General features: G+C 37.3%; 1 protein-coding gene and 1 long non-coding RNA gene across 3 annotated transcripts; both read right to left on the bottom strand.

The window, feature by feature from the left end:
* Positions 1–13,208: 13,208 nt before the first annotated feature.
* On the bottom strand, positions 13,209–16,294 carry LOC132124072 (uncharacterized). The gene is made up of 3 exons (XR_009426713.1): positions 15,983–16,294; positions 13,421–13,472; positions 13,209–13,333 (listed from the first exon to the last, which is right to left on the bottom strand). It is a non-coding gene; the product is annotated as an uncharacterized LOC132124072 (long non-coding RNA).
* Positions 16,295–51,897: 35,603 nt separating this feature from the next.
* On the bottom strand, positions 51,898–137,267 carry LOC132124229 (docking protein 6-like). 2 transcript variants are annotated; one of them, XM_059535150.1, is made up of 8 exons: positions 137,056–137,267; positions 92,302–92,409; positions 88,493–88,607; positions 77,553–77,672; positions 74,112–74,301; positions 73,702–73,840; positions 69,698–69,806; positions 51,898–52,705 (listed from the first exon to the last, which is right to left on the bottom strand). In XM_059535150.1, the coding sequence occupies exons 1-8, from the start codon at positions 137,119–137,121 to the stop codon at positions 52,557–52,559; spliced, it is 996 nt and encodes a 331-aa protein (XP_059391133.1). In that variant the 5' UTR covers positions 137,122–137,267; the 3' UTR covers positions 51,898–52,556. The 2 variants fall into 2 exon arrangements, with proteins under 2 accessions (XP_059391133.1, XP_059391134.1); XM_059535151.1 differs by lacking the exon at positions 51,898–52,705 and adding an exon at positions 54,350–55,164.
* Between the last annotated feature and the right edge of the window lie 6,912 nt (positions 137,268–144,179).

The following is a 144,179-nucleotide window of genomic DNA, read 5'->3' as shown; positions in this document are numbered from 1 at the left end:
AGTTTGTGTTAGGTAGACATGCACAGTGCATGTCGATTTTAAAGGCAAGTGCAACAAACATACACAACAATATTGCTGCTCAAGAGTTTGCTAACGCTTCTTCAGCAAAGTGTGGATTTACTTCACCAATATTACAACCAACAGCGGAGATGCATACACAACATCGTCACTTCCTTACAGGCACAGTTTACTAAAACTACTGTTTCTGCGGATATGTGTAAATGCGAATGGTTTTGAAAATGTTGTCTTGTATATGTCAACACTTTTTAACCATGACTACATGATTGCCATGTAAACGTAGCCTAATCCTTTTTGGAGAAAAAAGTTGATTTGTATGAAAAACATATCTCAGGAAATCAAAGTATCTAAGGTTTTTCCAGCCTTACAATCACAGTATCTAGCTAAAATATTGGGCAGCCCTAAATTAAATTTAATCGAGAAAATAGTTTAGCAGCTTGAATAATGGTTTATCTAGCTCTTGCCCTCATGTCATTCCAAAGCCTGTATTTTGTTATTTTCTGTTTAACTATTCCTTTAATTAAGAATTTTAAATTCAAGTGAAATGTTTCTTCACAGGGCAATAAGAATTGGCATGAGCTTTTGGAGCTCACTGACCAAGGAATAGATGCTTTTCAATACCATCAGCACCTACTGATGATGAAGGAATGTGCCCAGATTTGCTCCTACCTGTAAGTTACTCACAATTATGGAAACTGTAAAACCTCCACTGACATCTGCTGATATGTCTGGCACTGTGGAAGAGGTGTCATTGTGTAAAAATCTGTAAAAAGATTCTCTTCGTAGGTGGAAATTTGCACAAGCAAGCCCGCTCCTGCAGTTGGAGAGTCAGAAGATATTTCTGAAAATGTTTGTCTCATCCGATGTCCCCAGTGAAGGCATAAACCTACACCTGCTCTCGGAGCATTTTGAACTTTCAGTAGATAAGTGACAGGAAAGACAGGAAAAAGTTCAGCTAGTTTTGGAATTGAAAATTGCAGCTTAACCAGCTACATGGGTTATCGTTGGTCATTAACTGATTTAACTTGGTTGTAAGTGGATGAACCAGTAGTCCAGTGTTTCCTGTACTGTAGTTCAGTGGCGAACCTCAAACAATATATTCACAAACAAATGACTCATGAATTATTATTACAAACTAAAAATTAAGTATGTTTTGTTTAAGATTTATGATATTGAATTGCAGCTAAAGTTTTATATAATATATCATCAAGGATGAATTAAATATACTAAAAAGAGATGGCAAATATATTTATAGTTTTTGTATAGTTTTTCTTTTTATAGTTTTAATTTGATTTCCTCTAAAAGATTTCAAATAAATGCTGTTCTTTCTATTTGTCTGAAGACGGAAGGCTGCTGAAAATACAATTGTCACAGTGTCTGGGTTGTGTTCCCTGGGTTTCCACTAGGTGTCCTCCTTTCTCACGGTGTCTGTCTCCTTATCACTTCCTGTTCCCTTATTTGGTCACCTTCCTCCTTGTTTAGTTAATTGATTGTTCCCCACCTGTCTCCTGTTTCCCCATTATCCTTTTGTGTATTTATACCTGGTCTGTCTGAGTCTGTGTTACGGAGTCCTTGTTTAATGTTGATTGTTATTCATGTCCATCGCTTCTTGCCTTGCCTTGCCTTGCCTTGTCTTGTCTTTGTGTCTTGTTTATGTTGGATTTGGATATTCTGGTTTTGACCCTGCCTGGACTGTTTACCCCTTTGGATTACCCTTGAAATAAATGACTTATCTGCAATTGGTTCCCTCTCCTGTGTTTTCTGTAACACCGATCGTGACACAATTTTGCCTACACAAGAATTAAATACATTTTAAAATATATTAAAATAGAGAACTGTTATTTTAAAATGTGATAATATTTCACAATGTTACTGTTTTTACAAATAAATGCAGCTTTGATAATGTGACTATCGTGCACCAGAGAGACACAGGGAGATAGAGAGATCCAGGACATCACGTGACGCCCATCAGGGCGGAGCAGAAGACCACCACATCCGTGCGGCCAAATCAGACACCCCCCAGGGCGGAGCAGAAGACCACCACATCCGTGCGGCCGAACCAGACGCCCCCCAGGGCAGAGCAGAAGACCACCACATCCGTGCGGCCGAAACAGACGCCCCCCCAGGGCGGAGCAGAAGATCACCACATCCGTACGGCCAAACCAGACGCCCCCCAGGGTGGAGCAGAAGACCACCACATCCAAGGGTCCGAACCAGACGCCCCCCAGGGTGGAGCAGAAGACCACCACATCCGTGCGGCGAACCAGACGCACCCCAGGGCGGAGCAGAGGACTACCACATCCGTGCGGCCGAACCAGACGCCCCCCAGGGCGGAGCAGAAGACCACCACATCCATGTGGTCGAATGAACAGGAGGACAAGTCTGATTGGGCAAGTCTGAAACAAAGAACATGAACAAGTTAAGGGTAGCCTCCGTGGCCACAACAGGATCAGTCAGGTGCTCAGAGAGTTCGACTGAGACGTGACCAGGCTCTGGAAGTTCTGTAGAGGCGAGGAGAGACTCTGGTAGATCAGCAGATACGTGGAGAGGCTCTGGTAGTTCAGCAGAAATGTGGAACAGCTCTGGTAGTTCAGCAGAGATGTGGAGAGGCTCCGATAGTTCAACAGAGAAATGACGAGACTCTGATACTCCCATGGTGTTTCTACTGGATTCCAGAAGATCACTGCTGACTTGACTCTGATCATGAAGATTATTGGTGACTTGCCTTTGTTCATGAAGATCAATGGTGAATTGCCTTTGTTCATGAAGATCAATGGTGACTTGCCTTTGTTCATGAAGATCCCCAGTGACTGGACTTGGTCCTTGAAGATCACCGGTGATTTGACTCTGTCCTTAAAGATCACCGGTGACTTGACTCTGTCCTTAAAGATCACCGGTGACTTGACTCTGTCCTTGAAGATCACCGGTGACTTGACTCTGTCCTTGAAGATCACCGGTGACTTGACTCCGGAAGGTCAACGGTGACTATCCTGGATTTTCACAATGGTGAGACGGCAGCTCCCATCCGTTTCTCCCGAACCCAGGGACGACGGGGGGCCATAGTGGAGAGTGATGCCGGACCTCCTCTCGACCACTCACTCCTGAGCGACCTCCCCTGGTCCCACGGAACACGACCAGGCGAGTACCCTCGAAACCATTCCTCCTCCGCTCGGTGACTGGGGAGGAAATATGAACAGACATACCGCTGGATCTTTTGGATGGAGTCCTTCTGTGACGACCGTGCACCAGAGAGACACAGGGAGATAGAGAGATCCAATTGCAGATGTCTTTAATGAGGGATAATCCAAATCGTAGTCAACAAGCCAAGGTCAAAACCAAACAATCAGTCCAAAACAAAACAAACAAAGGAAAGGGACAGGAAAGGGAACTCGGAAAACGAGAGGACTTGGAGGACGAGCAGACCAGGAAGAATCTCAAGGGACGAGAATGCTGGATACACGAAGGGTAAGGACTCCATACAAACAACAGGAAAAGACTGGTATTTATAGGGAGGCTAATGACAATAAAGTGACTGCACCTGGTGCAATTAACAGGAGTGCAATTACTGTGATGACAGGACAAGACTAGAGGAATTCTAGTGCCTACGGTGAAGTGCCTAAGGGGAAGTGAGCCCACTAGTGGACACCCAGGGAAACAGAGACTAGACAGCGTGACAGATAACCAAAAAGACTTCTTTCAAAAACATAAGGAAATGTACCAACCACAAACTTTCGAACAGTAGTTTATATATTAACAATGTTACAAATATGTTTGCTATATGTTAGCTATGTTCCAAAGCACTTTTTGGACTAGTTGGCAAGCTTGACCACCCAATGACCTGGTATTTCCAGCTAGGAATAGATATGTAATATTTTGGTCAAGAGCTCTTCCATCTGCAGGGGGTAGAATGCTGTTACCCTTTATAATGGTTGAGTGTACTATACACTGAATTGCTTTTACATTTCCTTGCAATTCTATTATACTGTACATAGGCTGTTAGTGACCCCTGAACTCTGTAGACGGTAATATCCCACCCTCACTTCCTGCTCTCACCCCTACAGGAGTGTTTGGGAGTTCAGAATGTGGCCAAACCTGCCTCATCCATCTGCAGCAGAGTGCATTTCTTGCTTCATTCCCATGTCCTGTATGAGATCAGTATGTTTGGCCTTCAAGCAAGCAAGAGAGGTGAATTAGTCATCTTCCTGTTTCCAGCGTGATCCCAAGTAATGCACAAAGAAGAAATATATTGATATACCAATACACAGCTGGCTAATAAATAATGTATCCTTGCTCCACTTTCAATGGGTTACTGAGGTCATGCTAAGTAATGATTGGCATTGGAAATTCCCTTGTCTCACTGCTGTAGGTGGCATTTTGGTGGATTTGGATGAGGTAGCTTGTTGTAAGTGCAATATCATAGCCCTATCAAACAACTTTATGTCTGATCCAAAGGTGAGCACTGCTGCCAAGGATATTCTACTCTATCTGCCGAAGGGACGATTGATGATGACAGCTGCAAGTTGGAGCAGATTTAATTAGGCACTTTACCCGGTCATTCCCATATTACAGGTGCAAACACTCTTTCCTTTCTCCACATCTCTCGTCACACGCACACACAAATGCACAGACGCAATATAACCGTCAAACTAGGCTTAAAAAAATAATTTCCAATGTAATATTAACGTGTTTGCAAGACGCCTAAGGCAGAATGGTAATTTCCATGTTATGCCGCATTCTAGTTTAAACAAGGTTATTTTGTACTTTTCAAAAACCGAAGCTGTGTTTCATTTTTGAAACGACTTCCACTGCGGGGTGGGGTTGAAATCGAATATTCATAAATCTTTTCAAGGTCATCACATTTGATTCATTTTTAGCTGAAGCCTCTGAGTAATCAGTTTGTGCTGTCAATAAAGCAGTGGTGGTGAAATGGCATTGTGTGTTGTTTATTGTTTTTCCAAAATGGATTTAGGTTTGAGTCTGTTGTCCATCATGGCCGAGTTAAACCTTGGTATGTTTTTGTATTTTAGAGATATGCAGGCATTGAGGACGCCCTGAGAAACTGTATCCTGCGGATAAGTGAAGCATCTGCTGAAAAGAGAGCTGCTAGATTATGGGCGGCTCTCCAATTTCTGTTCACCAAGCAATCATGCATGAGTTTAACATGCATGTCAGTTTGAATATCTAATAATTTCTTTCACTTTCTTAAGGCAGTAATTACCAGTAGATGAAAATTATGTTATTTGCTCACCCATATCATTTTCTTCTGTGAAACCCAACAGTATATGGTTTGTTTAATATTGACGCTACTATTTTCCAATGCAAATGAATAGGAACTTGAATGCTAATGTCCTCAAATGAATATGCAACATAAAAGCAGTCCCAGATAGATATATTCCAAATCTTCTGAAACCGTACATACAGTAGCTTTCCCATATGAAAAACAAGTGCTAGACATTGTACTGAATGTTCACTTGTAGTTTACTTCAAACCTTAAAAGGATATATTTTTAAAAACTGTACTGGTAGATAATATAATATTAATAATGAAATACTTAAAGGGTTAGTTCACCCAAGAATGAAAATCCATCCATCTTCTACTCACCTTCGAAGCATCCTAGGTGTATGTGACTTTCTTCTTTCAGAACAATCCAACCGAAGTTTTATAAAAAATTGTCCTTGCTCTTCCTTTTTTTTTGTCAACAGTTCAGAAGATGTGAAATAAAGTGCGCGTATCTGTAATAAAAATCTTCCTCCTGCACATCTTCCGGTTCCCTACAGTTTCAGCACGGTCTTAAAAAGTCTTACATTTAGTTGTATCAAATTTAAGGCCTTAAATAGTCTTAAATTGTATAAGAAAGTCTTAATTATTATTTCAGGAGGTCTTAAATTTGGAGACAGAAGACCAGAATTGAGATGAAAAAGGTTATGATTTTATTAAACAAACAGGAGTGCTGCACTGCGATGCCAGGGAAAGTTATTTGTTTACCATTCTGAAAGCTCCTCCTGCTGGCAGAGAATGAATGTGCATTTTCAATAAGCCTGTTTTATTCAGGACCACATTTCTAGGACCCTATAGGCTTTTTTTATTTATTATTATTATTTTTATTTATTTTTTTGTATGTATATTTTAGCAGCTCATAATGTTCTATAGCACTTGATTTTCAATTCTGTATATTATTATTTTTAAGGAATTATGTAGTTATTTAACTGTATACATGTAATTATTGTCCTAACCAACTCCTGACCCTAAACATACAAGTTGATAACCCTCTTGAAATAGTAAACCTAATTTATGTCAATATATTCTCTCTATATATAGAGAAGCTCTCTCTCTCTCTCTCTCTCTCTCTCTCTCTATATATATATATATATATATATATAGGATCTATATACAGTTTTTAGCTTTTAAATTCTGTTTTCTTTGAAAGAAACACTTGTGGCTTTGCGATACATGTTCATTTGACGCAGCGCAGCACTTCACGTCTGATGTCTGACCCACTTAAGTGCAGTAAACGTAAACAACTAGTGTGTTTATTTGTATATTAATAAATGTAAAACAATTTGAATAGAAATACTAGTTTACAACACCCAGAAGCACAGTGAACTGTTTTGCACACCGAAATAGGAAAAATGGAGATTGCTGACATCGACTAACACACATAAGTCCGTGCCAGCTCTTACATCAAAAATAAGTTTCCATGGATCTCGTATTTGCATCTGTTTGTTTGATGTTTGAATCGGGTGTCCTCTGTTGGAATAGAATTGGCTAGATGGTGCTGTCACAAAAAAAAGTAAGGTTCTGGTAGAAATATGGTCCTAGAAATGTTGTCCTGAAAGTGCAGCCTCCGGTAGTGCAGGAACAAATTAATGGGATTGTTTTTGTTCAGACCAATGTGAAAATCACACCATGTTTTTACAGTGCAAACACACAGAGCTGTAAATGTGAACTGGTAGATCTGATCGATAAGAAGAATAATCATGCATTTTACAGTTTAAAATATTACTATAGAAATTGCCCTACCCCGTTCATATGATATTAATTTTATTTAAAAACTTTAAAAAATAAGTTCTTAACAAGTCTTAAATTTGAGCTTAAAAAAACCTTAAGAAACCCTGTGTCAAATGAAACATTTTCAATCATTAAAATATATTTTATTAATATTGTGTCATGCTCTAGAGAAGTATCCTTGTTTTGATGTGTTAACTAACGAAAGCACATAAAGTACTTGATTATAATTTTAATCGTGTTGTTCAGTATTACATTAATATAAAGTAAATATAAATAATTAATATAAATATGAATATAAAAATATTTTTTAAATGTGCTAAAACTTCATTACAAATGTTCAATGCTTCAATACCATAAATGTTTGTCAGTGCATTCCACTGCATACTTTTACAATATTTTAAAGACAATAGAAGTAACTATGAAATTACATGTAAAAATGTACTGCTTAAATGGGTCAAAGAAGCTCTCTAAAGTTCAGTTAATTGTAATTAATATTAATCTAATCTATAATTTATTCTCACTTAATTACAGTTAGCATGCAATTAAGTGTCCGAAAACATTAAATCAATATGCTTAATTGTGAACTAAATGTAAAATTTGTTAAAGTTACATTTTACTTACTTTTAACAGGCTGAAAAGTAAGTGGCTATTCACAGAAACTATTGCTAGTTATGATCAGCATCCAAAAATAATTTAAATAAGTTTTACCACAAATCTATAATGGTATATCCATAATGCTAAAATAACAAAACCATCCATATGAACATAAGTCTGGGAAGATACCACATTTAATTTTGTTACAAATGAAACTGAGGAATAATGCTTTCCTGTTGTTGTTTTTTGTCTTTTGATTTATTTTTAATTAATTTTATTGAATGAAGCATTCTAGCCTAATTTGTGGACTGTTGTCATATGCATCAAATTAACAATGTTGTCCTTCCTCACTGAGCTCCATTTCTCTCAAAACACTTCACAAACCAATTTGAAGTGTTTTGAAGCAAGTGCTTGATCTCTGAAGCATAAATTGACAAAGCAGGTAACATATTTCAACATGATCTAGAAACAGACAGTCTTGATTTATATTTCATTATGTTCTTTATAGATTCATCAATGCATGCTGTGCTGAAGGCCTTGGGTTTATCAGACAAGCTCATATCTTTCATCACACAGTGTGTCAACAACAATGTGTTGGTAAACCTCACACTCTCTTTTGTTTCATGAGCGTTTTATCATGAATGAATTTAGGAAACTGGGGCCTGGGCATGATGCTTGAGTTAATGGTGTCAGTCAAGAGTGAGTCAGTATGAGTTCACATCTATTGCATGAACTGTACATCCCTAGGCTGAAAGCTGCCAGCTTTGTTGAGTATTCAGGCCTACAAATCTAGCTAATTAGTGAGAATTATGCACCGAAATGTCTGGTAATTATGCCATGAGCAGTATCTGAGACATCACCTTTATTTGCCATGCCTAGTTAGTGCTGTTACAGTCAATTATGACTTTGCTCTGGCTGTTTGTTTTGACTACTTGCCCTGTTTTTGAGGCTATCTAACTTTTTGTGGTTATAGTCTTACAGTGAATGTTATGACTGTAAACACTTCTAAACTCAATCATGATGACTTATGACTTTTTATAACACCTTTCTAATGATTCCTTTCACCGTTCTTCTGATGATTATGAAAACTTCTTTAATTATCTCACTTTATTCAGTACTTCCAAGAAGCTAAGACATTTTAGCTCATGTCTTGTGTCTTACCTCTGGGATCTATTGACACTAGAAAGTTTTGCATTCAGGTTTTTTATTCATTATGTAGAGCATGAATTATTTGTTGGAGCCTTGCACATGCATGCTGAGGAAGCTGGTCTTTGCAGAGCCCTCCCTGCATCACAGTCTGGCTCAGCAAACGTCTCTTCTTATCATGCTGCTCAGAGGTATGGCCCGCAAAACATCCCTCCGACCTTAATTCATCCAGATTACCGTAGATAGTTCATTTGTCCCAAGCACCAGTTTCATAGGCACCTTTTATAGCTGTTAGTTTTCTTATTATTTTTCATTCTCTTGGAGTTTATGTCAGCTACTTTGGCACAAGGAATTGGGAGGGGTCTCAGTGTTCGTAGTGCCAATTTTGGGGTCATTCTCAATTCTTCTAGTGCCACCAACAGTTCAACTTCAAGACCATCCACTACCATTTAAATGATTTGTTCGATTTAAAAATGTCTTATGCTCACCAAAACTGCATTTGTTTGATTGAAAAAGTAATATTTTAATTTCATTGCACAACAAAACAAATAATAAATATGAGTATTTGGATATTTGAATTTCATAACCATTTCAAGTCTTGCAAACAACTTTTTTCAGGCAATTTTTTACACCATGTCCTTAGGGTTTGTGCAAAGTTTGAAGTCAGCACCAATATACAAGCAATTACATATCTTCTAGCCTTTCAAACAAACAAACAAACAAAACTGATTACATGTCATGACAGCACAGATCTATGCATTTACTTGGTAACACAAGGTCCGCTGTTGTGTTTGGCCACTCAATTGCTGCTTGTAATTGCATCTTTGTTTATTTCTACATTTACTGCTAAAAATGCAGAGCTATTGACACCCTCCTTCCAGTTCTCTAGAACATTGCATAAATGGCAAATGTTATTTTAATGCATGCCCCATGTCCAGACATTTATAAGCATTTCCAAGTGTAGAGCTCCCAGATATGCTGTTTGTGAATGTTTGTGATCGCCTAGAGTATGGTGATGTAAAATTTGTTTTTTTCTGACTCAACCCCATTTTTTTTGTTCCACAAAAACATCTATAATTTATCAGTTGTGTTGCTTTCCCTGTTATAGTTTTGTTTTCATGTTTTATTTCTCCTTGCTCTCAGGATGTGGCCCTTTAAATCTACTTGCTACTATGCCACAATTAAGCATTTTGTATGTGTATACAGTATATTATGTACATGCTTTGTAAATTTTTACTTTGACACTTTTGCATGTTTTAATGATTGTTCTCCTTGTATTTTGATTTATTTAAGATTCTCTGTTGATAAAGGAGAAGCAGGGGGATGTGAGCGAGGCTGCCGCATTGATGTGCCTTCTTTTGTTTGATGAAATAGCAAGAATAGATGTTTGGTATGTTTTCTTTGTTGTATGATCTCGCACTCCATTGTTCGATATGTAAAATATAAATAAACTGCTGCCGGCTGCATTCAACCCCTGTCAATTAATAAAACCCTAATCTGATGACACTTATAATTATGAATGCGTGTTTTGATTAACTTAAAAGAATAGTTTACCCAAAATTGAAAACTTGCTGTAAATGTACTCAGGCCTTCCAAGATAGCATTACATCACTTGCACAACAATGGATCCTCTGCAGTGAATGGGTGCCATCAGAATGAGATTTCAAACAGCTAATAAAAACATCACAATAATCCACAAGTAATCCACACCACTCCAATCCATCAGTTAACATCTAATGAAGTGAAAAGCAGTGTGTTTGTAAGAAACAAATCCATCATTAAGGTTTTTTAACTTTGAACTATCGCTTCTTTTGTCCATAATCCAAATCCAACCTATTAGTTTAGTACTGTTTTAGATTATTTTCTTTTGTAAACATTGCTTGATCTGTGCATATTTCTCTCCTGATTCAGACGAGAGGACTTTTTTTTTACTAGAGAAAGCAATATTACAGATAGCTGATTCGTATGTTAGCTGGAAGCAATGGTTTGAATTAAAAAAAATATTCTAATGATGTATTTGTTTTTTACAAACAAGCAGCCTTTTAATTCACAAGACGTTGTGATTTTTATGGGTTTTTTTTCTGTTTGGACTCTCATTCTGACGGCAGCCATTCACTGCAGGTGAGCAAGTGATGTAATGCTAAATTTCTCCAAATGTGTTCCGATGAAGAAACAAACTCATCAACATCTTAATGGCCTGAGGGTGAGTAAATGTAAGGAGATTTTCATTTCTGGGTGAACTGTTCCCTTAAATGGATGGTTCACCTAAAAATTAAAGTCAGTGATGTATGGACTCCAGTGGCTTTCATTGTATAGACAAAAATGTGTTAAAAACTATATTACTTTGGCACATGTTAGATTTCAACATCTTTGTTCCCTGATCAGTACTGATAAAGCTGGCTCAGACACAGGCCTGTCTTCCTTCTCACTGCCTGCTGCCATTATACGGAGGTAAATCACATCTATTACGACATTCTAGCTTTGCATTAAAAGAAACGGCCGTTTAATTTCTCCATAACCTTCCTTTCAGAGGTGTCATGGGTGAATTAAATGGTAATTAAACTATTATTTGACAGATTAATTGTATATAAAATGTGTTAGCTCATAATTTCTCACAGGTATAATCTACCGTTTCAAGATTCTTCACACCATGCAGTGAGTCCCTACTGTTCAGTTCTCCCTCCATACTCAGACCTGATGAGTCTGAAACCTGTCTGGGAAGCACTGCAGATCACCTGGAACACAGCATGGCATTCTGGGATTGATGGACTGCTAGAGCATCTGAGGGGTTTTAGTAGTGATGTATCCGAGTAAGTTGCATTCGGGTTTTCAAGGATTTAAAAAATTTAATTTAATTTGTAACACTTTACAATAAAGTTACATTTGTTCACATTAGTTAAATGCACGAACTAAGAATGAACAATACTTCTACAGTATATTAAATATGTAAGCGTCAACTACAACATTTACTGATACATATTTAAAATCAAAAGTTGCATTTGTTAACATTAATTATTGTGCTCTAACATTAACAAAGATTAATAAATCCTTTAAAATATATATTTCTCATTGTTATCTCATTATATTTCTAAGCAGTAAAATTGTATTGAGCACTAGAAGTTTTGGGTAGTACATCAGAGTTAAGATAGAATGCTTTAATTGGTGAACTGTTCAGAAAACTTTTGCAGCATTCAATTTATGGTGTACGACAAAAGTCATTTTAATACGCAGCAGCTGTTGTTTTGTTAACAAGATAATTGCTGGAAGTAAACCTGTCTGGCCTCCTTAAAAGAATAAATGAAGAAATCAAAATTCTGTTGTCATTTATTGTTGTTGCAAAGCTGTTTGCCTTTATTTATCTTTGGAAAGCCTTTTTTTTTTTTTTACTTTATGTAACACTTACAATAAATCAACAGTTCATAGTTACCGCCTGTGTAAAAAAATAAACAGAACAAGGCACCATAAAAAGTCTCATATGATCAAATTTATTTACAGTATATTCATTTATAATCATAACCAAAGGTCATAACTAATACATGTTTGCATCCAGAATTTTAAAACGTTTGCTTACGACATATGTGCGAGAACCATTGCCGTTTTGGCCATGTTTGAACTCTGGATCTGAACGTGAGTTTGAGCTCTGAATGGCTTAAAGGCGTCATATGATGCGATTGAAAAAAATGTCTTTCTTTTTGGAGTGTTACAAGCTCTTGTTGCATAAAGAAGATCTGTGAAGTTGCAAAGACCAATGTCTCAGATACAAAGAGATATTCTTTATAAAAGTTAAGACTTGTCCACACCCTCCTAAAACGGCTCGTTCAACTAAAAAAAATTACTCTTTAAACTTACACAATTTAATTATGGACAGTGGTTCCACACAACCAAACTGTGTTTTGATAACATTAATGGATTTTTTTTAATCTATGCAAACTCCTTGTGTTGTGACAACAAAACTGAATGAGGTAGAATCTATGTGAAATAGTAATGTCCAACCAAATCAATTTATTCACTTAAATTGATTTTGCTTTATTTGCTTTAACTTAAACCGGTTAAGTTAACTGAACATGTTTTGGTTTATTACAATCTAGCCAAATTTGTTTCACTCTATCAACATGAGGTTTGTTTCAAATTACTCATTTATATTATGAACAGTGGTTCCACACAATTAGTTCTAGTTACTTTAACTAAATATTTTCTATTTCTATTAGCATTTTTTGTGTGATTTGTCTTGTAATGAGTCAAGATGTCACAAATGATCAGTGTAATTGTTAAACAAGCAATAATTAATTACACACAGTTAAATACAGTTGAAACCACATTACAAAATAGCAGAAATATCAAACTACTCATTTTCTAATTGGCATTCAAGGGTAACCAATCAAACCTTATTCCAGGAACAGGAACTGGCTCCAGAAATAACTTGGGAACTATTCCAAATGTGCTAGGTCCTGAAGAACTTTATCCTTTAAAACTCCAACTTCTGCTGGACTGTCTTCAATGATGCACCTTCAAATAGATTCCCACGAGTCTTCTGGATCACCTCCTGACTGCTGGCAACGTCTGTATCCTAGAAGTATTTAAAAGGATGGAGAACTCAAATTCTTGTGTATTAACTTTAACAAATCATTTATTAACCTTGAAAAAAAAAACTCACCATATACTCCATACTGCTAGGGTCTTCATTTGGATACTTCAATTTCATTAGTCTGAAGATGAAAACAACAATTTTGCCTTTGTTTTTTTTTGTTTTCAAGAATTACATGGGAAAAAAAGTCAGTCATTCATCTCCTTATGGGAAATACAGGCAAGCTGTCAAGGGGATTCTAACTAACATTACAGTGGAAAATGGTACACACATCTGGGCCCTGTACGGTAAGCAACAGAACTGGAATGTTCCCAGCCCCAGAAACATAGTAAGGACATCAGTAAAACAGTCCACGTGACATCAGTGGTTCAACCATAATTTTACAAAGCTACAAGAATACTTTTTTGTGCAAACAAAACCAAAACAGCGACTTTATTCAACAATTCTTCTCCAAATCGCATCTTCCACCATTATCAACAGCACGTAAATAATTAATGTGCGTGGTGCTGCTGACCTAGAACACGCATGCACTGAGCCTTGATTACACGCAGAGGAAAGCAATGTTCATGCCTCTTGTTACTCTCCATAATGGCGGCATATATGATTTGGAGAAGAATTGTTGAATAAAGTCTCTATTTTTGTTTTCTTTGCACAAAAACGTATTCTTGTAGCTTTGTAAAAATGTGGTTGAAGCATTGATGTCACATGAACTGTTTTACTGATGTCCTTATGACTCTGGGAACATTTCAGTTGCATTGCAGCCTTTATGGAGGTTCAGAAATCTCTCGCATTTTCATAAAAATATTAGGGATGCAACGGTTGACCGGCCATAAATCGGAACCGGATGGTTTTTGCTTAAAATACGCGACTGGTAATCGGCCGGTTTTGGTCTTTTTTTCGGCAGATTTTTCCGGAAGTGCGCCCGCGTGCACAGACTACATTGTAATCATTCGCTATCATGTCATTTGTGTGGAAGTTATTTCGAAATCTGTGCACAGCACACGGGCAGCCGTTCAGCACTGGAAGTGCAGAGCTACATTTCTGAGGCACAGATAACAGGCAGTGTTGCCAGATTGGATGGACGATTTCCAGCCCAAAAGCTCACAAAAACCCGCCCACTCCAACAAAAAAACGCCCAAAACTTTAACTAACAAAATAATGTGATACAAAATGTCAGTCAAAGGCGTTAAGAGCCATTTTTACTCCTTAAAACTAAATAATAAATAATAACGTTAGATAAATTTCCCATGGATCAAATGGTGACAAATACATTAAAGACAATTATGCAAGCAGTCACCGTCAAAACATTTGATTGATTTACAATTGATTTACCGATACCCTCGAAAAAACACATGCATCATTTTCAATGTCAACAGTCAGAATTTAAATGCATAAGTGTCCAATATAAGTGATAGGAAAAAGCAACGTAATTAGGTATTTCACACTTGTTTATGCACACATATAACAGTCAAAACTGTGTTGTCATTCATTTATAAATGATGTATGAAAATTAACAACAACAACAACAATAATAATCGCCATCCGAATCCATGAGTTTATCACTGGTGGTATGTAAATTTATTTTCACAGCGGTCCACATGAGAAACAATACCGTTACTTTTGTGAAGTTCATATTGTAGAACATTACATTTGCACAGTCAAAACTAAGAAGATATACCAATCTGTATTGTTTAAAAGATAAAAGACAAGATCGTTTAGATAGTCTTGGTGTCATCTTTCCCTCAACAGGTGTAATTCACGTTTTGAGTGTTAAAACACTCTCCCACTCTTTAACATATATTTAGGCATTATGATCACTCATACAGTTAATACATTTAAAATTAGATCCGTTATTGCTCATGAATCATCACGTGTGTCTGTAGATCACTAGTGATTGGCTAAAAGTACGGCCGCGATGTCCACATCAGTATCAGCACCTCTGCACTGCAGTTTATAACAACGTGATGACTGTTCGGATGCAGTATATGCACACGTGAGCTTGTTTTTTAGCCAATTAGCCTATACAATTTATATTTTAGAAAACCGCCAAACTGACCCCAAACCAGCCCAAATTTTGTCCACCCGCCCAAGACAATTTTTACCCGCACAATCAAATTCAAGGAAGCCGCCCAATCTGGCAACACTGATAACAGGAAGTGCAAAAGAACAAAATAAGAGCCCCTTTCCTCCACTCACTGAAGCTGCGCGAGCATACTGTACCTGCACACGTGTACACAGTGAAGGGATGTTCAGATCAACTTCTCGCATGTTGGATGAGAAACGAAACAAACTAAACTGCGACAAAACTAAAATACTTTTTTTTTGTGTAAAGGATAACTTGCAAACACATTTGAAAAGCAAGAAGTAAACCTCAGTTCTGCATTAGGATGATTATTTTTATTTTACCTTAAAATTACATCGACTTCATTTGATGTAAGAATCACCTGCTGTAGCACACTGAAAAAAAGTGTTTCATTCATCCAATTAAAAAGAAATTGGGTAATGATGAATTTTGTATTTATTGTATTAATAAACCTAATCTTATTATATCTGTCTTTTTTGTCAATTTCCAGTGGCCAGTGAGAGAATAATGTTTTAATACAAGGTTGTGTTGAGTGCAGTTGTTCTTACCTGTGTAGTGGGCACCAAGAGGGTTTCAGTATTTGTCCAAGGACTCTTCTTCAGTATGCAAACATCTTCATAAGTTTTGTAGAGCGGAGCCAGTTTGGCAAAGATTGTTGATTCTAATGGGCCTATGGTAATTCTGTATGTCTCAAATTCTGCACAAATCTGTAAACACATGAAGTGCAATGTGTTACAAAAAAAAAAAAAAAAAAGTTTAACCGCAAAAACCAATTCAATTATCAAAATATTAAATGATTTATTTGTGTGAGTGATGAATAGTGTCATGTTTCCCATTCCAAAAGGGTAAACCTTTTACATATCTGGAGCATTTGTATAATGTGAACAGCTCAGAGTAGTGTCCGGTTTAAAGTCATTGTACGACCACACCGCCATGTTCATAAACAAAACTTTAAATTTTTCACTGTACTGAGCGAGGGGTCTCCAAACTCGGTCACATTTCATTTTGATTATTTAGCTTTTGCAATTAGTTAAAATATACATATTCTAACAAATAAAGGTAATTACTTCCGCTTTTGAAAGTCATTATGTATTACTAGTATTAGGGCAGCTCCGATCACGATCGGCCGATAGTTAATGCGCATCTCGTCAGTAAAGCCGGTTCTCTAATCAGCGGTAAATTCCCTTAGGTGTGTGATTTCACATAGAGCAGCTGTTACTACACAGAGCCGTTGTTAACAGAGAAGATGCACAAATAAACACTGAAAATGAACGTGGATTTGCACAGCTTCTCAGTTAACAATGGCTCTGTGTAGTAACAGCTGCTCTATGTGAAATCTACCGAAATCTGCACTGAAATCTACCGCCCAGAACCGCAAGAATATCCTGCAAACCCTAAGCTGGCACAATTCTGTAGAGAGGTAAACTTTCTATGTATGATCTCTTGATTTATTTTCCCTATACCTCCAGATGTGTGATCACCCGGCATGACAGCATGTCACAGCCCTATACAATGAATGAGCTGACACTTTCAGACACGAAGCCAAACAATGTTTTATCTTTGGCAAAATAGAGCTTAGAAATTACACTGGTACTACAAGAAACTAAATACAGCACAAGTCAAACATTTAAAGTCATATATTTTTAGTTTTTTTTTTTTTTTTTTTTTGAAAGAAATTAATAATTTTGTTCAGCAAAGGTGCATTAAATTGATCAAAAGAGACAGTAATGACATTTATAATGATACAAAAATCCTACTGGTCAGCTACCGCCCCCCTCAAGCTGGGCAGCCCCCAGCCAATAAGGTGCTGACCCGCCACAGTCTGCCTGCTTCATTGGGTGCTTGGAGCTAAGGGAACAGACCGACAAGCAGACTGAAAACCTCGCACCAGGCAAAGAAATAAAAAAGCATAAACCACCAATCTTGCGACTAACAAGCTGGAATGTCAGGACTATGTGCCCTGGCTTTTCCATAGACCTTGATCAGGTTGATGACTTCAGAAAAACAGCAATCATCAATCGTGAGCTCTTGAGGCTGGACATTGACATCGCTGCACTACAGGAGACCAGACTCCCCTCAAATGGCAGCATCAGGGAACAGGAGTATACTTTTTTCTGGCAGGGAAAGGAACCAGACGAACCAAGACTGCATGGTGTTGGGTTTGCAGTCAGAAACTCTCTGCTATCGTCAGTCGAACCGCCAGCAAAAGGTACAGCCCGTATCCTCTCCCTTCGCCTCTCAACCTCCACAGGCCTAGTGAACATCCTGAGCGTCTATGCTCCTACACTCAGCTCCCCAGCCGAGGCCAAGGAAGAATTCTACGAGGAACTTGTGACCATCATTAAAGGAATTTCCCCCAACGAACAACTGTACGTGCTTGGGGACTTCAACGCCCGGGTGGGAAATGACTGTGACTCCTGGCCTCGCAGTATTGGTCATTTCGGCATTGGCAGAGTGAATGAAAACGGACAGAGACTGCTTGAGCTATGCTCCTACCACGATCTCTGCATAACTAACACATTCTTCTCCACCAAGCCCAACCATAGAGTATCCTGGCGACACCCAAGATCCCATCACTGGCATCAGCTGGACCTCATTATCACCAGAAGAGACTCACTGAACTGTGTTCTCATTACACGCTGCTATCACAGCGCTGATTGTGACACCGATCATTCACTGGTTTGCAGCAAGGTGCACCTTCAACCGAAGCGGATCCACCGATCAAAGCAGAAAGGACGCCCACGCATCAATACAGCAAGGACGGCAATCCCTGTTCTATGTGAGCGATTCGCTGACTCCATCACAGAGGCCCTGCAAAAAAGCGCAGAAGAAAGATGGAATCATATCCGCGACGCTATCTTAAATTCTGCCATGGACACCTTCGGTAAGAAAGAGAGGCAGAACTGGTTTGAAGCAGGAATCCTGGAACTTGAGCCAGTCATCACAGCTAAGAGAGCAGCTCTGATTAGCCACAAAAGGAAGCCATCAGAGAGGACGCTCACAGCTCTCAGGAAAGCCAGAAATGATGCCAAAAGGATTGCTCGACGCTGTGCCAACAACTACTGGTTGAATCTTTGTCAGTGCATCCAACTCTCAGCTGACTGTGGTAACATCCGCTCCATGTATGATGGCATGAAGAAGGCTTTCGGCCCAAGCGTTACCAAGGTCACACCCCTAAAGTCCTCCTCGGGAGACATTATAACAGATCGGGGTAAACAAATGGAGAGATGGGTGGAACATTACCAGGAACTCTATGCAAGAGAAAACATCATCACTACCTCAGCAGTCGAGAACACCAACCCCCTGCCCGTCATGGATGAATTAGATGCTCCCCCTTCTATGGAAGAACTTGGTAAGGCCATCGATTCTCTAGCCTGCAACAAAGCACCAGGCAGTGATGGTATTCCTCCAGAGGTCATTAAGGCTGGGAAGAAGACCATTCTTCTTCACCATTTGCATGAGCTCTTGTTGCAGTGCTGGGAAGAAGGAACAGTGCCCCAGGACATGCGTGACGCCACCATCATCACTCTCTATAAAAACAAAGGAGACCGTAGCGACTGTAACAACTACCGTGGAATATCACTTCTCAGTATAGTTGGGAAAGCCTTTGCCCGGGTAGTACTAGTCAGGTTACAGGCACTAGCAGAGCGCTCATATCCTGAAGCTCAGTGTGGATTCAGAGCAGGGAGGTCAACAGTTGACATGATCTTCTCACTGAGGCAGCTACAAGAGAAATGTCGCGAGCAGAGGCGACCATTGTTCATCGCCTTTATCGACTTGACTAAGGCGTTCATCTGGTCAGCCGTAAAGGCCTCTTCACTCTACTGCAAAGGATAGGATGCCCCCAGAAGCTTTTGAGGATTATCATCTCTTTTCATGATGATATGCAAGGAATTGTTCAGTACGATGGCTCTTCCTCAGACCCATTCCCTATCAGAGGTGGAGTGAAGCAGGGCTGCGTACTCGCTCCAGCGCTCTTCGGCATCTTCTTTTCCTTGCTGCTGATCCATGCCTTTAGTAAATCAGAAGAAGGCATATACCTCCACACTCGAACCGATGGAAACCTGTTCAACACAGCACGCCTCAGAGCAAAACCAACGGGGTGAAAGGTTTTGATACGGGAGATGCTTTACGCAGATGACGCTGCCTTGACTGCACACTCCGTAGAAGCTCTACAACAACTTATCAACCGTTTTGCGGACTCTTGCAGAAATTTTGGCCTCACCATCAGTCTCAAAAAGACCAACATAATGGGCCAAGATGTTAGCAGCATCCCGAATATCTCCATTGGTGACTACACCCTCGAAGTGGTAGATAACTTTACCTACCTTGGCTCTACCATCTCCAGCAACCTCTCCCTGGATGCCAAGCTAAATACTCAGATTGGTAAGGCAACAGCAGCTATGGCCCGCTTAGCAAAGAGATCTTGGGATAATTCCATGCTGACAACCCACACCAAGATGAGGGTGTATCAAGCTTGTGTGCTCAGTACTCTATTATACGGTAGTGAAGCATGGACCCTGTATTCCCGGCAAGAACGCAGGCTCAACTCATTCCACCTGCGATGCCTCAGGAAAATCCTGGGCATCACTTGGCAAGACCGTGTCCCAAACAAGGACATTCTGGCCAGGGTGGGAATACCAAGCATGTTTGCATTACTCTCTCAGCTGGCGCTGGCTAGGCCATGTCAGTCGCATGCAGGATGGTCGTATACCCAAAGATCTACTCTACAGCGAGCTTGCTACAGGCTCCAGACCAGCAGGAAGGCCTGTTCTTCGCTACAAAGACATTTGTAAACGAGACTTGAAGGCAGGCAACATCAATCCAGCAGTCTGGGAAGCAGCAGCTGCAGATCGCTGCAGATTGGAGGCAGGTTGTCGAAGCAGGCATCAAAGTGTTGGAGAAGAAAAAAGAGGAAGAGTGGGAAGAGCGGAGAAAGCGCAGACAGAGGGTTGTATCCGCAGATATAGCACCGATAGATCCAGACCCAGGCACATATTACACCTGCAGCAACTGCAATAGAGCCTGCCGCTCCCAAATTGGACTCTACAGTCACAGCAGGTGCTGCATACTAACCAAAGAGACTCTTTGACGCATATTCCATTGTCTCCAGAGACAGACGGATGCCAACAACATACACACATATATCTGTATATATCTTTATATATATATATATATATATATATATATATATATATATATATATATATATATAATCTCAAGGAGCTACCCCTTTAATAAATTCAGATTCAGATCGAATAAAAATTATTTTAAATTGTAATCATTTTTCACAATATTATTATTTTTCAGCATTTTTGAAAAATAAAAATAAATGCAGCCTTGGAGAGCATACTTATATATATATATATATATATATATATATATATATATATATATAATGGTAGTATAAATAAAATTATAAAATAATGCAGTGCAATAAATTTAGCATGTGCTTAACAAGAGAATGCACAGTTTAAAGTGAAATAAGTATTTTGTAACATTTTACACCTTTGTAAAAATAAATATTTTTATCTTTTGTACATTGATAAATATAAAAAGATACATATTGTAACAATATTTCACAGTATTACAGTATTGATGTATTTTTATTCAGAAAAATACAACCTTTGAAAGTGACTTCTTTCAAAAACATTAAACAACTCCAAAAATCTGAATGATATAGTAAGCACTTTTTATTATTCTGACAGATTTCTGATGGTATGTCTCTTGGTGGACATTGTTTCATTCCTCAACACCTTCAAGCAGAACCAGTCTGAACTGGACCAACGGGACATGAAATGGCTCTTAGAATTACTCCTAAACCAGGTATGCCTGAATACAGCACAGTTATGGATTAGTGCCTGCATGCATTTCCATGTGATTACTTTGGAGACCTAATAAAACAATAAAGAGACTTATGGAACATTGGTAATTAAATTAGTTTGCCCTCCTGCCTTAGATGAACACAGTGTGGTGCATTTATTAAGAAGAGATTAAATAAATCACACTGCAGAGCAATACAAATACATTAATATCGTATTAAATCTTTTAACGGAGAGCTGTTCATCAGCTGTCATTGTTTTTGTTTTTCACACTGGGGATGAATGGTTTTATTTCCTAAAAGTCTCTTCCAGCCTTACCTCGTCTTAATGTGCATGTAAACAAACCTGCCTTGACGCCCGACAGAGAACGCTGGGTTTGATGAAACGCCTGGTGCGGAAGGTGGTTAAATGCAGAGAGCATCCACAGTCGCTGGAGTGTTTCTCAAACATCTGTGCTGTCTAAATGAAACTCAGGCACTACGGGGGGTTTTTTGGGAGTGGGGGGGGGGGGGGGGGGTGGTGCCTGTTAAACCAAGCACATGCTTATTATTTAGCACAAAATTTTGTCATTATGCATTATTAGATCTTTGGACAATGATTGCTCAAATTGTGCCAATTAATGAGGAGAACTATTACTATTACTCTTTGAAAAAAAAAAATCCCATAGACTTACATTGTGAAAGGGCCACACAAATATCTAGCATAATATCAAAGTGAATTGAAGGTGGGCTAAAAAGTAAACACCTATTTTAGCAACCACTCAAAAACCACAGAGAACACTCAAGTAACTGTCTGATAATACCTAGAAACAGCCTAGAAAATGACTATCAATTCACAAGAACCTTCCAGGACCATAGAAATGTAAAGATGCCCCATTTGTTTCTAGGGTGTTCAGTTCTACTGCATGCTCAAAACACCCTAGAAACTACTTTGCTTCCACACAAACTAAAAAAACAATAGGCAACTGTCTAACAGCCACACAGAGTGACCACTAAGACCACACTAGTGACCAACCAGAACCCCCTAGCAACCACCTAACAATAATCTTGCACCTGCCTAACAACCATTCAAAACACATTAGCAATACCCAAATTCCCTCTGCAGTCATTTGATATAATATTGAATGTACATTAGTTATGATGATATTGTTTTATTACATTGTGTATTTTAACTGTTTTGTTCTGTAAAACCATATGATTACTTGCTTTTGATATTTTATTTGAAACAATTATGATTTACTCGATTAATTGTCAGAATAATCAACCAATTACACGATTACCAAAATAATAGTTTGTGTCAGCCATTATTTAAATAATACCAAATAACACTGGCCTAAAAAAACAAACAAAAAAAACATACTGTTGTTTTAGCAACCAGCCACACCATCATTGCTGTGCCGTAGCAGTCATTTAAAAAGGCATAGCAATCACCTAGTAGCCATCCTAGCAATTAGAACATCCTAACAACTGCCTATCAGACTTGACAGTGGATTTTCCATGGGGAATCTCCACACACTTTATATGTAAAATATATGCATTATGATTCCTAGTGATGCTGAATGAGGAATCTGTCATAAAGCTGCATTTCCTGTGGCGGATGAAGTTGAGGTTATCAAATTGTGTTTAGCTGAATCTGGAGGTATCTGTCTTGCTGTAATTGATGGATCACATTGTTAAGTAACTGTGTGTTCGTGTGTGTAGGAGTCGCACACCCTGCTGAACTTGCTGAGTGGTGAAGCTCAGACCCACACACAGATCCAAGCTTCAAGCCCACATCAGTCACAGGCTACAGAGAGAACTGACTGGCTTCGAATGACACACACTTCTGACGGTAAGACACACACACACACACACACACACACACAGAGAACAGTGGGTGACACAAATGCAAGATAATGACTCACGAACTCGGGCACATTGAATAAGTCACTCTCACACTCAAAATGACTCACTTGACTCATTTAGCAACAGACTCACACTTACTGACTCACTCATATTCTTTAACACATGCAGTGAACCATCGTACAGCTCTATCTATAGCACAGACCCACATGCGCTGTGGCACCTGAGTTCTGTTGTAAGACTATAAAAAAATATTTTTCACCATTCTAACTATTAGGCAAATAATACACTACAATTCAAAAGTTTGTGTTTGGTAAGATTTTTTTTTATGTTTTTAATAGAAATCTCTTAAACTCAATACAGTAAAAAGAGTAATATTGTGAAATATTATTATTATTATTATTATTATTATTTTAATATATAGTTTAAAATGTAATTCACTCCTGTGATGCAAAGCAACATTTTCTACAACGATTTCTCCAGTCTTCAGTGTCACATGATCCTTCAGTAATGATTCTATTACAGATTTGGTGCTCAAATATATATCTTCTTATTTTTTCAATGCTGACAACAGTTGTGCTGCTTAATATAGGCAAGGCAAGGCAAGTTTATTTATATAGCACATTTCGTACACAATGGAAATTCAAAGTGCTTTACATAAAAGAAAGTAAAAATAATCATGAAGAAAAATAATAACAAAAATAAAACAAGCAATTTAAAACTTTTAAAATGATTAAAACATTTAAAAACAGTTAGAAAATGATTTTACATAAAATAATACAATAAAAAAATAAAAGAGTGAAAATATAGTTGTATTTCAGTGTTTTTGATTATTGATCCTGCTGACCCCAAACTCAAAAGGTATTTACCAGAATATTTCTGTTATTGTAGCTAAATCAAGGGTCTATATATATATATATATATATTTTTTTTTTTTTACTTTGTAGCACATTTGTAGCTCCCAAATTAGGAGAACCAGCAATAATGTAGGTCGGCAGGTCAGTGTGCCCTAAACACGTGCGCTAACCCCTGCTTCAAGGCCCCAAGAAGCTTCTAAATTTTATTTCATTTTATTTTTTTGAGTAAAAGCATGATATCACTCTTTGATCTGGGTCTTTTGTCTGTCAGGATGATTGGTTTGGAGACCACTGTGCATTTTAATTAAATCTTCAAATGTATTCAGGAGCTGTAGCTTCTATTGAGCTTAGCATGCACCTGTGGTTAGTGAGGGTGTGAAAACACTGTCACATCTGTTTGCACCGCAAAACACACTCACTGAAGCCATTTAGACCGACAAGGCAGATTTGTTATTCCAAAAACACTCCTCCTTTTCTCTCTCCTGTACATGGATAAAATGTTTTACTACCCTCATTAGGAGTCTTCTCCTTCTACCTGCCATCTGGGGGGAAATAGAAATCTAATGACGCTTTTGATTTCATTTTGTTATTTATGGAGTAACTCTTCTGAAAACTCCTTAAGGATCCATAAATTGGAAACTCCCACTGTTATTTGTTGACGTATCAAGGCCCTGTCATGCAAATCTGATCTTCTAAGACATTTCCCTGCATGCATTTGCAGTTTATGAGCAGCAATCTAACAGGTATATAATTTGTTTGGGGGGCTGGTTACAGTGCTTCTATGTTATAATTGTCTCTAATCCTTCATAATACAAGAAAAGTATTGACCCCATACTTTGGAAGGGTAATGCATATAGTGCTTCATAAGGATGTGTGAGGTTCTGTCTGGACCATTTGCCTCTGAATTGTCTCTTCGCCTGCTACAGTGCCTGCGCTTGTCCAACACTCCATGCTTCTACGGTCTGGCCTCTCTAGAGCACATGCTCAGGACCATGGCCCATGTGTCCTCCCTCGCTGGAGCACACACACACCCAGCATGGAGCCAAACACACTCAAGTACCTCAGTGGCCTCTTGGAAATATGCATATACACATAAGCTCAAGAGCCTCGGTTACACATTAGAATGTATTTTGCACAGATTACATACACTTCCTGTTGCTCTCATTCAGACAGAACACGTTAAACTCACAGTCAACTTCCTAAATGAAGTTCTGGCAAAAATCTGATTAAAAATAACATTCAGACATGGTCTTAAATGGATCACAAGAGCACAATCTAAAATAACTGAAATTGTTTTAGATTTTCAAGGCTCTAATAAATACTGATTTACCATGTTTTTCATATTAGCATTCACTGTATATTGCCACTGAATGCAGTCATAGACAATGTAAAAATTTATTAATCGTACGTGTCCATAATTTTGATGAAAACCTTATTTAGCAATTTGTGAGCCTTGGCCTTCTATTCTGGATAGTTTTCCCAAGTACCCATGCGTGTCCAGGCCTCCCTTAGCTCAGCAGATGCTGAGCACTGAAAATAATGGGCATGACAAACACAAATTTGTGCAAGTGCTACACGCCAAAGAGCCCATGGCAGTTAGCACTGCCAAGCACATGTGCTTGGTCTGAACACGAGTGTGTGTGTGTGTGTGTGTGTGTGAGTGTGTGTTTATTTGTCCGCTGTGCCAGCCTGGCTGTGGGCGCGGCTCTGAGTTCGCTGGAGAGAGGGTGTGTGGCGTTGGTACTCTGTGGGCCATGGTACTCAACATCCTGCTGGAGAGACAGGAGTGCAGTATGGTGCGCCGAGAGGTGAGTCCATCCAGCTTCAGCTTCAAAACAACAAAAAACTGAGTTTTTACCCAGACTGCTTCAGAATGAGAGTCTAGAACTGCCCTCCATGGACCAGCGGATGCATGCTGGACTCAAAAAATGGAAAGTGCTGGTTGAAAACTGGTAGTTTCAAACTGACAGGCTTATTTTTCTTTATGGTATAATCTATTGAAAATACATTTTGGTCCAAAAATAGCAAAAACGGCGACTTTTGTTCAGCATTGTCTTCTCTTCCGTGTCTGTTGTGTGAGAGAGTTCAAAACAAAGCAGTCTGGATATCCGGTTCGCGAACGAATCATTCAGTTCACCAAATTGAACTGAATCATTTTAAACGGTTCGCATCTCTAATACGCATTAATCCACAAATGACTTAAGCTGTTAACTTTTTTAATGTGGCTGACACTCCCTCTGAGTTCAAACAAACCAATATCCCGGAGTATTGCATGCACTCAAACAGTACACTGACTGAACTGCTGTGAAAAGAGAGCTGAAGATGAACACCGAGCAGAGCCAGATAACGAACAAAAGACTGACTCGTTCACGAGTCAAGAACCTGGATGTTACATGTGACACTGAAGGCTGGAGTAATGATGCTGAAAATTCAGCTTTGCATCACAGGAATACATTTTTTTTTAAGCCTATTCAAATAGAAAACTATTATTTTAAGTTGTGATAATATTTCACAATATTACTGTTTTTTCTGTATTTTTGAAATCAAATAAATGCAGGCTTGATGAGCAGAAGAAACTTCTTTCAAAAACATTAAAAATAGCAATGTTTCCAAACTTTTGGTCTGTACTATATATATATCCTTCTAAGTCTCACTAATAGGTTAGTTCACCCAGATAGCAAAATTATGTAATTAATAACTTACCCTCATGTTGTTTCAAACCCGTAAGACCTCTGTTTATCTTTGGAACACAGTTTAAGATATTTTAGATTTAGTCCGAGAGCTCTCAGTCCCTCCATTGAAGCTGTGTGTACGGTATACTGTCCATGTCCAGAAAGGTAAGAAAAACATCATCAAAGTAATCCATATATATATATGAAACATTAAAAACACATCTTAATTATTCCAATATTTTAACCAGTAGTGTATAATAAAATAAAAAAGTGCTTAGTCGATTTACAAATGAGTCTGAAGGGCACTTCCTTTCTAAGTGGGCAGTTCTGGATTAGAATAAGCTACAGTTATGATTAGATTTCATTTTGCAAGTCAAAAGTCTGTAAATCATATTAGTTTAGATCTGTGATCTATTTCTGAAGTTTTCATTATTAGTATAGGGTTAGTACAAAGACATATTCAGACACAGGAAGAGAAAAAGTGCAATTCCACTGAGAATTCAACCAGCATGCATTTCCATTCATTTACAAGAAGATGGCAGTGTTGCTGACTTTTATGTTCTTCTTCCTAGGCAGCGTTTATTTTGCAAAACCTCCTTTTGATGCCAAGGCCAAAGAGTGTGCCTGGCAGGTATGTTTACATGAGAATAAACTCTCAGAATTGAATATCAATAACACAGCTGGTCTTAAAAGCTCTGTAGACATAACACATCTGTCTATGGTGATTTCTGGTTTTCTGGTTTCCTCAGTATTATATTTCCTGTATTTTTTTTCTTTTTTTTTTGTCTTTCTTTTTTATCGTTTCCCCCCTTCTTTTCTTCCATTTCTTGTGTCCCCCAGAGCCCCTTGGTGCATGATGAGGATTCAGGCCTGTGTCTGGTCGTGCTTCCTGCCCTGCAGGCTCTGTTATACCACTGCCAGTTTTTTGAGAGCGTGGGCCAGATGGTGAAGAGCTGTTATACGGGCAGACATGCCTTCACCCTCAGCCCTCTCCACTGCCAGCCAGTGTCACCCAGTGTACTGCGTCCACAAGACCAGAGCACTGCCAGCTATTAGTAGATGTCTGACTCAGTGACATCCATATGCTTACACACATTATTAATACTGTGCTGTACTAGAGATCATCGCCGGTGTTCTGCATATTTTAGATGACGGTGTTTACATTTATCATTCGCTTGTTATAACAGAATTTAAAGTATTAGTAAGCTGTTAGAGGCAATTATTCCAGTGCATATAATTTGGTAGTACATTTGACTCTTTTATTTGTAGCTCTGTGCGTTTCTTTCTGTAAAGACTGATCTGAACGATTCTCCGAAGCACTGGAGAGAGATGCTTGCTCCTCTTAACCAAACTTAGGGCACAGGATCCATGTCCACCTCCAGGACTCTGGTCAGTAGAAATTTATGATCGACCAAGGTATTTATTTTTTATTTTTTGGTAGCAGGGTTTCTGCAGGTCTTAAAAAGTTAAATTTAGGCCTTAAAATACGTAAATCAATACAGAAAGACTAAAATTCATAAGTCATAACTTTAAATGTTGCATTCACTACAAATTAATGTTTTTTTTTCTTTTTTGTCTTCCTCAGTATTTTTGTCTTGTTTTCTAATGCAAATGTCTAAAATCTAAATCAAAATGCATTTATTTGAGATGCAGAACAAAGATATGAAGTCTGTCAGTGGGATATGAAAACTTCTTTCACTATCATTCACTATCATTATATTATATTTTATTATATTATAACTAACAATAACTGTTCACTAGACAACATTTCTGCAGGTTTTATGAAGGTAAATGTAACTTTTTAAGACCAAGTAAATCAAATGTAAGGAATAAATTAAAGGGACTGCAATACATCAATATCCTCTCTAAGTGGATATGTCTAGAGAGAACACAATTAGCTTACTTCAAAATCAATCACCATTCCTTTTAAATTCCTTCTAAAAACAGTAGCTGAAAGTGAACAGTGAGCACTCATTCATATACTCTGCATATTGATAGCGGCTCCCTGATCCACAGAGCGGGTGGAACTGGACGCAAACATTTTGGGAGCAGAACACACACATTGCAGGAGCAGGCGTTAATGGTCAGAAATTCAGTGGGAGCGGGATTAAGAAAACAGTCCCCTCACAGGGCTCTAATTCAAAAACGCGAACAATGATTGGCGACAGTGGAAAGCAAAAGCCGAATCACGAACATTTTGGACGATTTAGAAATTGAGTTAAAAATGTTGAGCACATTTTTTTTTATTTAAAAAAGAATCTGTCTGTGGTTTACTGGACAACCTGCTGGCTGTGCTTCCTGAGTTTAGTCTATCTGCCTTCAAACAGAACCAAATACTTCAGGACATGGCCAGGTTAGAGAGACGTGTGAAGACAAACAGATGCTTTGCAGAGTTTTGGCATTATTTAGATATTTTTAAAGCATCATCCTGACATGTCATTAGTAAAATTAGTGAATATTTATTAAGCTTTTCTTAGCTGTTAAACACGGACAAGCATTATGCATGTGGATGTATATGACATGCTGCAAACCTGTGCAAGCCTCTCACCTCATTTTCACCCAAAGTCGCAAATATAAATATATTGGTTTACCTGACACTTTAACACAACCACATCCTGTCTGCCATCTGCCAACTTTTTTTTTTTTCTTCAAAATAGCAAACTGTGGTTTTCTGTCTCTGCTGGTTAACAGCAAAAAACCAAGTAAAATGTCAAAAATGTTTATGTTTGTTATTTATTTATTCATCTGTTTACATTGCAAAAAAACATGTGAGCTCACCTACATGACTTCGTGTTGGTTTTATGCTGTCCGTTTCAGTGCGGTGGCCATATCTCAATTTTTCAATGAGTTAAGGACACCTCTTCTGCCAGCTGTTATTGAAGATGCCAGGAACCAGGTGCATCATGGGAGTTCAGCTATAAGTTTCCACATCCACTTAAACATCAGTCTGTCAAAAGCGAATGGTTGCCTACAGAACACCATAGAAAGCCCTGTAGATTTCCACAAACACCCATCATTCACAAACTTCTATACATTTTCAATCACTTGCATGTTTGTTTATTAAACCTTTTTGACAGCTTAATAATAATTCTAGTTAAGAGTCTAGATTTTTTTTTTGAACTGTTAGATTTAAAGAACCTGTCTCAAGATGCAGTGATCTCTTTCATTCATTAAAAGTAAATGCGTCTTTTGTATGTGTATTTTCCATGTGCGTTCAATACTGCCTAAGATTGTCTTATTCATAGGCTACAATTAAAAACGAGCTCCCTATACGACTTGTTTTTGTAGATTTGTTATTTAATTTTGCATTCAGCAAAAAGTCACACAATCATGACCAATCATTTTTTACATTGACAGTCACTGGTGTGTCTCTTCGGAAAAGTTGTGCACATCCCTATTAAATTGTCCTACTATTTATTATATGTAGCTAGTGTTGTTGGGGTGTGTAATAATTTGAAATAACCCAATAAATTGAATTCATTAAATATTTTTTTTACCTTTTGGGATTTACTTTAAGAAATTATTTACAAAATACAAAATATTATAAACTTTTTTTCTTAAGTTAGAAATTAAGAAGAAACTGCAGTTGAGAAGAAATTTCTTCTTAAGATTGTTTCGTGAATCCAGCCCCAGGTTACCAAGTCAGTCAAAAAGCCATCGTAAAATGAATCAAGTGGATTAATCCAAGTTAACAGATTAAAATTAGGCTTTTGTTCACATATAAACACACATAAACAGAGCAAATCCCAGATAGTGAGCGCTGCAGCTTGTGCGTGTGTCACACACAACAAAACCTTGTTAAACCTTGTTCAAATTCTAACTCATCACACAAGCACTTTCGAGCTTCCATGTTTACCATATTTGATGTGCTCTCTGCATGTTTGTGGATCATTGTTTAGATGTAAATAAAAGCCTGAATTAAATGTGTTCATCATATAATCATTAATCATATCTTGAGTCATGTGAATTCATTTTACAGTGCCTTTATGACCTTGTTGGATCTTCTGTGTTTTAGTTACATGGACTTTCAATGGAGGTACAGAAACATCTCAAGTTTCATTACAAATATCTCAATTTGTGTTTCGAATTTTCGAAAGTCTTATGAGTTAGGAATAACATGTGGGTGAGTAAATTACAGAATTTGCATTTTTAAGTGAACTAACTTTCATTTATGTATACACACTCATTCTTGAAAAATACAGTTCTGGTGAAAGTAGAATATAAAGGCGTGATGGTTTCTGGTTCCATTCTACTCTCACTTAAACTGCTCCAATTAGTCTCCTATTTGTTGTCATTTATGGTTTTGAAACCAAAGTGCTGTATGTGTGGTTTTTGATAGGAAACTCGGCACTCACTCTATCTCCCCCTCATCCTCCCGTTTCTCCCTCAGGTGCTGAGTAGCATGTATTATGTGCAAAGTTTGTGTAAGCTCCTGCAGTCAGCAGCAAAACACGGTGAGGATGTGCCATTCCACCGAGAGATATGAAATCTCCTGCTGAACAACCTCATTTCCATCCTCACGCTGTCTGTTGCTGACTTGGGTAACATGAAACATCTTCAGCAAATCAACAACACCCCCACCCCCCTGCCCACACAATCTTCCAAACAAGATCTTCAAATGAAAGAAAAGTGATTTGAAAGTGTTTATTTTTATTTTTTTAAGATGAGTGTTTGCTTGCTTTGGTCCTCAGATGTGGAGGCCCAGGGTGCAGTGCTCAACACCTAGGCGGTTGTGTTGATGCTCCTGGCTACTTTGCTGAACAGGAACCAAGCTGCGGTCGGCCCATCTGTCGGTGTGGCACTGGGGAAACTCTGGCAGCACTTTTCAGGTGACACATACACACACACACACACACACACACACACACACACACACACACACACACACATATATCCAAACCAAAGGGTGGAGACAGGCAAATGGAAAGGGAAGGCAGAAAGAAACAGAAGAGTACAAAGAGAAAATGGTGGCAAATATGATGAAAGCGCAAAGGGATGGAGGGGAAAGAAAGATAGAGGAGTCTAGATGGAAGAGGATGTGAAAGATAGATGTTGAGAAGGAATGAGACAGCTGAGGAGATGGAGAATGAGACAGATGCAGTGGGAGGCCAGCTCATTATGCCTGTATGTGTGGATGGGTGTCCCTGCTGCATATGACAGACTGGGACAAAGACAGAAAAACAATCAGCCTGCTTTAGATCTGATGGATGTGATAGAAAATCCTGAAACAGGTGGGTGGGCAGTAGACTCAATGATTTGCCTGCAGGTATCCAGGCTTTGGAAGCTGTTTTTAAAAGCCTGCGAGTCTGAGACTTTTCCCGTCAGATGTTCCCTTGTGGTGAAGATTGTTTGTTGTGAAGTTTTGCATCTTTTGCATCTCCTCGTCTCAAAATTGGAGTTTTAGAAAAGCTGTGAAAAGTAAATATTAGCATTCTTTATGTTTAATCTTTGCTCTCTCTCTCGCGTGACAGACACTCCGATTCTGTTTGGACCAATCGAGTGTCGAGTCTTCTCTCTACACATCAACCCTGCACTTTCTGTGTGTGCTGATCACAGAGGAGGCTAAGAGGAGATCAGAAGGCCACACGGAGGATCAGGACAGCAAGGCCTCGCTAACTGCAGTCCTTTCTTCTGAGCCTAGAGAGGTCATGTGTGAACTATTATTAGAGGTAACAGATTCAGTTTCGTAGATGCATATCACACTGCATCTCAAAATGTTATTCTCAGCTCTAATTGGTTGGCCACTTCGCATATCTCTCAATTGGCTACTTCTTTCTATAAATGGGTCAGCGACAAAAATAATGTCTAAAAGTCTGATCAAAAAATCTGGTTTTTTGTTTTGGGGGGGGGGGTCATTTCCATTTCAATTATGTTGCAGCCTTATGCTAAAATTATGCTTATTTCTTCACATCAGTCTACACTCCATACCTCACACTGACAAAGCAAAACCCAGATTTATGGTAACTTTGTATATTAAAAAATGAAAGAAATCAAATTACAAACATTGTTTTTGTTGTTGTTGTTGTTGTTGTTTTTCTTGAGTTTATCCTGTTGGAAAATCGTAACTAATTTGAGTGTGACGTGAGGACATCTCAACATCATTTTATTTACTGTTTTATGGATTTGTTGTTGCATAATGACAAAAATGGCTTCCTACATACTGGTTAAACCATACTTCTTTGATCTGATTAATTTATTAGTAGTATTTAAAAAATAACTGCCAATTATGGAAATTAAACACTACTGGTTTTCATGTCACAGCTATGAGCACATTTCCATATGATCATCTACTTCACATAAATGCATTTTGAATATTCAGCATCATATAGATACAGTAGCACAAATATCCTGTTTCTGTCCTGAGAGTGAACAAAATATCTTGTATAAACAAACTACTTTTTGAAGCAAAAACTTGACCAACATTTAAGTAAACTTCAAGAAAAATCCTAGAAGTATAGAATATGTCCCTGTTAAAAGGTATGAGTTAAAAATGTATTATTCCCTCAACTAGGAGAAAATCTCACAGAAAGATTTATTTTCCCAGATGATGTTTTATTGTGTCTAATGCCTGATGCCACTGTCTGATGGATGAGTACATAGACAGATACATGTCTCTTCTCCCTCTTCAGCTGTGGTGATTGACAGATGTGAAGAACGCATGAAGCACATTTACGCAGTGCTTCACCCATGAGTCTGTGAAAATGGGCAAGAGCTCTCACAGGAGGAATGTAACGGTGAGTTCCAACAATATGATAGACAGCTTCAACATCAGAAACACTGAAAACCTGTTGAGAGGGAGAAGGGAGGTATTTCCAGGTGAAGGGAGAAAGACAGTGCTGTGTCATTTAAAGACACAGATGTGACAATAAATGACAAAACTCTACAATGCTCTGGTTCAGTTGATTTAACCAGGTCATTTGCTTATGTTCGTACAGTTTTATGATAACTTTAATTAATAATACAACAATCATTATTACTTATATAATGCAGATTATTAGTGAAATTCGTAAATACATGTTTCCATGACATTTATAGCAATAATAGTTAAGTATGTACAAGATATATACAGTATATTGTGTAGATATAAGTGTATATTAAGGGTGTAATGGTATACATATTCGTAGTTAAAAATTTCAGTTCGGGTCTTTTGGTTCGTACACATGTGTAGGCCTACCGAACAATGGAAACTTCCAGTTCCCTTTCAGTCGGTCACTCTCGATACCACGTCAAGCGATCTTGGATCTGCGAGTTTTGAATCAGGCCCTTCATCGGCTACAGTTCAAGATGTTGATGCAGAAACACATTTTTGGGTGCATCCATCCCCAAGATTGGTTTGCAGCGATCAACCTGAAGGACGCGTACTTGCATGTATCCATCCTTCCGCGCCACAGACCTTTTCAGCGGTTTGCGTTCGAAGGACGGGCATATCAGTACAAGGTCCTGCCCTTCGGGCTGTCCCTGTCTCCCTGTGTCATCACGAAAGTCATGGAGGCGGCTCTTGTTCCCCTCAGAGAGCAGGGTGTTCGCATTCTCAACCATCTAGACGATTGGCTGATACTAGCACAATCTCAGGATCAGTTGTGCGAGCACAGGGATTTGGTGCTTCGGAACCTGAGCCTTTTGGGCCTTCAGGTCAACTGGGAAAAGAGCAAACTCTCACTGACGCATAGGATCTCTTTTCTCGGTATGGAGGATTCAGTCGAAAAGACAGCATGCCTCACAGATGAATGTGTGTGGTCTGTGCTTGCCTGCTTGAATACATTCAAGGGCAGGACAGCGGTCCCACTGAAACTTTCTCAGAGGCTCCTGGGGCATATGGCGGCTGCGGGTGCACTTACAATGCTCTGCCTGTTACATATGAGACCGGCACTGGCTTCATGTATGGAGTCCCGAGGTCGGCATGGAAGTGCGGCACTCACCGTGCCCAAGTTACACTGGCCTGTCACCAAACCCTCACCCTGTGGTCAGTTCTTGCATTTCTCCGGGCAGGGGTGCCCCTAGAGCAGATCTCCAGGCATGCTGTGGTTTACACGGATGCCTCCACCACCGGCTGGGGGCCATGTACAATGGACATGCAGTCTCAGGGGTCTGGACAGGCCCACAGCTGCAGTGGCACATCAATTGCCTAGAGTTATTAGCAGTGCACCTTGCCTTGAACCGTCTCAAATGTCACTTACGAAGCAAGCATGTGCTGGTCCGAACGGACAACAAAGTGACCATTGTGTACATCAACCGACAAGGTGGTCTGCACTCCCGTCGCAAGTAGCAACTCACCCGCCACATCCTCCATTGGATTCGGAAGGTTCTGAGGTCACATCATGCCTTTCTCTAGCAATGCTCGTGGGAGAATGGCGACTCCATCCCCTGACGGTCCAGCTGATTTGGAGATTGGTTCGGAGCTGCTCAGGTAGACCTGTTTGCTTCTCCAGAGACCTCTCACTGCCATTTGTTCTCCTCCCTGACCAAGGGAACTCTTGGCATGGACGCACTGGCACACAGCTGGCCACAGGGCCTACGCAAATATGCATTTCCCCCAGTGAGCCTTCTCGCACAGACACTGTGCAAAGTCCAGGAGGATGAGGAGCAAGTCTTGCTAGTGGCGCCGTATTGACCTACTCCGGCCTGGTCCCCTGAGCTAGTGCTCCTCGTGACAGCCCCTCCTTGGCCAATCACTCCGAGGAAGGATCTACTGACCATTTGGCACCTGCTTCCAGACCTTTGGAAACTCCATGTCTGGTCCCTGGACGGGACGCGTAGGTTCTAGGTGACCTACCCAGGAGGTAGTGGACACCTTCACTTCGGCAAGAGCACTGTCTACGAGACATGCTTACGCCTTGAAGTGGAACCTGTTCGTCCAGTGGTGTTCTTCTCACTGAGAGGACCCCTGTAGATGCCCGATTGCAGTCGTGCTTTCCTTTCTACAGCAAGGGCTGGAGCAAAGGCTGGTTGCCGCTATTGCTGTGTATCATGCCCCCGTGAATGGGAAGTCTTTAGGTAAGCATGACCTCATCATCAGGTTCCTTAGAGGGGCCAGGAGGTTAAATCCTTCCTGCCCCCCCTCTATACCCTCTTGGGACCCATTTGAGCCTTTGCATTCATTTGAGCTAAAGTTTCTTTAATTGAAAAATCTACTCCTGCTTGCACTTGCTCCTGCATGCTTTCTCGGTTGACGATTTGTGCCTAGAGTTTGGGCTGGCTATCTCCCAGGTAATCCTGAGGCCCCATCCTGGCTACTTGCCCAAGGTTCCCACTACATCCTTCAAAGACCAAGTGGTGAACCTGCAAGCGCTGCCCCTGGAGGAGGCAGACCCAGCCCAGCCCTGGCTTTGCTTTGTCCTTTTTGAGCATTGAGATGCTACATCGACCAGACACAAAGCTTCAGGATCTCAGACCAGCTCTTTGTCTGTTGTGGAGGCCGGCAGAAGGGGAATGCCGTATCTAAGCAAAAGATGTCCCACTGGATTGTGGATGCCATAACCCTGGCTTATCAGGCACAGGGTATACCCTGCCCATTCAGGTTGCGAGCTCACTCAACTAGAAGTGTTGCATCCTCCTGGGCGCTGGCTCGTGGCGCCTCGCTGACAGATATTTGTAGAGCTGTTCGCTAGGTTCTATAGCCTTTGTGTAGAGCCGGTATCCTCCTGTGTTCTCACCTCAAACGGGTAGTGGCACTGAGTGGCACTTAGAGGCCCCGGTTAGTGTCAGCTTGCTTAAACTGCTCCAGAGTGTCCGTACTGTAGACCCTGTTGAGATCCTCCATCACCCTAGGCAGCTGGATGTGGTGAAACATCCGGCGTTTTGGTAGGGATCCCATTCTCATCGGTCACCGACGTGGCATCGAGAGTGACCGACTGAAAGGAAACGTCTCGGTTACGTATGGTAACCCTCGTTCCCTTAAGGAGGGAACGGAGACGCCGCGTCTCACAGCCCCTGGACCCGCCCCACTCGTCAAAATGATGCTGTGACATACTCTAAAAACAACATGGGTCATTTGGGTTAAAAACGTATAAATACTCAGTATATATATCTATATATCTATACATATCTATATACTTTTAAAAACGTAATTATAATCAGAAGATTTTTATTATTATTTTATTTAATTTTTTTATTATATTTTTTATGTAAATAAATACCATCATACACTTTTAACTTTATTTATTTTTGAAAATATGTTAATTAATCACAGTGGTTGAAGAATCCTGGATCAAAGTCCTTCATTAGCCCTGAAGTTAACTAATTACTGTATGCGGTCTGAATTTAGGGGTAGGCCTATGAAGGTACAATATTTCTAGGAATGACAAAGGATGATGATCCAGGAACATTACCTAAATCATGTATAAGTTAAGTAAATAATTTAGTAAATCATGTATTTGTTAGGCAACATGTAATTTTTGTTAAGATCTATTAAACTTATTATGAAGTGTTGCAGTTATAATTAATACAAACAGGGAAATGTAGCACAAATTCATGCATATATAAATAAGACATTATCAAAATTATGACTATCAGCATGATATCTTGTTCTGTCTGTCTTTGTTCAATGTCATCAGATGGAGAACAGCATGAGAGAACTTAAGATGACTCTAGAGATACTGCGAAATTGTCTGTATCAACATAATGAATGCAAAGTACGTCATTTCAAATAATCTTCCCTGTGCTGATTATTTGAGTAGTAACATTCATTGTACAGTATCCGCAAACACTCTCACAGGGGGTCTTGTGGGTGAAAACCCCTGTGGGTTTGAAATCTTGTTTGCGTCATGAAGATTTTCTTGTAAGAACTGAGCTGCAGTCTTTACAAGAAAATCTACATGACACCCAGCAAGATGGTGTGCATATAATAAGTCATGTGATCATTTCTGTGAAGTATAAATCAACAGGAGTTAATCAACCAGAGATTGCTGAATGTATATTTGACCAATTAAACAGCCTTTTAATTAATGTTCAAAAAGGCATTATTATTTTTCAACTTTAGGTATTGAAGAAATTGTTCTCTAAAGAATTAACTTTTTTGTACATACTATCTTGTTTTGCACAGAAGGATATTGACTACATATTGTATTGATTGACACAACAAGGGAAAAAGAAACAAAAACAAGAAAAAAATATATATATATCTCGGTCCTTGTCAATGACAAAAACAATATGTATTTATTTAGCTTTTTGTATAGCCCTTTTTAAAGTTTGTTAGGTATGCTGATAAGCTGATTAATATTTTCATGTTATGGCCAATAATGCAATTCTATAGTTGTAAAAGCTAGAAGTGTATTATATATATTCATAAATTTTTCCAAACCATTGAAAACCAGAGTACATATCCTTATCTAATTTTTCAAACCGTTTTAAATTTGTAAACGTTTTTTTTTTTTTTTTGTAATTTCTATTTAAGAAAGTTATATTTTTTATAATGATTTTGTATTTATTTTTATTTTTTTACATGCAAGAAAACATAAAAAAATATCTAATCTATATTCAGTTTGTTTATTTATTTATGGGACATTGCACATCAATTTACATCAGATTTAGCCATACAGGCAGACTGCAGTCCCTGATGAATTATCATATTGAGCTAGTATAAAATATGAACATTATATTCAGATGTTGGCATAGTTAATCTAAATGTAAAAACATGAAAATTAGTACAAACATTGAAATATCCAGTATTGACTGATATTGCCAAATTTTGTCTCAACAATCTGTGGCTACAGAGCTGCATCTGGCAGCGGTGCTGATGGCTCTGTGGGCCTGGTTCCTGCTCGACGATCTCAGCACGACAGCAGCCCTGGAACTTCTCTGTGTCTACACGGCTGACTGCACAGTGGGTCAGTCTTCTGAGAGGTGGAGGAACAAGAGTGAGAAAGGGGAATTACAAAGGAAAAGAGGATTACAAAGCAAAAGACAGGGTGCTAAGATAATAAATGAGCTTTGTGCTCACTGTAACCCTCTCATGAGTCATGTGGCAGTACAGTAAGTGCCACTGTGTGCTAAATGCAAGGCTGACATGAGCCCGACAGCCACAGAAGGGATTGTGTCATAGTCAAAGCCTACTCAAAGAATAATGGAAATCAGGATGGAGCATTTGTGAAGGGGAGGTACTTCAGGTGTAAATGATTACTTTGACTGGATTGAGCAATTTTGACTTTATGTATTTAGCAGCTACCATATATATACAGTATACAGTATATTGATCAGTCACAACTTTAAAACCACCTGCCTATTGTCATGTAGGTTCCTCTTGCACTGATTGAAATAAATTTGTAAACAAGAAAAAATATAAGGCTGGATTTGATTAGGCTGGATCATAGGCTTGATCATTTTCATCAAAATGAAACACTGGGCCTGAAGGCCGAATACCAAACACGGTTTTTCAAATTTTCCCCCCATGTAGGACTATTTAGCCTTTTTATTTTTTCTCTCTCTATTGCATTGATTAAACTGCCAAAATGTGCTTTTTACTGTTTTGCCATGCTTTTCAAATAAAAAATCATTTACAAAACAACAATTTAAAAATATTTACTTAATACTGAACTTTTTTTTTTTTTACATTCTAGCAGACATTAGTTGATGCTAACCCTGAAACAACATACAGAACTACCAAATTTTGCTACAACTGTGATTGCATCATATAATAATTGCTGTTAATAGTGTTCATCATCTGGTTGGCTACGTCTTGTATAAATTCATTATTAACTATATTACAGATCCCAATTTGAACACTATGTGTGAATGTTATAATAAATGTATAAATAGAGCTGTTGTAGGGTAATTATTATTAGCATTATTCTTGTCTTTTTTTATTTTTATTTTACTGAACGACCTTAAAATTACAATACTATCATTTATGAATGTCGATGGAGTTGTTGCTTTTTCTCGGCTTTTATTTTTGCAGAAACCCACAGGAAGATCTCAGTGCTTCTTTTTGTAGACAAAATAATGCATATTTATAAATGATTCTCATTACAAATTTGGGAAGATGTTTGTCGCAAGTATCACATTGTCACATTGCCTTTAAAAAAAATTCACAAAAATGTTACTGAGTAACAAGAGTAATAAGTTCAGCACAGATTTTTCTTGCACTTTGGAGTTAGAACCCTGGTGCCATGAGCTCGTACAGCGCTGTCAGAATACATGCGCTGTGCTTTAGAAAATATAGCATTCTGCAGTTATTTTCAGCCAAATATTCAGTGCATCCCTAGTTGTCACTCCTGAAACAAGCAGTGTGTACATGGCCATTGTCTTTTTTTAATTATGTGAATTCCAAAATTGCTGGAGGGGAGGAATTATTGTCCTACCTTTGAGCCAGTGCACACGAATAAAAAAATAAAATAAAATACTGTACATGGATAAATAATTTATAGTAAACAGCAATATTTATGAAAAATGGCAATGTTGATTTCATGGTGACTGGTGATGTTGAAAGTTCATGGTGTGTGTGTGTGTGTGTGTGTGTGTGTGTGTGTGTGTGTGTGTGTGTGTGTGTGTGTGAAACTGATAGAAATTATCAGATCATTTTTAATTCTGTTTTAAAACCGAAAACCTCCCTTTTCTATAAATAAAAAGCACAAAAAAACAGAACAAATAAATCTGATTGTTATCTTTAACTGCTTTGTCTCTGTGTGTGTGTGTGTGTGTGTGTGTGTGTGTGTGTGTGTGTGTGTGTGAGAGAGAGAGAGAGAGAGAGAGAGAGAGAGAGAGTGCAAGACAGTTACACATGAAAGCTTTTTTGCGTGTGTTTCTGTGTGTGTGAGAGATAGACTGACAGTTGTAGATGAAAATGTCTGTTCGTGAGTGTGTTTACTTGAATGTGGTGTTTGCTTTGTGTCACATATCTGAGCTCGTGGAAAGCTGTGCTTTGAGACAGGATGTGGCTTCACACCTGTGTGAAGAACCAGCAGTGCTTGGGCGTCTGTAGATATACATCTGTATGTGTGTGGGGGAGCAATACATGTTTTTGTGTCTGTTAATGTGTTTTTGTTTTGGGCTGACAATATGGCTGGAGAACCACCACACGTGTGGATAGCATGCTGTCGTGTGGTGTTTCTCCAGGTCTGTGTTAACAACAGGTGATGTTGAAAGTTCATGAGGCCGGTTCTTCAATTATGGAATCAGCCCTCCAGCACATTTTCCTCAACAACGTATTCTGTCCTCTGTTACTTTTATTCTATAATTCATTAACCTACACACAACCCTCATTCTTCCATCTGGCCGATTAATATTGGATTTCTTTGGCAAGAGAAACCCCACTGAGGTCTCTCAGTAATATAGAATCATGGTAAATGATTCACCTGCAGTCTTGCTGTTCTTCAATATATGTCTGTCCTTATGACACAACTAAATGCAGCATTGTTAGACCAGGAGGAAATGGGTGTGTGTGTGTGTTTTTTTTAATAGTTAAAAGAGTGGAACGATTCTGCTTCCACAGAGTTTCCATGCTCATTGTTACACAACTGTGCAGTGATATTTTGAGACAAGGTGCATAGATTACCAAAAAGGAAAAGACTTGTGGTTTCATATCGCTGGCAGTTTTTCTTGTATCACTACTTTGCTGCACCACAGGGGAAAAGATGATGCTAACCATTCAGAGGATAGAAATCAGATTTTTTGTTTTTTGAAAGAAGTCTTGTATGTTCACCAAGGCTGCATATATATAATATACATATATATACATATATTTTCAAATGTAATTTATTCCTGTCATAGAAAGTTGGTGTCACATGATCCTTCAGAAATAATTTTAGTATGCTGAGTTGCTGCTTGAGAAACATTTGTTTATTATCAGTTTTCAGGTGTGCTGATTAATATTTTGGTGGCAACTGTGATAATTCTTTCTCCGGATTCTTTCATGAATTGATTTATCTAAAGAACAGCATTTATTTGTTAATTTATTTCTTAAATTGTTTAAACTTTGATACATTCTTTCTCAATAGAGGTATTAAAGGTATTAATTTCATAATTTATCATAAAAATGGCTGTCCCCTTTTGGACAGTGATATGTATACATATTCTGTGTATGTGTGTGTGTATATATATATTTGGTTTGGTTTAGATGACACCGATTAGTTTTGTTTACGAAATATTATCTTTCTGAGATAGTTGCTTAGTTTCTTCTAATTCTTTGCTTCCGTTTTAGGTTTTATTTCCATAATCAAGTTCTCTTTCACTCAGTCTCTGTCTTTTGTTTTTTGTTCTCTTCCAGCATGCAGTGCTTTATATAGCAGCAGCAGCAGCAGTGGTAGCTCAGGCTCAGTTCAGGATGTTCTTCCTAAGACTGCGGTCACAAATTCACTGATGCATGGGGTGATGAAACTGGCCTCCCAGGTTGCCCGTGACAACAGCAGCATCCGCAGTCTGGCTTTCTCACTTCTGGCCAAACTGGCCATCTCAAGGGACTGCAAAGGGGTACTGCTGAAGGTAACTCACTAGCTGATGTTTAAAGCAAATGATAATTCAAGGGAGGAAGAGGAGGAATTTTTTGGGCTGGGTCTGTGATGTAGACTCTATTTTGATAATATCGATTCGACACTAAAAACTCTACACACATGCAAGTCTTGCTACACACAAACACTGAAATCCGGATGTCATAACAGCCGCAATGAAGTGATAATGCTTTTACACATCAAACCAACATTTCCACTCAATTCCTTTTTGTACAAAGTAAAGGAAATAAGAGGTTTGTCTTACCTGATGTGGATCTGCACATGAAACCGCAAACACTACCAATAAACATCATTTGTATTACTTATTAATGATTTTATATATAAAATTATACATAATGAAAATGAAGAGATGTGTGTGTATATATATATATATATATATATATATATATATATATATATACAATGTATGTATGTTTACGTGTGTTTTACAAAGTATTACATATAAATACATAAACATGTTTTAAATAAATATTAAATGTTATATAAATATTCTATATTTCAGATAAAGCTGTTGAGCCGTTTGTCTCTTGTTTGGGCAGTGGCTCACCAGAAATACGTACCATAGGATCTTCTGAGCTTTGTGCTCTGTTGCACAACAATCAGAAGGTAATGTCATTTATTCAATGGCATCTTGTTTTTGCAAAGTTAATGAAATATAAAATAGTACTAGATTCAAGAAATAGTTCTTTGGCAGCGACATAAGACGCTATTCACGATCATTTTTAGAAACACAAATTACCTGCGAGTCTGTCATCTCTCACGTGTGATCCATCTCACCCTTTATCTTCCCATTCTGCATATCTCCTCTTACAAAGGCGAAGGCCACTTTGAAGTGTCCATCCATCAGACCGAAAGTTGAAGAGGCATACATGTCTGCCAGGAAAGGTGGGAATATATTCAGTTTGATCAATGTAGAGCCTCTCATTTTTACTCTCTGATGGTACTACAGCAGTAGATGCATTAGGAATGGATCTTTCCTGAGAATTCGAGGTAATTGTCTGTTTGTTTGTTCATATAGATGAAGAGCAGACAAGTGACAAACCCCGAACGTCTATCTTCTGAAGTGCCCGAGAAATCTCACATTTTCAGCTCCTAAGTGCCTCTCTGATGATGGCCATCATGAAAGTCACCTACTAATGTGAATGTTTATTTATGTTTTGGTATAATACGGAATATTTGGTTCTGGGTTTTTGTGTATTTTTGTTTTGTAGCAAACCAATAAATGAACTGGTTTTACAGTAGACTTCTCTCCATTCTCCAACTGCCAAAAAAATGATCGCATGCACTGTAAAACACTGTATTTTGGGGTGTACTATCACTTTATGGATGAACTACTGTAAATAAGGTCATGATTTTTCCTTCACTATGTATGTGTTATTTTATCATAGGGGAATTCAGAGTTTGGTTTTAAATCTGCTCTTTCAGATTCAGGTGAAAAAATAACAATATGTGTGGGCTAGAATTCAGCCCTTTCTAGTTAGGTGAACTTAACACCTCCTCTCTAATAGTGTTTCTCTGCTGGTTGAGGATGTGCCTGAAGAGTCTTGCAGCTGAACACTGAAAGTGCTGTGGTCGCCTCGGTCCTCGTCAATGCTGTATTCATTTAGTCTCAGAGAAGCAAGATGGAGGCAGTACAAAAGGATTACTGGTACTTCTTGGTACTCATGATGCAGCTCTGTTTTCTGAAAGGTAATGTTTGTAGCAAAGGTAGAAACTTTTGCTTATAAAAACATTTGAACTATAGCACATTGTTCTTTATTGGTATTTTATGTATATATCAAAGGATGTAAGCATGAATGGCTGTTCTCTCGCATGATAAACGGTGTTCCTGTTCACAAATCAACTGAATTGACTTTCAGTGCTGATAGTATTAATATATAAATGTTTATGATGTCTATAGATGTTTAAAATAGATAAAGTAATAATAACTTAAAAAGATTTGTTATAATCTTTTAGGAAAGGAGATTATGTGGTTACATTGAAAGTAACTGGGTTGTACTTGTGGCTGTTGGTTGCATCATTTTTGTTAGTTTAGTTCTAAGGGTACAAAATACAGTTTACTAACCATTAATGTTTAGCTTTATGAGGCTCTTCTGCTGCAATTTCACTAAACAAGGTGCTTGGTGATGGAAGCCACACCAGCAAATGTATTTTGTAGTACTGGGTTTTGACACAAATTTCACAGTTCGATTCAATATCGATTATTTTGGATATATATCTGGTATAGGGCATGACAAATTTTCTCAACGAAAAAAAAAAAACTCAACTAAGACTGAAATTTGCTGATTTATATATAAAAAAAAAAAAATATATATATATATATAGAGAGAGAGAGAGTTTTTGTAACATTAAATTAACTTTAAATTACATAATTATATTTCTACTCCAATTATTTTTTTTTAACACAATAAAAATAAATACATCCTGGAAACAGAATATGTAGCCTATGTATTGTATTTATAAGTATTTCTATTTAATCTATTATAGCTTTCAATGTTCAACAAAGAATCCAAAAAAAGCATAATAGTTTCCACGCACAAAAAAGAAAATATTAGGCAATACCACAGACTAATAAGAAATGTTTCTTGAACAGTTTGAAATCAGCATATCTGAATGATTTTAGGATCATGTGGGAGTGATGATTCAGATTTGCTATAACAGGTATATATTATATTATATGTTAAAATAGGACTTTTTTAATTGTAATATTTCACAATATTACTGTTTAACTGTACTTTTGTTCAAATAAATGCAGCTTTGGTGAGAATAAGAGACTTGTTTCAAAAACATAAAAAAATTAAATCTTACAGACCCCAAACTTTTGAACGTTTATATATATATATATATATGTTTTTTTGTTGTTGTTAGTTAAAACTATTACCTTTTAAAATCCAGTAACTGCAAATGCCCAGAGGAAAAAAAAAAAAAAAGTATTGGTCAGAATGTGTGTGTGTGAGCCCTGATGTTCTCTGCCAGTATCTGATGACTTGAAATGATGTACCTTTAGATGATTTTGTATACTTTTGGTCCATTTTTATCTCCGTCTGATTTCCCGCACTTTCATAATGTCTTCTAGGCTCTGTTCAGATGAAAGCCCCGGAATCAAAAGTCATACTGAAGGATGGAATGATATTGGACTGCCTGTGTCCGTGGACTGGCCAGCTCATTATGGTCTCTTGGACTAAAAAGTCTCTTTCAAAACCTGTAGCCATTTATCATCCTCAGTATGGTACCAACTTTGAGTCATCATATGAAGGCAGAGTGGAGTTTCTGAAAACCACCGAGATGGACGGCAGCATTTCCATAATGAACGTCACTGAGGGTGACATCGGCCAGTATCACTGCTCTCTGCAGACTTATCCTCAGGGTTCATGGACCAAAGACACATTTGTCGAAAGAGAAGGTGAATGAAGAAATTATTTATATTTTGCGATGTTACAGACATGGTAATCTAACAGGTTTAACCCTACAGTGAGAATAGCCACTACTAGGTTAACAATCTCCTTACTTTTCTTTCTTTTTTCTAGCAATCACCGCCACCTTCTCTATTCAACCAGACACTAAGTTGGTGGTCACAGAGAATGATAACCTGACCATTAGATGTGACCATGTCCATAACGGTGAGGTTTACCATGTAAGCATTGAGAAACTGGATGCCGAGGTGGGCAGTAGTAATATTATAGCAACGTGTCAGATGCTAGAAGATGACGTGGAGCTGAGCGAGTTCAACAGTAGAGGACGACTGAACTGCAGTGATGCTATGGAGGTCAGTCTACACCTCACCAACATCATCAAAGAAGATGGAGGACTCTACCGCTGCAACTTCAGCACAGACGCCGGTGTCCAGTCCACCACAATCCTGCTGACCACTCTACCTGCTCCAGGTAGGACAAGGCCTGAACTATCTGTTTATTTAAAACAGAGATAACCAAACAGTTTTCTACAAAGGACCAAAAATCAATTGTGGGGTGAAACTTACTGTAGGTTAAAATTATATTGAATCCAATTCATTTATATTCTCTAAATTTCAATGCAAAAAAAAGAGATAAATTAGAAATGGTGGTATGCTTCCATGCATGGCATAATTTTTGTTGCTCAGGCTAAAATACAAGATTTATATATGAAGCATAGAAAAACAAGAAATGAAATGATTTTGAGAAAAAGAAAATCTAAAATGATACGTCCGACGTCATTTTGCATTCAAGGTTCATAATTCTGATTCTGAATAGAATTAGAAAATTAAAGCCTTTTTTTTTTTGAAGAACCAAAACCATGAGTTTAATAATATTTTGCCACCAACTATTACTTTTGTCATACTCCATTCATTGTTTTATTTTGAGAATTACAACACATAAGTTACAACACTGTCCTGCCGCAGCTCAGTTCATACCTGTTTTATCTATGAAATATTTATGAATGAATATTTTATAGCTGAAGTGTGTTTCTCCCTCATTTCAGATTTTAGGAGTCTTCATCACATGCTGTATGTGTATATTGGAGGAGGGCTGGTTGGCGTCGCTCTTCTGATGATTTTATTACTGACGTGGGTGAACAGGTGTGTCATATCACTGTATTATTCATAAACGTCCAGCAGTTTTTACACTAGAAGCTCAAACCACCTTGAGAACTTGAGTAAGGATGTATCTTTGTTATATGGTGTGCTCCGGCAGGTGATAAACAGCAAAAAGCTTATTTTCCAATTTTGATGAGGAAATTATGAAGGCTAACATAACTAAAAACAGTACTTCACTGCTGGTACAATAGTCTTGTGTTCTGTGCATGTTGTGACTGAATTTGGATTGAAGGTTGAAGGACAATGTATTTCCCATAGCTTTCATTAGGTATGAAGTTATAAGCATTTAGTTTGTCTGTTAAGAGGACTCTCAGATAATTGGCTGTGAAATGCCATCCCCTCCTAGCCTTTGCCATATGTCCAACACACTTGCAGCCAGCCTCACTTAGTTTTATACTGAGTGTGCAGTTTGTTATTTTGTAGTGAAGCGAGGATATCTCTATACTGCATTGTTTGCTTTCCTGTATCCTTAATAAAATGATTAAGTGGCCTTTAATGTCTGTCATCTAGAGAAAACCGTCACTCAATTTCTAAACTGGTTTTCACAGGATTAAAAGAAAGAGAGAGGAGTACAGAATCAAACTGCATCCTGCTAAAAGACAGGTAAACATGTCAATGTGTTTTGCTCCACACAGCTGAGCAAGCATTGTTGCTGTGTGAATCTCATCGTCCATATTTCACTACAAAATCAGGTGTTCAAAAATGATTATTGCGACTTACTTTGCTCACATTAATTCAGTGCTCCGTCAAATTTGTAGTGTGATTAAAATTGTATAATGTGACTATTTTGATATTATAATGCACTGATCTGGTGGATACTGAAATTTGATTGGTTTATTAAAATCAACTAATACTACCATGAAATATAAATATTTAATTCCTGGAATTATACAATTTAAAACAATTGTACATTTTTATGTTAACATTAGTATATTAACAGTAGCATCATATTCTCAGAATATTTTGATTATTTTTATTTTATATGTATAATTTGTTAAATATTTTAATATATAGTAATAATTTATATATGTGTAAAATTACATTACATAATAATACATTATATATTTTAATATAAGATTAAATATATATATATATATATATATATATATATATATATATATATATATATATATAGTAGAAATATAAAGATGTTTACATTTAATTTATTGTAATATCAGTTTTAATAATTCAAGCACTTTAACTTGAATTTATTTTAATTCAAATTTGTTGCGACTGCAACATTTACAAAGTTTTCTAACATTAATATTTTATCTATTTTCTGATTTATTTCTATTTGTTTTAGAATCAAGTTTTAATAATAACAACACTGAGCATAACCTGGACATATTTCATGCAATTCACGCTGCTGTATATTATATATAAACATATTTCCATATTTCATTGCTGGGATTAACACATGATGCCTCATTAATAACAATTTCTACAAATTTGCAATGCAAAGATACCCCTTGTTATTATATTCATACCCATTTCCAATCTCTCCTAAATTAATTTTTAGTTTACATAGTATAGTTTGCAAATTCTGCACTTTGCATTTTCTATTATAATGTTTAGAATATTGTTTTGAACAGTGGTTCAGTATCCCAGCAGGGGCAAGCTAAATGTCTTGCTTAATAACTACCACTAATAAAAGTCCCTTAACACTAATGCAACTGCAGTAGGTCTAATGCTATTTTCATTCATAACTCACACTGAATGTTTTCTTTCTGTGGCAGCGTAACCCATATGATCATGGCGGTGTCTATGACAGGATGAAAAAGGGGACCAGAATTGGGGCAAAAGATAAAGATATATATGTTAACTTTCAGATAGTGAGAGCTCATGGAAGACAAAAACAAAGGAGATGAGATACTACAGAGCTAAAACTAGCTGTAGCCAAACAGCAGAAATCGTAAAACAAAAAACCAAACACCAGTGCCAAGAAATGCATTTGCACCTGAATACTAATGGTTGGATCAGAGGGGAAATTCCTAATAATGCAGATGATTAATGGAGCCATGCATATATTTTGTCATCTGATGAACCACTACCACCATCATCGTCTTCTTCATCATTACATTAACCTTTCAAGCCTGGCCCAGAACCCACTTTACATGGTATTTCATTGCATAATGATGCTGGATGTTGGCTGCTCATGACCACATTGGGGAAAATGTCCTCTTTGCTCTTCTGTGAAGTCAGTTTGGCAGGTAATCTTCTTAAGAAGCTTTCTGGACTGTTTCAAAGCCAGATATAAGCCAAGCACAGTCGCTCTGAGCAGACGCCGAATTAAAACACTTTAGTTTGAGTGACTCTAATTAACAAATGATTGGACCTCAGAGAGCTTTTGAGTGGATGAATCTTCTCAAAATCAAATCTTTGTCTCGTGTCTCAGTTTGAGTCCGAATGCTTTCTCTCCGCAGAAATGGAAGTACCAGTCTCACGAATGAAATCCGGGATACGAAGGCTCCATCGTTCATAGGTGAACTGACAATGCTCAGCTTACAGGCGGAATATGATTTGCTTTGTGTGATATAAATGATTAAGATCATTCAAAAGTTCAGATGTGATGTTTGAGCACAGCGCACTTAACATGTACAGGAATAATCACTGTGAATGAATCACATTTTGATGCATCTACAAATCAAAAAAATATGCTTGGTACTCTAAAAGATATGGGATTTGGTCTTGTGACACTGTATTATGCCTGTATGATGTCGTTGGAGATGTACATTCTTTAAGACTCTATATATAAAGAAATTAACATTTAATGTTGACTTTTTGCTTTTCTTTTTTATATACTATTTAGGTAACAAACAACTCTTAAGGGAAACTATATATATATATGTGTATTACAAGTTTGGAGTAAGTTTGTATTATTCTTATTATTCATTTGTTAAATTAATTCTTTTAAAGCTGCAGTATGTAACTTTTGCCTCTCGATCGCCATGTCACCAATGTTACATTTATGATGTGTTATGTTGCTTTCTATTTCAAATAAATGCTGTTCTTTATAACTTTATATTAATCCTGAAAGTATAGACCTACAATTTTTCAGTTTCCACAATAATATTAAGCAGCACAACTGTTTTCAACATACATACTGTTATTGCCTCATATGTTTCACCAAATCAGCATTTTACAATTATTTCTGAAGGATCATGTGACAATGAAGAACTGGAGTAACGATGCTGAAAATTCAGCTTTGCATCACAGGAATAAATTACATTTTAGAAATATATTTAGAAAAGAAAACAGTTCATTACTTGTAAAACAATTTACTTGTATTTTTTCTCAATACTACTGTTTTAACTGTAGTTTTTGATAAAATAACTGCTTGTTTTATACATACAGGCTATTATATACATTCATTTTCTGGTGAATTATTTCTTTATTGCGGATGCATATACAATATTCAGGGGATTCTGTAAAGTCCATTCAGTTTATTTTACTCAGTAAACATTGACATATCCACACAGGACAAAATACGTAATGCCTAAAAATAAAACATGGATAAAGCAAAAGCAAAAAACAACAATTAAAAATAAGCATACACACACAAACTAAAACTGGTGTAAATGCTTTAACACAACCAGAAAGACATTGTACAAGAAATGATGCCTGAAAAAAAAAAACCCAAAGGACATTTCCAAGTAGTCTTCATAGCCGCAAAGGTCTGAAATATCATGGATTTAAAGTGTTTGACCACAGTGTTTGACCAAATATCCCTTAGAAATCCCCTTAGAAAAGGGCGTTCACATTTTAAAGACATTTTTAAATGAAAAATGATGCACATTGTAATAAAACAGAGGTTAATTCACATTCAAGCTCTACTAAATGCTGACTAGAACGATTTCTGTGTAAATAATTACATGTGGGGATGGGGGGATTCATCATGTGCTTCTCAAACCTTTAGCTCCACATCATGAGATATGACATGATCATTTGTGTTATTATTCTGGTTGAAATAGGTTTTCTAGCACAATTAGACAAAACATTAAAAGTCATTTAAAGGTATTTTACGGTTGAGTAAATCTGTATTGATTGTCACACTGAATGCATTATTGTTTCTGTGCACACTTCTAACCTTCTAACCTTGAAACCTTTAAAGTCATTCAGCAGAGTTATTGGAAAAGCATTTTCCTTTGCAGGGAGAGAATAGACATTTCGTTCTGCTTTCAGACAAATGCCACGTCAACGTATAAACGTAATTCAGTTACAAACATGTTGGATGGCTAGCAGGATGTTCATTTAATCAGCGTTCTAGCCAGAGTCTCAGTCTAGCAGAGTCTGAAGGCACTTCTTCTGCAGTGTGAGAAGGTTCAGATTAACCAGACCTCACATTCAGTGTGTAGACTCTTCCAAAATTGTAAATTGAAAATTTTTTTACCCTCAAGTCATTCCAAACTTGTATAACTCAATGACTTCACTGTGACCAGATAATTGACTCCAGATTAGTAAATGAATCAATCGAGCTGCTTCTGTGAACTAGATCAACAGATTCATTGAGAAGATCTGACTCAAAAAATCTTACATTTGTGATATGATTGTATAATGACTTAAATTTGGGTCTGTTCCTCATGCAACAGCATGGCTTCAGAATATTCAGAATCTAGTTTTGTGGACCCTTTTGTTATATAGTGCTTTTGAGTCATTTAGAATTAAGAAAAAAAGACATACACAAGTTTGGAAAGTGAGTAAATGATAACAGAATATTAAATTTTTGGGTGAACTATCCCTTTCAAAAAAACACCACACTGCAGACATCTACAGACAACATGGCTGCATATAATGAACCCCAAAGCAAATGACAAAAGTGCAAAACAAGCTCTAATAGACCAATTTGGAGGAGACGTCACAGTTACATCACTTGCAGCTCGCACACTGTGGTGGCAGAAAAACACTGGGAACAAATGGAGGGAAACGGGTAAGATCCATGGAATAAGAGAAACAAATCATTGTTGTGCATTTGGATGTCAGAATCAGAATGCAAATAATTTTTATATACTTCTGTCGACAAAGACGCTATTTGAAGCTAAATGCAAATGTTTAAACGGACAGACCATGGATCAAACCTGCTATTATTACCCTACTTTTAAAGCATGAATTTGAAAATATTGTAGGGACATATTGTATTAGCCCTAAAGTTGAGATACATGCATGAATAATTATTTAAAACTATAACATTTACCTATTTTATCTACAATTCTGACTGTTTTTTTCTTTTTATATCTCCTAGTCCAAGCTCGGAAAAAAAAAAAAAAAAAAAAACAGAGGTATGGGATTATAAACTACAAAGAAAGAATGACGAGTCCATTTTTCTAACCAGAATTGTGAGATATAATCTCGGAATTGCGAGAAAAAAGTCAGAATTTTTAAATATAAACTTTAAATTACATTTTGTATTCTTTTATTCCATGGCTTAAATAGACTGCTATGTTTTAACTGTCATTTTCTGCCACCAAATAGGCTCCGCCCAAAACAAACAAACAAACAAACAAACAAACAAACACTGATATTGGTCTATTTAAAAGTGCAGGGTGCTAAAACACACAGGTAGGCCAACTGTTTGACAGACTCTAAGTAGGTGTCCCATTACGACGACAGAAAAAAATGCAAGAAACTTGTTGTGTAAGAGCTACAGCGCATTATATTTACAGTAACTCTGAAAAATAACCGCAGGAGGTCCATTTGTCGTCAACTACACAAGGAAAATAAAGATTATGGTACTTTTTGGCATTTTTTCTTCAACGTACAAAAAGAGGCCTCTAGAGTTCTTAATATACACACTGTTCTACAAATAATTATTAAGTCATACATATAGAGAGAGAGTTCATACTGTACATGTGTCTAGAAGCTTCCTAAAGCTTTGGAATGTCCGTGAGTTGTGGCTTTCGTCCTTCCGTGACAGAGCACGTCAACGGAGCGGCGAGCTGCTGCAGTCCCTGTCGCAGCCACTAGAGGCCGCTGTTGCTTGCTCCTGGTTCCGTTCCTCCTCCGTCTGCTCGGAAAGGAAGCTTTGAAACGTCTGCGCTCGTGGAATGAGTGTCATAGTCAAGCTCGTACCTTAAAAGAGCCAAAGAGATCATAATGCATGTTATTGACAAGGCACTGATTCCAAACGGCTTTCGTGTAAAGATAATAAGAACTGTACGACAAAACACATTTCTGTGCATCGATTAACTTGTGCTTTTGAATGCAGCATTGATCGCCTTTGTGCATTAATATCGCACTGTTCCTCAAACAAGACGGAAAAAAAGAAGATCTTGACAACTCTCCACCTATCAGTGTTTGGCACGCTCGCAGGAGAGGAAGATGACTTAACTCGATTTTCTAGAGGTGACTGTGTGATCAATTATGGATGAGGAGGAGTAGAATATCAAGGGTGAGACGAGGATACCTGCTCCCCAAGTAGGTTTCTTAACAATCCCAAGACCGTGTATAGAGAAGAACTGACTCAAACAAACACAAGCTCACGACGAATGGCACAGACTTTATTTACAATCCAACTGAGCAACGTACAGGAATTGCATGGAAGATTGTATAACTTGTTACAGGTGGGTGGGTTAGTTTGGGTGAACGGTTTCTGTGTTTGGTCTTTTTTTAAAATTATTATTCTTTATATATATATATATATATATATATATATATATATATATATATATATATATATATATTTTTTTTTTTACGAAAAACCAATGCATTTTTTGAGCAAAAACAAGAGGGCCGAGTCCTGCCAGCTCTCTGTCCCCAATTCGCATATACAGTCCGTCCTAAATAATAATTAGTGCGTCCCAAATCATTTTTTTTTAGAATATGCTAAAAGTTCATACTATCTCCAGTGTATATGTGCTTTTCAGATACACAATGGCTTGCAAAAAAGAACAAGAGAAAATGAGACTGTTCTCTTTTTCAGTTAAACAGTCTCATTTCATCTATTTTGTAAATGCATGTTATAGATCTTAGCCAATTGTGAACAATTCATTCAAGCATACAATTTATGTTTATTTATTTTTCGTCATAATGTTCAATCAAAATGTCAAAATTCCAGTCAAACGACAGACTTGTGTCTGATTTCTCCAATCAACCCTGACATATTAGTCGATTTTTATATATTTTTTTTAATGAAACATTTTATTGAACCTATTTTTATTTAATAGAGTCTACATTATTTGTATTTATTCATTCATTTCTTTCTTTCTTTCTTTCTTTCTTTGTGGAATATCAGGCTTATAGAGCTCACACACAAGAAGAAAAAAACATGTTATACAGAATTTTATTACATTTTATTCCAAGGCCTAAAAGTTAGCAACAATATGCCTATATTTATATGGCCAAAAGGTAAAATGAAATACTGATATAGCTTGTATTTAAATCAATGAGATATAACAGTAATGTAAGACTACTTGCATTTAAATATCAGTTGTCTCTACATATCTCCCAATAATGTCTTACAATGATATTCAAATGCTTTGTTTTATGATCAAAGCCTTGTCATTTTAATTTTATTCATTAATTTTATTTATTTTTATATTTTTACAGTATATACAGTACATATATATGTAATGCTGAGAAATATGTCACAATATGGAAGAAAAGATCTGCCACTAAAAATAAGAACTGCAGTGAATTCAGAAGCAAATGCAGTCTGTAAGTGTCAATTTTGTGATGATGTACAGTCCCAATACTTACTGCTAAAGTATCTTTTTTCTAACTACTATACAGTGCTATATATATATATATATATTCAGTGTTTAATATAACCAGTCAATCACACTATGCTTTGTGCAAATTCATAGTGCAAAAAAAAGATGAGAGTGGCATGTTTCGTTTGTACAGGTATGTTGAAACATTTGCTTTACTATTCATACTAGAACATTTGTTTGTGTTTATAACTTACTGTAATACAGTACTGAATACTAAGATTTTGTAAAGCAGATAAGATGTAATTCAGTGGATATTTCTTAATGCGCTGATACAATGCAGATATCTGAGTGATTGAGGTACTGATTTTATGTATATTCGGCTTAATTTTGGAGACCCTAACCTTACTAGTCCACACATAATGCTTTGCTTAGCAATCATTTTGACATCACCTACATGACTTGAGCCTAAAGTGTCTGCATCTTTAATTGTGTGAACTAGGTGAAGATGAAATGGAGTTTATTTCCAACCCTCCTCACCCCGAACATCTGATCACCCTTGTGTTTTCCTGAAAATTCCAGGAGGGTGTGTTGGAGGAGGGTTGAGTGTGGCAGAACTAAGTGCTCCTGCTTTGGTACATGATTCAGGCAGCACAGAAGGTGTCCTCTCATCCCGATGTCACACTTTTGATGTAAGCGGATTTGAGGGAGCCTGTATGAACCCAAGGGCAGTCGAAGCATCCCTTGTCCTGCATGCTTGGTAAACATGTTATGCCTCTGTGGCCCCAGTGACCTGCCAACACCATCCACGTGTGTTTCCATCACCTTAGGAAATTGCAGTCAGGGTACCATGCCACAGATGATCTGAGCTGGCAGTGAGCTCTACAGGATGAAGGAAATGAAGCAACGGCCAGATAAACAGCACTTGGATGATAACACACACACACACGGACACTCTCACAATATTTGCAGTGCTGGAGCCTACAAGCTGTATCACTTTCTTATAACAAAGGCAATACAGTGTACCTGAGCAACCAGGAAACTGTTTCTTTATCAAACAGTCAAACCATAATGAAAAAAATCAGACGATGGGACTGTAGTGTACATTATAAATCCATTATTAATTTCAACAGACATATACAGCAATAGAACATTTTTGAGTCAAATTCTATATAATGCATTATATAATTATAAATAATCCATTATATATAATTGATAAAAGAACATTATAATTAGATATTATATAAATAATTATAGGTATATATACATATATATTATACATAAAAATTAATTACTGAATAGTAAAAAAACATATATTTTATAATTATATTATATTAGATATTATATTACTATGTTTCATTACCACCGCGGGTATCCATGGCCCGGAACAATATATATATACAGTGGGGAGCGAAAGTTTGGGCAGCCCAGGTAAAAGTTTTTATTCATGTGCATAAAGACGCCAAGAAAAGATGGAAAAATCTCCAAAAGGCATCAAATGACAGATTAGACATCCTTATAATAAGTCAAATAAAGTTAGATTTTATTTCCATCATTTACACTTTCAAAATAACAGAAAACAAAAAAATGGTGTCTGCAAAAGTTTGGGCACCCTGCAGAGTTAATACCTTGTACTGCCCCCTTTGGCAAGCTAGGACCTGACAGTGTCATGGATTGTTCTCAATAATCGTCTGGATAGACCAGGTGATGTCAATCTCAAAGGTTTTAAATGCCCAGACTCATCTGACCTTGCCCCAACAATCAGCACCATGGGTTCTTCTAAGCAGTTGTCTAGAAAACTGAAACTGAAAATAGTTGACGCTCACAAAGCATGAGACGGCTATAAAAAGATAGCAAAGCGTTTTCAGATGCCAATATCCTCTGTTCGGAATGTAATTAAGAAATGGCAGTCATCAGGAACAGTGGAAGTTAAAGCAAGATCTGGAAGACCAAGAAAAATATCAGACAGAACGGCTCGCAGGATTGTGAGAAAAGTAAGTCAAAACCCACGTTTGACTGCATGATCCCTCCAGAAAGATCTGGCAGACACTGGAGTTGTGGTACACTATTCCACTATAAAGAGATACCTGTACAAATATGGACTTCATGGAAGAGTCATCAGAAGAAAACCTCTTCTACGTCCTCAACACAAAAATCAGCGTTTGAAGTTTGCAAATGAACATATGGACAAGCCTGATGCATTTTGGAAACAAGTTCTGTGGACCAATGAGGACCAATGAGACCAATGAGAACTTTTTGGCCGGAATGAGCAAAGGTATGTTTGGAGAAGAAAGGGCACAGAGTTTAATGAAAAGAACCTCTGTCCAACTGTTAAGTATAGGGGTGGATCGATCATGTTTTGGGGTTGTATTGCAGCCAGTGGCACAGGGAACATTTCACGAGTAGAAGGAAAAATGGATTCAATAAAATTTCAGCAAATTTTGGATGCTAACTTGATGCCATCTGTGAAAAAGCTTAAGTTAAAGAGAGAATGGCTTCTACAAATGGATAATGATCCTAAACACACCTCAAAATCCACAGTGGATTACATCAAGAGGCATAAACTAAAGGTTTTGCCATGGCCTTCACAATCTCCTGACCTCAACATAATTGAAAATCTATGGATAGACCTTAAAAGAGCAGTGCGTGACAGACAGCCCAGAAATCACAAAGAACTGGAAGACTTTTGTAAGAAAGAATGGGCAAAGATACCTCAAACAAGAATTGAAAGACTCTTGGCTAGTTACAAAAAGTGTTTACAAGCTGTGATACTTGCCAAAGGGGGCAGTACAAGGTATTAACTCTGCAGGGTGCTCAAACTTTTGCAGACACCATTTTTTTGTTTTCTGTTATTTTGAAAGTGTAAATGATGGAAATAAAATCTAACTTTTTTTGACTTATTATAAGGATGTCTAATCTGTCATTTGATGCCTTTTGGAGATTTTTCCGTCTTTTCTTGGCTTCTTTATGCACATTAATAAAAAATTTTACCTGGTGTGCCCAAACTTTCGATCCCCACTGTATATATATATATACACACTATAAGTAATCTAATTATACACTATAAGTAATCTAATTAATTACATGATGTGGTGATTAATAAATTAATCGCACATCAAATTTGGAGAAATTACTCTGAAAAGATCATTTAGAGTCATTGTTGTGCAAAGCATCAAACAGAGATTACAAAAAATAGGTTCAGCAAGAAATATTTTGTTTGATAAAATGTATTACATATACTCTTTTGGACCATGTGAGTAAATGATGACAGAATTGTCATTTTCGGTTGGGTGAACTATAACGTTTATTATTATTATTATTACTATGAAAATATTAAATTATTTCTTTAATGAAATGATACTCTAAATAATAAACTAAAACTGCCAATAGGTGGTGGAAAATGTCTTAATGATTAAGTCATCAAGTTATTTATTAATTCGTTTGATTTGTTCAAATGGCAGATTCATTCAGGAGTGAAGTAAATGGTTCTTTATGAATGGTTCATTGAATCATTAGGCTTGTTCGACTTGCAGCGGATCATCACCATCAGACCGACCAGTGTGTGACATCAAAGTACCGCAAGAGCTTAGAAAGCCGACGACTCCTTGTGCTTTTGAATCGCTCTCGCGGTACTTTGATGTCATACACCGATCAGTCTGTGCAGCGCCACTTCAAATCCAACGCGACTATGGCCAATAGTTCAACGCGCCAAATGGTTCACCAAATTTGTTCAAAACGTGGATTAACAAATTAAATGCCACTGTGGGTTGCTTGGGGATGAACAATTCTGATTTGCCTTTATATTTTGGTTGGCAAAATTGAGCAAAACAGACAACAATGGCTACGTTTACATGCACCCAAATAATCCATTTGTAATCGGATCGACGGCTCAATCGGACTGAAAAATGTTCATATAAACACCTTAATCGATCCGATTGAGCTCGATCCGAATGAAATTTCGATCGGATTAAAGGGTGTGGTTTATTCCTCTTCTAATACGATTGAGCGTGCATGTAAACACTTTTGTTCGGATTGAACCACGAAACTGAAAGGACTGCGCATGTGCAATGACGCAGAAATAACGTAATGACGTATGACGCACTAGTGGCTCTTCCTTTTGAATAAAGTGTTGTATAAATGCGTTTCCTGTCATTATAAAACTCTACTTTCACTCGGCAACTGTGAAGTGAGCAGGACAACCTTGTTTTGGAGACTCATCCACAGGCAACCCATTTTGGGCGTGGGGAGGTGCTTTTTTTTCGTGATAAATATGAGCAGCACAGTGGTTTATATGTATATTTATCCATAAACGGGTAAATATTAAAACAAATAAAGAAACCGTGTAGGAGAGTGGTTATTATGTGCAAACAGTGAGAAACTCTATATTATCTATTTCACTTTTACTATTTGAGCATTGTGCCGATGCCAAAAAATCTATTCCAATTTGTAGCTTGTGACATATAAACCCGCACATCAACCCGATCACTTTATTTAGCGTTCATGTAAACACTACAATCAGATTCATCAAATCATAATGAATTCAGTCCGATTGAACCAAAAAGTGTTTATGTAAACGTAGTCATTGTGTCTAAAATAACACAATATTAACTTCTTAATGAACTGTTGTATAAGAGGAGTATCCCATTTGCACTCTTGTGATATTGCACTTAGCCTACAGTTTGTGTGATATTTCTTAACTATGTGATGTAAATATGAGACAAAATTTCAAACGGGCATTTAGGCCCATATCTTGAATTCTATGGATATTAATTATTATTAGGGATAAGTTGTTGTACTGCCTCATATTAGTCATCAATCGACTGTATGAAATGGCAGATGATCCACATAGGTCTGAGGCGGGGCAAGTGTGTCAAATGTGTTAAAAATTTTACCGTTTTTTTTTCTCCATAATTAATCAAATTAATGCGATAAATTACCAGCCCTAATATATATATTGTGATGAGTCAGCTGCCTCTTCCCTGATTATCATCGACACCCTGTCCTAAATCGCTTCCCTTTACCAGGCTCCCGACAGGAGTGGGTGTGTGAGAGAGAAGGGGGACTGGAAGAGCCAGGGCTGGCGGCGTGTGATGGGGCACACCTGATGGAAATGGAGCCTCATCAACGACGCTGTTTAAAAGCCCATCGCGCCTCTCCACGGGAGACCGGTCTCTTCTCCGTGCATGCACGCTGGTGTCCTCGTGGGTCCAGGAAGGGTGCGTTGAGGGATTCCCGCGCCACCAGAGATGTGAGCTGCCAGACCCGTGGTCCGGATGAGAACCGCACCCATTTACACGGCTTTCGGGCCAGGATGCCGGGCCGTCTATCCCCTGCAAGCGCCACGGCCAACGAGAAGGATGCGGCTGATAGAAGAAGCTGCCGCTCCTCACGCCCCGGACCAAAGAGGGGAGTGTGTGTGGCCGCTGGACTCCACCCATACCTGGACCCTTCCTCCATGAACACTGCCCGACCCACACGAACCCCGCAGCATGAAGAGGACACCAGATCCCCTGTTTGTTTGGACACTCTCCCCCTTTGGCCACTTTTATTCCCTCTTTTACTTTATTTTCTGTTAATAAAAGCCTCTCCGAGGCCTGACGCCACGCCTACTGTGTCTATTGTTTGCTCCTCCCGCCACACTGGTGGAGAATGCGGGCAGGGCGGACCCTAGACAGCGCAGTTGGGAAACACCTGATGATGTCACTCCCTCTTGCTCGCAAAAGTTTGTGAAAACTCGGACTGGGACGGAGGAACGACGGAGACAGCCTCCCAGCCACAAAAGGTGTAAGTGACTTCTCCCTTGGTGTAAGGGAGGACTGCATGGAGAGGAATCCCGGCCCTGCCCACTCCGACCGTTTTGAGCCTAGTTGAGGAGGGTAGCACTCCCGTGTGGGTGGCGCCCTGATGACGGGGATGTCGCTTGGGGGAGGGGGTTGGGGGGTGACGAGTCATATCATTGGCACCCCGTCCTAAATCATCGCCCTTCACCAGGCTCCCGACAGGAGTGGGTGTGTGAGAGACCTCGTGTGTCCAGGAAGGGTGCGTTGAGGGATTCCTCTGGTGGCGCGGGAATTCCTCAACGCACCCTTCCTGGACCCACGAGGACACCAGTGTGAATGCACGGGGAAGAGACCGGTCTCCCGAGGAGAGGCGCGTTGGGCTTTTAAACAGCGGCCATTTCCATTTCCATCAGGTGTGCCCCATCACACGCCTCCAGCCCTGGCTCATCCAGCGCCCCTCCTCTCTCACACACCCACTCCTGTCGGGAGCCTGGTGAAGGGCAGTGATTTAGGACGGGGTGCCGATGATAATCAGGGAGGAGGCAGCTGACTCGTGTATATATATATATATATATACCATAATTCCTCAAATAAAAACCAGTAGTCAAATAAACGCCGGGCCTCTTACAGTGGCCGAGGGCGTGGTCAACACAGACAAAAAAAGGCCGGTCTTAAATAAAGGCCGGGGGAAAATTTGTGCAGCAGATCCAGATAACGAACGTGCACGCCCACTGCCCGAGCATTTCTCGTTCTTGAGTCAAGAACCGGTTGCATTGGTATTCGGATCACCAGTACACTAAACCGAGAACCAAGGACATGCACGACTAGTGCGTTATGTGCCTAGTTGAGGAGCACATGTGTTGGGTGCTTGAGGGCTCCGAATGCGTGGCTGTTGCAGAGGCATGGCTGAAGCTCAGCTCATGGGAATCACAGATCCGTTACATCCCTTTCAGCATGGTGAATATGCTAATGTTGATGGTGTGGCCAAGCGTGGATATGCGAGGATGCGCGCTGTTGAAGAGACGCTTGTGAACTCTCTCTCTTTGAAGACTCTTGCCTTTCTATCCATGGCACTTCAGACCACCTTGCGCTTTAATGGCAGGGCGTATGTGGCAGTGGGTCAGGCTGGTGGAGCCTTGCACACCATGGCAGTGTTACAAGCCTATCAATTTGAATTGTTAAAGGATTTGGATAAGGGCAGAGGTTTTTTCTCATTAGACGGTGGAAGAGCTGCACCGCACCACAGGTCTAGCTCTCCACGCCACCAAGTAAACTGCTGCTGCAATTGGTCGCTCAATGGTGGCTATAGTCATGATGGCTAAAGACTTGCTTCTCGATGCTTCGCTTTTTCCTATACCGGGATTTTTGGCATTAGTTCAGAGAGGCGAAAGTGCAATCAGCTACTTTCAGGAAGTTCATTACTCGGTGCTCCAAATCCTCCTCTAAGGGGGATGATCTGTCTAGAGCTGAGGCTAACCACGCCACTCCTCCCTCTAGGAGTCGGCATTGGAAAGCTAACAATAGGATAGTATTGGCATTTTTTCAGATGTGCTTCAGACACCAGTCATGCTGGCAGCATTCCCCATAGTGTCCACTAGAGGAAGCAGTGTCTCGTTCCCTCTTAGGGAACCATGGTTACATGCGTAACCCAAGATATTTTCTGTATTCGAAATAAAGCTAAAATAAAATATTAATATTAAATGAAAAACTGAAACTTACAAACATAAACAATAATAAGAAAGGCTGCCTGGGCAACTACCTGGAATAAGTTTGTATTTGTTTTTAACTGAAATAAAAAGCTAATTTAAAAAAGAATAAATAGATGACAACAGCTCATAACAAAGTTGCTCAAACTAAAAAATAGAAGCTAATTAAAAAATCATTAAAAATGTATTCGTATACAATAGCAAAGAGAACTTGATGAACATCAAACAAAATGAGGAAGTTAAAATTCCATATCCTCTTGACTTTGTCATTAAAGGAGTAACATGCACAGAAAATGTGCATTGATTTATTTTAAAACACTGGCTTTGTGTTATATTTATTCTAACTAATAACATCGACAGAAGTGCCGCTGTGTTTGACTTCCCAATTTTGACTGCAAACAGCCAGTTGGCCAACACCGTCAGTTCCCACCACAGGGGCTCAAACTAACAATGACCAGAGAAGAAAACAAGTGACAACCTCTCCATTCTTCTTCATTACTTCATATAAAATGACAGAAACCAAACAAGCTTTTCATACCTCACTCAAAACAAGCCAGTCTTTTAAAAATAAGTCATTATACGTCAGATCTGTTGCACAAAGTTGTGGCCTGGTTTCAGTTGGATAGGACATTAAAAAAAGGAATTATCTGCTGGGATGTTAAGCAAGTATATTTGTTGTGTGCAAGACAGCTCCTGCGGCGCCGGGGCTCCGGGTTACACCACAACTGTCACACACACAATTGTGTACATATACAAGAGGCTGCAGTACACTAATCTAACCTGGTGGGACACAGACGATTTGTCATTGGCTTGACGTTAAAGCAAGATGGTCACATCAGTCTGACTTACAAGGCAGGTCAAGAGAATGGAGGGCAGAAACTACAGTTTAGTATTGTATGAGTATTGTACTTGTTTTAACCTGTCATATTTATTGTGTAAATTTCATTAATGCTTTTAAATTTGTAATCCTTTACAATCATTCAAATATATTGTTCTGTCAGACTGACAGATAGTAGCTGAAGAAAAAAAAAGGAGGCAAGGTTCACTGCTGTATTTACAGTTTGACATCTCTGCCATTGCATCATGGGCCGGTTACATCAGCTCAGTCTAGTTGTGGCATAAATGGGCACTAGGTTGCAACCAACACACCACTAACAATGTGCACTGTACTATTAAACTTAGCTACAACAAATAAACAACCTCACATGTTAATTAAATATTTATGGAAACCTCTGACCAGTAGTAATGGTTGCCGAATGCTTGTGTTTAAAAGGGTCATATGATGCTTTTTTAAAGATCATTATTTTGTGCATTTTGCAGAGGCTAGAAACATATTCCAGACAGAATACAAGGATGTGTTGAATTAATGAGGAGAGTCATGGAATTAAAACATACAATGTTAATGTTTTGAAAGGCCACTTTTTTGTGTGTTTTCTATTCAATTTCACTGTCTAAAATGATAATTAAACTCTTAATTGTTTATTTGGGGCATTTCGAGTTTTTTCTCAGCAAATATTGATGAGTAATTATTTTTGACTAATTAGATTAATTAATGAGCAAATCATGTAATTGTTAAGATGAAAAAAAAATCAACTGGCATTCATAATTGTTATTCAAAGTGTCATATAATGACATTATAAATACAACTTATCAACTACCTGGTAAGAACATCACTAAACATGAATTACAGCTAATTTAACATATAATGTTCATTTAAACACTTTTTGGGAGATTTGTAATATTTAATAATAATAAAAAACAATAAAAAAAAAACAATCACTCCCACAAAACACACACACACAAAAGATAAAAGATGGTAAATTTAAAAGAATGAAATTGATTTGACTGAGAAAAACAGCCCTTTTTCCACTACATATTTCTATGCATCAGTTAACTCACATTTTCCAGCTCTGAATGTTGATTTTCATTATCCCAATTTAATAACATTTCAGTTATATATTGTTTTGTTTTTTTTTTTTTATTAATTGGACTCCGTCAGCTCTAACCAAGACAACAAATGCCCGGTGTGACCTTTATGCATTGTTTACATGACATATCAATCTATCTCTGGCTAATATTGCCATTATCAGCACAAGAAGAAATAACAATAGTTAACAAATACAGCTGGAAGAGTAAAAGAAATAACACTTCTCTGCAAAAGTATGCCTACTCAAGTTTTTGCTGAAAGAAACACACTGTACAATCTTAGGCAACAGAAGAGTCTCAGTCAGTAGAAAAGCAAGGTGCAGCTGGTCAAAAGGACACACGTTGGACCAAGCAGGCTTATCAAACCACTCCAAAGCGTTCCCAAGACCCGAAATGGCAGCATGCGAGTGTGTATATATAATAAGAAAAGCTCTCTCCCTACTACTCTTGTCATAATCTTCCACAAAAGCCTCTTTATACCATCGCTGCTAGGTTGGAGCTGCTGGGAACGTGCTGTCTGGCAGGGAGGCACACAGATTGAGTCTGCTGTGTATTGATTTCAGATTAGCAAGATGGTGAGGTATGCAAAGAGTCTGTATATGGACTGTTCTCCCTCAGCACGAATCCAGGCAACCTTAGTGCAAGTGTTCCTAGTGACCGGTTACATGCTTAGACTAGTCTCAAGTTATAGTCATCGAATTATTATTTTTTTATTCCTGTTCATAAATTTTTATATAGATTGATTACATAGATTATATATAGATTATTATATTGATTATATATAATATAATATAGACATTCGAATTTGAATCCAAAAAATATGTATCCTTACCTCTTAGTAACTACTTAGTAACTACAGCAGTTGGTCAGACAGTCTTAATATAGAGGCAAAGTTTACAGTGTGTGTGTGTGTGTGTGTGTGTCATACGATCGTCTGAGCTCTCTGCTTATAGTTCATTGTTACAGTTATTATGATTATAATAATTAGGACACATAGGAAGCTTTCTATAGTGGTGTAATTGAAAGCTTCACAGCATCGCAGTATGTTAAATATCTCACAGCACTGAAAAAAAAAAAAACTTTAAGAATAAAAACACCTTTATATTGTGAAACAGCAGACAATGGAACACCACAAACGTCACGAATGATCGAGTATGTGTGCAGTAGACAAAACAGCTAAGAGACAAGCAGAATTCATAATTTAAATAGCAGTTTTTGCAGGTTAATTTGCAGGTTAATATGCAGGCTAATTCATAGACACTAGTCCACATTAGAGCCCGACCGATATATCGGCCGGCCGATATTATCGGCCGATATAAGCTAATTGCATTTAAATCGGCATCGGCATTTATAACGGCCGATGAAACATGAGAAACAGAGTCTCATGCTTCACTCATGTTATGAGTGTTGCATAGTGTGCCCACCAGAGGGAGCTCTGCAGCTCCAGAGTTAACAACAGCGCCAGAAGTCCACTACAGAAGAAAGCGATCAACTGTTTTGACGGTGAGTCTGTCGTTCGTCATGTGAAATGATTGTAGATTTAGTTCATACCCTGTATATAAAAACTGTGTGGTAGTTCTAGCTAACGGTCCTATCATTATTACTTCTAAATATTCTGTAACATCACTTACAGCCGCTAATGCATTGCTATATTAGATTAGCCACAAAGCTAATACCATGTTTATCAGTGGAAGAGCGCGAACGTTAATAGGAGGTCAAACTATAACGTTAGCGTTTAACTTATTCTTATTCTATTGCGGTGTGTTTCCCACATAATGGCCGCGTAATTGGGCCTTTCACACAGTACGCGGTATGCACGGCGCTTGCCGCTGGGCTCAGCGTTGCCCTTCAGATACAACGCGATTTGCGCTGCGCTATGGCATAGGCGGAGTTTTAAAAACGTTTAGCGGGAGCTCTTTCATAGTCTGTTCCTCCTCCTTTCAGTCAGCAGCAAACATGTATCTGTCCCGTTGTAAGAAGCGAGCGATAGCGCTAGTCCTGCTGATGAGAATTAAGAGAGAAGCAAGGAAGAAGAGGCTACCCTCAGGTCCAGAGAACAATTTGGTGAATTCAGGCTGGCTACGTTACTCTAACGCTAATAGCTTCCTTTTTAGCAGGCCCCTTAAATGCTTGCTATTAACTTGTTTGAAGGTGGTTCTTCTCAAAATTGACAGCGGTGTGTTCATGACACTAACGTTAACCATTCAACTTCGAATTGATTCCGTAATCTTCCGGTAATAGTAGGCAAGACGATGTTTTGATTCAGACTACACAAAGAGAAGAGGAGAAGATATATGGGTCTGTTGTGAATGTGTCTGTGAGGGCAAATATAGTGTAGTTACAGTAACTACAGTAGGTGCGTCAGAAATGATTAAACCAGAGGGGACATGTAAATAAATGTGAGCTGAACAAGCGCTTTTTTTTTTTTTACATATTGTTTCAAAGCAGCTTTACAGACATAACAGGAAAATGTTGAAATAATATTGTTAAATATAAGTAGGTAATACCTATTGCTTGACAAATAAAAAAATATATATATATTTCTCATTTTTGCCTATGTAGGAGATCCCAGTTTATTATTATTATAATTCTAATGATGACATGAGTAATGATACATGGTGATATTATTAATACACATGCTTATTCTTTCTCCGTCTATCTTTCTGCCTACAGATGGCTGAAAAAGGTGAATGCTGCAGCAGCAAAGTGTGGGACTACTTCTGCAAATACTTTAACTTTAGTATTATAATTTATTTACAGTAAACACACAGACTGTTAAAACCAGCTTCAACTGGAAGAAAGTAAAAGTGTTAAATGTTTAAAACCAGACAATGTGCAATTGTTTAGTCATTGAGACTGTAATCTAAGGCTTTTTTTTTTTTACATAGTCCATTCTGGAAAATGGTTTATACAGCCCACATACATAGAACAGGCAGATATTTTGCTATTGAATGTTGTGTAAATGCAGTTTAAAGGAAATGGGTCTAATATCCAGATTATTTTTTAAATCAAAATATCGGCTTATAAATCGGCTCTTTTCGAGTTAATATCGGCATCGGCCCCCAAAAATCCATATCGGTCGGGCTAATTTTAATCATTGTACAGCCCTACTTTTGATATATTTATCTAAAATTTGGCAATTCGGTGAGAGACGAGTAATTACACAAATCAAAATATGCTGAGGAAACCCGCAAATTAATTCAAATGCATTATTGTGACATTATTTCACCTACACTAAGGTTGTTAAAATATAATGATATACAACAACTGCAAGGCTATTTGTAACAGGAATTATTTAATAATTGTGCGACATGTCTTGGAAGGGAATGAGGTGATCCATTTTTAACAGGCGAATAGTATGACTCATATTATGTGAGTCAGCAAATCCATACCTTCTGACTACAAATTTATCTTGTGACCAAATGTACGTTGCCAGTTTGGCCCCTGTTTTCCATCTTTCACCTGAGCTGTGACTGTATGAGCATCAGCATAACACTTTCCAGGCATTATTTCTCATTCACAAAGTGACAGGAAGTCATGTTCTTTTCCGCCAGATGTGGATGTTAGCTGAAGGAATGAACAACAGCTGAATTTACTGTAAGCAATTAAAAAATAGATACTTTATATGGTGGTTCATTTATCAATATGAGAAGAAAACGCATTCTTTATCATTATATGATGCATTAGTAATATATGTAATCTAATTATTAATAAGATTAGCAAACATCATTGCTATTTGTTATGCTTTCAATCATTTACTCATGCGGTTTCAAACTTTCGTAAATATTATATATATATATACACTGACTACTTTTCAAATGTTTGGTGTCAGTAAGATGTATCTTATGCTCACCAAGGCTGCATTTATTTGATCAAAAACAATATTGTGAAATATTATTACAATTTAAAAATTTGTTTTCTTTTTATTAGATTTCAAAATTTAATATATTCCTGTGATTCAAAGCTGAATTTTCATTAGCCGTTACTCCAGTCTTCAACATCACGTGATCCCTTAGAAATCATACCTAGATTCTAAATATGGTGCTCAGTAAACATTTCTTATGAATTATGAATGCTGAAAATGGTTTCTTTTGTAACATTGAAAACAACTCACTTTTTTCACATCTCACATAATTTCCTGAAAAAAATGTACTGACCCCAAACTTTTGTGCTATGGTGTACATTTTATTATTTAGTAATTCATTATTTAAATAATAATTATTTATTAGTGAATATTTACATTCACATTTTCTATGTTACTGATTTAACTTATTTAAAATTGAAATACACAAATAACTAATGAGCAGTTAAATGAACATACTGAACTTTACATATTGTTGTCCAGCTGTCACCAATTCATCTTTGTTAACTGATTTATTAATGTAATATAATTTCTTCATGTATGAATTGCTAGATTTATGCCACTGTATATTATCGCACACAGCAGTGAGGTAGGTTGTTCATATGCGTGCTGATTGATTAAAAAAAGCATGCTGTATATGCCATCTTACACAGGTGCTGTTGTTCAGCAGAGATCTTTTGTAATATTTTCAATTTTCCTCTCATGGAAGGCGCATGCTCTTATTGACTCTTCAACCTGAACACCGTCCTTCAACATTGTGATGCACTCAATTTATTCACAGAAAACGCAGCATTCTGCTGAATTTGTATTTCTGAGGGAAGCTGATGAGGAGGGGGAACATTCACTATATCAGGCTAGCATCTCAACAATGGGAATGTCACAATGATGAATGAGACAAAGGTTTTAAGGCCGGCAGCCTCCGAGGCAGATACGTCAGCAGCTGGAGCTGCCATGAAATATTTTTTTTTTTCACTGATTATCATTATAGCCAATAATCTTTTTGTGCACTTACAGTGACGCATTCATATGTTCAAATTTCCTGCTTGTGTCTTGTGAAATTGTGTAACAGTAAAAGCACAGGTTATTCACATATGCCAAAGGACGGTTTTGACAGCTTGACAAAAACCAAGGCACCAAACCCATGCGGTGTCCAGTTATCTCTCACCAGGCAGATTAAGTCATCTTTCTCCCAGCAGATGGGCATATAATTTCCCTAATGCTACGTGTCTCCGGACCACATGGACCTCTTAGTTAATACCCGCTTCCAATCCAACACACAAAAGCATTTGCTAAAAAGCAGCCATGAAAAAAAAAAAATGGCACACAAATAGTAGGTGCAATATGTATTTTTGTAACATGGATATGACAATTAAATGTGCATCAGTGAGGGGTTTATATAAGCAACAACAACAACAAAAAGTTAAAGTTAAATAATATTTACATTTCTTTAATTATTTACTGAAAAAGGGTATACATTGTAGAATGACCAAACTGCTCTTTTCCATACAGTGAAAGTGAATGATGATAAGCAACAAAATCAACCTGGTTTGGAACAACATGAGAGTAAGTAAATGTAATGTAACCATCTTGTATTTTAAATGTGGTACAAATGTATTTGTTGGCATATAGGAGAGCCATCAAAATGTTTTAATAAGCAGTAATACAATAAGGTTTTGCTGACACCATTTTTTCAATTAGATGAATACAAACTCATCAGCTACTTTATGCAAATCCACTCTCTATGCGCAACACAGCTTTACTAGTAATTCAAGATCACTATGGAAACCTTTCATGCTTAATTTACATTCACTTTAATTCACATAGTGAATTAAATCCTCCAGTCTGATTTCCAGGTAAACTAATGCAGTACCACATTCAAACCATACAAAACAAAACATTTTTCACTCAAGGATCCAGAAAGGCAAGCAGGATGTAAAAAAGCATGCAACGTGTTGCTATATTAATGCTCTACTAAATCACCAAATGTATTTATTTAACCCAAGCTAAAGGGCCAGTGATGCTCAACGTTTTATAAATTTACCCAGTGGAGCTTCAGATGAAATCGTCACCCTCATAAGTACGACAGACATAAAAAATGGTGTTTTCACTGAGCTGTGGAGTGGGAAGGAGCTCTGTCTTACCTTGGTAATTGCAAATGTCTCCCACGCTGTTCTGACGCGTGATGTGGTGCCAGTAAGCGCTTCGCGGGAGAGATATCGACTTTGTTAATGTGCTCTCGTTTGAAAGAGTCTGTGAGGCAGAGCAGAAAATCATTGGGTTACATTGGTAATATTTCCAGTCAAATCACTCGGAAAGGGCTTACACTGAGAACATTTCAAAGCACCCCCTCATTAGGCTGTTTTGAACATTATAGATGACAGGTGGAGTGTGGTGTCATTACAGCCTTTTAAAAAGTGCATTTATCAAAGCATTTTAAGGGAATTTCGTAAATCCGAACAAATAAAGACTCTTAGATTTCAGAGCAAGCAGCATTTTTGGCAGGGGTCCTGGATGGCAAGATCTGAGAGGAGGGCCATATGGTCAAGTCTCATCAGCCTTCACTGAAGGCCTCAGAGATGACAGAACAGATTCTCTGCCAGCAAGGCAGCAGTGCAGTTTAAATAGTGCAGGAAAGCCCATCCGCACCAGGCGACTGAACAAATCATCAACCTCGCTAGCTTCAGGGGCTATGGAGAAATAACCAAAATGTGCTTTCAATGAAACGTTGATAACCAAAATTGCAGGATAACATTTTAAGGCATTAGTGTTCAGAAGCTTTGAACACTGAAAAACTCCAGAGGCTGTTATTTCTGTGTTCATCTTGTGTCTCAAATCCATTTACATGTACGCATTTGGTAGATGCTTTTTTTGAAAACGACTTCAACTGCACTGAAGGCATGCATTTTATCAGTATGTGTGTTCTTGGGATTCAAACTCTTGACCTTGATGTTGCTAACGTCATGCTTCTACCAGCTGAGCTATAGAAATACATAAGTGCAGTATTTTTGTAGGTACTCGACCGATAGTGCAGTTCAGGATTAGTTGACAGCAGCTGCTTTTCAAAAATGCCAGTGTTCTGTGACCTGAATTTATGAAACATCACATACTGTGCACTGTGCAAGCATGGAAGTGGGAAATTATCAGAATCCTTACGGGGAAAATGCTGTCACGAATCCTGTCCGTGAACTTCTGTTACGGGGCAACTGAGATGATAAACGTGCGGATCCATGTGCAAAGCTTTATTCTAAAACAGTCAAAACAGGCAAGGGTCAGACAATGGCAAACAGGTATATAGAGGGCAAGACTCAAGAGTAATCCAAAACACAGGCGATGGTCCAGGCGAGGAATTAACAGTATCCGAACAGGGCGAGACGAGAGAGGTAATCCAAGACAGGCAATATACTTCAGGGCAGGCAAAGATCACGCAGAAAAGATATATTCAGACTAGGATCAAGACACGGATAGTGATGGGAAATCGAGGCTTTCTGAAGCGTTTGAGACTTTCACGAAATTGTGCAGAAAAACAGTTTATTGCTCACAGCTTTTAACACCGTGTGCATTAGCGACATCTGGTGTTCGGACTTGTGTTCTACACCATTTCTGACAAATCATCGCGGAGCAGAGGACGGTTTGAAAAAGCATGTGACCAAACAAAAGATTCGGAGTGGAACATCTGGGATCAATACAATATCTATTCTGCCATAATCTCATCTAAAATAATTTGTGCCAGTGAGTCCACAACTCGTGTCATGTATAGCTTGGTCAACGGATTGACATATCGAGCAATAATATAAAACACAAAAAGGTGATCATAATTGACACGGGTAGCTGAAAATATATATATATATTTTGGGTGAGTTTTTATACCATTATTTTGTGTTCAGGGGCTCTGAGACCCCAGTTTTAAACCTGATTAAATGTCCTACTGACTGTCCTCAAAGTGACTGAATAATTCTTTTATGCATCAGGAGGGATCATGAAGTGCCATTTTTTTCAAGCCACGCTGTCCCGACCTTCCGATACTGCATGAATTTCAAAGTTTCAAACGTCATCAATCACATGGTGTTATTTCAATACAATCATCGGCACAGTATGTGATACAATAGTGGTTTGAAAACTGCATCGGAGCATCTGAGTCAATTGTCCCATCACTAACTAATGTAATAAACAGGGTTAAACTAGATTTTGACTCAGAGCTAAAAACTCAAACTAGGACCGGGAACTGGCTCCGTAAAGTAGCTATGATCAACAGCATAAATGCTAAACAATACTCAGCAGTGGATGGTGGCGTGAGACAGATTTATATAGTCTGTGTTATTGGTAGCAGCTGTGTGTGATTGGTTTCAGGTGAGCTTGTGATTAGTGCAATGGAGCATGGGAAATTTAGTCCAGGGTGATGTGTATATTCAAATTAATTATAATAAAAACAAATTGGGATATAAGGAAAAGTTTAAAAGGACAGCATTTATTTATTTATTTTATATTTATTTTTTATTAATCCTTCTTTATGTATCCTTGCTTAATATTCTTTAATTAATTTTTTTCCAGAAAAAAAAAAAAAAAAAAAACTTATTGGCCCCCAAATTTTGCATGTGTTTTTGAGACCAAAATCTTATTTATGATTTGTAGATTTGTTTAAGGTGATTAAATCAACATTAAAAGAACAGATGTGATTAATTATTGATTATTATTTTACCAATTTAAGTATATTAATAATCATAAATTAACCTTACAAAACATGTTTTTAGAATTTTGAGGGAAAATCAGCTTTGAATCACTAATAAAATGTAAATTTTAAAATGTACTAAAACAGAACAATGTCATTCATTCTTTAAAATTATATATATATATATATATATATATATATATATATATATATATATATATATATATATATATATATATATATATATTAGTGCTGTCAATCGATTAAAAACTTTAACTAGATTAATCACACATTTTTTCTGTGATTAATCGCAATTAATCGCAATAAAAAAAGAAATGTTTTTGAAAGTTTTTAATATATTTTTTAATGTAATAATTTCACAGTTAAATTTAAATACTTGTTTAAATGACATCTTTTTATGAATGAAGGCCAGTATTACTGATATTAATACAGCTACTGATTTTTTTTTTTTTTTTTTTTTACATTTATTATTAGGCTTCAAAAATATAACAGTTTTTAATTTAAGTAAACTTGAAACAATGCTAACATAAACCCATAATAAATGTCATGTTTACTCCTGCCCTTCCTGTCTTAACAGTTAGGAAATATACAGAAATTTAATAAAGTTATATGCAGTCTGCACTGCATAAACTATAAATTAAATAGTTAATCCTTATTAAAGCTACAAAAGTTATTTAGTCAAGAGCAGCGAGTCATTTTCTCTGTTCCCTTTGTTCTTTAACTTTACTGACAGGAAGCTTTATTGGCTGCTGTCCCTTTAAGAGCAGACAGACACGCGGATCTCACCGTTTATATACTGTCTATGGATCTTGCCTCATTCTCTCACAACTCTTTTTGTTCATTTTAGACTTTATATAAATCATTTAAGATTGCTCTTATGAGGATAATCGACAAAACTGGCACTTTGGGATGTTTATTGTTAGTTCAAGCACTTAAGAGAACTGGATTCTGGCGCCCTGTCTATGCATTGTGTGTGTGTGTGTGTACGTGTGTATGTGTCACATAAGGGCATTCACAGACAGCGCATTCTCTTTTGTCTTGCCGCGCTTGAAATGTTTAAAAGCATTTAAATGAATAAGAGCGTGAACATATAATGTAAAGCTAGCCAACGGATGGCAGAAAATACGGATGCTGCGTTAATTGCGTTAAATATTTTGACACGTTAAACCAGACAAAAAGTAATCGCATGCGTTAACGCGTTAACGTTGACAGCACTAATGTATATATATATATATATATATATATATCTGAAGCCCCTCAAACTGATTTTTTATGGGGATCCCAGGACCTCCCTCCATTTTGAACACTGCAATGGAGACTCATTTGTAAAATATGATTGCACTAATTTAACGGAATAATACCTTGTTATAAAATATAACATATAATACCTTGTTATAAAATACCTAATAAAAAATGCATCTTCCCTGTAGAATTATGGGATGTGTACTTTTACTATACCTGTGAGCTCTTCTCCATCTCCATCATCATGCGTTCATGTTGCTCGGCGATGGACAGCGTGGCAAAGTGAACTCTCTGATAGATCATCTCACCTTCTCTGGTCTGAAATGTGAACAAACCTTCCCCTGTATCACACATCCTGTAAGAGAACAACACATGCACACACATCCGATAAGAAATTATAGCTTCTATTAATTTTCAGTACACTCATGTTCTTGTCGTAATAGGCTGAACAACAGGAGTAGACTGTAAGGGCAGCCTGCAAGGCAAAGCATATGTTAAATGTTGTGTACTTTCATGAATCAGCGAATCAATATCCAGAGCAGCAGAATCAGGACTATTGGATTTAGGATGAAAACATCTTGTCAGACAAAAGCACTCCCAACTAGAATCGAATGATGTTCACGCACCTCCCGGACTCAAATGTGAACCAGGTCGAGTCTCTGCCGTATCTCCTCAGGGAGTTGAGCGGCCACATGACCAGCTTGACTCTGGCATTGTGGATGTCCCAAAGGTAGATGTTCTCGTGGGTGATCTGCATTGTGCACTCCCCGTAGATGTCCAGGTTTGGCGTCGGCATCAAGTAAACATTAAATCTTTCTGGAATAAAAAATCTATTAATTTAAAAGTCAGAAGTACTATAGTTAACTAAAACTAAAATTAATATTTAAAAATAAAATAAAATAAACAAACTGAAATATTTTTTAAAAAGTTGAATTTCAGCAAAGACATTTCACTTTTTCATTTGGTTAAATTATATGCACTAAAATGACAAAAACTCAACTAAAAGCTAATAAAACTATATAGATGTATAAAAATGACAAAAACACACTATAAGAGTACTTAACCTGAATGGTTCCTTCAAGTAAATAACTCAGAAAGGTTCAGCAGCAGCTTTCACTGACAGAAACTGACAATGTCGTGTGTTAAAGAAAATTAATTCCAGGGTAAATAGTTTAATTAACAGATATGAAAAGGTTGCAGACTGCTGTTTAATTGACATTTATTTTAATAATAATTAAACTTGCTTAAAAAAGGCCAACCACGGTGGTGGCACATGCCATTCAGCTGTCATATTTACAGACATCTCAAACAGCTTTTATTTGGGCAGCAGAAAGATTCTGCTTTGCCTAAAGATGACACAGAATTAAAGGGTATGGCTGGAAATCTTGAGAAAACATCTCATCAGAGCCATCTAGCATGATTATTATTTTTCAGACGGACTATTTTCTCTTCTTGCAGATGTGGCTCTTGCAGTGCACAAGGGTCAACAGATTGTTGCCATAGAGCCGCGGTTGAGCCAACCTCGACTGGAGTAACCACACCATCACAATTAGCTCCAAAGAGACAAGGGTGCACTTCATAATCCAAATTAATAATCCCTAATTATACCTAGTGCTTCAAAATAAGATATGTATCTCTCCAGAGGAAGAGGCAATGTAATGTGGGGGCTATTTTAGGGATTGTGAAAATTAACTCTGATTTAATTATCACAGCCCGCCGTTAGAGGGGTCTAATTGAAACACAAATGGCAAACTCTCTGCTTGTTATTCCTCAGCTGTCGAATAGTGGAGAACTGATCATTCTGATGACCTCCAGCTGATATTATCATATACACATTGCACTCTCGTTATGAAAACAAATCTATATTTGCCTGTCATTTCATTGAAAAAAATTTGATGACCACTCTATGCTGTGTCTGCCGTAGCTTAATGCTTGAATGCTTCGGCAGCACTTCGAGATGAACGGATATTGATTTCCTGAATTGTGTTAAAAAAAAAAACTCACATAAACACAGACACAACTCAGACTGAAACAATCTGATCTTGGAGAAGATGCAGTTGCCTTAAAGAAACGGTTCTCAACTTGTGCGTCAGGACTGTTCTTATAGTCACAGAAAACATTATGCTTAAGATTTGAATTTTAAATCTCTCGGGAATAAAAAGTCATAAGCAAGTACTGCAGATCTTTGCTGAAGAAATAAAATTAAATAAAATAGATACATCATTTGATCTTAAAAAAATACATTTGTTTTAATTATTTGCAATAGCAACATGCAAATAATGAGACAAGATAATACGTATTATGCATTACTAATAATCTTAAATATATTTACTGAAATTCAATAGTGCTCACGGCTCAGGATTATTCTTAATCTTTATTTAATATGATTAAATATTATAAATATTTGAGATTATAAAGTTTATATATTTTATATAAAATAAAAATGTATATTGTTATACTTTATAATTAAACATAATAAAAATAACACACACTATCTCTCTCTATATATACATACATACATACATATATATATATATATAAATATATACAAACACTGTTGAGTTGAGGTTTTAAAATTATTTTTAAAATGAGGATAACATTTTCCTTATATCATTTTGTTGTTGAGGAAATTCAAATTTTGTTGTACTTTGATGCAAAGTCACCTGTCACTTGCTAGAACCTAGCCAAAGAAGGCAGATGCCAGCATCAAGTTTACATGTTGCACGACACGCTCAAAACAATGAACAATTCTGACACTGTTTTGGTTTGACAACTGATGTCCAATGGAAAATATGAAGTGAAACCCTTTTAGAACCAGTGTTTTAATTTAACAATTTTGGCCGCACGTTGCCTCATTAATTCTAGAGGGAAATAGAGGTCTGCTACCCGACCCAGGCCTGACGAGTCCCGAAATATTCTCAGGTTTTGGGTTGGGTTCTTGTTAATGTTTAATGAATAGTTTGGGTCCCAGTCGGGCTCAGGTTTGTAGCTTAGGTAAAACTATGTGCAGTAGGCTACGCTAATTTCATTGACAGACACACACACACACACACACACACAGCAACGTTTATTAATAAAATAGCTTCGATACTGATTCGCTACATAATATTTCTCAGTAATGGGGTAAAAAAAAAATCACTGTTTTTGAAGTTACTAAACTCAGCTTCATTGTTTGTAGAGAGGGAAATGTGCAGGCACAGGTTATTCACTCACACAACTTTCATCCCTCTTTCTCGATATTTTTTTCAAACTATATAAATCATTCATTCAAATAAACATGGTATAACCACACTACATCATCTCTGTGTTTAAATCTTAAAGGCACATGTAAGCTGTGGATTATATCTTACATATAATGTGTGCCGTGGTGTTTGCTTAGGGTTAGGCTTTATTTAGGCTTAGGCTTTATTTAAAAACAAAACTTGTTTTGCTCTTGTGCCTGCTCTAGCAGCCTCTCTGTCACATTATTGCAAATGGTGCATGCTCATGATTGATAAGTGCTTTTTTCTCTTGCCTTGTGTGCTGGACTGGCCACTAGCCTTGATGAAACGGTTTCTTTACATGTATTTGTTAACTGACTGTTGCATGCAATCGTGAAATACAGCATATTTAAAAATTTTGTTTATGGAAAAATGACTTTAGGTTGGGATTGGACTCTAAATTTAACAGTGCAACTCTGGTTGGGTCGGATCGTGTCAAACGATCTCAGGTACGGGTCTGGTCTCGGGCTTCGGTTTGAAGGAAGCGCATACCTCTAGAAGGAAACATTAGCTAAAGATTATTTTCGCTCATTAAGCGTTTTCTGGCAGATGTGCCATGCGCATTCATCCTGCTTTTCTTCTGCGCCATAATCTCATCCATCTCTATGACAAGCTTCATTATGGGCTGATGCTCTGATGCACGGCGGTACCCATTAGTGCTTAGTAAAGAACCTTGGCCCAGGCCGATCAGTTATAAACATAAGGACAGACCTGGAGGTACTGTGTTTAACAAACACATTTGGACTCTGTAATAGAATCATTTAGAGAGTACAAGAGGAAAAATCCGGGCTCTAATTGGATACTGACCGTTCTGTTCCCTCTGCACCCCTGCTGCTAACAAGTCCGGTTCTCCCAGGCTGATGTCATTAAGTCTGCTGCCCAGACACTCCAAACACAATAACTTCCACCACTCCTCAGCCTCCAGCTCTGTGGACACACACATCCATATCATCATTTTTATATGCAAACATTCAGGAGCAGCTGCTGAAGAGACGGCAGCAAACAGGGAACAAGCAGGAGATAAACACATTTACAGATTTAGCACTAATGCACAGCAGCAAGCAATTTGTGAGCACTACATTTATGATAAATGTTATTTTCCACCTCAGCCTTTCTGAAAATATGAGATATTTAATGTTACAAGAGATTTCTGCTTTAAAACTATAGCAGCCAGTAGTCTGGCACAAAGGAGTGTAGTGATGGATGGACAGACAGACAGACATGTAGAAGTGACAGACAGACTGTCAACTAAAGATAACAGAATCACTGACCATTTTTAGGAAGTGCAACAATGGAAGAAAAAGAAAGCTTTACAGGTTTGCAACAGCATAAGAGGAAACAATGACAGAATCTTTATTTTAGGTGAACTTTACTATTTATTACAATCACTCTATATAGGGTACAATGTACAATATAAGTTGATGATGCCCCACTTTAGAACAATGTGCATTTATTTTTTAATTATAACCTATTTAGATATAAGCTTAGCATGTGCATGATGATGCATCAACAATATGTTATTATGGGAAACAAACAGAAAGATTTGCTGAATTAGATCATTAAAACATACTGTAAAATTATTCAAAGAAGCTACTGGGGTACGATGACCCCCCCTGTCAGGGACAAGAAGCCCCTGGATTAAAATTTTACTAAATGTACTTTTACAAAGAGTGACTTATATATATATATATGATAAATGATATGATATATATACTGTATATTACAGTGTCATCCATGTAAAATACTAAATCAATTATTTTATTTATTTATTTATATTTTTGACAAATCAGTTGAGTAATTGAATAACCAAAGACAAAGAAGACAGACAAAGCAAAATCCCAGTAAAATTTCAGATTCATCTGAAATGACTGAATATTTACTAATAATTATTGGAATTACTGAATAATAGCTTTATGAATTGAAATAAGTATTAAAAGTAAACATAAAAACACTAGTAACAACATGCCACTTAGGGTCTCCTGTGACAATTCTGGTGGTCATCTTACCCATAGACAGTAAAAGAAATGGACACAGCAACCCCATTGGATTCAACGGAGACAAGTGAAGTCAATTAGAAGCACGCACTTCCTGGGGGCGTACTGCGCAGACTCAGACTGAGCTTGATGACGTAAATGACACGTGAGCAACCTGTCTGACAATTGTAAGTCTTCTAATCGCTGTGCCAAGAGAAATCTGAATCACCCACTTGCAAACGTTGTTTAATAATTTTGTCCTGTTGCTTTTATGGACTCTCTATGGGCTTCTCCCTTGACTTTATGCCTCCGCGTCCCCCCGGTAGCCTCATAAACAATAAACGATTGCCTACGAGCTTCTTCTCCTGTCCATACGGTAATTTCTCTACTGTGCGACAGAGAGTCGCAGGTTATGACGCAATCATTAGCATATTTTTTACAAAAACTCTACGGGGCCACAATGTATAAAGCCTTTTATACGTTTTTGTGTTTCTTTAGAAATAATTAATGGACATATGGAGTCTTTAAACACCTCAGATGTAAAGTTATTCGCTGTCAAAGTGACGCCAAAATGAATGGGAGTCAATGGAATGCTAACAGCAGGTGGGGGTCCGCTAGCCAATGGCGGCGCCCAGGGATGCTTCAATAAAATATATGAAACCCTGCCCCACTGATCTTACCCCAGTGGTTTAACTTTATATTTTAACCTCAGAATAAAGCTAGAATTTTTACTCCACCAATATGAAAACATTAATGTGTCCACAAACCCCCAAAGACAGACACATAAAACTTTGATATTCAACATAATACAATGTCATAGATCACTATTTGTTCAGAGACACAAAATTAGATCAATACCTCAAAATAGTTTAGGCTGAGATTAAATGACAAAACTTAGAATAGTATGGACATTTTTAAATAAATAATATAAACATTAAGAATAATATTTTATATAAATTCCATACATTATAATAAATGTAATTATATTTATAAATAGTTATAGTATAGAATATTTGTATAGTACAGTACATGTGATCTAATGCAGGGGTCTCCAACCTTATTTCATTCGGGAGCTACTTTTTAAAAATGAAAGCGGCTGAGAGCTACCAAAGTTATACAGTCCTTAAATATCTTAATGTATCAATCCAAGCTGTTATACATGGCATTGTTAAAATGTTCGAGTTTTAAGTTTTATGACAAAAGGCAAAAAATAAAATAAGCAGAACAATGCACCTTTTACTTGCCTAAAAACAGTGAAATAAAACATAAAAATATTAATAACATTATCTACTGACATAGTCAAATAAAGTTTTGACTATTTTAAAAAATAAAATTATAACATATAAGCCTTTTAATCTTTTTTTTTTTTTTAAGGATGAGTCACAATGAAAAAAAAAGAAATTTAACCTGCTCCATAAACAGTTCTACATAAGCTAAAGTGCATTATAAAAATCTCAACACTATTTTCCATCGACAAATCCAAAAATTTTGCACTGGTCTGAACAAAAATATTTCAGACTGAATGAATTTGTAAATCCAGTTTTATAGCATAGGGCACTTATGATTTGCAGAACAGAGCTGTTTCCACGGTAACCTCTGTAAACAAAGCTGTGCTGCGCTTCAATGCTTTATTACACATTACACAGAGGAGAGAAGAAAGCAAATGCAATTAAAACTTTTCTGAAGACATTTGGTTTCCTAGTATGCATTCAAACAAATAATGAAATCATATATTCTTTCATATAATTTCCCTCAGCAGTCTGCCTTCAGTGATTTTTTTTTATACACAAAACGAAACTACTATGTGTTTCACCTGCGTGAGAGTATTAATAATTTTGATTAAAGCTGAACTGTATTTACTGTGAGTTTTTCAAATCGCGATTATCAAATACGGGTTAATGATAATAAAAATACATAGCAGGATCATTAAAATAACTTCACGGCCGATTTGTCAGTATGTTTTGGAAAGCTACCTCCAATCAGGCTGCGAGCTACTGGAGCGACGTGTTGGAAACCCATGATCTAATGTGAAACAGAATATGTTTAGTACAGTACATATGATCTAATATGATATTTTACAAATAGTTATTGTTATATATAGTACTTACAGTTTCAGAAATATAATAATGCAGATTTTAATAGACAGTAATAAAAAAAAAATAGCTTAGCTTCAGAAGGCCTTTATTAACCCCCCGGAGCCGTGTGGACTTCTTTTATTATTGATGGGTGCATTTTTTTTTTAACTTCAAATTTTGGGCTACCATCCGCTCAGGGGCGGAGCTAGGGGGTGGCCCGGGGTGGCCATGGCCACCATGGAAATAATCACGGCCCCCCCGATCGTAATTGCGATCTATTATAAATAATAATAATAATAATAATAGTTTCTTAGATTTTGATCAAAATTACCTCGATCGATCATGGCAAAACGATTACATTCAGACTGCAAAACTATCGCGACAGTTGAATCACTTGTCACTTACAGGCAACGCTTTTGTGCCTGGTTCAACTCGTGTTTAAGCACACAAACACATCTTTTCAGGTGAGTTATTAAAGTCAGATAAATTATTATTTTAGTTCCGTTCCACAATTTGTGTCTAAAGTTTTATCATTGTCCTGTGTAACAAACAGGTAACGTAGGGAGCTGTTAACTTAGCTAGCTTCATATTAGCTGACTCGGATGCTCAAAACTACAACCCGAATTCCGGAAAAGTTGGGACGTTTTTTAAATTTTAATAAAATGAAAACTAAAAGACTTTCAAATCACATGAGCCAATATTTTATTCACAATAGAACATAGATAACATAGCAAATGTTTAAACTGAGAAAGTTTACAATTTTATGCACAAAATGAGCTCATTTCAATTTTGATTTCTGCTACAGGTCTCAAAATAGTTGGGACGGGGCATGTTTACCATGGTGTAGCATCTCCTTTTCTTTTCAAAACAGTTTGAAGACGTCTGGGCATTGAGGCTATGAGTTGCTGGAGTTTTGCTGTTGGAATTTGGTCCCATTCTTGCCTTATATAGATTTCCAGCTGCTGAAGAGTTCGTGGTCGTCTTTGACGTATTTTTCGTTTAATGATGCGCCAAATGTTCTCTATAGGTGAAAGATCTGGACTGCAGGCAGGCCAGGTTAGCACCCGGACTCTTCTACGACGAAGCCATGCTGTTGTTATAGCTGCAGTATGTGGTTTTGCATTGTTCTGCTGAAATAAACAAGGCCTTCCCTGAAATAGACGTTGTTTGGAGGGAAGCATATGTTGCTCTAAAACCTTTATATACCTTTCAGCATTCACAGAGCCTTCCAAAACATGCAAGCTGCCCATACCGTATGCACTTATGCACCCCCATACCATCAGAGATGCTGGCTTTTGAACTGAACGCTGATAACATGCTGGAAGGTCTCCCTCCTCTTTAGCCCGGAGGACACGGCGTCCTTGATTTCCAACAAGAATGTCAAATTTGGACTCGTCTGACCATAAAACACTATTCCACTTTGAAGTGGTCCATTTTAAATGAGCCTTGGCCCACAGGACACAACGGCGCTTCTGGACCATGTTCACATATGGCTTCCTTTTTGCATGATAGAGCTTTAGTTGGCATCTGCTGATGGCACGGCGGATTGTGTTTACCGACAGTGGTTTCTGAAAGTATTCCTGGGCCCATTTAGTAATGTCATTGACACAATCATGCCGATGAGTGATGCAGTGTCGTCTGAGAGCCCGAAGACCACGGGCATCCAATAAAGGTCTCCGGCCTTGTCCCTTACGCACAGAGATTTCTCCAGTTTCTCTGAATCTTTTGATGATGTTATGCACTGTAGATGATGAGATTTGCAAAGCCTTTGCAATTTGACGTTGAGGAACATTGTTTTTAAAGTTTTCCACAATTTTTTTACGCAGTCTTTCACAGATTGGAGAGCCTCTGCCAATCTTTACTTCTGAGAGACTCTGCTTCTCTAAGACAAAGCTTTTATAGCTAATCATGTTACAGACCTGATATCAATTAACTTAATTAATCACTAGATGTTCTCCCAGCTGAATCTTTTCAAAACTGCTTGCTTTTTTAGCCATTTGTTGCCCCCGTGCCAACTTTTTTGAGACCTGTAGCAGGCATTAAATTTTAAATGAGCTAATTAAGTGGATAAAAGTGTAAAATTTCTCAGTTTAAACATTTGCTACGTTATCTATGTTCTATTGTGAATAAAATATTGGCTCATGTGATTTGAAATTCCTTTAGTTTTCATTTTATTAACATTTAAAAAACGTCCCAACTTTTCCGGAATTCGGGTTGTATGTTTATTTTATCTCTTAATATATAAATGTATGTTTTAATCATGAAACATTTAATGTGATTCAACATACCAATATAATTACTAGCGTCTAAGTCGATTTTATATACAGTAACGTTACTTTTCTATGTAAACACGCTAACGTAAGATGGATGTGAATAAATGTTACGCTCTCATCATATTTGCGTCTTCACGCGCATGACGCAGAGTTCTAGATATAGATAAAGTCAAGATAAAATTAGGTACCTACAACAAAAACATCTAATCTTTTCTCAATAATAATCCTACATTTTTTCGCGGTTTTTCAAACATGTTAATGTTGATATTTTTTGCTTATGTTTTGATTTGTATTTATGTCAGTCAGTCAGTGAAATGTGTGGAAAATGTCCTTTTTAAACTTTTCATTATCATTGGGAGATATGTATTCTGTCTTCAAAGTGAATTTCCTAAGTTTTATTTTATTAAATAACGATGCTGAGTAAGATTATGACGCTCAGGATTTTGGTAAACTTTAACAAAAAAATGCCATTGTAGGCTAGCTATTGTACATTATACATCATTGTGATTTGGGCAAATACAATACTTTAAAAAGTATTTTAAGTGTTTGTTGGCAAAATTATGTTTTTTGTGCCACCCCAAAGTAACTACTGGCCCCTGCCTGGCCACCCCTATGAAGAATTCCTGGCTCCGCCACTGCTTTCATTATAAAGCACGGATTAGCCTGGAGATTTTTTTTTATATAACTCTGATTGTATTCGTCTGAAAGAACAATGTCATATACTCCTAGGATGGCTTGTGGGTGAATAAATCATGGGGTAATTTTTTTTTTTGGGCTAACTAGCCCTTTAATGGGTGGCACATTGTCTCAGTTTGCACATCATTAGCAGGTGTAGCAATAGTTATTTTGGCCCCTGTGTGCACATAAAATAACACAAATAGCATTCTGTAGGAGTTGAGCTTTATTTTTCTTGGTACTTCATTCTTACTCCATTCTTCAAAAGCTCTGGGCTAATCTACAGCACACTCTGAACAGCATCATTCTAATGAATGAACCTCACAAATGAAAATCCACTCTGAAGAACCTAATGCAGTTTAGCACAATGCCACAAAGGAAAGTGAGCACAAATTATGACTTTGCCAACCACAAAATGAGCTCCATCCACACTGCTTCTGCTTGTGACATGGGTTTGAAAGCTCAACATTATGAGATTAGGTTCGTCTAATTACGTGCCAAGTAGTTGTTAGCAGATTCGTGTCCTCGTCAAGTTTGCATTTTCAGTGGAGCTTGTTTGAATAATAATGGCTATCTGCTTGATGTTGCCCTAAGTATATTTCAGCTGTAATTGAATCTTAATATGAGTACTGTATGCCTGTTGACATTTTAATTTTGCCAGCTTGAGTAATGTGAGCAGGCACCATTCAAAATATTCAATCAGAAAAAAAATTCAATGTGTATTCACTAGTGCCAAATGTTTTTTTTTTTTAATAGTACAAAAGACACTTATCAAATAATTTGACCCATAATACTGTGTAAATAATGCACACTGATCCAAAAGCTAAAAAACATTTTTACTTTATCAAACTTATTAAAAACAAACAAATCAAGTTTTTTGCTGATTTTATTTTGTTGTTGTTGTTGGTGGAGTTGCATGGCCTCTCTCCTGAGACGATGACCTTTAAGTGTGTCTAAATTCACACACACTTTTGGGCCCACTGAGTGGAAAATTGGATAAACAAATACTTCATCAGCATGGCAAACTCTCAAGTGCTCAGGCAGCTATGTGCACAAACACAAAGATGCCCGGTGGAATCACAGCATAACATCTTCACATGGTTAATGGTTCACTCAGAGCACAGGAAATGAGAAGAACTACAGTAATGATAAATAGTTAGGAGAAAGAAAATGGGTCAGGATGAATGAAATAGATTAGGGCTGCAACAACAAATCGGTAATGGAAATAATGGACAATTAATTTCCTTATTGATTTGTAGGGCCTGTGGGCCCCGCTTAGAGGACCACGTCAGTGACACCACTTTAAATAACAGCGAAAAATGCATTTACATGAAAGGGAAAAAAAATAATTTAATTACAGTTTACTGCTTGTTCTTCAAAGGCAAGCATTTTCATTTGGCAAAACAGAGCATCCTAAAAACAAGCAAGCTCAAGTACTTAATAGAGCTTTTATTTAGATCAAAGCAAGATTCATATAATCACATCAAATTTAAGTTTTAAATGAGCATTTACATTTATGCATCTGCCAGACGTTTTTATCCAAAATGTCTTATTTTACAAGGAATACTTATATATTTATTTATTTTTCCTTCGTTTTATGCATTGACTGAAAACCAAATTCATGACATTGGCATTGCAAATGCAATGCTCTGCTGAATTTTTATACTGAAATGAAAATATATTTTATATTTTTATGAAAATCCACACTACCATTCAAATGTTTGAGGTTAGTAAGGATATTTTTAATGTTTCGAAGATGTTTCTTATACTCACCAAGGCAGCATTTATTTGATCAAAACTACAATAAAACACTATTATTGTCAAATATTAATACAATTTAAAATAACGGTTTTCTATTTTAATACATTCTAAAATGTGATAGGAAAGATGAATTTTTAGCAGCCATTACTCAAGAAACATTTTTTATTATGATCAATGTTGGAAACAGTTGTGTAGCATTATATATACACGAGCATTATATATAATAATATGATTATTATTATTTTTTTTAATCTTTTTTATTTTTTTGTGGAAACCATAATACACAATTTTCAATATTCTTTGATAATGAAAAAGTTCAAAGGAACAGCATTTATTTGAAAAATGAAAAAGCTTGAAAAGCATATAATCATATTTATTTTTATATTTTACATTATTTTAGGGCTCATATTTTTTTTTGGTGCAAAATGTAAAATGATGCTATTAAATATTAATTATTAAATTAGAATTTGCAAATTGCTTGAAGCATCGAGCAAAATGTGAGTCGCAGCCCTCATAGTCAGACATGATCATTGTACAACAGTGAGAGAGAGAGTGTGGAAGAAGAAAAGGGTCAGAGCAGCACAGGCGTAACCCGACAGACTCAGAGGGAGGTGAGGAAGTGGAAGTGAAGGATCAGGGGAGGTCGAGTTCCTACATGTGGCGGACATGTGAGGGACACAAGCTCCATATGGCCAAAGTTTGTGAGAAAAGGGACATTCGAAAGGGGGGCGGCTCATGGAAATGTGCCAAAATTAAAAGAGCCACAAGCAGAGTTGACCACACAAACTCACAAACAGACATTCGCCTGAGGTCCACACTGACTCAAAGGTAATTTACTCCCACAAGGACAACAAGGTGATCTAATGCAGCAGGACACATTACCGACAAACCAGCACAGAAAAGTATTTGAACGTGTCACAGATACTGCCCAAGACATCTTCATCTAAACAGCCTCAAGGCACATATACTTTATAAACCCTAAGTGTATGGCCCTATCTTACACAGCTCTTCATTTATACCCTATGCCCGCTCTACCCATTTATATCCTGCCTCTGAAGGGAGAGAAGGAGATCTGGGGGTGGGGAGGTTGTAGTGTTAAATGGATTCAGGAGAACATTCCTCGCCTCCCCCTGGCAGTGCGGAAGACCCCAGAGGTGCTAATGATATCCCAGCGGGTCCACCGTGCCTCTCCCCCCGAGCGCATCCACTCCACTGCCTCTCCTTCCCGTCTCCTCCATCTCTTCCCCTTCCATCCCTCTTTCTCTCTCTCTCTCTAGTTTCCTACCTGGGAATTTAGCTTGACAGGAAAGGCAAAGGACAATCTCAGCACAAGATAAAGATGAGTTTATAGTTCCTTCTGGTCAAAAGTGTTATAATAATGTGTTTGTGGCTATTTCTGCACACGTTATTGTGGTTGGAAATCACAAAAAATTTATTCAACCTACTGTTATTGAACTTGTTTTAGCAACCAATTCACTAAAGTAATTCTGATTATATACTTTCCTATTAGTTCCATGATAAGGAATAAAACTGCTGCTATCATCACTAGAAAATGTATAAAATTTTATCTTTTTCAATGTAATTCCATTCAGCAGGGCTTTAAGTTTTTCAAATTCAGCTCATTATAATAATATAAATATATTTAAATAAGGCTATTTACATAAATTGGAGGTGTTTTTAATGCTGATGTGAAAGACTTACTAAATTCCCTAGTAATATGATTCTGCTGATGATTCTGCATTTTATCTGTGCAGTTGCCATCTTAAACTAGATGTTGGTTCTTGGTCTGAAATATTATGCACACAAGCAGATGGATCATATTTATCAATTTACATTTATTCATTCAAACATATCCAAGTGCATTCTCAACACCTGAGTCTGATAAGAATTTGTAATATTTTTTTGCAAATTTTTTATGCTTACAAAGGCAGCATTGATTTAATCAAAACTGCAGTGTAAAAAACAGAAATACTGTGAAATATTACAATTTCGATGTAAAAAATTTCAGATACCACAATATCCTGATTTGGTGCTCAGGAAACATTTATTATTATCAAAGCTGAAAGCATTTGTGCTGCTTAATGCTTTTGTGGAACTTGTGAATCTTTGCTGAATAGAAAGTTGAAAATAAGAGCATTTATTTAAAATATAAATCTTTTGTAACATACAGTATATTACTTCTTTCCTTACACTATTGATCAACTAAATGGGTTGATCAATATAATAATAATAATAATCTGACCCCAAAACCATTCCATGGTAAACCATTAAACATTTCTCTCAAATAAACACACTGTTACACTTAATTAGGGTTAATCATGCTTTATTTGGCCCAGTAAAATTAGGTAAATCCCAGAACTGAATATTAATGCGTACCTAAAACTGCAACTGTTTCACAACCAAGTTAGTGCTTATTCATGTTTGTGTTCTGGGTGCAGTTTTTTTTTTTCCTGCGAAAATTCATGGATCAGTTTTGACATTGCCATCTTTCCACTACAAGATTCTCAGTGTGAGAGGAGACAAAACACATGGGAAAAAAACACCTTCTGCTGCCAAGCTAATGTTGAGTCAAGTATCTCATTCATATTTCAAACGTGTGTTATTAAGCCTCTCTCTTGTTGTTTTATTTTTTAACTGCTGATCTGAAAGTTGCCTTTGGCTGTATTCATTCTCTATGAGACAATCTATGACACAGTTTAAATATATATATATATATATATACATATAATTGGGATTGGGAATATATATATATATATATATATATATATATATATATATATATATATATATATATTTAAACTGTGTCATAGATTGAAGACATTCCCATGACTTCCCATGAGTTTCAAGGGATAAAAGGAATAAATCAAAGAATAAACTAATTTTCCTAATATGTTAAAATCAATACTAGCACATCTTTAAATAAAGAATAAATTAAGCCATTCTGGATGCAATTCAGGACTACAACAAAGACTGTTCTCAGAGTTGCTTACCTGACTCACAGGCAAATGTCTTTGACGTCTCATCGCAGAAAATAATTGCCACTGCGTGTTTCTTGGTCTCTCGTGGCATTCGAGTAACATTCTTAATGTTGTGGAGCTCAGTAATCTGTGGAAGACGAAGACAAAACTCAAAACTCAAGAGGAGGAAACAAAGAAAGGAGGGTGACATTGAGGTAATGTAGTTACTGTTATCTGAAAATGAAATGATTTGAAATTACTGCAGTGCCTGGCTTTAGGGAGAAATGAAGATGAGAGTTAACGCTGGCTGTCTCTATTGTCACACTAACGACTAAAAAACAGCTGGCCACTGGAAACTAAAAATAAATGTTAATATTCATAATATTCTTTGCATGTTCTGGATCAACCAGGGATCCAGAAACTTCCAAGGGGGATCAAGATGCCTTAAAATTATTTTTTTTTAAAAGCCAAAACACTAAAATAAGCCAAAACAAATAAATAAAAAAATCAAGATTCTTTCAAAAACCAGGATTCCCACGTTCTTGGAAAACCTGGGTATTTGAGGAATCCTAATTTTAAAGTGACATATAAATTAATAAAATCTCCATTTTATAATGAATATACATTTTAGCTAGGTTTCTATCCAAGCTCTAAAATAATTAATAAGGTAGAAAGTAAAAAAATATTTTAAAAAAATCCTTATTCAGTAAATCATAAAAAATTTTTTTTACAAACCATGGGCCCTTAGAATATTGTTGTGAGTAATATGGATTCTGAAGTTAAAAAGGTTGAAAAAGATTTCCCAGCAAATCATTTCATCTAGTATACTAAACTAAGGAAGTTAATGGGATAATTAGAGATATGACTAAGCCATCACCACACTTCAATTAGAATGAATGAATGTTGATATTGTTTTGTTATTAAATGCGCTTTAATAAATTAAGATGGAAATCCCTATCTTAATCTGAATAACAAGATATTGGCATCCATGATTTAAAATGGTCCCACAGCCATGACAAACAACACTACCTCAGACAAAAGTAACCTGCCTTCTGACAGTATAAATATAAGCCCAGTCTATATTTAAAGGTCTCTTCAAGTACACTTCACTTCATCTTCTAGACAATGTTGCACAAAGTTTGCCAACACTTCTTCAAGCTCTGTTAAAATAGTTAAAATGCAGTCGAAACAGGAGATTCTACACCTTGCCTCTCAGTCTTGCCGATGGCATTTCTTGGTTTGAGATATATGATTTGCCTGTGGCAACAGGGCGTTTGAACAGGTGTTTGTGTTTGAATGTGTTTGTGTTGTGCTGAGTGTGGGTTCAAGGATTATGAATCTGATGAAGGCTTTGCTCAAGGCTTTAAAAGAACTTCTCCAGCTCGGGTGTGTCTCAGTGAATAGATGACGCATTGATGGGTGTGAGGAAGCATCTTCTGAAAACTTCTCAGCTGTCAGAAATATGCTAGACTCGCATAGCCAGACCTTTGACTAGACATCAAACGGTCTGGCCCATACTGCAGTTTATTCAAGCCAGGAAGTCAGTCCATGACGAAAGACTCATGGCATGACGGCTGAAGCTGAGACTAGCAATGTACAGTCTAAAAGAACAGTGTTTTTATTGTTAGCAAAAATATATAAATAAATTGTTTTCAGTAATAGAAATTAAGCTGAAAATATTAAATTACATTACATTACATTACATTACATTATAAGATTAAAAATTATTCATTCCGGGCACAATTTCTATTTTTTGTTGAAGTTCTAAAATTGCAAAAAAGTAAAACTGAAATGAAAATTAATTAAAGATAAATAGAAGATTCAAAACACATAACAAATAGCAAAATTACTACAACTTAAACTAAAAGTAAAATCAAAATGAATTATAAATATAAATATAACGAAAATATAAATAAAAAATATTAAATAAAAATATAAAAAGAAAAGGCAATTAAGAATATAACTTAACTGTTAAGTAAAGTAATGCTATTAATCTGACCCATATCTTAAATTTTTCCATGTTTACTTATTGATATCCACATAGTCTTCCAATAAAGTGAGTATTAAATTAAACATGAATCTAAAAACTAAACACTACACGTTTTGTTAAAATAGGTTTTGTCTAACAGTGTTGTGCACTAGCTGCAGATATTCATTAAATTGTTTAAAACACAGAATATATTGCTTTAAAGTACAAAAATCATCTGATTGCATCTGATTTATTAATCTCAGATTTTTTTTTAATTATTATCAATACCCAGGCAGTTTTGTCACCGGCTACTAAAATAGTGTTGGACAGCTTATCAAAAAGCACAATTCTGAAATAGCAGCTGTCACAGAGTAATAATACCTGATCACATAATTCAAAAACTGAAGATTCAATTGTCTCCAAATAAAAGTTAAAATGGCTATAATAACTGTAAACAACTGTGAAGTTTACATCAAGTACATCAAAAGCTCAAGAATAATGTTAAAATCAGCCTACACATTGTATCTCAAAAACAAAGCTTCTTAAGCAAAAAAACAAAAAAAAAACTATTGCAGAGACATCAGAGCACGCAGACAATTGCACCTACACCGTGTAATATAGTCTGTCAGTTACAGCGTTTTCATCAGACATGCTGATAAGCCAGGCTTTTGCTCTGTACCACATTCACTCATCTCCCGATCTCTAATGAGTAATCTTATTAGAAGGCTTGTTACAGCTGATAAAGGCACGTTCCCACAATGCAGCGACATCAAACCACGGTGTCACGGCCCTAATCTACAGCTGCATCTGTGCTCATTATTCCAGAATGTTCAGCATGTTCGGCGCATTAGATCATCAGCCATCGCCCTGATAATGAGCCCTAATTGGATATTTTCAAAGGGCTTAAGGACAGGAAAGGGAAGTAAAGCCTGAAATTATTCACACTAAAAGAGGGTCTGTTCCAGGTCGGAAACCTGATGCAATATCAAAATGCCCCTAAATGGATTTTAATTCAGCAGATGTTATAAAGCTAATTCTGATATTGCAAGAGTGTACTTAAATTTAAATTAATAATTTGATACAACACACTTATTGTGTACATACGTTTTTAAGTGTGTAAGTTTGTGTGTGTTGTATCAAATGATATTTGAGTGTGATATATGTATACACACACGCGCACGCGCTAACACACACACACACACACACACACACGTTTAGAAATATATATTTAGAAATATATATAAATATACTTTTATACAACAGTTCGTTCTGGTTCTAAACTCTCGAATATTTCCTATTATTATACTCTTATAATGGCTATTGTTGTTCATTTATATATTATTGTTCTATAAAACTGGTATTGACTGTTCTATAAGTCTGGTATTGAGAAAGGGCCCGTTATTGATTATGATTTCATCTTTCATCAGAGAAAGTTACATTTTAATGAGTGAGTCGCAAGGACTTTTATATTGAAAGGGACTGAAACAAGGATGTTATTATTACTTTAAACTGCCTTATAAGATGCAACCTTATGGACGCAACTGACAAATACATTGTGCTGTTGTGGGACGACCCCTGCTAACTAAATAATTAAACTCTGAGTTTTTTCACAGCGTGAACCCTTGAGCCAGAGCTCTTGCTGTCAGAGGAACTTCTCATGAGGGGCGCTGAGCAAATAAATTATGCAGGTAATGAATAAAGCTATCTTTGAGCCTGGAATGAACCGAGGATGCATGTAAAACAGAATGGATCCAATGTGCCTCTTAATTTACTATTTTTTATTTTATACGCATGATCAAAATGAAGTTATTAGTCAGGATGAATTGAATAAAACATGGAGAAATTTAAAATGAAGCTGGGAAATCTCAATTACCTTGTGAAAGCTTCTGAAGTAAGCGGCTTTTTCATCTGGATATTTCTCTAATCGCCGTGGTCCTTTACTGGACGCCTTCTTGAATACAAGCCAGCATCTTCTGAAAATCTATTACAGAAAGATAACATACTTATTTACTGCAATGTTTAATGTTTTGGACACAAAATAATAAAAAAATAATCTAATTTAATATTTTTAATAAATAAATCCTGCATGTACTGTCAAGCCTCTGCAATTGATCCAGAATGCAGCAGCGAGGGTTGTCTTCAATGAGCCAAAAAAAGCTCACGTTACTCCTCTCCTCATCAGGTTACACTGGCTACCAGTAGCCGCTCGCATCAAATTCAAGGTACTGATGCTAGCCTACAAGACGACCACTGGCACGCCACCAACATACCTAAACTCACTGGTTAAATCTTATGTGCCCTCCAGAAGTTTGCGCTCTGCAAGTGAACGATGCCTTGTGGTGCCATCCCAAAGAAGTTCAAAATCACTCTCACGGACCTTTTCCTGGACTGTGCCCAGCTGGTGGAATGACCTCCCAATCTCAATTCGTACAGCTGAATCTTTACTCATTTTCAAGAAACATCTAAAGACTCATCTTTTTCGACAGCACTTAACCAACTAGTACTAGCACTTTTCCTTTTCATTTATAAAAAAAAAAAAAAAGAAAACCTGGCTATGCGTTCTATATTAGACTAACTGAGACTTGTCATGGCACTTGTATACTGTTGTTGTTCTCTTGTTGACCTGACTGCTTCTATTGTTCTCATTTGTAAGTCGCTTTGGATAAAAGCGTCTGTTAAATGATTAAATGTAAATGTAAATGGCAATTATTCACAATCTGTATTTGAAAAAAAAGATAAAAAAATGTTATATATACATATTTATATGTATGTATATATATATATATATGTATATGTATATATATGTATATATATATATATATATATATATGTATATGTATATATATATATATATATATATGTATGTATGTATATATATATATATATATATATATATATATATATATATGTATATGTATATGTATATGTATATGTATATGTATATATATGTATATGTATATATATAATAAATAATATGTATATATATAATAAAAATCTGATTAGATAAAATAAACTAAATACATACATGCTGCTTAATTAATCAAATTAAATTGCAATTAATCAGAATCTGTTTATTTGAAAATAAAGTGAATTTAATTATATATATATATTCTTTCTAATGTAATATATGTAATATATATATTTGAAAATCTTAAATTATTTAATTTATTTAAAAATGAACTATAAAATCAAGAAAATAAGGACAATTCCACAAAAATATTACCAGGCAATACTGACAACATCTATCAGCTTGCATACAATATAGAAATAATTTCCATAAAAAGGATTTTTAGACAATAAAACACTTTGCCTATACTTTCTGATGTAACACAATGTACCGTTGAGCCATGAAACCCATAAAAGGACCTCTAGATCTCAATGCCACTCTCATTTCAATGTCCATTTGTCTTGAGTTTGCCCCCTGCCTACTATTTAAAGAAATAAAGGCCTTAAAGTCTCTCTGAAGCATTCCTCCCAGCAACGTCTGAGACTTTCACAGATTAAACACTCACATTCCCCTGACAGCCTTTCAAGGTCAATGGAAAAGAGAGAATGTGAGAGAAAATGTGCACAATCTCTATTAAAACAAAATCCACAAACACAAACACACACACACACTATTTCAAACCATTTCCCCTGACACATATGTTAATTATCTTACACTGCACAAAAACAGACACAGTTCTCTCCCCAAATGGCATGGGGAAAGTCATAGCTTTGCCCAATCAATAACCCAGCAGTTCCATAATTAACAAATGAGGTTTGAATGGCCTTTTCTCAGCGGGACTATCCACATCTGTTTAATATCTCTAATGTATTTGCATAATAAACATCATGCATTTAAGAATGTCAGACGACTCATCTAATGTAGCTGACCATTTCGGGATGGATATTTACGGAGGCTTAAGAGTCCACCTGTATCAGTGCCACCATTAACCATCTTAATATAGACCTTTAATGGTACATTGAGTCTGGTTTTCAAAAAGAAATTCTGCTTACCTATATTCTGTTTCAGGCCGGGAAGCGAAATGCAACCCAAGCACACTTAAAAACATGACCCAGCATGCATTTAAGGTTAGGTGGAATAATTTAAAGAAGGGATACTCCATATTTTGCTGCAGGCAGCTAGTGCTCACTTGTTGATGTATGAATATTCCTGTTGGGATTCATATCCATGGGCAAGATTAATTTGTTTACTCCGCTGATGTAGTGCATGGAAAAAGAACAATGCTTAATTTGGCACTCAACATAATTGATCTGGGTGAATTCCTGTAAGCACGCCTGGTTCTCCCGATACCTGTTTTGTGTGTCAAGCAAAAGTTACACGCAAAATATCTTCATTTCACCCACATTGTTAAATATGGGAAAATCTGAAATAATGGAACTCTGCACGTATGCAATCTGTTATCAAATGTGGTCACGGAGATGATTTTGGGATTTGAAAACAAGGTACCATACAAGCCTTTGCTGCATGGACTTTTGGGATGCCAGACTGTTTTGATAGACAAGGCTGCTTATTCAAACATGCACCCTCTGACATGGATAAGGCAATTCAATACTTTTCATTTTTATGTTTGGCTAAAGCTTAAGCTATCTATAATCTCATCTTTTTATTGATTTTGGTCAAGGAATTCAATTTTATTTAGGTCAAGCAGAAGCCAGCAAGAAGAAACCATTTCAGATAAATAATTTTGACAGTAAGACACACAGCTGCCTCTTGACTTCTACTAAAGAAGTAAACTTTCTCATTCTAACACTTTGTTTTTATGAGAGATTTTTAGCTGAACTCTAGAAAGCAGGCAAGCAGATGAGACCCTTCAAACTGAATTTCTGAGCCAAATAAAATTTCAGATGTTTCTCCTAAAATAAATTAGGAGAAATGGAATTAGACACAAATGAGAAATTGAGAAAATCAGAATCAAAACAGAGAATGTGTTGGAAAAAACACAGAATATCTCTTTAATGTCTTGCTGTGATCTCTATTACTCCATTATATGCATATTTTATTGCTCAGTGGTTGCTTTTTCTAAGCTCAGGAGACTTAGTTATGATTTTCATGTGTTTTTCATTTTAGTCTCAGATGTTTCTCCAAAAAAATTCTTAGGAGAAATAAAAGTAGACACAACTGAGACATGAGAAATATGACAATGGGAGAGAAACATGATAAATATGGGAGATCTCTTTATTGTCTTGCTGTAATCTCTTGCAAGACTCCATTAAAAAAAATGTTTTACTGCTCAGATGTTGCGGTTTCTTTTTTTATTGCAATGGGGTTTTTCACCTTTAATGGTCAGGGCAGTAGGAGTAGAGACAGGAAACAACTGGACATGTGAGAAAGGACCAGGAAGTACCCTTAGCTGGGATTTGAACCCATGTTGTCTGAGGTGCAGTTGTGCCCTTTTTTTTGTAGAAACTTTCAACTTTTATTAATATTTTAAATACTAAAACTATAATTTAAATAGCATTAAACATTTCAGAATATCAATGGTTACTAGTTTAAATGTTTGATGTAATGTAAATATAGGTAATGGTTTCCTCTTTTGAATCACTGTGCAATAAAACACTGTCTACATAAAATAACTTCAATGCATGAATTGTCTTTGATTGAAATGGTGTGGATGAATGACATTGAAGCTAACCAGAGGGGAGAAAAAAAGAGATCTCTTTACCATTTCAAATATTTATTCTAGAAAGAAGTTATGTTACCTTAAGACTGAATGGAAGTTTTTTCTTGAGTCTCCTGCTTCTCAACAACGGTCTTCTTTAAAGCTTTAGAAATATCAACAACTTTACACACTGTGCTCAGATATTTCTCCTTAGCTAGAGACTCTGGATCTCTCACATTTTTCTCCTCAAAAGTTTAGAAGAGATCTTAACAACATCACACACTGTGCTCAGGTATTTCCCCTAAACTAAAGACTCGAGAGCTCTCACATTTGTCTCCTCTAAATTTTAGAAGTGATCTCAATAATTTGACAAAGTGTGCACCAAGTTAAATGCCTCAAAATGAGCTTAAACATTTCTTCCATGTATTAATTATCAAATTAGTCAATTAATAATTAAGATGGAGTCATAAACAAGTTATGTGCCTTTCAGCAAAGAAAGCTCCAGGGTTACATTTTACATATCAGTTTTGAGTAAGTAAAACATTTGAAATAGTAAAACATTACTTTTCCAACAAAAAATGATGTGCCTAAGTACATAAAACATTGTCCTATAAAAAGTAACATTATCCTTATTCCTGCATAATTTCTCTCAAAATATAGCCTTTAACTCTGAATTTATGATTTCCCCTTTTTATTCAGTGACTTTCAAGTACTTGACTTGATGCACACTTAACTGTAAAATTGTTGTGATCTCTTCTGAAGCTTTAAAGGAGACAAATGTGAGAGATCCAGAGTTTATAGCTAAGGAGTACAATCTGAGCAGAGTGTGTGACGCTGTTGAGACCTTGTTTGAAACATTGGAGGAGAGATATGTGAGACCACCAGAGTCTCTAGCTAAGGAGAAAGATCTGATCACAGTGTGTGATGTTGTTGAGATCTCTTTTAAAGCTTTAAAAGAGACCAATGTGAGAGATCCTGAGCCTCAAGCTAAGGAGAAATTTGTAAGCAGTGTGTGTGATGTTGTTGAGATCTATTTTAAAGCTTTAAAAGAAAACCATTTAGAGATTGTTAGAGTTTTTGTCTCCATGCAGTCTTAAAGTAACCTCATTTATGTCTAGGAGAAATATTTGATATGTTAAAGAGATTTCACTTTTGATTTTTCTTTCCTATGGTATGTCTCTACTAACTTTGCACTCTAAACTTTGCAATATTTGCCCACTCTTCTTTGCAAAACTGCTCTCAAGTTCAGTTAAATTTGATGTTGACTGTTTGTGGACGGCAGTCTTCAAGTCATTCCAAAGATTTTCAGTGGGGTTCAAGTCTGGCCTTTGACTAGCCCATGCAATGACATTCACATTTTTTTCCCTTCAAGCACTGTGTGTTCAGTTTTGCTGTGTGCTTTGGGTCATTGTCATGTAGGAAGGTAAACCTTCCCATTCACAACTTTCAGGCAGAGGGCAGCATATTTTCCTAAAAATTTAATGGTTTTTTGCCCCATCCATTTTCCTCCTATCTTGACAAGTGTTCCAGACTCTTCTGCACAGAAAAATCCCATAACAATATATTACCACCTCCATAATTTACTGGAGAAATTATATGGATGATGAGCTGTATTGGATTTCCGCCAGACCATTTGGTGTTCAGGCCAAATAATTAAATTTTAGCCTTATCTGCCTCAGAATCTTCAAGGTGCGTTTTGGCAAAGTTCAGTGGTGACTGCATGTGGCCTTTCATGAGGAATGGCTTTTTTCTTGCAACCCTGCCATACAAGCCACATTTGTGGAGAATTTGTGATATTGTTATCACATGCACACAATCATAAATTCCTGCAACTGCTTCAGAGTTCTTGTAAGCCTCTTGGTCTCCTCTTCCAGTTTCCTCCTGGCTCTTTCATCCAGTTTGGAGCAATGTCCTGATCCAGGGAGGGTCTGTGTTGTACCAAATACCTTCCACTTCTTAATAATAGACTTCACTGTACTTCTAGGCATTGATAAAGCCTTTGAATTTCTTGAATCCATCTCCTGACTTTTCCTGTCCACAACTTTATCTCAGAGATCTTTTGACAGTGCCTTGCCACCCATAGTTGATTCTGGTTTGCTTCAGTTGCACTACCAAGGACTGAAACGCTCCAGGAAATCTCTTTTCATTCTGAATTAATCAAAATGAGCACAACTGATCACAGTTCAAAGTCAAATGGCTTTGTATGCCATTAAAAATGTGATTATTTACACCTGATTTGAGTTTACAAGTAATCTTAGGAAGGGGTGAGCCTTTTTAAAACTTAGTGATATTTTATCTATTTTGTTTTCATACACTTTGGCGTTATATGTTTCACTTGAATGTTATAAGTTGCATGGAGTAAAAACAAAATTTATTTATTTTAAAGGGCAGTGATTATTTTCTATATTCACTCTAAAACCAAGTTAATACTTACTGTACTTGAAACGTCTCCTGAGCAATAAAACGCATCTTTATAATGGGTTGGAGCATGTAGCCAATGCTACAATATATTTTATTGTGTATTTCCCTATATTTCAGTTTCACAACAATATAAAAAGTCAAACTATTCAGAACAGGAACTTCTAAGACAATGAACAGAAGATTTCCCATGCTTACCTCACAATCCCTGAACACAGCCAGAGTGTTTGCAAACCTGAACTAATCCTAGATCTCATTCTCATAAAGGATAAAATCAGATGTAAGTGGTTTGTTTTGTCACATTGCAAGTAGTTCTGAAATCATGCTAGTGAGGCTGCTGACAAAATTTCTTCAAGTTCATCCAAACATTTTTTTCAGTAGAACTGACTGCCCTTTAAAAAAAAAAAAAAATGCTGCTTATTTTCTGCTACAATCTAAATAGGCACACACTGATTTTTTTTTAAAGGTTGACTCGGGTAAATGAATGCAACTTGAGTGTGTAATAGCTTTATATAAATGCTAATTCTGATCATGGCATGTAGTTCTTTTCATGGTATTATTATCCCCAAATAAACACACTACTCTTACCCAATTTTCACTTTATTTCAACCATGGTCAAAGTCATCAAGCCTAACTATGACTGACATAAATGAATTTGCAATCAGCCTCCCTCTTTCTCCATCACTTAATATAGCTCAGTCGACTGCAGGAGTTATGAGCGGACAATATCTCTGCAAGCTCTCTGATTGCATACTGAAATTTCAAAGGCTGATTAATGAACAAACCTTCCGTCTCTGGAGTGGATTGTTTAATTATGAATCAGGACACAATGTACTCTGCAAACTGTCAAAATTATACATACACGCACACAAGGGCTCTTCAGTGGAAACAAAGCCAGGTAAATTTAACCACTTCATTAAGAACCACCCTTATACAGTGTTTACAAAAATTTTGGTAGCGTTTGATAAGGAATGACGCATGCCATACATATCGTTTAATAAACACTTTAATCTTAGTAGATATTTTTAGAGGATTCTCCAAGTACAAAACACTGCTTAAATTATTAGGAAGTTGAAATAAGCCAAAAGGGTCGTTTGTATGGCTGAATTGTGCAACAGTACAGCTTTCTTCCCTAAACTGTGAAATTAAAAAAATATGCATTTTCATGTGATATGTTTACACTACAAAATATATCTAAATAACATTATATGTAATGATTAGGTTTAGATATGGGATTAGTTGCTCAAAACATACAATAGTAAAATGTAACTAAACAAATAAGTTTATATGATAGTACAGTTCGTTATGGTTCTTGAATACCAAACAGCAAGTTTTTTCAAAGCCACCGATTCATTCAGAAAAGAAACATGTGTGTTAATGAGTCTTAATGAGTGAATAATTGAATCATTCATTCAATAGATTTGTTCGAAACAACCAATTATTTCATACAAGAAACAAGGGATTGGGATCTAAGTGAGTCACTGAATCATTCATTCTATCGTTTTTTTTTTCAAAGCCATAGATTAATTTAAAGACCATATAAGTGACCCTCTTAAGGAGTGAGCAAAATATTGTGCAGTGCCTGGACTTTAAAAAAAGATGGTTCTTTAAAGGTTCTTTACATGTAGAACCAGTTCTATTTAGAACCATGGCATCCTGAAGAACCCTTTTAATGCTGAAATAGTTCTTTCTGTCAGAGTTTAGGGTTCTTTATTCACTCCCTTTTTTCAAATCTGTAACTGTCAAAGCACTTCATTACTTAGTTTCTGGAGATCAGTGATCCAACTACAGACTGTCAACACACTCTCAACAGGTAAATTATTTCATTCTTAACCAGTTATGTTCAAATGCTATTTTGGGGATTTCCGCCTGCCATTTTCCTACCTAAATTCAAAATCTTCCCATTCCCACATGCAGAGGTGTACATACAAAAGTTTGGTATAATTCTAAAGGAAACCCTTTGAAATTACATAAAACACTGTTGAAATTGATAAAAACATCATGTGTGTTTAACCATGACAGAGATGATAGTCCAAAATTTGACACATGTCTACAGATTAACCTTGTCTACTGGTATATAACGGCCACGCCTTACTTCACAGTAATTCATAGAGGCCAAATAGAGCCATATAATGACTCATGTACACAGAGAATAATTTGGTGTAAAAACTGTTTTCACTCAGAGATTGTTAGTAAATTCTGCAAAGAAACACATTGAATTAAATGTGAAGCATTGAAGTAGAAAGACTGAAATAGTAATTTCTTATAATCATACACCAAAAATCTTAGTTTTATTTGCAACTTAAGAAATTTAGTATTGAATGCAACTTTTTTTAAATAGTGCTGTTCTGTGCACAAAAGGATTCAAGAATCAAACCTGTTATGCATGTATGTAAAATGTAAATGTAGCTATAAAAATATGAAATGAATCAAGAGAATTCAGATATGCATAAGCAAATGAATGCTACCATGACCCTGAAAGCACGCAGGAATTTCTGTGTTTATGACATTGGCTGATCAAAAGACAATACAGCTCATTCAGAGAGATGGCTGACCTTTTCATGTGCCAGCAAGATGATGTGAGCCACCTTGGAGCCTCCACTGTCTGACGTTTCATCTCTCTAATAAAATCTGTGTCTGCTGTGATCCACAAATCACCAGCTGCTTGCGGAGAAGGTTATCTGATTACTTATAAGACACTGCAATCATACTCACTAAACTGAGGGAGGGCAATGACGAAGAGAATCAACACTACCATTACTTGCTTCTCAGAACATAGATGGTTCTGAACTGTATGCTCAAACAGATCTAAACAGAATGAATACATGGACTAAATACACTATACATTACTGCGTGACTTGAAAACAAATTATAATAATCTGTTTTCAAAGCAAATATTTGTAAAAGATTCCCTTCAGACAAGTCTAGATGAAGAAAAACAATATCCAGAAAGAGTAAGTCTACAGAAAATGACAGAAATGGGGCTCTAAGGTCACTTATTTGCAGTACATCTTTCTAGACCTAATACGTTATTTTTTAGGGCTTTGTGATTATTCTGCACTATTGTTCAAATGTATGGGGTCAGTATGATTTTTTTTTATGGTTTCCTTTAAAGTTTTTTATATGACCAGAATATATGATATATGATTTACATGATCAGAAACAGCAAAAACAGTATGTGATATTTTATTATATTTTAAAATAACTATTTTTAATTCAAATATATTTTAAAATGTAATTTATTCCTGTGATGCAAGAGTACATTTTCAGCATTCATTACTTCAGTGTCACATGATTCTTTAGAAATAATCCTAATTCATTTTAGTGATTTGGTGCTCAAGAAACATTTTTTATTATATTCAATGTCGAAAACAGTTGTGCTGCTTAATATTTTTGTGTAAACTTTAATACATTTTTTGAGATCCTTTGATGAATATAAAGTTCAAAACGAAAAGCTTTTTTTTTTGGAACAGAGATCTGATGTAAAATTATAAATGTCTTTGTTGCCACTTTTGATCAATTTAATGAATGAATCAATTAATTAAATTTGTATTTTTTGTGAACTATCCCTTAAACATTTGTGTATATTGTATATATTTTGTCCATTTTAATAGGTTTCATAATGCATAAATTACCATCTGTAACACAAACATACAAAAAATAGACATGCACACCTTTATTAATAATAACTGCAAAATCACAATCTCATAAGTACTGCATAAGTACATAAACGTTACAAAGACTTTATGCTATATACTTATGTTTTAACTCAAACATTATATAGAAAGTAAATTAACAGCCACCTAAAATATAGGTCATCTGCAATGCTATAAGAGAATTGCTAAACACACACACAGCAATTTCTGCTGATTTTGAGAAAACATGAAGAATGAAGCTGCAAGACTGATGAGCAGTGATGTTGTTTGGGAATATCCTGACACTGAGTACCAGTTACCAAAAAAAAGGGGCTCCTTTTGACATGATTGCCAAGCTGTTTTGGGACAGAGCTGTAGAGGATGCTCTGATTTGAATTATTATTCTAGTAGGGCCGTTGCTATAAGGCCATCATTACTGCAATCCCATCCAGACTTCTGTTTGCATTCTAATAAAGCTTTTGCCTGAGCTTTACACTCAAATAAGCAACATAAGAGATATCAGGGCTTCACATTAACATTCTGGGCCAAGCCCAATATATATATATATATATATATATATATATATATATATATATATATATATATATATTAGGGGTGGCACGGTTCGCTGAAAAAAATCTGAACTGTTCGGTTCACCCCACGTGGTTCGGCACGCGCTGGGACTGCGGTTCAACTTTTCAATCTGACAAAGCATCTGTATGGTTTGCTGGTTTGTTATAAATAGCACGCAAAACAAACTGGGTTCAACTAATATATGTTTCTGTTGATGGATGTGCATTCTGGATTCCCAGACTTTACAACAATAGCGATGAGAAAAAGAAAAAAAAAAAACCTGGACAAACAATTCACTCTTGATCAATGTGAATTACTGCTGGAATACGAGCGGCCATTTTTTCCGTCATCACCCGGGTGCTGATAGTGGGTGCGCACAGATGAGACCTGAATAGCACACGTTAATATGTGTTTAAACTAAACTCATTTAAGCTTTGTCAGTTTACACATTTAAGAGCCAAAGGACGCGAGCTCGCGGGCGCAGTGAGAAGATTTGTGCATGCGCTCATCCGAAGTGCGCAAACCCGCGCCTCAGAATGCGCGCAAATATGAACTCTCTCTGAAGTATTGTTTAAATGGACAAATTCACACAAAATTATGTAAAAATGCCCATCTTGGTAAGTATCCTACAGAAGACATAGCCGGCTGAACGTCTCGGTTACGTACGTAACATTATGTTGAACGACATATGGGGTCCTATGGAAAACGCCACAACCTAAACACCGTCACAACCCTGTGGCGCTGCAGATGTCGGCAAGATGTGGCGTGCCACAAAAGCTACGCTTAAGGTCGTAACCCAAAAGCCCCAGCGCAAATTCACTGACCTTGGTACCGAAAAGGGCCAAAGGGTGAGTACATCGCTGCTGGAGAAGGCCACGCTGCTGTTCCACCCACACAAAGTTAGTGGAAGGGATTTCAACCTTCAGTGCTTCAAATCTTCCCTATTTGTTCTTTCAGTTTGGCAAGACCATGGGGAAGCGAGCCTAGGAACAGGCCGCTACGGAGATCACATCCTACCCGTAGGGAGGTGACATGTGGAGATACTGATATGGACTGACCCAGGGGGCAATACTACATATGGAAAGGGTCTCTGAGGCAGAGTAGACCTTAGAGGAGGGATGGAACAGCTGCCAGAAGAGATTGACAGAACGGGTCAAGTGTGATCGCCGAGGGTAGTGGAGGATGCTCGACCAGGTTATGCCAACTGGGGAACTCTACGGGGAGAAGAAAGGCGCTCGCATCCCCGTGTTAGGGGGAATGGCACAGCAAGCATGACACCCAGCCAGCCCTTCCCACCAATTACCTGTTACCCAACACATGGGAAGAAGCTGGCTCTACACTATCCAGTGGGCCAAGCTCTTCTTGGAGACAGCCGTCCTCTTCTGCTGACCTCCAAAGCAGACCAGGAGCTGCTCAGAGCTTCTGAAGCTCTGGGTGCGGTCCACGTATATGCAAAACGCTCTTACGGGACACAGCAACGCCAAGGCTGGATCTGCCTCCTCCAGGGGCAGCGCTTGCAGGTTCACCACCTGGTCTCAGAATGGAGTGGTGGGAACCTTGGGCATGTATCCAGGCCAGGGTCTCAGGACAACGTGAGAGTAGGCCAGCCCGAACACAAGGCACTCTTCACTTATCAAAAATGCTTGGAGGTCCCGACCCTCTGATAGAAGTGAGCGCGACAAGGAGCACTGTCTTGAGAGACAGGAACTTAAGCTCGACTGAATCCAGCGGCTCAAAAGGACCCCTCTGAAGTCCTGCCAGGACAATAGAGAGGTCCCAGGAGGGAATCAGGTGTGTCCTAGGAGGATGTAACATTCTGGCACCCCTCAGGAACCTAACGATCAGGTCATGCCTCCCCAGGGACTGGCCGTCCACTGCATCGTGATGGGCTGCAATTGCAGCCACTACACTTTCAGGGTGGAGGGTGACCGCCCACGCTCCAACCTTTCTTGCAGGAAAGAAAGCATGACTCTGACCGGGCATCTCCGGGGATCTTCTCGGCGAGAAGAACACCAATTCGTGAACAGACTCCACTTCAGAGCATAGGCCTGCCTCGTAGAGAGGGCTCTAGCCGGAGTGATATTGTCTACCACCTCTGGAGGCAGATCACTTAGGTCTCCCAAGATTCCAAGATCTGGACGCGGGTGCCAAATGGTCCCAAATATATAAATATACTCTATTATATTTATTTCTGCTGTTGCTTGTAGTTGGATAGAATATTATTCTTCTTTTTTTATTAGAAAGTATAGTTTTTCCATAAACATAGGACATACCGAACTGTACCGTAAACTGTGACTCTAAAACTGTGAAACAAACTGAACCGTGAAAAAGTTTAACCGTGCCACCCCTAATATATATATATATATATACATACATATATACATATATACATACATACATATAAAAGACACACTGGAAACATTTTGCCATTATTATAACAAATATATATATATATATATATATATATATATATATATATATATATATATATTCTATAGTTATACAGTTATATATTGTTATATACTGTTATAATAACGGCAAAATATGTCCAGTGTCTTGATGTGAGATGCACTGTACGTGCAACTGATTCCACATGAGTTTGTGGTTCAGTTCACTTTATTAGAGTGGCACTTTAATATCATTGGACCTCTTATATATTATATTGTTTTGTGTTCTATTATTAATTTTACAATTAGCTTTTGTATTTTATTAAGTTTTAATTTTACACTGTTTAGTAATTTTAATACTTTGACTAGTTGACAAGGCAGCATTTTTTCAGCATTTCTTAGTTTTTAATCATATTTTTTTTACTTATAATTATTATTTAAAAGTATTATTATAAAAGTAATTATTTATTATAATTGTAATATTTTTACTAATAATTTCTTTATATTTTAAAATATTTTGGATTTAATTTAATAAAACCATTTGTAATATTTTTATTTTTAGTTGCCAATAACATCAAAATATTCTTACCTGGGGCCCACTCTTCGTAAGAAGCTAACTCAGTTAGCTGGATTTGATTGTTGACAAATTGTTCTTCGAAGCTCATCCAAGACTTGCTGTCATAACAACAGGTTCGTAGGCTAAAACCTGCTGGGGAGGTTTATTTCATGTAAACGGGATAAGATTGCATCTTTTTAACCAGAACTTATCCTTAGAATCTGTCCGCTAACACCGCTACTTTATTACAAGAGTGTCCTACTGATCCAGAGACAATAATTACAAATAATAATAATTAAAACATTAATTTAAAGATAATATAATAATGTCATGTTAATGATATGACTAATAGCCAACTATAGACACAGACAGATTTACTCACTGAAATATTTGTCATAAAATTATTACCGTATTTTTCGGACTATAAGTCGAACCTAACTATAAGTCGCATCAGTCCAAAAATACGTCATGACGAGGAAAAAAACATAAGTCGCACTGGACTATAAGTCACATTTATTTAGAACCAAGAACCAAGAGAAAACATTATCATCTACAGCCGCGAGAGGGCTCTTTGCTGCTCAGTGTAGACTACAGGAGCACTGAGCACAGTGAGCAGCATAGGGCGCCCTCTCGCGGCTGGAGACGGTAATGTTTTCTCTTGGTTAATTTCTCTTGGTTCATGTCAAATTAATTTTGATAAATAAGTCGCACCTGACTATAAGACGCAGGACCAGCCAAACTATGAAAAAACTTATAGCGACTTATAGTCCGGAAAATACGGTACTTCATAATTGTATCTGAGTCTTAGACACATGCTATACAGATAATATACTGTAGAATCGTACATTAATTTGAGTGATGATGGCTATTATTTAAACGTACAGTATGGGATTTTTGGCCACCAGGGGTCACTCAATCAAAATAATAACATAAGACGTACATTGATGACGTCGGGAAAGAGCGTAGGCTCATGGGAGTTGTTGTTCATTGGAACACGCGCTCTGTCGCTCCCCACATTCCTCACTCATTTTAACTGAGGCCGGCGACACACTGGATGTGTGGCGCAAGCGTCTCAGCTGCGTGGCGTGTCAGTTTTTAATTCGGTTCCCATGTTAATAGGTTAGAGCTTGCAGACTGCCTGCGTGAGACGCGTGTTTCCGCGCGGAAAACACGTGCATGCTAGAAATAAAACCGACGCCTATTTTTCACGCGACACGCGCGCGTGTTGGAGGCGTTTCCAGGCAAAATATAATAGGAAAATATGTTTATATGTAATTTTGTACACAAATACATATTAATTCATGACATTTTGATGTTTGAAAGTCTATAGTTTGACAAATTCAGATATAAATGTAACTTAAAAAATAAATAAATAATTAACGATTTTCAAATATTGCACCTGTCAAACATAGTCTATTTTGCCGTCAATACTGTTGACGGTGTCCTTGATCAGTAGGCTTTATATTTATGTTCAACATGAAGTATAGATATTGTTCTCATGAAGACAAGAGCCTGGTCTGTCAGCGGTCTCCCTCTATGTCACCTACAGCAGCAGCAGCGCGCCACACTTCAATCAATTTTCCATCTAGCTAGTAGTAATATATGTTAAAAAAACACGGTTGCCTTTCGTTTATAATTATAATTAGGTTTATACTATGATATCGAACAAGGTAGTGAACTGCATTTGAAGCTACTTTATCCAGCTAGATATAGAACAAATGTAGATTTACATTATACTCTACATGAGAGCTAGTCCGTCTGCGTTTTACACAAGACATCATCGTTTCACAAAATATACGGATAGATATAGTTAGCTGAATGGATGCGTACTAGGGCTGGCACAACGCGTCGAGGTCATCGATGACGTCGACGCAAAATATGCGCATCGATTCGTCGACCTGTTTTTATTTCTCTAAAAAACGTTTGCAAAACGTTTACCTGCTGAATATACGCGATGGCCGGATCAACATTCTGTCCAACGTTATATAACCAATCCAGGGGGCTGCATTGATCTTTTTTTTTTGGCGGCTGTCAAAGCCTTATTTGATCGGTGAGTGATGTGAATGACTGCTGCGCCTGACAGGGCGCGTACGAGAGAGAGCCCCAGCTGTGCGCGCGCACTCACAGTCTTCAAACAACACGAGCGCTTTTTGCTCTCTCTCTCTCCCTCGTGCATATTAATCAAAATCATTAAACACGATAGAAAAAGGGCGAAACACCAAAGTTTCACGCGCGCTCGCGGACTCACAGTCTTCAAACTACACGAGCGCTGTCTTGCTCTCTCTCTCTCTCTCTCTCTCTCTCTCTCTCTCTTGCTGTCTCTCTCTCTCTCTCTCCCTCGTGCATATTAACCAAAATCATTAGACACGATAGAAAAAGGGCGGAACGCCAAAGTTTCACGTGGAGCATTCAGAGATTTTTTTTTCTACATGACAGGCTGCTGGCTCCCACTGTTAATTTTTATTTTTTTGGAAAAGCACTCTCTGTATTAGCTTAGAGCCCTCAAGTTTATTTTGGTTACTGTATTCTTTCAATTGCTCAAAACAAGTATTTTGGGTGACCTTTTTTATTGAATGCTAGACATCAAGTTGTTGTTATTTTCATCTGAAAGAAGAACTTTTTTTCAGTAAGCTAGGCCCTATGTGTTCAGTAAGCTTGTTTCTGTAAGCTATGTGTTTTCAAGGCTTCAAGGTTTTATTGAATGCTATCTCTATACAAGTGCAAAGTAATTCATTCTTAGTCATTCTTTTATTTTGTAATTTTAAGAGCAATAAACATATATTGCAATGTTAAGGAATTCATGTTTTTTTCATTCAGATATGTAAATCAACATGTATAAATTGTTAGTAGTCAATTCATGGGGAGATAATCGAAATCGAATCGGTCTGGAAAAATTAATTGTTAGATTAATCGATGCATCGAAAAAATAATCGCTAGATTAATCGTTTAAAAAATAATCGTTTATCCCAGCCCTAATGCATACCTGTTTATTAGAATGCAAGCATCTCTCTGTAGTTTCAGCTTGTCACGAAGCTCTCTCTATCTTGGAAATGCAACTCCAATATTTACCCGTGTCTTGTTGCTTCTCTTGTCCCAAAACATTCTCGGGTCATTTATTTCACCCGTACGTTTGCGCTTCACAGAACGTGCAGGCAAAGCATAATCATGATCCATAACTAAGTTATTGGTTGAGGTATAAATACGAATATAAATATAAAATATAATAGTCTCGATCAAGGCTAGCTACTACTTTTTCTTCTTCGTCTCGTCTTTGCTTCTGTTCACCTTTGTATTTGGCGGTTCCGCAGGAAGTTAGATAAACTAGAGGGGTCAAAGTTTATATGACGCCATAGATGGGCGACAAAACGGAAATAAAGAAACGTGCTGTGTCTTCTAATTAAACTATAATTTTCTCCGGATTTGAAAGTTCGTGGAAACTGTCGGGATAATGTAAGTACACAACTAAAAAATATATATAACATAGATATAGTGATATCTGCTATTTTTAAAGCAGAAAAATTACATATTGCGCCTTTAATACCATAAAATAATAGTTACGTAACAGATCACTTACTGTTTGTTGCAGCCGTTTGTATTGCGTTTGAGCTCCGTCACGTTATTTTTAGTCAAATATCTGGGTGTTATATTAGACTGCAACTTGTCTTTTGAAAACCATACTTCCCATGTTACAAAAACAGCATTCTTCCTTCTTAGAAACATTGCCAAGCTAAGAAATATGTTACCATGCAGAATAAGCTAGTTAATGCATTCATGACCTCTATTGTAACACATTTCTTGATGGTTGTCCAGCATCTTCAATAAACAAGCTAAAGGTAGTCCAAAGGAGTCCTTACCAGGTCAAGAAAATATGATCATATTACCCCAATTTTACAGTCTCTGCACTGGCTACCTATTAAGTTCTGTATCAGTTACAAATTATTATTACTTATAATAATTATTACCCTAAATGGTTTAGCTTCTGCGTACCTAACTAGCCTTATACCACGCTACAATCCATCACGCTCCTTAAGGTCACAAAACGCTGGACTTTTAGTAGTTCCAAGGATAGCAAAGTCTGCATTTGGCTCCCAAACTCTGGAATAACCTATCTGATAATGTTTGGGGTTCAGACACACTCTCTCTGTTTAAATCTAGATAAAAAAACACATCTCTTTCGCCAAGCATTCAAATAATGCCTCTCATAATTTGTGAATATAGTTGTTTTGGTTAAACTAATTAACTTTGTTGTAACAGCAGCTACTCTAATGATATAATATTTGTTTCTCTGTTTTGCCACTGTATCTAGGATTTACACAAGCTCCAGTTTGGATCCAGAACACCTGAGAAGAGATGATGCCAAACCCTCAGAGGACCTCAGATGATGCTAACCCACCTCTGTTTATCAATTTGCACTGGCTTCCAATAACTGCTTGCATAAAATTCAAGACATTGATGTTTGCCTACAAAACTACCACTGGCTCTGCACCCATTTACCTAAATTTGTTACTTCAGACTTATGTGGCCTCTAGAAGGTTGCAGAACATCGCTTGATTGTGCCATCCCAAAGAAACACAAAGTCACTTTTACGGACTTTTAAAATTAATATTCCCTCCTGGTGGAATGACCTCCCCAACTCAATCCGAACAGTCCTTAGTCACCTTCAATAATCTGGTACTCAAAATGTGCCAAAAAGTTTAGCTAACTATTATTTTTGAGTTCATTCAACAACTATCATAGATTTAAGTTAACAGTAAATATTTTTTTTAGTTTTTACAACTACATTTAAGTTAAAGAGTTTAGGGAACTTGAAAAATAGATTCACCCATAATTAAATATTTTAATTTCAAACATACGCCCTCTTGTGGCGGTTTTTACCAACAAGAGACGTCATCGTCGAACGTGCACTCAGACGGGTTTCAAACAGATACACTTGCACTTGGATTCGAAAACACAAAAACAGCAATTTGTTCTGTCAGTGTTAAAAAAAGACATTGGAGACTTAATTTAACATTTACACTAAAAGTGCAAAATAAAACAAAAATGCAGAATTGTCTGCTCAGTGCCTCGAGAAGCGACGACGCCATTTTTTCTTCGAGCGACCGAGACGGTAAGTTGGATTGCTTTTCTCTTGATAAAAGTACACATTTTTGCTGATAATTTTAATCAAAATATGATCGGTGGTGAACACATTTAGAAATTACTAACTGCGAGTCAGGTTTTTTGTCAGGTTTAGTGTTAAGTTTGTGTTCGTGAGATGTAAGTTACAGAAGAGTGAAAGTTTCTCATGCTGCTTCAATTTCCTGAAAAAAAGGAGATTACGTGTAAAATAACTTTTTGGAATGTGCTTAGAATTTATGTTATAACGTTATATGCTTTTAGCTTCTTTCATTTTAGTTCGTTGACAAATCCTCTCGTCTCTGTTCCCGCAGAGGCCTTGGTTTTCTGGAGTCTGGCGCTGAAGACTGAAGCTGCTAATGTTACATTCAGTAACGTAGGTTTTCTACTAAAAGGAGAGAATTCATCAAATGGTAAATGTGTGGCATTTCGTTGTTTCCATGTTTGTAACTGTAATAGTGGGACTGTTAAACATTGTGCGCTAACAACTTCGTTTTTCTGACTCATAACACCACCGTGTTGAAGTGTCTGTCTCGCCGCTGCAGATGTGCAGTCTTTCTGCAGACAGAGCTGCTTAACGAGGAACAATTACCCGTCATTTGATTGACGTTATCTAAAGCAAAACTCTTAGAGCACGTTTAAAAACTTATATTCGCCATTGGCTTAAGTGTGAACTGTAATCTGAACGTTGCTTGTGTTCAGCGCTGAATATCATGCGTCATGTCGTCATATCTGCGTCAAGACACAAACACGCTACCGTCAAGTTTTTCTTAATGACAGTTACGTTTATGCAAGTATCGTGAAAGTGAGTTAAATGTAGGTTAAACTGTAAATCCGTCAGTCTTTCAGTTTCCTTCAGTGTCCACTGGCAGAGCGTGCAGGTACTTTATCAATTCATATGGCATGCTATTCTGGGTTAAATAATGTCCTAAATATTTCCAGATATACAAAGTTAAGTTTTAATGGCGAAATATGTCTGAATCTATCTATAGTTACTTTTCGTTATAAATAATAAATTAATAGTAAGATAAATTAACACTTGTTAATAAATGTGCAATATCCTTATATTTATTTGTTACCCCTCCATCTTAATAACGTTACATCCCTGCATCTTACTCAATCCTATTCCATTATCATTTATAGCACAATTGTTTATACACTTATTTATTTGCCTTATTTTTTGTCTGTGTGTTGTTGTCTCTGTACTGGAAGCTTATGTCACTAAAACAAATTCCTTGTATGCGCAAGCATACTTGGCAATAAAGCTCTTTCTGATTCTGATTAATTTATTCTAATGTAGTACACCGTTAATTTTAAGATGCCTTATTACTCATGTTATTCATTAAAATTATTCAAATGTATTTAATAATCAGATTAAATAAATAATTAAATTGTTTCAGGCCTCCATGTGAATATGTTTCATAATGTTTCGCGCAATGTTTCATTTAATTGACCCTAGAATGAAGGATGTAAAAAATATATACCGTAATTCCTCAAATAAAAGCCGGGGCCTTTATTTACCTGAACTACAGAAGGTAACAGGCTTTTATTTGAAGCAGGCTTTTATTAGAGGCATGCCTTTATTTCTTATTCCATCTGTTTGATAAGTAATTGTATTAAATAATCCATTTTAAATTAAAAGTGATAGTGTTCCAGAGGACAGAGATAATAACATTAGCACAGAATCAGTTCAGAATCAATCAACAAAAGAATCAGTTCGGTTCAGACGCTCTGTGTGTCAGTCTGCTTCACGCTGAATCACACATGCGCAGTATCATCAGCTCCTCGGTTCTCGAATCGGACGCTTCCGACAGAAACGGTTCTCGGTTCAGTGTACTGGTGATCCGAAAACCGATGCATCCGGTTCTTGACTCGAGAACGAGAAATGCTCCGGCAGTGGGCGTGTATGTTCGTTATATGGCTCTGCTGCACAAATTTTCCCCCGGCCTTTATTTGTCCGTGTTGACCACGCCCCCGGCTACTATCAGAGGCCCGACGTTTATTTGACTTCTGGTTTTTATTTGAGGAATTACGGTATATATGTTTACGATTTGACACCTGTATTATACACAGTTCTCAGCATACTCATAATTAGGGAAAATCATGATTATTATATCAAATTAATTTAAGTGTCTTTTTTTTTTGTCTTTTTTCAATAGAACTGGCCCAGTCTTCTGCAGTGTCAAGTGAAGGAAGCTCCTGTGAGTCTGATGACTCTGAGTGTGAGTGATGGAAGACCTTCAAGAAAGGAGCAGAATTGTGAAGATGACGCCAGAAGTGTGAGTCTGTCTATATGTTATTCTGTGTGCAGTACAAATTCAAAACGCACAAATGAATATTATAAATTACAATGTAACTGGGCAGGCACACAATATTAGTGTATGTTCACACCTGGCATTTACTAATTATTGAAGATCTCAAACTGCAAAAAAAATTAATGGTAAATTGACCCAAAAATGAAAAATTTTCATCATTTCTCACTCCGTCATTCCAAACTTGCAAGACCTGCATTCATTTCCAAAACACAATTGAAGTTATTTTAAATGATAATTTCCTTCCATCGACAGTCTACACAACTACCACTTTGATACTTCAAGAAGTTCATAAAGAGATCATAAAACTAATCCAAATGAATCGAGCGGTTTAGTCCAAATTTTCTGAAGAGACTCGATCACTTTACAATGAACAGAATTACTTTTTTTTCACATTTAAACATTAATCAGGGAACATTAACAGAAAAATTGGACTAAACCACATGATACATATAAATTACTTCTCTTTATGGATTAGATCTCTTTATGAAGTATTAAAGTGGTAGTTGCGTGGACGTCATTCAAGGTACAGAAATCTTATATTCTATTAAAATATCTTCAGTTTTGTTTCAAAGATAACAAAAGTCTTGGCTGAGTAAACTGATGAAATTTTAATTTTTTAACTAACCCTGTAATAAAAGTGTGTGGTCATATGTGTCGACCAAGATGCATGCTAATGCCAGGTTGTGAACTGAGCCGATGTGTGACTACACAATCAACTTAGCAGAATGGTTCCTGAGAGAGATGTTGTCATTAATTGTTTTTTTTATTAATTAATTAATTAATTCATTAATTGATTCCACCATCATCACATCACTGACTCTTGATTTTATGTCTAATCTTGTACATGAACACCATACAATAGCATTTTTTTGCACTGAAAAGAGTACTTTATTAATTACACTTAAAACAACACCAGGGGTGTTAAATACCCCAGAGTGTACAATTTAAACACCACTTGGATTGTAACACTTTAAACTTGGAGTCAAATTTTTCTTCACTATAAGGTGCTATATTAACACAAAAAAAATCAACACTACGGTGTACTTTTAATAGATAGATTGGGAACATGTATGATCTTTAGTAGTGTTAAAATCAACACTTCAAGTGTTGAATTGACACTCCGCTTTTTACTGTGTTAATCCTGTTTTGTATCGTTAAGGTAGTATTTTAATTAATTTTTTTTGACCAGGTGTGCCTTTTTTTGTTGCAAAGAATTGTTGTCACTGTTTTTGGACTGTCACGATTTTTGTTTACATAATGCCTATTTCTTTAGGTAATAAGACAATTTATTTTCTTTGACCTGGTGTGCCTTTTTGTTGCACAAAACAGTTTTAATGTCATGTTTTATAATAAATTTTTCTACTTTGTTTAATGATTTCAGATTTGTAATTTGTACTGTTAAGTTGTAAAATGTAGATATTTGAGTACAGTAAACTTAAAAAAAAAAAACCAAGGCAATCAGTTGCCACAAATTATTTAAGTAACATTACTACTACAATTTAAGTTACATAAATTATATAATTTAATTATATAATTTAATTGAATAACACTTAAAGTGTATCTGGGTTTACAGTGCATGGGTAATGTGTCCCGGAAATTTTCCTGGATAGTTAGATTTTGTTTCATTCACACTGCCAGTGATTTCCTGTAATATGTGCGTGCGTTCACACAAAACCTGTAAAGGTCCCGTAATGGCACGTGACATGAGGATTTGACGTGTAATGTACAAGGCATGTTAACTTTTCCTTAAGCTGGCGAACGATCTCCGTTTCAGTGCAAATATTGTGAGGAACTACCAGATCTCTGCTTCGTTACAGTTTGCACATTTTTATTTTTTTTTGCAAATGTTGATCTGCCTTCAAAACACCCGGTAAAAGAGTTGCACGATAACGTGCATCATCACTAAGATGATAACCTTTTAGAGCATTGGTTCTGGCTTTTGTTCACACAGAGCTCGTTCCGGTGTTACGAGGTCCCCAACCTGGGATCGATCCCAGAATAAATCCCAGGAACGTGTTTGTGTTCACACAGAAGGTGATCAATGTTCTGGCAATTTTCTGGGACCAACGTGCAGTGTGAAAAGGGCTCTAGTGTGTTACTAACGGTACTGACAACTCACGATTGAGCGGGTGAACTGATGCAAATGTGCTCTACTTATAGTGTTAGGGGAGGGGCCATGGTTCGGGGGCTCCAATGCATCTATAAACCCCTCTTTTAGCACCGCCCAAAAAATCTTGAACACAGAATTAGTGAAAAACTGTTTATGGGTCTAACTCCAATATTCAGTACTACATAGTTCAGTGTTTGTACTGTGTTGCAGCAATACATTTGTAACATTTATAATGCATTTAGAAACAATTATCAGAATTGACTTTACATGCTTTAATGCCTTAAAGGGCAATTTTAAAATGTTAAAATTAACATAATAAATGTTAAAATGTTTTTATATATCTTAAAAATGTTTTTACTACATTTCGGCACAATACATTAAATATAGTTGGTTGTAGCCTATTTTTTATTTATTTGATTAAGTTACATTTTCTGTATACTTTTATATTTGCACTTATAAAGTCGACTAATTGTAGCCTATGTGAGAGAGTCAGTGGTAATATCAATGCATCATCAATGCAATCATATTGGTCAGTGTTAGAGGAACTCGGTTCAGCCTGACAATTAGCCTGCTCTAGGGTTGTGACGGTGAGGAAATTTTCACACCCGTTAATCGACGTATGACAACACTGGTATCACCGTGGGGACAGGGCGTTCCCTCTTTTCCTCACTTCCCTCGCTTTTCAAAAAGTGTCAATTCGTCGTAAATCAATTGTTCATTTTCAGTTTGTTTGAATTTTCCTTCTTTTCCTTGCTTTCCTTTGCTTTTAAATAGTTTAGAAGTACTGTGCACAACTTGAACACACATGTCACACTTGGCTACTAGGAAGCATGCTGGAGACACAAGTGAACAAAACAGGCTTTTAATCCATGGAACACTGGGCACATCAAGACGGGAGACAGCAGGAAACACATCCACATAACGAGTAAAACCGACAAACACTAACTGAATGAACTGGGGCTTTTAAACAGGATAATCAGGGAGGAGCGAGACACACCTGTAATCGAATTAACATGATAAACAGGTGACAGAAACTGGGTCAGGCTAACTGTCAGGTTTAGATTCCACTCTGACTGCAGGCAGATGTGTCTCAGGTGTAGGCATCTTTTAATTTATTAATTTGCTCTGTGACAACAACTGCTCCTAGCAAAGTGAAACTTCTCCCCAGTTAATCATAGATTACACTATCTGGGGCATTCCGAAAGTGAAACACCCCGTTGCCCCAGTAATCACAGTATAGCTCCGGCTCATTTCCCATGCACTGATGCTCTTTAATAAAATATCCATGGGCTCCCACCCAAGTCCAGAAATGTAATATGGAATTAATGGCATACATCAAAGTGACACACACACACACACACACTAGTGGTGTGTGATTGGCTAATGAATTGAGGAGTCCCCTCTCTGGACTCTTTTTAGTCCAATGTAAATTCCAGGTTAAAGGCTTGGAAAAATTGGAAGATAATTTACCTTACATTATTAACAAGCAAATAATCTATACTATAAAAGTCCAACCAACCAAAGCATTTAAAGATTTTTGTTGTAGTTTTTTGTTGTTGTTGTTGTTGTTGTTACTATTACATAACTGTTGTTGGATATTATTAATGTTAGAATAATTATAACATTCGATTTGAGTTTGCAGTTAACAATTTGCAACTAACCAACTAAGTTAACCTAAGATATTCCTTTTGTCTTCCAGTGTTATTTTAGCATTGTTTATATAATATTTTAATTTTACAGTAGGTTTAGTAATTTTGTTGTGTGCTTTTTGTCATGTTTATTAGTTGTTGTTTTTTATCTATTAAAGTTAATATTTAATTATTGATTTTTTCATTATTTTTTATTTTTTTTATTTTCCAGTTTCAGCTTTAGAAATGTTAGTACTTTGACCAAGTTTTTGAACAAGGTTTTTGTTGCATCCATTTTCTCTGATTAATTTAACTGTTATTAATTAAATAATAATAATTATATTTTTATTATAGTTTTTTATTATTATTAATACTTTCTATTAAGGCGGGCGTACACGGTGCGAATTCTGATGGTAGGAAGATCGTATGTCCACGCACACGTCACGAGAGAGTTTATCTGAAATCGTACGGACGAGGTGATATACGACACGATTTTACTACCTGCCGATTTCTGAAGCAATCGCACAAAGTTAATAACTGCTCTCCCTCTCTCATAACTGCATTTAAAAGATTGGTATGATCCTTGACTGTTTCCTACACAGGTTCTTTTTCAGCAAGAGGAAACCGGGACGTCTGGTCACCCTAGTGTGAATGTGTGTGTGTGTGTGTGTGTGTGTGAGACAGAGAGAGCGAGAGAAAGCATGGTACACGCTGCTAGAAACCTCATACAGCGCTCACTGTTCCTGCCAGAGTTCAGCGAGTTTATCCTCCTGGTCAATAGTCCACATTTGCCCTGGTACTGCTGTCTTCGTCTTTCTTCTTCTGTGGTTTTCCTAGTTCATGATTGGTCAACTTCAGATAGATCAACAAATCGGCTCGTTCAACTGCACACATGTCACAAATTCAAACCGATAGCTCACAAACTTTTTAGACATGTTTAAAAATGATCGGGAGGTCTGGAAGTGCTCGTAAGGCATTCTACTCAGCTCATAATTCCTCGCACATGATACGAGCCGCGACCATATGAGCATACACAATTTCCACACAATTGAAAAAAACGCATGCAAACTCGTACAACAGCAAAAATCGAACAGAGTACGCCCGCCTTTACTTTTTCTGAATTTTATTTTTGAGCAGCATTGCCTTCTCTACCTCCTATAGGAGAAAACACTGCTGACACACACACACAGATCCACACACTTTCATAAATCAAAGAGACGCACATACACACAACCCAACAAGGTCAAGCTGTGTCAGCATAGGGCTAATCCAAAGCCTAGCCTTTCAAAGATCTGCATGGATGATAACACTGCCAGCAAGAACCTGCGTCCAGTATATCGCAGGAGGGGCAGAGAGAGACATTCTTGGCTTACAGCATTAGCATAACACTCTATTTACTTATTTCTCTTGCCCAAATTTGGTCCAGCAGAGCACCCATGCCGCTTTCCCTGTTACTGCAGCCAACAATTCTGAGAGCTACGGGAGGAAATGAAATTCAGGTGACATTCAGCAGGTGCTGATGACTCACAATCATTTGGGTTATCAGAGCCACCACATCCCTGTTTGGTATCAGGAATAGAAAGTTTCGGTAATACAGTACATATATACTTTCAACAGGGCTAATTATTCTGTAGAATGACGGACTGCTGTGGTTATCAACGTCAAGGTACTATCTTTTTTAATGTCAGTCACATAATTTAAATTCGGAATAATTAACACTTGTTATTTTGTGTTCTAAAACTTAAGGGAACGTTTCATTTAGGTGCAAGGAGAAAGAGGAGGGGAGAGAGAAAACTCCACATGGAGCATGTAGGTCACTCTAACCTTTGTGAAGAACATTAGTTAAAATGTCAGGTTTGAAGCAGGTCTAACCGCCTGCCTGAATTCTGCACATACTACTAGTACAATACCAAAATAGCTGCAAAATAATGTAACAATATGTAGGTCAAGCTTCCACATCTTTAAGTGAAGCAGTGGCAGGGGAGATAGTTCAGATACTAAAAACCTCCATTTGCAAATGTTAAAATCTACAGTAATTAAATATTAAGGTTAGAAGTTTTTATTCACAAAATACTAACATGTTTAGTTCTTGCACACTACCAGGGGAAGTGTGCTTTAAGGGGAAGTCGTGGCCTAATGGTTAGAGAGTCGGGCTCCCAATCGAAAGGTTGTGAGTTCGAGTCCCGGGCCAGCAGGAATTGTGGGTGGGGGGAGTGCATGTACAGTTCTCTCTCCCCCTTCAATAACATGACTTAGGTGCCCTTGAGCAAGGCATCGAACCCCCAACTGCTCCCCGGGCGCCGCAGCATAAATGGCTGCCCACTGCTCCGGGTGTGTGTTCACAGTGTGTGTGTGTGTGTGTGTGTTCACTGCTCTGTGTGTGTGCACTTTGGATGGGTTAAACGCAGAGCACAAATTCCGAGTATGGGTCACCATACTTGGCTGAATGTCACTTCACTTCACTCACTTCACTCACTTCACCATTCAGATGTTGTTGTTTTTTTTGTTTTTTTGTCCCTTCTGCTTCCCAAGGTTGCATTTATTTTATTAAATAAATAAATAAATAATAATTTTAGGATTTTCTGATGAATATAAAGTTCTAAAGAACAACATTTATTTTAAATATAAATATATTTTATATAGCATTTTATATAGAAATATTTTGTAACAGTATTCATGTCTTACTCTCATTTTTTTAAGGCGAGACACTGCAGGTGAATAGGGCAAAAAAAAATAACTAATAGTTATCACCTTACTTACCCAGTTGATTGATTACATTGATTATTGCAAACATTTTTTGTATTACAAGTTTTCAAAAATGTTATGTTTAAATATGCAAATGAGGCATTATTTAATGAAATATGTGCTAATTTGCATAAATGTCTAGTACAAAAATCTGAACACTAGATGAAGTCTGTTTCAAATTTTTTGTTTAATTTTTTTGACATATTAGAGTCAAATGTTTTTACAGAGGGAATTCTGGTTATCTTTTTTTGTCACTCCATAATTCAGAAAATACTTTGAACAGCCAGAAAACAATATATTTTCACAATTTTGGGGGGAATAAAATGTTGTATAAAATCAAGGAAAATATATATGAACAAATCCCTCTGTAAAAACCTTCAGAATATAGACAGGAATAAAAATGTCAAGTTTGGTGTGTGTAAGTGCTACTGAAGTGGAGATTTATGGCTCAGTGTTGAAGAAAAAACTCATTTTGAGAAAACGGCCTTTAAAAATATGTATTGTAATTGAAATCTATTGACACAAACAGATAAAGTGCTATAAAAGAAACACTTAACAGTGTCTTTTGGATGTTTTCCTTCCACTCGTTTGAAAAAGCATTTTATGAAAAACCAAAAAGCCCAAAATCTCAAAATTGACAGGTGCTTGAAAAAACAGTGTTTTTGCCTGCAGTGTCTCACCTTAATAATTGTAATACATATTTGCTGAATAAAAGTACATAAAAAGAAAGAAAATCTTACTGACCCCAATCTTTTGAATGGTAGTGTATAGCCAATAGTAATAATAGTAGAAGTCCCACAATGATTCTTTAAATGTATAGACTCCCTGCTCCCCCCCCCACCTCCAAATATTATGTTAATCACCCTCATGTCTTTCAAAACCCATTTGACTTACTTTTTCCAAAAACAAGAATTTTCTTAATATAATATGTTTTTCATGCAATTAAAAATGTGACCTGTAGCTTCAAAAAAGATGAAAACATCATGGTCTTTATGACCCAATAACCATACAATGACAAACAGGCCAATATTCAAGTTATTACTCACTGATAATCTTCCGCTCCATTGAGCCTAGATTTTGAGAAATAATCTGTTTTGGGAACTGTCTCCAACAATCAAAGATCTGACTCAGTGAATGTTCATGAAAGGGCCAGTGCTGTTTCTCTCGTCAATATATCAAGGCGAGTTAGAGTACAGTCGTGGCCAAAAGTTTTGAGAATTACATAAATATTGGAAATTGGAAAAGTTGCTGCTTAAGTTTTTATAATAGCAATTTGCATATACTCCGGAATGTTATGAAGAGTGATCAGATGAATTGCATAGTCCTTCTTTGCCATGAAAATTAACTTAATCCCAAAAAAACCTTTCCACTGCATTTAATTGCTGTCATTAAAGGACCTTCTGAGATCATTTCAGTAATCATCTTTTTAACTCAGGTGAGAATGTTGACGAGCACAAGGCTGGAGATCATTATGTCAGGCTGATTGAGTTAGAATGGCAGACTTGACATGGTAAAAGGAGGGTGATGCTTGAAATCATTGTTCTTCCATTGTTAACCATGGTGACCTGCAAAGAAACGCGTGCAGCCATCACTGCGTTGCATAAAAATGGCTTTACAGGTAAGGATATTGTGGCTACTAAGATTGCACCTAAATCAACAATTTATAGGATCATCAAGAACTTCAAGGAAAGAGAGTCAATTCTTGTAAAGAAGGCTTCAGGACGTCCAAGAAAGACCAGCAAGTGCCAGGATCATCTCCTAAAGAGGATTCAGCTGCAGGATCGGAGTGCCACCAGTGCAGAGCTTGCTCAGGAATGGCAGCAGGCAGGTGTGAGCGCATCTGCACGCACAGTGAGGCGAAGACTTTTGTAAGATGTCCTGGTGTCAAGAAGGGCAGTAAAGAAGCCACTTCTCTCCAAAAAAACATCAGGGACAGATTGATCTTCTGCAGAAAGTATAGTGAATGGACTGCTGAGGACTGGGGCAAAGTCATATTCTCCGATGAAGCCCCTTTTCCGATTGTTTGGGGCATCTGGAAAAAGGCTTGTCAGGAGAAGAAAAGGTGAGCGCTACCATCAGTCCTGTGTCATGCCAACAGTAAAGCATCCTGACACCATTCATGTGTGGGGTTGCTTCTCATCCAAGGGAGTGGTCTCACTCACAATTCTGCCCAAAAACACAGCCATGAATAAAGAATGGTACCAAAACACCCTCCAACAGCAACTTCTTCCAACAATCCAACAACAGTTTGGTGAAGAACAATGCATTTTCCAGCACGATGTAGCACCGTGCCATAAGGCAAAAGTGATAAATGGCTCGGGGACCAGAATGTTGAAATTTTGGGTCTATGGCCTGGAAACTCCCCAGATCTTAATCCCATTGAGAACTTGTGGTCAATCCTCAAGAGGCGGGTGGACAAACAAAAACCCACTAATTCTGACAAACTCCAAGAAGTGATTATGAAAGAATGGGTTGCTATCAGTCAGGATTTGGCCCAGACGTTGATTGAGAGCATGCCCAGTCGAATTGCAGAGGTCCTGAAAAAGAAGGGCCAACACTGCAAATACTGACTCTTTGCATAAATGTCATGTAATTGTCGATAAAAGCCTTTGAAACGTATGAAGTGCTTGTAATTATATTTCAGTACATCACAGAAACAACTGAAACAAAGATCTAAAAGCAGTTTAGCAGCAAACTTTTTGAAAATTAATATTTATGTAATTCTCAAAACTTTTGGCCACGACTGTACAAAGATTCAATGCCACAAACCTCTTAAACTTTCCAGTCACTAGCTCTTACTCAGAAGCATTCATTGTAGGAATCTGGGAACTTGTGATCACCATTCTGTTTCCACTTCCTTTGTGCTGAATCTGAATAGAAGCAAGCCAATCAGACTGCAACTGCCGACTACAGGCAATTCTAGTTATTTTTGTGTGCAAGATGCATCAGACTGTCTGTGGGTGTGCTGTCTAAGACTATAAGCCAGATAACCATACTCTCATCCCCTCTCTCTAATGGGGGATTTCATTTTTTGAATCAGGTACGGTTACTTTCCTATGGAATTTTTTTCTTTTATCCACTGCTTCCGTTACATACAGTAGAAAAACTGTGCAATCCACAAAGCTGCCCAGGGACAAATACAGCCCAGGAAACACTATGTTTTGCACAGAACTGTCAAGCTGGATGATCTTTGTGCCATAATAAAATATAAACAAGTGAATAATGAAGTAAAAAAACATGCCACCTCAATTCAAAGGTTTTTAGAGATGAACATACCATGCATGAATAACCAAGGGATGGGACACATACAGAATTTCGCCAGTTCCAGTGAATACAGTTGGTTGTATTGTCAATTGTCAAGTGGAAGCTACAGCAAACCACCCAGAAACCGTCTATAAAAGGTCATCCGTCAAAGCCCTCCAACCGAAAAAGAAGGAGATTTGTGAGAGATGCCAAAGAGAGACCAACAATCTCTTTGAAGGAACTAAAGAGTTCAGTTGCCGAGGAGGAAGTAAAGGTGCAGTCATCAACCATATCAAGCACTCTGCATAGCACTGGGAGGGTGGAATCAAATGAAGCCATTTCTCCAAAAGAAATTAAACACATGTAAGCATGCCTGACTTTGACAGAATGCATAATAGTGAACCACTTGCAACATCTGAAAGATTTATTTAGAAAAATAATAATGTAGGAGTTGGATCACAATGATCAAATAATGGTTCTCTTACATGTACAGTATACATTTATGTTTTGATATTTTAAGAGGATGAAATTTAATTTGCTTGCTGACAGTGTCCTTTTAGTTCATTTATTGCTGTCAAATCAATTAGTCATGGTTAATCGTTAATCCAAAGTTCATGTCTACATATATATATATATATATATATATATATATATATGTGTGTATTGTGTATATTTATACATAAATAGACACACATACATCTATATATTTAAGAAATGTATGTAATGCAGTATATATATATATATATATATATATATATATATATATATATATATATATATTCACACTGAAGGCATCAAAACTATGAATTAACACATGTGGAATTATATATGGAATTATATACATAGCAAAAAAGTGTAAAACAACTGAAAATATGTCATATTCTAGGTTCTTCAAAGTAGCCACCTTTTGCTTTGATTACTGCTTTGCACACTCTTGGCCTTCTCTTGATGAGCTTCAAGAGGTAGTCACCTGAAATGGTCTTCCAACAGACTTGAAGGAGTTCCCCGAGAGATGCTTAGCAATTTTTGCCCCTTTTGCCTTCTGTCTGCGGTTCAGCTCACCCCTAAACCATCTTGATTGGGTTCAGGTCCAGTGACTGTGGAGGCCAGGTCATCTGGCGCAGCACCCCATCATTCTCTTCTTGGTCAAATAGCCCTTGATGCCTTCAGTGTGACTCTACAATTTTCATAGTCATGAAAATAAAGAAAACTTTTTGAATGAGAAGGTGTGTCCAAACTTTTGGTCTGTACTGTATACACACACACACACACACACACACACACACACACACACTGTATTTCATTGCTTTTGCGTTGCCCAAAGAAACATTGGAACATTGAAAAAAACCTTTTTTTTCTTTTTGCAATCTTAGTTAACCTAAGAAACCTCCCAGCTTGCATGTAACCATGATTCCCTGAAGGGAACGAGACACTGCATACAAAAATGGGGGGACCATAGCACACGAGCAGTTGGTCTGCAGCTCTGTGGATGTACGTGTCCAGTGCTCGATACATATACGGTTAAGCTTATGCTGGCAGGGCTCCCTGAAGGGAGGAGGACAGAAAGCCTGCAGTATGATAAGCTGTGGCGTAACAGAGGGGACCTTGGGGAAATACCCTACTTGAGGGTAAAGATATGCTTTGGTCATGCCAGGCGCAAAGTCGAGATGAGAAGGGGCCACTGAGAGGGCCTGGAGATCCCCAATTCTCTTTAGAGAGGAAATAGCCAGAAGAAAGGCAGTCTTAATTGTGAGATATGAATCAGATATCTCTTCAATGGTCTCGAAAAGAGCTTTACAGAGAGCCTCTAACACCACAGCTAAATCCCACATGGGCACACAGGACCGTACCACAGAGAAAACGTGTAACTAGGGGGTGTCAACCAACTGACTGGCCACCAACAGGGCCACGGTAGGCCGCAATGGCCACCATGTAAACTTTTAAGGTGGAGTGGATCAACTGTGCAGAGAATCAGGCCTGCAGGAACTCCAGAACTGCACCAATTGGGCAGTTAGCTGGATCAAGCTGGTGGTCTCCATAGAGGGGACATTTCGAGTCACAAAGAGGTCAACTTGAGCCTGGCCAAAAATTCTCCATATCTGCTTCACCACTTTGGTGCTCCCATATTGAGATGCCCAGGAATGTGTACTGCTCTCAGTGAGAGTAATTTGCTCTGGGACCACACAAGGATCTGGTGCGCCAGCTTGTACAAGGGTCACGAAAGCAGACCTCCCTGGTGGTTGATGTAAGAGACCACCGCTGTGTTGTCGGTGCACACCAACACATGATGAACTCTCAGGTCTGGCAGAAAGTTTTTGAGCACTCAAAACACTGCCAGCACCTCCAGACAGTTGATGTGTCACGTGAGATGGTGGCTGCTCCACAGGCCACAGGTAGGGTGGCCACTTATGACCGCTCCCTAACCGTTGAGGGACATGTCCCTCCCTAGTGTTACACGACAACAAGGAGCTCCCAACACTGGTCCCTGGGACAAGAACCAAGTCTCTTTCCACAAATCTAAGGCAAGAATACATTTCCGCGTGACCTTGATCATGCAAAGCGGGTTTCCCCTCAGGGAGAACCCCTTGTTCATGAGCCACCACTGTAGGGGCCTCATGTACAGCAGGCCAAAGGGTATCATGTTGGACACGTCTGCCATCAGACCCAGCAGCCTCTGAAATTGCTTTTACAGTGAGAACTGGCCATTTTCACTCTTTAGATGTGAGGATCGACTCGATCTGAGCGTTGATGTTGTACGTAGTACCCTGGTGGGCTGCGCCGGAGCCTTCAGAGACTATGTCTTGCCAGGGGACAGATAGCTTGCAAGTGCCTGTTCCACCTGAGGCATCACTCTGTAACCACACTAAATCCCCCCACACTGCCATAGTAATCTGAGGCAAGGATGAAGAGGAGGGCAGAGAATGGCCAAGCCCACAATCTCGTAACCTCAGCATGGAGATCGGGGGAAAAAACAGGCATGCTCCAGAGTGGAGGTGGTGGCTCATCTAATTTGCTCTTCTGCAGCTCAGTCTGCTTCTCAGATCAGGGCGTTCCCATAGCATTTTCGGACGCAGCTCGAGTTCCTGAAGGGGAACTTAAGTTATTTTATTAATAGATGTTGTGTGGCAGCACAAGATCTGTTTTCTGTGTGTGTGCTGCTTTATCTCTGATATCTGTGTGCGACTGATGTGTGTGTGTGCGCGTCAATAAAAGTTGGCCATTATTAGACAACAGTAATTTAACTGAGTGGAAATACTTGTGCATTAAATGGCTTTAATGCACACTTTCCAGCTAATCAGAACTGAGTATTCAGACAGACCATGGTATAAGCTAGAATAGTACACAAGCAAAAAATAAAATGAGATTAGTTATTGGCTTACAGAACACTTGGGACTCTATCATTTTATTTTTTTTATTTTTTTCCAGATTTGGGAATTTTCCATTTATATTTCCAGGTTTTCCACCCTGTTCTTAAGACAAAGTATTCAGTCAACTAGTCATTCAGACAAACAACTAGGTGAGTTATATTGTTTTGCACATCCCGGCATGAAACTGAGTGAATTTTGTTGAGGCTGTTTTCTTACATAAAAATACTATAAACAAGTCATTTTCATGTTGGTGTTTTGATTATAATTCAATAAGGTGAAGGTTTGTAATTCACCAAAATAAGAAAATTGGTTTAGGGTCTGATTGTATTTTCAAAGGCTCTGTAAGTTATTCATGAATAAAGCTCTATCTTATGTAGACACATGGTTGAGAAACTCAAGGATGCTTTGATTTTCTGTCACTTTAACTTGTTTACCTTCATGCCACCGTGACAACCATCTCCCACATGACAACTGGATCAGTAAGAATAATGAAGTTGAGTTTTGGGACACTGTTGGTTTGCTATTTTTGGACTAATCACTAAGGCTAAGCATGTGCACTTAAGCACCTGCATTGATAAACAACCGGGATTAATTCAGGGATATTATTTGAAGACGGTTCCAAGAAATCACAGAGGTCCTTTCAGAAACTCAGGTGCATGTCTATATATATATTCATTTATCTAAGAGTATAAATCTAGTATGAAACCTATGTGACACAGATTAGTGGAGACCTGAAGCACTTAAATGCACCAGTGCACACAGAAAATATCTGTTCTGTGTCATTACATGCTTGTTTTCATACTCAAAGAAATTATTTGATCTATGATTCAGGATAACCCATGCATAACAGTGTGGTTTCAAAAGGAAATCAAAGCACATAGTCTATAGAAACATTCTGCCATCAAAACAGTGGATGACTAAAGGAGATCATTCTCTGCAATCATTCAATTGTCATGAATGTAGGACTGCGGTCAGACATTTGCACCTAAAAGGTCATGCAGAGCTTAAAGGAAGCTTTTATCAAGAAGAACCACAATAGCCTACAAATTCACAATCTTATGTGAATCTCCATTACAGATAATATATTTCAGGATATTCATGACATATCATTTTGTTCAAGGCAATGTTCCCATAAATTACATGTTGTCTTTACTGTCCAGGCCATTTGTCTACTTTGCATCTCCTACCATTGCCAATAAATTTCTATGGATAAAATGTTTTTGCCAAAATGGAAATTGTGCCTAATAAAAAGCAGAATCCATTCTACTGTGCAATAAAGTACTTTATATTCATCAAAAAAAGATCATTTTTAGCTCATCAGCTATTGCTAGGATGACTGCTATTTCTCAACATAATGCCTATGGTCACTCACATGTGTGAGGAACTGTTCATCATTCTGGCAGATAGACAAAGCAGAATGGGCAACCATTAAGTATACACTGGATTTGATGGTATTGAGCAGGCAGCAAATCTCCAAAATAAGCCTTTGTGGGATCTGAAAAAAAACAATCATCATTTCTGCTTTTAAATAACTCATTTTAAATGGCCGGACAACACTTCATAGATGATTTGGACTTCTACTAATCTTTAGGCTAGCTGTAAAGAAATTTCAAACTGAAGGCTGACAGAATTATGGATTCGTTAAAAGCTGTTCGCATAACTTAATGCAGGGATCAGGTGCTTAGTGAGTGGCTCTCCAATTAAAACAGAGCATGAAAACTCCCACGTTAACACACAGTCAGCTAAACTACACTTTGATGAACTGAGTTTTGCACTTAGAGCAAGATACTAACAGTATCAGTCTTCTGCAGTTAATAAGGTTGTTTTTTTGTTTGTTTGTTTTTTTATGAGAAACAAAAACAAATGAAGATGATATGAAACAAATTAAAAATTAATGTTTTTAATTCATATATTATGACAAGAGAGATGTAAAGTAATACACTGAATTAAACATGAACATTTTAATTATCAATAAGAATAGTAAATTTTTACAGTGTAAAATACATTTTACATTGTTTCACTGTATCAGTGACTGAACAATTCAATGAATCACTCACTTGTTTCATCCCTGATGAAATTTTTGAATAAATCAGATGATTGAATGATTCAATGACTCTCATAAAGACAGGCCAACTACAGGCACAACAATGCAACCTGTAGAAAGAGTCCCAGAAAGAAATGAAGGTCAAATAAAACTTTGCAAATCAACCAGGCATACTTCTCAACTGTATCGTAATAAGGTTCACTGATTTTCAGCGTGATGCACATTGTGGCTTGCCAGTGGAGAAAAAGGGATTCTTTTTCTTTCTGTCTTTATTTACTTTTTTTATTCTTTTTGTTTTGTTTATTCTAACAAAATAAGAATTCACTGTTGAAGTCTGTGTTTTGGCATTAAATAATTCAAATAAATGAAGCTAATTCATATTTAAAATCTCTGAACTCTCCTGAGTCCTGCCCTTAATTGTTATTTCATAATCGAGTGAATACTGGGCTTTATGTAAGAATTTTGTAATTTATTGTTAAAAAAAATAAAATAAAAAACAATTATTTAGAATAGGGAAAACCTCACTGGGATTTGCTGATTTTAAACCAGATACTGAAGTAGTCATATAGTTCTCAGGTAAACAAAGTTTCGGACATCAATGCTTTCGGTATCAACAAATCCTCAAAAAAAATTGGCATTTTTTTGACACAAGCTTTGGAGATTTAGTATCAAACATAAATGCTAGAATGAAAAACCATATTCATAAAATTAACGAATATGACATGCCAATGTGAAAACATTTGTCACAATGACTAAAAAAAAAAAATTGTTACTAGTCTTATTTTATCTTGCAAAACAGAGACATATTAAATAAACTTTGAAACATCCCAGAGGCACATAGTCTCCTTATAATGGGGTCATAACTGCACATAACTACACTGTCTAATAAATTATGAGAAAAAGAATAAAGTCTCGCTATACTATGGATTGTGGTTTATCTGTGGGTACAAAGTTGCATGAAAAACCATTTTCGCTTCTGGCAGAGAGAAGCAGATAGCATGACCACATAACAAATTCTCAGAGGCCTGAAGCATCAAGAACTTTCTCAGCTTGAGAGAGAGGGAGAAATAAAGGAAACTAAGATGTGGGAAAGAAAGTGATAGAAGAGTGAAATAACATTGCCCTGCGGAAAACAAAACCCCAAAAGTGTGTTCAATGGGCCGTACTTGGGCTGAGCTGGCCAGACTGGGTGCTGTTGCTTTAGCCTGAAGCACATACTGTATTGTGCTCAGAGACACTAGACAGCAAAATGACTAGAGATGAGCAAGACTATATATGATTAATATCAATATGATTAATGTGTGCCAAATGATTAGAAGAAACAGCTGCTGAGTAAATGGACCTATGGTACATTCATTCAGAGGTGAAAATGTTCCATACAAATTGAAAGAGTCTCTGAAGACTGGAACTTTGTTTCACAGGCTATGCTATTCATTAAGTAAGCCTTGGCTATTTTATCATCTCTCCCCTGAAATATTTTCTGGGAATATATAATATAGCACTCAGGTGAGGACAAAAACGATAAGACTGGTAAATTGTGATATTGACAGCTTGCTGAGTGGGGAACAACAATAAAAAGGGAGAGGCAACTTCTTAGCTTAAATTATTTAAGCTTTTTAACTTAAACTCTTCAAGTGAATTCTAAATCCAGAAGAGAAGATCACTCCCTTGCACAAATCTAAAGACTAAAGGGTACAAAAGTGCAATAAAAAATATAATAAAAGTTATCCAGACTACTTGTAGAAAAGTATTGCACAGTTTTTCTGGCCAAAATTGAATTTCCAATTGAAAATAAATTTAATTTAAACATTCAAATGCTAAAGTATATTATGAACTTCAAGGGGCAAGAAAGTAGGTTGCCAATATTACCATAAATTTTGGGTATAAGCAAAACATATTTTACAATATATTTTGAAAAATATAAATGTAGTAAGATTTGATATAAGATATCTAAAATTACTATATAGACTATCATATTTTATATATGGTATACTGTATGTGTGTGTGTGTGTGTGTGTGTGTGTGTGTGTGTGTGTGTGTGTATACACACAATCACATACAAACATAAATGCAGTACACGTAGCAAGGGCTTTTAAATAATAGGGGTGTAACGGTACGCAAAAATCATTATTAAATTAATGTCACGGTTCGGTTCATTTTCGGTACAGTAAGGGAAAGAAATGCAAACATTAAACTGCAGGTTGTTTATTACTATACACTTTTAAAAAAATACTTTTTAATAAAATATATATAAAATAAAAATAGAATAAGAAATAAAATACTGCTGCAAAGTTCTCCACTAAATAAAATACTCTCAGTCTCAAACCAATATCATATAATAAAATATAATGAAAAATATAAATAAATAACTATGATTACAGTGCAGCATTACCAATCCCAGCTTGTAGGCCTGCTTCACCAGAATCGTGCCTGACGCGGCGCTGGCACGCTGCAGCTACGGTAGGTGACATAGAGGGAGGGCGCCTACAGACCAGGCTCTTGTCTTCATGACAACAATATTTATACTTCATGTTGAGCATAAATATAAAGCCTACTGATAAAGGACACCGTCAACAGTATTGTCAACAGGCAAAATAGACTATGTTTGACAGGTGCAATATTTGAAAATCGATAATTATTCATTTATTTTTTTAAATTACATCAGAATTTATGTCAAACTATAGACTTTCAAACATCAAAGTGTCATGAATTAATATGTATGTGTGTACAAAATGACATATAGACATATTTTCCTATTTTATTTTGCCTGGAAACGCTTCCAACACGCTTGCGTGTCGCGTGAAAAATAGCCGTCGGTTCTATTTCTAGCATGCACGCGTTTTCCGCCGACGCCTATTTTTCACGCGACACGTGCACCGTACCGAAAGCCCTGTACCGAAACGGTCCGGTACGAATACACGTACCATTACACCCCTATTAAATAATATAATAAATGAAAAGAAAACAGATAGAATAGAAAAAGAATAGATCAAGTTAGATTTAGAGGTCTTTTTATAATTGTATAAGAAAAGAAAAGAAAATAGAATACAAAAAGATTAGAAAGGTAGTTAGAATTTGTATTTGTATTAATATACATTAATATTCTGACGATGTCTTTCATATTTTTCTGGACCTTGAAAGTGTAAGTTACTTGGCAGTCTATGGGACAGTCACAAGCCTCCCGGTTTTCATCCAAAATATCATAAATTGTGTTCTGAAGACGAACAAAGCTTATATTCTCAAGGATTCTCTATTCTTTGTTATATTTCTGTTCAACCCCTTGAATTCAGTTTCATCTTGATTGTTTAATTTTAATTCTATTCTGGTGGCATACAGAGCCAAATATATATGGACCTAACTGAAGACTTGAGAAGTTTTATTGACTACTTTAATGTTGGAGCATTTTTTTATTTTGGAGCTTGACATACTTAGTTTTCATCCACTTTCATTATATTGAAAAAAATGACCAGGATAATCTTCAAAAATTCCTTTTTTTTAATGTTTTTTACAATAGAGAGAAAAGGGTTTGAAATGGCATGAGGGTGAGTGAATATTGACAGAATCTTTGGAGGAACTCTTCCTTTATAACACAAAAAAGTGATATGCTTCAGTCTAGCAGTCTGCACTCAGCTTCAGAAGTTGTGGATGGTTAAAATCAAAGATGAAGAGCTCTTTTCAGATTCAATATGTGCAATTTGACTTTCCAGCCTGATGACTAGCTAAATGGCAGCTCTTAAATGTCCTTGAGAGAAAGACTTTCATCTGTCATCAGCAGGAGATTGCAAAGCTTTCTCTCACTTTTGCCCTCTCGTTCTGTCAAGATTATTTAAAACAGTAAACAATACACACAAATAACTGTTGTGATACAAAAGGGTTCCAAAGTCTGATCAAATGAGTGAATGAGAACATAACATAAGTAAAAAGCTCTGACTCACGCAACACCGAAGAATCTACACAATTAGTCACACACATCCGTGACAGCTAATAATAATGTTTGCTCCTGATCAAAACAAAAGTGTGTTTTGTAATTAAAAACAGCAGGGATCGATGATGTGATATGTTGGTGTGAAGACTGAGAGGAGATTTATCTGCGAGAGAAATGGCAAAACAGTGCAGCATTATTCACTCTGAATAATAACATTTGCCTCTTCTGCTGCTGTGGGGGGCAATTCATCAGCCCTAATAAGAGCCTCCAATTCATCTTCCACTCTTTGTTTGAATCAGTCTGATGAAAGCTGGATAAACACTATTAGCATGAACATGAAAACAGAGTAAAAATACACAGTAACATGTAACATAGCTGTGTGCACACAAGAGATACTATACAGCGAATTATCCAAAACTACTGTCAGATTATCATTATCCACACCTCATCAATGCTCATGAATAATTGATGTGCACATAAGGTTTAGCATATAGCATATAGCATATATATATATATATATATATATATATATATATATATATATATATATATGTGTGTGTGTGTGTGTGTGTGTGTGTGTATGCAAAATGTAGGTTTAAATTATATTATGCACCACTTTCTTTATAAGCATGTTATATATAGAAAATATAGTTTTCTAATTAAATTTGGACGGTTTCAGTGGGGTCCAAAAGTCTAAGAAAACCTGATTCCAAAATCTCATTTAAACCTGGAAATAAACACCATATAATTTTGAAATTTTAAACAATTAATAAGTTTTTTGTTTATTATTTCTAGGTCACTATGATCAAATAAGTAAATTAGTGACATTGAAAGCAGTAAAAAAAAATTTTTTAAAAATCGTTTAATTATTTTTATTTTAAACAAAGATTTTTCCCTACACTGAAACAAATGGTGTAAGATTTCATATGTTTCATTATTTCTTAGTAAATGTGTGAAAATTATGTGACATTGACAGCGTTTTTTTTTATATATATATAATTTCAATGATGTATTTTTTTATATAAAAGATTGTTAGTAAATGTACAATAAAAATATACACAATTTATGGATTCTGAACATATTAAAATAATTTCAACATTTAAAAAAATTATATTCCGCATTATTGTTAGGTCACGATACAAATAAGTAAATTTTTGACACTGATGTGACATTTACAGCAGTTTTTTTCTTTTTTTTTTAATGCATTATCTAATATATATATATATATATATATATATATATATATATATATATATATATATATATATATATATATATATTAGATTGTAGGATGATCTCAGTCAAACATTAATCGCTGACATTACTAAACTGTCTGTACATAAAGACAGATGACAAAACGCAGTTCTCATATATGGGTCAAGCACTGGCTTGCAACAACATCTTAAATAAGATTACAGCTCTGCTGAAAGTGTTGAGATGAAAGGCCGCTTTAAGTCGACCGCTCCAGGGTAAGCCTGGTTGATTTTCTATGGATTCACAATGCATTATAAAACTTTTTGTAAGTGTCCTTAACAGTGACTGTCTGGGACAGCAAAGATGACATAAACAGACGACATGGGAAATTATCCGCGGTTAAAGGGCGTTTTAGTATGGACAGTGTTTACATGGAATATGTCCTGATTATATGTAAAGTAATACCATCCACTGTCTACTGCTCAGACTACTGTTTGGCGTAAACTGCACTTTCCCTAAATATGGTACAGTTCGACCTTTTAATAAACCATTATAAGCACAAATCATATATTTCTGTTGTGAGAACAATTAGGTATGTTTATTTAATTGTTATATATAAAATGAACCAAACATGAAAATAACTAGTTTTAAACCCATTAAACATTTCTATTGCCCATTTAAAATAATGATTTTGACCAGTCCCACCTAAGAGAGACAGAAATATTTTTTTGTTTTGAAAGAAATGAATGCTTTTGTTGAGCAATGTTACATTAAATTGGTCAAAAGTGACAGAAAAGACATTATAATGTTTCTATTTCAAATAAATTCTGTTCTTTCGAACTTTCTCTTCATCAAAAAAATCCTTTAAAAAAGTATCACAAATTCCATAAAAATATAAAGCAGCATGACTTTTTCAACACTGACTTCAGCACCAAATCAGCATATTAGAATGATTTCTGAAAGATCATGTGGCATTAAAGTCTAGAGTAATGATGCTGTAAATTCAGAATACATTCAAACAGATTTTGAAATGTAATATTATTATTTCACAATATTGCGGTTTTATTTATATTTTTCCCATGATCAAATAAATGCAACCTTGGTGACATAAGAGACTTCTTCCGAACACATTAAAACATCTTACCAATCACAAACTTTTAAATGTTAGTAATTGATTTTCCAAAAAAAAAAAAAAAACACTCACAGTCAAGAAGTAAAATCATCTGCATTTGTCAGGCTCAAGCATTCATCCCTGTTACAAATGTTATTACATGAAAACAATAATCAAATAAATATTTAGTCACCTTGGAATTATAAGGCTGCATCTGACCTTTTTTTTCAAATTTAGTGATTCACATATTCTTATCCTGTCAACTTTTTTGTTTTGTTTTTTTAAGTTTTGTACATTTTGGGACTGAAAATAACACCATATGGAATGCAAAAATTTGAAGCTCATTATCTCGAATCTGCCCAGAATGAAGATCGTTCAAAGGTGACGATCCGATTCCAAACCAAATCATCTCTACAGCTCAATTTAGATGAATAAAATAAATAGAAAATAACACAAATCATATAATATTAACCTCCTGTGGCTGTGCAATCAACATTTTCTCGATGTTGAGCATATGCTTTCACTGACCATTTATTGAAAGGTGAAAAAATTATAATAATTTAACACTTACAACCATATTTCCTACCCTTTTTGTGGTAATTTTTCCCCATTTAGTTATTCATTTGCATTACATGTCTAGGTCTTAAAAGATTGAGAAAGCGAGGAGGGGGAAAACGAGAGAAACAGAGAGAGACATCAGAGGGAAACCCTAAGCTGATCCTGCTGTTCAAAACATGATACTTGCCCTAAAAAAAGACTGTGCCAGCACTGATGAGACAAGTAGTCCTTCCCTCTAAAGCAGTCTTCAAAGGAGCAGCTGCCTGTTTCATCTGCATAGTTCATCAGATGAACAGATTACACGCAAAATGATACAAATGGCTGATAAAGACCAGTAATAGAGGCTTTTTAAATCGGAGTAAAACGTTTTAAACATCACATTTCACGTTTCGATTGGATGGTTACCATTAACATTTATACTAATATTTATGTAATCTCTAAAGGTTTGGTTATAATTATACACAGATATGTGTAGAATGGAAAAAGCCAAAGAAGCAGAAGTCTGTGGGTTCAAAGGGCATTACGTCTATGTGAGAAGGTCAGTTAATGTCAGGTGCACGGAGCTGTAAATTCACATTACAGGGTTTTAGACAGATATCAAAGCAACTTAACTAACATGCTTTTACACGTTTTTCTTTTTTAACATTCATTCTGTTCAATTAATGGCAAATGCGACCATGATGCCAGACATATTGGAAAAATAATGAGACTGGTATTATTTCTTAGATAGTAATTCTATGCTCTGCATTCAAGAACAAATGTGGCATCACTGTGCAGTTTTCTTTATCTTTGTTTCGATGAGATGTGATCACTTCTGTATATTTACAGGATAGTGTATGTATGAAATACAGCCAGTAAGTTTATCTAACAATAAAAATTAACAAGCAATATGAAGCTGCACTTCAAATAATGCATTTAGATAATCTCATATCCACTGTCTAGGGGCAAAGACAAACCACTGTGGTCAAACATCCCTAAGACATTGAGTATTGATTAGAACTTTTTGTTTTATTTATATTTTATAGCTAAAAAAAGTCTTAAATTTAAGACTAATATGACATTAGTAAAATAACTAAAAGAAAAATACGAATTAAGAAATGTATATATTTTATTTTACTTTATTTACTTTTATTTATTTTATATATTTATAAAATAAAATTATATTTTATAAATTTTTATTTATTTCAAAGTAAATCTAAATAATAAAAAGTGTATTTCTTATATATAACTATTTATTTGTTTTGCATATCGTGTATAATGTATACAGTTAAAAATTAACATTGCATTGCTACAGTAAGAGGCATTTCTCTAAAACAAATGTCACTCAAAAAAAAATGTGTCAATTAACTTCAGATACCCTGTAAAAACCTTATCAAAGCTCCTATGTTCCTATAAAACTATAATCAGCATAGTTTACATTTATCCTAGGACTGTGTATGGATGTATTAATCTTTCCTGGTTGGATGAATTTACCTGCTGTATCACACAGACCTGATGACCTACAGTACTCACTCTATTCACAGCTGCAGAATCAGGGGACAATAAACAGATGATGCTGCATCTGTAGACTTGACTAATGTGTCTCTCATACAGCCAAAAAAAAAAAAAAACTAATAAAGACAGCAGATTCTTGATTAACTTTTTCAAATGTGATAAACAATCTACATAACAGACATACAAGTCCATTACAACTTTTATAATAAAAAATAGTTAAATAAATAAATAAATAACATTGCCTAAAGCAATTACTCTGTTTATGTTAAAAACTAATTTTAAATAACCCACATTTGCTCAAAGCACAAGCAATAAGACAAAGCGATTATTATCATTGTTTAATAATTATCTACTTGTCATATGGATTACATCACAGCAGGATTTAAGATACAGTATATATACTGAATAGTACATATACAGTAGCTAAAATAAATAAATAACCGGCCATTAATAATAAAACCAAACCAAAAGTAGCTGGAGTTGCTCGTGCACGTTGATGGCATGTGTTTGATCAGCGCGCGCTCCCTAAAGCCCTTTTAAATACAGATGCCCCAAAATAACTGAGCACACAGTAACGTCCAGCGGATGTTGATAACACTCACCCCCAGTTTCTTACTCCGAATCCTCACGTAGCCCTGCTTCACTATATCGTTGAAGTTTGAAGCCATCCTAACAGCGTCTCTGTCCTCGTCCCCCGTCTCGGCTGCGAGTGCTCTCAGAAGTCAGTACGACATTCAGTCCCCAAACAACCTGCTTCAGTCCCAGCGATGCTGCTGCTGTTGATGGTGCTCGAGCAACCGGCTCGAGCGGCTCATTCCACCCGAGAATGGGGAGACAGCGCGCGCGTCAGATGATTTAATTCAGCGAGGAGAGCAGCTTCCTGGAATGCACCATGAGAGGCCAATCAGAGGGGTGGACGCAGACAACTAGGCCTACCAGAGACTCACTTGCTTAAAATTGAATGAATGAATGACATTTATTTATTTATTTATTTATTTATTTATTTATTTAGGGTTTTGGGAAATATGTTATTTCACTTTGACACAGGCAAAGGAAATGTCGGTTAGATGTGGATATCAGAAATTAACATCTGTATATATCCTAATATACAAAAAAATAATAATAATAATAAATCTTTAAATCCCCTACTGATGATTATTATCATGATCAATCCTCCTTCTAAAATCCTTTGTGATATATATACAGATATATATACAAAAGTATATATTATTTTTTCTTTTATATATATATATATATATATATATAAGAAAAAATAATATATACTTTTGTTTCTGTATATTCAATTGTTAGTCCTTGTGAATTTTTTTTTTTTTTACTATTTTTATGTAAATGTGTGATAAATTCACAAAGCAAATTTAAAGACAAAAAAGATTAAGAATTTATTTATTTACAAGAATAGAATTTGGTGGAATATCACTCTTAAAACTAATGTGATAAATCATTAATTGCTATAAGAACAGGTCATATTTTCTGTAAACAACATGTATAATATGAAATATGACAGATTGTATGAGATCGCAAGTTATTAATTCCAACATGCTCCAAACATAGTATGGATTAATTAATCTGACAAATTAAGCCATAAAAAACACAAGACTCCTACTGTTTTACATGTACTATGTAATATCTTTAATCTGTATATTTTAAGACTTCATTTTCATTCATTAGCAAAATACAGTTTCGCTTTCATATGAAAGTTATACATTTATAATAAAAGGGAACTGATAACTAGTGGATGGGAGATTTGTTTTGTTGATTGGATCCTTGGGATTAAAAGATCAAAGCAGATCAAAAGCAAATGAGAGAAAAAAAAGAAGAGGTCTGGGATGTTATATTCATACATTAGATGTAGAGCGTGTTGTAGCTCCACTGACACAAATGCTAAAAATGCCTGCAAAAGCCCCCTCCTTTAATCCTGCTTTATGGAGATGCCTTTTTGCCTGTGGAAAAATGCCAAAACCCATTAGATACAGCTGATGACACAGTTACACGTGTGAGAGGGTTTTCTGCATCTCTCGTGACAATGAAAGATGTTATATGGATGAACATCAGCGAGATAGTAAAATGGATCAGGCATAAAATCCATATGGATGATATAATTTGATTTCAGTAAAGAATTAGTTATACATATAAATATTTATTAGTTTTTGTCTCTCATTATACATCAATTTCACCACCATGAGAAAAAAAAAAATTGTCATTGGGAGCTATATAGGAAATTTGAGAGCTGTCTTTTCTCATTTGTTTATTTTGTTCTGTGGCACGACATTATGCAGTTGTTTTTCAATTATTTTCCCATTTCTCTTGGCCATGAAAATGACATAAAAAAATGACATTAAAATAAACTCATCCAGAGAATATGCTGCAAATTTTGGTCGTTTGGTACTCACTACATTTTAGATAAGGCAATCAGTGGGGGAAAATGTATCTGTTACGGATCACTCGGGAAGCTGAGGAGTAACAGAATGAAGATGTTTATTATACACAGACACAAGCAGAGGAGCAGGTAGTGATGAGTGACAATGAGGATGGATCCGTGAAGGTAGGGTGAAGACTTCTTGGAGGGACGGTGAGCCACATACACGCATACTTGGGGAACTGGGTCTTCAGGGAGAATCGCTGGAGAGAGTAGAAGAGGAGTTAGTCCTTATAGTAAGCATACAGGAATGATCTTGTCGCGAACGTGACCGGACAATGTTTGAGTGCGTGTGTGTGGCTTTTATGGTGCTGCGGTGATAGGCTGGTGATGAGGATCAGGTGGATGTGATTTAGAACTCCGGTGAGGGTGTGCGTTGTGATTGTGTGGAGGTGGAACCTGGCATGTTTGTATGACATGGTGTACGTCCTCTTCCCCTGGGAGCTGGTCGGTTGGGATGATTGGAGTGGAAGGTATCGAGTAAGGTGGGATCCAGGATGTCGTTGCGTGGGACCCAGGAACTTTCCTCTGGACCCGAACCTTCCCAGTCGACTAGGTATTCCAGCTGCCTACCACGCCGCCGGGAGTCCAGGATGTCTTTGACTGTGTAGGCCGCGCCGTCATCTAGGAGGAGAGGAGGGGGGGCTTCGGCTTCGCCAGGTTCTGTGGAGGGAGAGACAGAAGGATGGTGAGGTTTAAGGAGTGACACATGGAATGTGGGGTGAATCCGGTACTCAGGGGGAAGCTGGAGTTTGTAAGTGACCATATTGATCTGCTGGGTGTTGGTGATGTGCCGCGTCCCCAGTGTTGTGGGTAACGCGTTACTTTGTAAGAGTACTTTAATTACTTTTTTCCTGAAATGTGTAACTTAACGCGTTAGTTTCGTGCGTAAGTAATCAGTAACTTCGTTATTTTTTTTAAAAAGTAATCCGTTATTTTAAGGAAAGGATAAATCCCGACTGCAGCCTGCTTTTTGTCAGACAGTAGGCTAGGTCTACTGTGCCACCTGCGGATGTATCAGCGGAGCCGAAGCTCTGTGATCGTAAAGTCAATGGCTGTGATACTTCTGTGCCCTGCGCCTGACCCTGTGTGTGTGTGTGTTTTTTTTTTTTCGAACTCCCGGCAAGATGGCAGAGAGGACAGCGTTTGGTTTTACGGACTGTGTTAAAGCGAATTTAGGCTTGTGACTGTGAGTGACACTTTAATAATAATTAGTTCGGCTATTAAGCGATTTGTCATTTGCCTGTGTGGCAGTGAAGGATTTAATTCGGTTTGTTATCATTTTTGTTTGACAGGCAGCTGTTAATTTCTGTTAGATCGTTGGCTGGCTGGTTGTTCATCATTTCTAAATGGATTTAAATCTGCAAGCCTGTTTAAGGTTGTGTTTACAAGTAAGCATACTTGTACTTTGATAACTGCATTATTTAAAGTTAAAGAAAAATCAGGAGTTATCTTGTGGTGCTCATAATATACAGTAGCCTAGGCTACCCGGGCTGGGTAGGTGTGAATTTTGATTAATAATATGTTCTGTGATAATAAATAAATAAAACGCCATGTGGAATAGCCTATTGCTGACTGTCTTTCCTGTTATTGTTATCCTGCAGTGTTAATTTAGTCGGATGACTGACGTTATTCATTGTCGGGAGTCACGACTTCTAGGTGCATTTAAAGGGGCCAGGGGCTGTGTCTGTCATGTGTGAGCCGCTGGAAACGGCTTTTAATTTTTGGTAACGCATGAGTACTCTAACGCGTTACTTTAATGAATAGGGAACGCTGTATCATAACTGATTACTTTTAATTGATGGTAACGTTGTAACCTAACTAACTACTTTCCAAAGTAACTATACCCAACACTGCGCGTCCCAGACCCTCTCGCTCTCCCGGAACCAGTAGTCGATGGCGGGGACATCCGAGGGTTCACCTGACCAGGGGAATAGAGGTGTTTGGTAGCAGAGTACGCACTGGAAGGGAGTGAGTCCGGTTGTGGGTTGGCGGAGGGAATTCTGTGAGTACTCGGCCCACCCCAGGAATTGGTTCCAGGAGTTCTGGTGGCTGTGACAGAAGGTACGGAGGAAGCGTCCGATCTCCTGGACCCTCCTCTCCGTCTGCCCATTTGATTGAGGATGATACCCGGAGGACAGGCTGATGGCCACACCTAGGAGGGAATGGAAAGCTTTCCACACCTGGTAGATGAACTGGGGGCCTTGGTCCAATACGATATCTCCTGGGATGCCGAAGTACCTGAAGACATGGTTGAACAGTAATTCAGCCGTTTCCATGGCTGTCCGCTCCCACTCCGGTGGTTGAGGCGTCCACTTCCACCACGAAGGGCCGATCGGGATCAGGATGGACCAGGAGTGGGGCGGTCGGAAAGGCCTGTTTAAGGGATTGGAAGGCTTCTGTGGCGGTTGGAGTCCAGGAGAGAGACTTAGGTTTCTGGCGGAGGAGATTGGTAAGAGGACTGGTGATGGTACTGAAGTTGCGTATAAAAAACCGTCTATAGAAATTGGCGAAGCCAAGGAACCGCTGCAATTCTTTGATGGTGGTTGGAGTGGGCCAATCCTTGACTGCGCTCACCTTCCCCTCGTCCATCCGGATGCCACTGCGATTGATGGTATAGCCAAGGAACTGCACTGAGGGCTGATGGAAGGAACATTTTTCGGCTTTGAGGTAGAGCTGGTAGTCCCTCAGGCGTTGCAGGACCTCCGTAACGTGGCGTTGATGTTCTGCCAGGCTCCAGGAATAGATGAGGATATCATCGATATATACCAAGACGGACTTGTGGAGGAAATCCCGGAGCACCTCGTGGATGAAATCCTGGAATACGGAGGGGGCGCTAACAAGCCCATATGGCATGACGCAATATTCATAGTGACCAGTAGGGGTAATGAAGGCGGTCTTCCACTTGTCCCCCTCACGTATCCGGATGAGGTTGTATGCGCTGCGGAGGTCCAACTTTGTGAACACAGTGGCACCACGGAGATGTTCCAGGGCAGCTGGGACGAGGGGAAGTGGGTACCGGAATTTTACAGTGATGTTATTGAGTGCTCGGTAATCAGTACATGGCCTCAAGCCTCCATCCTTCTCTACGAAGAAAAAGCTCGAAGCAGCAGGGGATGTAGATGGACGAATATACACTTGGGCCAGCGCCTCCTTGATGTATTCCTCCATGGCCTTCTCCTCGGGAATGGATAGGGGATATATCCTTCCCTTTGGCACTGGTTCACCTGGCAGTAGATCGATGGCACAGTCCCACGGCCGGTGTGGAGGCAGCTTGGAGGCCCGTTTAGGGCAGAAGACTTCGCTGAAGGGGGCGTAGCATTGAGGAATGGTGATGGACTGATTTTCAACTGGGCTCTCAATAGACGTGGAGTAGACTGGGAAAGGTTCAGGGGACGGTGTGACTGGAACTGGACAACCGGAGATGCATGATTGGAAACAGGCTTCGCCCCACTTCAGGGTCTAGCCCGTCTTCCAGAAATCACGGGGTTGTGCTGCTCCAGCCACGGGCGCCCTAGAATACCGTCAGCGGTGGATTCCTCCAGAACCAGCAGATGGATCTCCTCATGATGGAGTAGTCCAGTTTGGAGGGATATGGTGCCCACACTATGGTGCACGCACTTCCTGCTTAGCGGCCTGCCGGTGATTGTGTGGACCTGGTAGGCTGACGGCGTGGTCGTGGTAGGGAGTTTGAGCTGACGGCAGAGGGCGCCGGAGATGAAGTTGCCGGCTGACCCAGAATCGAGGAGGGCGGAAACTGGAACAGACATGTCAGCAGCAGTAAGTGTCACAATAGTGGTGAGTGGTTTCATTTGGTATCTTGAAGGGAGAATGGCACTCACCATAGGACGAGGAGGACGGACGGGGCACACTGCTATAGCATGCCCCGGGGCTGCACAGTAGAGGCACAGATTCTGGGCCAGCCGTCTCTGACGCTCCGCCATAGTGAGGCGGTAGGAGTCGAGGATCATAGGCTCGCTGGCTGGTTCTGGGGGGCTGACATTTTCTGGTCGGCAGATTGGTGTGGAGGAATGCGACTGGCCCTGGTGCTCTTCTAAGCACGGCTGCATACGAGTGGCGAAGCGGATGGATAGCTGGATGAATCGCTCGAGTCCGATGGTATCCTCGTATGCAGCGGGATGCAACCGCACTCGGGGTTCCAATCCTTGACGGTAGGTCGTCAGTAAAGCCTGTTCGTTCCATCCACTGGAGGCTGTCAGAGTCCTAAACTGAAGGGCATATTCATTGACAGACATTTTCCCTTGTTTTAGATTATACAGCTTCTCACCAATGGAAGAGTCCCAAGCTGGTCTGCCGAAAACTTCACGGAAATGGTCGATGAAGCTAGAATAAGACTGGATAACTGGGTTATTTTGAGTCCAGAGAGAATCTGCCCACAGTAGTTCTTTACCTTGCAGCTGGGAAATAATAAAGGCTACCTTTGAACGGTCAGTGGGGTACGAGTGCGGTTGCATCTCCAGGACCAGCGAACATTGAAGGAGGAATCCGCTGCATTCCATCGCTGAACCAGAGTAGGGCGCCGGCCTGGCCATGGGACTGGCGTGAACGGCAGGTGAGGAAGTGATGACAGGGTCGGCGGAAGTGCTCGCTGGTGTAGGAGGTGCTAGTGTTGCCATGAGTGTTCGTCGGAGTGCATCAACCAGATCTTGAAAGGGGTCCTTGAGGCTCATGCTTGTGCCTGGCGGTGCTGGTTCCGGTCATCTGTTACGGATCACTCGGGAAGCTGAGGAGTAACAGAATGAAGATGTTTATTATACACAGACACAAGCAGAGGAGCAGGTAGTGATGAGTGACAATGAGGATGGATACGTGAAGGTAGGGTGAAGACTTCTTGGAGGGACGGTGAGCCACATACACGCATACTTGGGGAACTGGGTCTTCAGGGAGAATCGCTGGAGAGAGTAGAAGAGGAGTTAGTCCTTATAGTAAGCATACAGGAATGATCTTGTCGCGAACGTGACCGGACAATGTTTGAGTGCGTGTGTGTGGCTTTTATGGTGCTGCGGTGATAGGCTGGTGATGAGGATCAGGTGGATGTGATTTAGAACTCCGGTGAGGGTGTGCGTTGTGATTGTGTGGAGGTGGAACCTGGCATGTTTGTAACAGTATCCATGGGTCAATTACTTTTTTTTACCTATTAAATGATAAAACATTATTTTTTAATTAAATCAGTGAGCATTCATAAAACATTAAAAAAATTTCAAGCATATACAATTCCTCAAAAACACTTGATGAATCTGTTTAACATTTCTGAATCAAACTCATTTT

Source organism: Carassius carassius, chromosome 42 (genome assembly GCF_963082965.1).
Source record: "Carassius carassius chromosome 42, fCarCar2.1, whole genome shotgun sequence".
In the NCBI taxonomy this organism is placed as follows: domain Eukaryota; kingdom Metazoa; phylum Chordata; class Actinopteri; order Cypriniformes; family Cyprinidae; genus Carassius; species Carassius carassius.
The sequence above is the reverse complement of the archived record's forward strand: the minus strand, read 5'-3'. Positions and strand labels throughout refer to the sequence as shown.

What these genes read in the sequence shown, in the direction of transcription:
- LOC132124229 (XM_059535150.1), bottom strand. Translation starts at nt 137,121, where the DNA reads ATGGCTTCAAACTTCAACGATATAGTGAAGCAGGGCTACGTGAGGATT. An exon ending in GACATTTGCCTGTGAGTCAG is followed by an intron (nt 77,673 to 88,492) that starts GTAAGCAACTCT and finishes GTGTGTCCACAG; the next exon opens with AGCTGGAGGCTGAGGAGTGG. An exon ending in AGATGGAGAAGAGCTCACAG is followed by an intron (nt 69,807 to 73,701) that starts GTATAGTAAAAG and finishes TCTGCCTCACAG; the next exon opens with ACTCTTTCAAACGAGAGCAC.